The 144179-nt window shown below is 40.1% G+C and overlaps 2 protein-coding genes across 3 annotated transcripts in view; both read left to right on the top strand.

The window, feature by feature from the left end:
- Positions 1-5145, top strand: part of Acvr1c (activin A receptor type 1C) — an 88599-nt gene extending 83454 nt beyond the window's left edge. Inside the window, exon 9 of the mRNA XM_052724227.1 lies at positions 1-5145. This exon is cut by the window's left edge and continues 2367 nt beyond it. The gene's annotated coding sequence lies outside the window, so the exon portion shown is untranslated.
- A 41346-nt stretch (positions 5146-46491) lies between these two features.
- Cytip (cytohesin 1 interacting protein) lies at positions 46492-110769 on the top strand. Of its 2 annotated transcripts, XM_052725889.1 has the most exons (10): positions 46492-46596; positions 47082-47183; positions 82603-82762; positions 90865-90914; positions 91616-91670; positions 94589-94691; positions 94882-94975; positions 97827-97896; positions 105386-105452; positions 109354-110769. In XM_052725889.1, exons 3-10 carry the CDS (start codon positions 82694-82696, stop codon positions 109818-109820), a joined length of 975 nt encoding a protein of 324 aa, XP_052581849.1. In that variant the 5' UTR covers positions 46492-46596; positions 47082-47183; positions 82603-82693; the 3' UTR covers positions 109821-110769. The 2 variants fall into 2 exon arrangements, with proteins under 2 accessions (XP_052581849.1, XP_052581848.1); XM_052725888.1 differs by lacking the exons at positions 46492-46596; positions 47082-47183 and having other exon boundaries at positions 82536-82762.
- Positions 110770-144179: the final 33410 nt, after the last annotated feature.

The following is a 144179-nucleotide window of genomic DNA, read 5'->3' as shown; positions in this document are numbered from 1 at the left end:
TTGTCATTATGTTTTATAATTTATTTGAGAGTATGAGAATGTAACTTATATTTTATTGATTCAGATCTCACTGTGGAGAAATCTGCACATTGGTGTGTTCTGAGACATTTCGCTTGTTCTTTTGCTGCTGAACTGTAATTCCTAAGTAAATAATCTTAAAGGGACAGAGCAGCAAATGTGTAAGGGAAACAGTAGAACTCGTAGTTTTTCCTTAACTCTCAACACAGTTAGACATAGAAACTGCTCACTTATTAAAAATAGAGTAACATTTAGAAAATAAGGCAGATTTACTGTACATACCTATGCAGTTCAATTTTATACTACATGTTTTAAATGGAATGTCATGTAATAATTGTTCCTTTTAAATATTGTTGTGAGCAAAAGTATCTCCTTAGGCTAGGTGCACAGTGACATCATTGTTTTGCGCCTTATGGATATTTTGGCTCTGGGTATAGCATAGAGCTTAGGAATGCTATTATGAATTTTAGTACTGTATGCAGAAATGATGGGACTTATACACAGCATCACTCCTTGAAATATGAGGCACATTATTTGTTGTCGACATTTGAGCATGAATTCGTTGCCTTATAAGTCGTGCGTTTAAGTTTGTAATCAGTACCAATTCTGTTGTATGCATTCTTCTGTGTCTAAAATATTTGGCATGTCACATCTAGAATTCTTAATATATGTTCTGCCTTGAGAGTTAAGTGAAACATGACTGTCGTGCTCTATTTTAAGCCTAGCACTTGCTTTTCATCTTTATACTTTCAATTAACTTTGCATTTTAAATTTCCATAATTGTATGAAAATAGTAACCTGATTGCAATGTCTGAAGAATTTAAAATCAGCTTTTATTTTAAAATGAAAAATCTACAATACATTCATTAGATCAGAAGTTTCACAATAACTTATCATTTCGAATGCTTCTAGTGTTGCAGAATGATTAAACAGAAGAGAAGTCTACTGTCCTGGAAATTTTGCCACCATGGGACTTACTGGGGCAGAGCAAACTCAGGGCAATCTTGGCATCTAAGCAAAAGTCCCAGGGAACCGCTTAATGCACTGCCTGAAGGCAGGGAGCGGGCATCTGCCACCATGCAAAGACCAAGAGAACAACTTAAAATTATATGACAGGGAATAGTTTTTGATTGATTCTGGAAAGCAAACATGAAATTTTTCCATAGCTAAATAAATTCATTTAAAATGTGGAAATTTTGATTTCCTATCAAGCAGTTAGGGGGAAATAACAAATTATCAAAATTGGTAGCTGAGGTCTTCAATAGTCATTTCCTTCATATGACTTTAAAAACTAACATTTACCAACTCCTTAGAAATGTTGATGCTTAGTGTCCTAAAACGATGTCACTGTAGTTTTTGAAGCTATTATCTCTTTTTCTTTGTGAAATGTAATACTTCACAGCTAATAATGCTGTGTTCTAGTTTCAGTTGTTGATACTCACTTGGAATTTTAGTCATTATCTTAGTGAAGACCGTCACTAAGAAAATAGTGACCGTCAGAGTGAAGAGAGCTTTAAGGGCTTTTAGGGTTGTTTTTTTTTTTTTTTCTTTTTACAGGATTCTTTAAAACTAAACCAAAAAAATCTAGAATGCAAAACATTCATTAAAAATCTAATATTAATCAGAATTTTATAGTGTACACATTTTTTAAAAAAAATTCTAATGCAAATTTTGAGGTGCTTGGCTTTCTTTTTGCCCTCTAACTTTCCTTTGTTTCATTTATTTTTCACCTTCTTTTAAATTTAATGTTCTTTCACCATCTTCCAAAATTATAGTTACTTTTTAATTATTTTTAAGCATAGCTATTATTTAACTTAACCATCATAGAATTTTACATTTGTGATGGAAAAGAAATCCCTTAGTGATCTAAATTATTTCATATATGCCACAGTGCAAAATGAAAATGAGAATTTTAAAAGTTAAAGTGACTCTGAGCTTCATAACTTGATTCCAATATTTTGTAGATGAAGAAACTGAAGATCAGACATAGGATGGCTGCTAATTATTGTAAAATGTGGTAGTAACATACACTTCTGCAGCCCAGCAAACTTTTACAAATTAAAAAGTTAATCAGCACGTATCTAAACCTGCTGTGTACGTATATAATTGTATATTTAACATAACATGTCGTTCAGTGCTGATGGTCAAATCCTACTTCCTTGTGCATTTCCATGAAAATAATTTGCTCAGGTCTAAGTCAGCAGGAAAAATGAAAATAGGCAAAAACAAGGGTTTTAAAATAGTCATCAGGCTAGGTAGACCAGCCCTGGAGTGCTGGTAAAATTGAAGATACAATTGAAGAGTGAGGAGTGTGAGGAGGTTCTCAGTGCAGGCTGGAGATGCAGGTCCGTGGCAGAGGGGCTTGCTTAGCATGTGCAAGGATCTGAGTTGAGTCCTCAGGGCTGAAAAGAGGAAGAAAGAGCAGGAAGGAAGAGAAGAAGGGAGGGAGGGAGGGAACAGAAAAAAATATTCTCAGTGTGAGTAATGACTACAGAAGCTTCCAGACTCTTCCCCTGCTTCCTTCCTACACACATTGGTCATCTCGCTTGTGTTGGAGTAGGTTGGAAGGTGATTTGGTGCATGAATTGGGGGGCTGTGTTTGCTGTCTGTCATCTATCCACTCTTTCTCTCCTTAGCTTTGTCTTTGGCACTGGTTTTTTCCAGGGCAGGTTTCTTAAAACCCAAGTCACTCCACAGCTCTGTCCTTTTGTGTGTTTGAGTACTATCCAAATTGTTACACACTGAACTTCTTAACAAGGCTTTAATCTCCCCACCGTGTATAAGAGGTTTCGCCTCATCAATTCACTGCTGATTATTCTCTTGGCACTCGGAAGAGGGCTTTGTTAATGGCAGACATGACTTTCTCTTAAACTTTAGTCAGATTGTCTGGTTATATTCTAGCTTTTAGCTAAGGCATAAAGAATGCCTGCTCCTGCTTTAAAGGCTGAATTCTGCTTGAGCAGTGACTTGAACAGACTGTGAAATACATGTCCCTCTGATGTGAGTGCTCAAGTTACTTCTGTGGTAATTGGTGCCACTGGATCGTTTTACTTCTCCCATCCTTTTTAGAATTGTTTATTTATTTATTTTCATGTGTTATGGGGTGGTTTGATGTGTGTGTGTGTGCACCATGTGCATGCCCAGTACTTGGAGAGGCCAGAAGGAAGAGTCAGGCCCCTGGAACTAGAATTATAGGTAGCTGTGAGCTGCCACATGGGTGCTGGGAACCAAACCTTGGTTCTCCGGAAGAGCAACTAGTGTTCTTAGCCGCTAAGCCATCTCTCCAGGCCTGCTTCCGCCAAGTTTTTAGAATAAGCCATGTGCCATGCTCTTTCAAATGTAGATTATACTGGAATTAGGTAACAATCTCCACTTTAAAATTTCTTATTGAGAACTGCCAGAATTCTTCTCCAGTTAGCTGTAAATGAACATAACATTTGTGGAAAAAATGAGTTCCAGCTCATCCTCATTTTAATACTGCCAGAAATGCATTTTCTCCTTGTTGGTCTATGTTATACCACAAGAAGTATCTTCCTGGACCCAGCACTTTCCACTGGAACACTTACTTCCATCCTGGGCTTTAGGAATCTGATTATTAACACATTCACTAAGAGCCTGAGTGTGGTAAGAAATTCACCTCCTTTCCAGCGTCCCACATGTGTATTCTCCACAGGGGATGCACAGCACAGGCTAGCTGAGGACTCTGGTGAACACTGAAATGGGCTCTTCCCTCTAGACATAATTCTATAACTCACAGAAAAGGACACGATGCATTTCTGTATCAATATAAAATGCCTGGGTTATCCATAATTAAGAAATTGGAGTGAAATGTAAAGATGGTTCTTGACATGCGCAAACTGAACACATGATTTTGAAGACTAAATACTTTAACTCTTCATCTCAGTATTCCCAAGAGTGGATGAGGCAGAAGGTTTATTCTGTTGACAGATTTTTCTTTCCCTACCCCAAATCATCTGCAGGAAGGCATGGGGACCTTGATTTCTAGCCATGCATTGAGTTTTCATTCCATGGATGAATCTATTTATTTGCTTTTCCTGTGAAGGGAGGCTTGTATGTCAGGCTCTTAGAAAGCCAAGCATAGACAGAGATTTATCAACATCCTCAGTTTTTCAGTGGCAAAATAGTAACAGAATTTTTAAGGATCTGGCAGTTTTCTTCTCTCTTTATCAAATGAGGGTATCTGAGTAAAATATTAGACTCCCGCTCATCTCTAAAACGGCTTATGTCAAGTCGTGTACTCTCCTGACCCTAGGCTGGATAAAATTATTTGCACTTGATTGGGGTTTCAGGTTTTAAAAATGGCCTAAAAAGAGAAAATTAGATTCAGATCTTTTTTAAAAAAGGATTTTGGATTGATTTTCAAAGCGCTAATACTAATTATACTTTTCTTTGGGTAGTGTGACTCCTCTTATACCTAAGAACATATCACACATGTCAAAACCATTGCATTTTGACATTGCAAAAACATGCCTTGAACTCTTGAACTACTGTGAACAGAGCCACTGTTGTAGAGACCTTTTGTAAGGTAGCTGATATTCCTAAGTATGTAAAAAGCTATCGCTTTCTAGAGACAGGCTCAAATGAATGTATATAAGGAATGTGAAAAAAAATAAATTGGGTTTTAAAATAAGAAGTGGATGATAAATTGTATCCAAAATGTGCAGATGGGAATTGTAGTGTGTAGCTGTGTTTTCATTGTTGAAGGCTGAACAGAGTTCCACGGAGTCATGGATGACATTCAGATGTTTCATGAATTTCGAATCTGTGAACATATGCATTTTATAGTAATATATACTTATATTGTTTAGAAATAATGACATTTTAGAATTTAGTAAGAACTCAGTGATAGCCTTCATACCAAAATGTTTAACTTTGCCAACAGCAAGTCATAAAAGTATTTATTTTAAAGCTTTTTAATATTACTGCATAACTTCCTGCTGCCTCCAGGTGTACATACTTCTCTGCCTAAATGTTATATTTTTATGTATGCATTTTCAGAAAGCATATTGTTTTGTAAAGTGGCAAAGACAATAAATTAAGCACTCCTTGCACTTGTTTCTGTAAGGCATAAAGAACTCTATTTTAAATAAAAGAAAATGTGTCATATGTTGGTATCCATGTGCTCATACTCCATTTCACAACTGTGTTTATATTTGTATGCTGAGTGCAGGCAGGGTACTGGCGATTGAGTACTGAGTTCTGGTTGCACTGGAATTTCCCCCTCCCCTCTCTCCCTTCTTCCTTCCCTTCTTTTCCACCAAGTTATATATAATTCCAGAATTTCAAAGCCAGGGACACACTTATTTAAAGCCATTTTTCTGAATGACATTTAGGACAATATGTTCTTAAGGGTTTTATCTTTTCAATATTTTGCATTAATTTTTCCCAGTTTTTAATTTTATGTGCATATTTTGCCTACATGTGTACAAAGTACATACAGTGTTCACAGAGGCCAGTAAAGAGCATTGCATCCCCTGAGGCTGGACTTTCAGATGGTTGTGAGTCACCGTCTGGGTTGTGGGAATTGAACTCAGGTCCCCAGGAAAAGAAACCAGTGCTCTTAAACTGCTGAGTCCCCCCTCCATCTCCCTAGCCCATTTTACATTTTAAACATAATTTATTGAAGGACTACCAGCTTGACGTGCTCTCAAGCCAGCCTAAAGGAGCTTCTATCACACTTCAGACTCGTAACCACTCAAGCCATTGACAGCCTCTCCAACATACAGAATAAACTCTGTCTTCACTGCTGGTGTCCCCACCTTCTTCTCCAGACTCTGGCTTCCTGCTGCTTCTTGAACTTTCAAACATATACCTGTCCTAGGTGTTTGCCTGGGATGTCCTTTCCCTAGGTGTGTATGCACTACGGGTATCTGGCAGGGTACCACCTTTCCTGCGCTTCCCTCATCATCCACCCTGAACTTGACCTTCCTTCCCATTTTTTTTAAATTGCATTTATTGCATTTAGCACTAGTTGGCTTTACTTTCCAACCTATGGATGGATATAGATTCACGAGGTCTAAATTCCTGAGTATTGGATTAAGGTATTGGAAGATACAATTGTGGTGTGTGTGTGTGTGTGTGTGTGTGTGTGTGTGTGTGTGTGTGTGTGTGTGGTTTTCGAGACAAGATTTCTCTGTGTAGCCCTGGTTGTCCTAGAACTCACTTTGTAGATGGACTGTCCTCGAACTCACAGAGAGCTGCCTGCTTCTGCCTCCTGAGCCCTGGGATTAAAGAAGTGTGCCACCACACCTGGCAAAGATACAGTTTTAAAACCTTAAGAGCAGTGCATTGTTTGCCCAATGAGACCTACCATCCCTAATGGTCTGTAATTAACCTGGAGAACATTTTATCCTAGCTAATGATTATTTGGGAGCAATATCACAATTTTGATGCTTTGGGGATTTGGTAAAAGAGGCAGAATACTATGTTGGTTTTACTTTTGCTAAAAGTCCTGAAATTCTTTTACTTCTTTTTAGTTTTCTTTTGGGGGAAACAGCTTTGTTAATAAGCACCCCAGTGATTTTTGTATTAAATTAGTACTAAACAGATTCATAAGGAATTTTTATTTTAAAACAATTCTTATTTTTTATTTACTTACATATTAAAAAGAACTTGCTAATTAAAAAACAAAAAGCAAACAAAAAACAACCACACACCAAAATTAACAAGACCCCAAGTCTATGTAGCTCAATGACCTTCTGTCTAGTTAGAGTGGTCAATCTGAAGCTGTGGAGCTTCTTGGAAGATATGCACTTTCACTGACCTGGGACCAGCAGGTGGCTCTTGTGCAGCATGCTCCTGAGAAGGAGGACTAGGAGAGGAGAAAAAGATGGAGACAGGAACGCTGCGGTCAGGAGGTCTTGCCCAAGCTGTGTCTTATGTCTAGCAAGTTTATTAAGAAGTACAGTATCTTATATACAGTTTGCAGGGGGAAACAGAGCAGAGTCAACGGAAGCTATAACACAGTCGGACAGAGTCAGTAGGAAGCTGATCAAGCAGTGTTGCTCGAAGGGAACACGGGATGTTTCAAGTACTCCACAGAATGCAAGCTCCCTGATGGCCTTGAGACTGATAATCACAGCCCTTCAATGGGGGGAGGGGAAGATGAGTTCCTGGGCTCCCAAAGTATAGCTTCCTCAAGGGCCTGGCCCCTGGCCTTTACTAGCTTCGCCAAGCTAATTTCTCCTCTGTACATCAGGGCCTCAGGGAAAGCCCTAGTCAGGCCTGGCCCCCAACATTTCACTATCAAATATAGCTTTTATATACTTACTTTCCATAAAAAATAAAATGAAATAAAACATTACTTTTGATTCATGTATCTTAGGCTGGCCTTGAACTCACTGTGTTGCCCCCAAAGTAACAGCAATCCTCTGGCCCTTCAAGTGCTGGGATAATAGATAGGGTCCATCATGCTAGGTCAATTGCTTTGATTAACAATTCCTAAGTCAATTCTGAACTGGTTTCAGCACCAGCTGTGTCCTGTGGCTGGAGAGACAGGCAAGTTATTTATTTGAGTTACTGTCAACTGTGATGAATATGAGATAACACAAATGAGCTGCTTTCTGAAGTCCAGTAGTGGTTTTTTGCTTCCTCAGGCCATCATTTTTCAATTTCAGTGTCTTAAGTTTTAAACAAAAATTTGTGGAGATTCATGCTAATGAAATAGTTTATCTAGAGTGTAAACTTGAAATTGGATACATGCTTCACCCCCCCTCCCAATTAGGATATATTTCTAGCCATTGGGGAACCCTAAACCTAGACAGGAAGTAAGATTTTCCAAAGGGCTGCTTGACTTCTAGGGGCAATAAGTGTTCTGAAAATTATTAAAGCTTGCATTGGGTAGTTTCCTTAAAGTCTGTTTAATTCCAATGGTTTCCTCTTAGAGGTTTTTCACATACCCCACGGTTGATAGTTACTACTATATCTAACAGCAGTATAATTATGATCACTTCTGTAATTAAAATATTTTATTATTATTTTCTTTCACCTCACAGTCAAAAAAATCTTTATCAGACATTGTTGCTAAATATACAGCAATGTAAGAGTCATTGTCAGTGATATTTCAATTCTGACTGATGAATTAAGTATATGCCATTTAGAAAGCCACCCCAGGCCGGGCGGTGGTGGCGCACGCCTTTAATCCCAGCACTCGGGAGGCAGAGCCAGGCGGATCTCTGTGAGTTCGAGGCCAGCCTGGGCTACCAAGTGAGTTCCAGGAAAGGCGCAAAGCTACACAGAGAAACCCTGTCTCGAAAAACCAAAAAAAAAAAAAAAAAAAAAAAGAAAGCCACCCCAGGAAAGTATATATTGTTCTGTGTATTATATAATCTGAAAATGATATAACACCCACAAGAGATACTGAGCAAACATTTGTTTAAAGAGAATGGTTTTCAAGAACTTTCAGAGTAAATTAAATAACTCCTAAAAGCTTGAAGTGGTAATAAATATTTAATGGCAAGAAAACAAGACAGTGGTGTATTTGAGAAGAAGACAAGACAGGAACACAGAAAGCAATCTCCCTTTAGAGGGTAGAAATAGAGCTATCCTAAACAGAATCAAAAACATGCTTGGTGTGGGTACAAACATTAAATGTCAGCGAAGACATAGGACCTATGTGTCAATTCAGATAGAAGATCAAGGAAGTTGACAAGCTGATGCTTCCAAGGCAGGAAATATTTGCATGAGTCAAATGTGAGGGGAAAAAAAAACCATGTAGGAAATCCTCCAAACAGGCAGGGATGCCACTTATGGCCCTGAGTAACCTGCAGAATGAATGGTGGCAATGTATAAGGATCGGCTCTTCATGCTGATGCTGTCCTTAAGAGAGCTTCTGAAGGTTTTAAGGCAGTACTAGTTGCATGGAGTTTAGCATTTAAGGCAGTACTAGTTGCATGGAGTTAGCACGTAGTCAAAGCAGATGGAAGCATAACCTTAAGAGTCTTGTCAAAGGAATGTGAAGACTCCTCAGTATCCTATCTCCCTCCTTGGTAAATGTTTATGTATGTTGTCACATTGGTGAAGGATTTCAAGACGGCCTGCTGTGTCTCACAAGCAATGCAACATAGTATCTCAAGGGGGAGAAAAAGAAATGAAATATTTCTTCTTTAATCACTTAGCATAATAATTATGACCCAGGCAATTTTTTAAAAGCACACGCACGCACGCACGCACACCATTGTAAAAGGTCTACCTTGTCACTCTCTTTCTGCGTGAAGAAATTTCCAGGTGCCACTGAACTGTGTGCATCAAATTTCAAATATAACCAAATCGGATTTAGAACTACTAATGGCTGTTCCATAGAAGAGCCCTTGCTTCAGCAACTTAGGAAATTACACTTGATTTTCTTTTGAGTGTAACTCAATTGTGCTTGAAATTGTTCATTTGAACCCTTCTAAACAAGAAGCAGGTGGTTAAATGCGGGCCCTATTTAACATTTACACAAAACGTTCCCAGCACAATGCACTGTTGCCCTTTGAATGTCAGCTGCCCTTCCCCTAGCTCTCACAGCCTGTCTGTCCTTCCCTGGTTATTTCACGTGACCTTGCTATACATCCCCGAAAGGAGAATTGACTCCAATGTAGTTACCTGCTAGGGAGTATTAGACGATTTTTATAGTCTTTCGGCTAAAGCTTTTAATATAGCCGAGTGCTGGTTACCGAAGCAGTTTAAGAAAAAGGAACTGCTGAGTTTGCCTTATTTTAAATGGAGAAACACAGAGTGACATAATCATATAAGATAGTGAACCGGAACGGGGAAATACAGCTTAGGTTCGCTAGACATCGGAAGCAAGGCTTTGCAAAAACTCATTTCAACCTTATGCGGCAGCCTAGGTCTTTGCTTTCACAAAATCCATGAGCTAGTTCATAGAACGCACGTGCCATAGCTCAACACTTCTTTTGCCAGAATATATGGGTGATACCATAAGCATCTGCTGAGAAGGCTGCTGCCTTGAGGCACTAGAAGTTTATATCTAGGTAGGAAGGCGATGTTCAGAAATGTCCACATAGTGTCTTTTCTTTTCTGTAGTAGTCTTTTATGGGAGCAGGATACATTTTCTCTCCCACTTCTCTCAACCCTCTGCCCTATCCTCTCACATCATAGAACCCTTGCTCACTAATGTGAAATCTTTCTCTATGCTCACTAAGGACTGACTCTGTGTCTCTAATGTCTAACGTTTACCCAGGATTCTGCTTGACACGCTTCCTCTCGTTATCCCTTGGTGACCTCCTTTGCTCTCTGCCTTTACCAAGGCAGAGAACTCCTGAACATGTGCATTTGTTCCAGACTTCCCCCCTAAGCTCCAGAACTGTTGATGCAAAACATACCACTCACTGCAAAGTCAGTAAAGGAGAGTCGATTCAAGTATGAGTGACCTTGGCTCAGAAACATGCAATTCAGCTACCCCAAAAAATAGGCTTCAAATGTGACAATGGCCGGGCGGTGGTGGCGCACGCCTTTAATCCCAGCACTCGGGAGGCAGAGCCAGGCGGATCTCTGTGAGTTCGAGGCCAGCCTGGGCTACCAAGTGAGTTCCAGGACAGGCGCAAAGCTACACAGAGAAACCCTGTCTCGAAAAAAACAAAAAAAACAAAAAAAAAAAAAAAAAAAAAACAAATGTGACAATGGTTTCCTGAAGTTCTCACAGTTACAGAACAAGAAAAAGCATATATCAAAGCACTTAGAATATATCAATGGAAGAACCATCAGGTGGATGGGTTATAGTCAAGTCAGAAATCTCTGCTACAGGTTTTTGATAGTACTTCACATCTTTTAAAAATTTAGTTTAGTGGAAGCTATCATTCTACAAACATATCCAAAGTGGTTTCATGTGACCGCTACAAGGATGTTCAGTAAGCCATCAATGAATATTCATCCAGGGAGCTAAACAAAGCCAAAGATGATTCGACTCTGAGTCAGACACATTCCAACTCTTCACAGTCATGAAGTTCCTATCAATCAGTCTTGAAGAATCCTGAACCCAGGTGTCTGTCACTCCCACCCCCTACTAAGGAAACCCAGTTCATAACTTCACTGTCTCACAGCTTCCTGATGCACCCACTCGAATGTGACAACATCACTTCAGAGGAAAGGATGCCACTTGGTTTTCAACTTTCTCTCTTTAGTGTATTGTTTTTGAGATCCAACTGGGCTGTTAGATGTCTTGGCATCTCTTTTTTCCAGGCACCTCTTTTTTCTGGGTACAATCCTGCTCTATGAACACCCCTCACTTTGTACTTCCCTTCATCTGATGAATATTTAGATTGTTTCCAGTTTGAAGCTATCTAAATCACTATTAAAAACCAAATGACAGACATTTGAATTCATAAGATTAATGAAGACCCATTTGTTAATTTGTTCATGTGTGGTGCAGTTTATGTTCTAACTGAACTCTGTCTACTCCAAAATAATAACAAATTCTATCCTATGAGTGGTAGAAGGTTCAGAGTTTTAGATTTTAGTTTGGAGTCTTCCAGGCATCCTAATCTAGTTCCCTGTTCATGATGGGAGGAAGGCTATCCCTGTATGAAGGGCCCATCACAGCAGCATCTTTCAAGAGTATCTTCCTATGTTTTAATATTGGCACCTTTATTAAGTTCACTTTGTCATGTGGTTTGGGGTCTGCACATCTATAAATATGCCACTATATCTATATATCTGCACATCTATAAATATGCCACTCATACATTATCTGCATCTTTAAAAGGAGCAACACAATGTTTCCAACAATGTCATTCTATTTTGATCTTGCTTTGGGCTGTGCTCAGTCTTTGAGCTTCAACAGACACTGGAGAATCAGATTTTCACTTTTGTTTTCGTTTATCCATCTTCCTTTCATGCGCCCCTCCATAACCCACTATGTCCGATTATTCCTTTCTGTTAGAATGTTTACTGATCTTGTCTGCTTGATCTTGTGCAGGTGGCCATAGCTACAGTGACTGCAATGGCCATGACATCACTTAACAGTGCTCTTCACCTTCTTCTGGCCCTTCTTTCACAATGTTCTCTAAACCTTAGGTGTGGGTTGACCATTTAAGACTCAGATCTCTGATCACTTTCTTAGTGCTTTGACGAGTTAGGAGTATTAATTTCTGACCACTGCAGAGAGAAAACTTCTGGCCAAGGTTGAGGGCAGCACTAATCTTTGGATACAAATATAAACATCTAGAAGATGGCTTGACAACATGTTGGTTTAGCAAAACTGTTGTTGTAGTAGGTCCTTCCCTCAGGTTTATGACCTGCAGAGTCATGGGCTTCTGACCAGGTTTACAGTACCAGGACGTATTTCCTCCTGTGGAGCAGGCTCCAAATCCAATTCAAACACAGTTGGTTGTCTCCATAGCGTTCATGCCACCATTGTTCCATTGAGTCCAGCATGCCTGACTGGATAGAGTAATAGCATGGAAGTTCACTGCTGTGTAATACCATTAATGGTTCTTCTCCCCTGGAAGCCTAAATAAACACTGGCTAGCACTATGAAAGCTAGCCAAAAGGGAAGAAATCTTCAGGTTAGTTCTAGCTTGATTTCCCTATGTCTTGTAACCACAGTGTATTGGGTCCTCAGCAGTAGGGTTTTACCATATAGTTCTGGTGGGCAACTCATGAGCAAAAAGAAAAAAGAAAGATAGTACTAAAACAAGCAAGCAAACAAACAAACAAACAAAAACCACCAACAACAGTAGTAGCCTATGGTTTGTTTTTTGCGGGAGAGGGAAGGTGGGGTGGGAAGCTCTGGAGTTTCCTTGACTAATAACTCATAAGGAGGTATCCCATGCCTGGTACTGAGATTTCAGTTTAACAACTCATGTCCTTTAGGGAAGGCATTTGTGTTCATTCATGTAGGATATCTCCATTCTTTGGTTATATTTTAAAATTATTTTGCAAACTACTGGGTTTCCACAGTGTTTTTGCTCTCCTTCTTTAAAAAATTTATTCTTCTCTCATACATTACATCCAGACCACAGTTTCCTGTCCTTCTACTCCTCCCTGTCTCTCCCACATACCTTTCCTCTCTCCCAGATCCAATCCTCCTCCGTTTCCCTTCAGCAAAGAGCAGGCCTTGCAGGGATATCAACTGAAGACAGCGTAACAAGCACCAATAAACTTAGGCACAAACCCTTATATCAAGGCTGGACAAGGCAACCCAGTACAAAGGAAAGTGTCCCAAGGGTAGGCAGAAGCATCAGAGATACCCCCAGTCCACTCCTAAGAACACCAGGAGTTGATTCTATGGGCTATGTTCTCTTGTGGTGTACAAAATCCCTCTGGCTCCTTTAATCCTTCTTCCCCTTCTTCTGAGGGATTACCAAGCTCTACCTAATGTTTGGCTGTGGGTATCTGCATCTGCTCCCATTGATTGCTGGATGAAGTCTCTCTGATGATGATTGGGCTAGGCTCTGATCTCTGAGTATAGCAGAATACCATTAATAATGATTTCATTGACTTTTTTCTCTTTTTTTTTGCCAGTCTTGTTTGGTTCTATCCTGGGTCTCTGGACTGTGTGGCCTCTGGTTCCTGGTCATCCAGGTAGTGTCATGTGTGGGTTACCGCTTGTGGCATGGGCCTCGAGTTGACCCAGTTATTGGTTAGCTACTCCCACAAGTTCTAAGCCACCAGCTCATTTTGTGGGCAGGACAAATAGTAGGCTGAAGTTATTGTGGCTGGGTTGATGTCCCAGTCTCACCACTGGAAGCCTTGCCTGGTTACGGAAGGTGGCCGGTTCAGGCTGCTTACCATCACCACCCTCATTACTAGGAGACTTTGCAATGGTCACTCTTGTAGGTTCCAGGAAGTTTCCACTGCAGGAGATTTCCACATTGCTTCTCCAAAGTCCCCCAATTCTAGTGACCTCTTTCAGTACTCTCTCCTTCCATCACCCCACCTCCATCTGATCCCTCCTATTTCCATTCCCACCCACCCCCAGTCCACCTGTAAAATCTATTCTATTTTCCATTCCCGGGGAGATACATGCACCCCCTCCTTGTTACTTAGCTTCTTTAGATCTGTAGATTGTAGCATGATTATCCTTTACTTAACAGTTGGCATTCACTTATGAGTGAGTACATAGCATGTTGTCTTCCTGGATCTGGGTTCCCTCACTCAGGATGATTTTTTTTCTAGTTCCACCTATTTGCCTGCAAGTTTTGTGATGTCATTTATATTTTTTAACAGCTGGGTAATACTCCATTGTGTAAATGTGTTGCATTTTCTTTATCCATTCTTTGGTTGAGGCATATCTAGGTTGTTTCCATTTCTGGCTATTATAGATAAAGCTGATGTGAACATAGTTAACAAGAGTCCTTGTAGTAAGATAGAGTATCCTTTAGGTATATGCCCAAGAGTGGTATAGCTGGATCTTGAGGTAGATGGATTCACTATTTTCTGAGGAATTGCCATGTTGATTTCCATAGTGGATGTATAAGTTTGCACTCACACCAACAGTGGAGGAGTGTTCCCCTTGCTCCACATCCTTTTCAGTATCAGCTGTCACCAGTGCTTTTTTTTTTTATCTTAGTCATTCTGACAGGTGCAAGATGAAATCTCAGAGTTGTTTTGATTTGCATTTCCCTGGTGGCTAAGGAGGTTAAACATTTCTTTAAGTGATTCTTGGCCATTTGAGATTCCTCTGTTGAGAATTCTCTGTTTAGATCTGTACTCCATTTTAAAAATTGTGTTATTTGGTTTGTTGATGTCTAGTTTCTTGAGTTATTTATATATTTTGGATATTAGCCCTCTGTCAGATGTGGGTTTCTTAAAGACCTTTTCCCATTCTGTGGGCTGCTATTTTGTCATTTTGACAGTGTCCTTTGTCTTACAGAGGCTTTTCAATTTCATGAGGTCCCATCTTTTAATTGTTGATCTTAGTGCCTGCATGGTTGGTGTTTTGTTTAGGAAGCTATCTCCTGTGCCAATGAGTTCAAGGCTATTCTCCACTTTCTTGTCTATCAGATTCAGTGTATCTAGTTTTATGTTGAGGTCTTTGATCCACTTTGACTTGAGTTTTGTGTAGGTTGATAGATATGGATCTATTTTCATTCTTCTACATTCCTACATCCAGTTAGAGCAGTACCATTTGTTGAAGATGCTTTCTTTTTTCCATTGTATAATTTTGGTTTCTTTGTTAAAACCAAGTGTCCATAGATGTGTGGATTTACTTCTGGGTCTTTGATTTGATTCCATTGATAACCTGTCTGTTTTTATGCCAATACCATAAGTTTTTTTTATTACTCTAGTTCTGTAGTACAGCTTGAAATAAGGGAAGGTGATACTTCTGGAAGTTCTTTTGTTGTACAAGTATAGTTATTCTGGGTTTTTTGCTTTTCCATATGAAGTTGAGTAGTTCTTTCAAAGTCTTTAAAGAATTGTGATGGAATTTTGATGGGGATTGCATTGAATCTGCAGATTGCTTTTGGTAAGATGATCATTTTTACTGTGTTAATCCTACCAATCCATGAGCACACGGGAGATGTTTCCATTTTCTGATATCTTCTCCAATTTTTTTCTTCAAAGCCTTGAAATTCTTGTCATACAGGTCTTTCACTTGCTTGGTTGGAGTTATCCCAAGAAATTTTGTATTATTTGTGGCTATTGTGAAGGGTATTGTTTCCCTGATGTCTTTTTTCAATCAAAGATTTATTTATTTATTTTATGTATGACTGCTCTATCTGCATGTATACCTTTATGCCAGAAGAGGGCATTAGATCCCACTAGAGATGGTTGTGAGTCACCATGTGCTTGTGGAAATTGAACGCAGGACCAGTGCTCTTAACCACTGAGCCATCTGTACAGCCTCTGTTTCCCTGATTTCTTTCTTAGCCCTTTTATCATTTGTATAGAAGAAGGCTACTGATTTTTTTTTTAGTTACTCCTATATCCAGCCTCTTCACTGAAGGTGTTTATCAGCTGTAAGAGTTCTCTGGAACAATTTTTGGGGTTGCTTATGTATACTATCATATCATCTGTGAGTAATGATACTTTGACGTCTTCCTTTCCATTTCTATCCCCTTGATTATCTTTAGTTGTCTTATTGCTCTAGCTAGAACTTCAAGTACTATACTGAATAGCTACACAGAGAGTGAATAACCTTGTCTTTCTTATTCCTGATTTTAGTGGAACTTCTTTGAGTTTCTCTCCATTTGTTGTTGGCTATCAGCTCACTGTATATTGCTTTTACTATGTTTAGGTATGTTGTTTGTATTCCTGATCTCTCAAGACCTTTATTATGATAGAGTGCTGGATTTTGTCAAAGGCTTTTTCATTATCTATTGAGATAATCATGTGTTTTGTTTTTTTCTGTCAGTTTGTTCATATTGTGGATTACATAGATAGATTTTAGTATGATGAGCCATCCCTGCATCTCTGGGATGAAGCATGTGTTTTTGGATTTAGCTTTCAAGTATTTTATTGAGTATTTTTGCATCTATGTTCGTAAGGGAAATTGGTCTATAATTCTCTTTCTTTGTTGTGTCTTTGTGTGGTTTGGGTATCAGGGTGACTGTGGCCTCATAAAATGAATTTGGCAATGGTCCTTCTGTTTCTGTTTTGTGAAATAATTTGAGTACTGATATTAACTCTTTTTTGAAGGTCTGGTAGGATTTTGTACTAAAACCATCTGGCCCTGGGATTTTTTTGGTTGGGGGACTTTCAATGATTGCTTCTATTTCCTTGGTTGTTATGGGTCTATTAAAATTGTTTATCTGGTCTTGATTTAACTTTGAGAAAATTGTCCATTTCTTTAAGATTTTCCAATTTTGTTGAGTCCAGGTTTTTAAAGTATGACCTAATGATTCTTTGGGTTTCCTTGGTTTCTGTTGTTATGTCCCTCTTTTGCTGATTTTGTTAATTTGGATGCTCTCTCTCGTCTTTTAGTTAGTTTGAATAAGGGTTTGTCTTGTTGATTTTTCAAAGACCCACCTCTTTGTTCCTTTGATTATTTGTATTGTTCTCTTTGTTCTTAATTTATTTATTTCATCCCTGAGTTTGATTATTTTCTGTCATCCACTCCTCTTAGATGTGTCTCCTTCTTTTGTTCTAGAGCTTTCAGATATGCTATTAAGTCACTGGTATGAGAATTATCTAATTTCTCCATGCAGGCCCTTAGTGCTATGAATTTTCCTCTTAGCACTGTTCTCATTGTGTCCCATAGGTTTGGGTATGCTGTGCATTTATATTCTTTGAATTCTAAGAAGTCTTTCACTTCTTTATTTCTTCCTTGATCCAGTGGTAATTCAGTTTCCATGGGCTTCTAGGCTTTCTGGTGTTTCTATTTCTGTTGAAATCCAACTTTAATACATGGTGGTCTGATAGGATACAGGGGTTTATTTCAATTTTCTTGGATCTGTTTAGACTTGCTTTGTGAATAAGTATGTGGTCAGTTTTGGAGAAGGTTCCCCGATGTGTTAAGAAGAAGGTATATTCTTTTGTATTTGGGTGAAATATTCTGCAGATATCTGTTAGGTCAATCTGAAGCCTCCCACTATTAATATGTGGGATTCAATATATGATGTAATCTTTATTAATGTTTCTTTTGCAAATGTTGGTGTTCTTGTATTTGAGGCATAGATGTTTAGAACTGAGATGTCATTCTGGTAAATTTTTTCCTTTAATGAGTATAAAATGTCATTCTCTATCTCTTTTGAATAATTTTGATTTGAAGTCTATTTTGTTACATATTAGGGTAGCTACACCAGCTTGCTTGTTAGTTACATTTGAATGGAAAAATCTTTTTAGAACCCTTTCTCTGAGGTAATGTCTATCTTTGATATTGAGGTGTATTTCTTGTATGCAGCAGAAGGATGGATCCTGTTTTTGTATCCATTCTGTTAGCCACTATCTTTTTATAGACAAATTGAATTCATTGATATTGAGAGATACTAATAACCACTGGTTGTTTATTCCTGTTATTATATTGTTGATGTTGGTGGTAGTAGTATGTGTGTGTGTGTGTGTGTGTGTGTGTGTGTGTGTGTGTGTGTGTGTGTGTATGTGTGTGTGTTGGGGGGTTCCCTCCCTTGAATTTTGCTTGTATAAGATTGTCTATCTATTGCCTGTCTTCTCCTGGCTATAGTTAACTTCCTTCATTTGGAGTTTTCCTTCTATTACATTCTGTAGGGCTGGATTTGTGAATAGATATTGAACTTTAACTTCTTCATGAATTATCTTTTTTTCTCTACCTATGGTGATTGAAAGTTTTGCTGGGTATATTATTCTGGACTATCATCATCATCTCTTAGAGTCTGAAAGGCATCTGTCCAGGCCCTTCTGGCTTTTAGAGTCTTCATTGAGAAGTTCAGTGTAATTCTTATAGCTGTCTTTATATATCACTTGCCCTTTTTCCCTTTTTCCCTTGTAGCTTTTAATATTTGTTTTTTTTTGTCCTGTATATTTAGTGTTTTGATTATTGTGTGATGTGGGGACTTTATTTTCTGATCCAATCTACTTGGTGTTCAGCAAGCTTCCTGTACCTTTATAGGCATGTCCTTCTTTAGGTTAGGGAAATTTTCTTCTATAATTTTATTAAATATATTTTCTGGATTTATGAACTGGGATTCTTCTCTTTCTTCTATTCCTATTATTGTTAGGTTTGGTCTTTCCATGGTGCCCCAGATTTCTTGGATACTTTGTGTTAGGAGTTTTTTAGGTTTAACATTTTCTATGACTAATGAATCTATTTCTTTTATTGTATCTTTAATGCCTGAGATTCTCTCTTCCATCTCTTGTATTCTTTTGGTGATGCTTGCTTGAGTCTGTAGTTCCTGTTTCTTATCCAGATTTTACATTTCCTAAGTTCTCTCAGTTTGTGTTTTTTTTTTATTGCTTCTATTTTGGTTTTCATGTCTTGAATAGTTTCCTTCACCTGTTTGTTTTTTTTCTTGGCTTTCTTGGCACTCGTTAAGGGATTTGTTGATTTCCTCTAATTTTTTGGTTGTCTTTTCCTCAATTTCTTTAAAGCAACTTTTAATTTCCTCTCTAAGGACCCCTGTCATATTCATAAAGTTGTTTTTTTTTTTTTTTTTTTTTTTTTTTTTTTTTTTGGTTTTTCGAGACAGGGTTTCTCTGTGTAGCTTTGCGCCTCTCCTGGAACTCACTTGGTAGCCCAGGCTGGCCTCGAACTCACAGCGATCCGCCTGGCTCTGCCTCCCGAGTGCTGGGATTAAAGGCGTGCGCCACCACTGCCCGGCTCATAAAGTTGTTTTTAAGGTCGTATTCTTGTGTGTTCGCTGTGTTGGAATATTCTTGCTGTGGTAGGATAGCTAGGTTCTGATGGTGCATATTACCCTGGCTATTGTTGACTATATTTTTACCCTGACATTTAGGCATCTGGGTTTGGAATGATTAGTTCTAGTCCCTGATTTCTGAGTTTGTCTTTGTTGGATAGGTGTTTTGTTTCTAGGTTTCTGTTTCCTCTTTGGTTTTCTAGTCTTTGTAGCCTGGATTTCAGGATGCTAATGTGACTTCTGATCCAGTAGTGATCAAGTTTGGAGTTGGTCTCTTCTGGTTGTTAGCTTGGCCTTTGGTGCAGCAAGGGGTCTCTATTCATCTAATTGATGTGGTCTGTATCTGGTCTTCTGACTGCTGTGGCCTGCACCTGAGCAGCAGTCTGTTCAAGCTTGTATGGCTTGTCCCTGTTCTAACTGGTGCAGCTTGCCCCTGAGTGGTGGAAGTCAACTGGGGTTGGTTGCAGGGCCCAGCAGCAGGGCTGGGAACCAGCTAGGATGGTGGGTATGGGCTGCAGGAAGGGTCCTGGGGAACAGAATCCAGGGAGGGCAGCAGTTCTGCTGGCAGACAGGTCACTCACTGGTTCTGACTGGTATGGCCTACCTCTGAGTGGCAGAAGTCCTGTACCTCCTTCTTGAGGCTAGGAAGATTTTCTTCTATGATTTTGTTGAAAACAGTTTCTGAACTTTTGACCCGTGTTTCTCCTTGCTCTATTCCTGGTATTCTGAGATTTGGTCTTTTCATAGTGTCCCAGATTTTCTGGAAATTTTATGCCTGGCTTTTTTTTAGGTCTAATATTTTCTTTGTATGAAGTATCCATTTCTTCTATCTTGTCTTCAATGCTGAGATTTTTCTCATTCACCTTTTATAATCTGTGGGTGAGGCTTACCTTCATGGTTCCTGATCAAGTTCCTAAATTTTCCACTTCTATTTTCCCTCAGCTTGAGCTTTTGTTATTGATTCTTTTCCCACTTTCCTATCTTGAACAGTTTTCTTCATTTCATTCTATTCTTTGGGTTTTTATAGATTCATGAATAGACTTATTCATATTCTCTTTAAGGTCCTTGAACATTTTGATGATAGTTATTTTGAAGTCCTTGTCTTGTGCTTTAGCTACATGGCATTTTCAGGACCTACTGTAATAGGGTTTCTGGGTGCAAGTGGAGACATTTTGTCCTAGCTCTTATTGTGTTTTCATGCTTCTGTCTAGCCATTTGGATTTGGAATCATTGCAATTCTTAGTCTTGATATCTGGTCTTGTCTTTATTGGGTGGATTTTCCTGTCCTTGCTTTTTGTTGCCCTCTCTGGGTCTTAGGAGCATCTGATAGCTATGGGTTGCTTGGTAGGGAGTCCTCCAAGTCTCTGCCAGGTGTCACTACTGGGGTTCCTGAGTAGAACTTGTTTCTACCTATTGGAAACTGACAGGCAGGAATGGAGATTGGCTTGAAGGGTGGGGACCTGAAAGGGTCCCCAGGAGGGAGGAAGTTGAGTCTTCTATGAGGATCTGTGGAATCACAGGAAATAGAGGAAAAGAAGGAAGATAGGCCACTGCATGTGGTCTGCTACAGGGATGGGGATGACATGACATTGGGGAATTGGAATTGAATGATGGGAAGAAGAGTGAAGATTGCCTATTTTTCCCTGGCTAGTGTGTTTCCAGGGAGAGAGTGGCTTGGGTACTGGTGGGTGAGAGAAAGGGATGGGGTGAGGAAGGGTGTGGGAGAGAATCTGCTTCCTCTTGTGCTTATTATAAAACTTGTAGGGGCCGCAGGGATGGCTCAGTGGTTAAGAGCACTGGTTGCTCTTCCAGAGGATCTGGGTTCAATTTCTCAGCACCACATGACAACTCACAACTGTCTGTAAGTCTACTTCCAGGGCATCTAACACCCTCATACAGACACACATACAAGTCAAACACCAATGCCCATAAAAATAAATAAGTACAAATTTGAAAAATAAATAAAATTTATAATATATTGATATTTTTTAAAACAAGTATGTTTTATATAATTAAATCTTAAAAGTTAAAAAAAGTAGTTTCTTGCTCCCTCCCCCATGATATTAGTCATTTCATGGTATAGTTCTGAGTTTTGATATTCCTCAATTGTACTTTTGCTTTACCATTATTTATGGAGTATTGAATTCTCTCTGTATCTTTAATTTGCAAATATCATAATTTTTTAGAGGATTCTTTCACTGGGCATAGAATTGCTACCAGGGGGAATGTGTCTATGTGTGGTATGTGTACATGTGTGCATATATGTGTGTATTCATGTGTGTGTGTGTGTGTGTGTGTGCGCGTGTGTGTATGTGTGTGTGAGTGTGTGTGTATGTGTGTGTGAGTGTGTGTGTGTATGTGTGTGTGTGTGTGTGTGTGTGTGTGTGTGTGTGTGTGTGTGCCTATGAATAGGGGACTGGGTTGATTTTGACATCTTTTTCCATTGCTTTCCACTTCATTTACTGATGTAGTTTCTTTCTCTTAATCCAGAGCTCACCAATTCCTGCTAGGCGAGCTAGCCAGCTCACCCTTGACATCCTTTGTGTCTGCCTCCTGAGTGCTGAAATTACAACTGGCTGCTATGTTTGCCTAGCTTTTAAGTATCTTCTAGACATCCAAGCAAGCACTTTCTCCAATTAGCCACCCCCATGCTGCTATACCATTTTTTCATTTCTTATTTACTATTTTGTCAAGATGTTTCATTAATTCCAAATTCTCATTGTTTCTGAGGTCAGTTGTAACTCTTCGTTGCTATGGATCCATTTTTCCATTTTAACTTTTAAATAAAAATTCATAAACCTTATTCACTGACAATTTCATACATGTATTTAGTGTATTTGGATTACTCCTTCCTCTGTATCTTTTCTAATCCCTGTCAACATCTTTGTTCTCCCTATTGATCCCTTCCCACATTCATGTTTTTAAAATTATTTTGTGATGCACTGAATTTAACTAAGGCCACCTGTGTGGCCATTTGTTTAGAGGTACATGCTACAGTCTGGTGGGCTTACCAGTTGACAGGAAACTGAAGATAGTATCTCCTTGTCTTCCAGAATCAACAGTGAGAGGTAGGTCACATCGATGGGCCTGTTCTTATGAAGAGCTAGTGCTGTTAACTGCAACTGATATGAGTTCATGCTTGCAATTGTGTCTTGCCCAGATTGGTGTTTGGAAGTCCTTCTCCCTAACTCCTGGCTTTCATTCTTTCTGTTTCCTCTTCTATGGTGTTTCCAAAGCCTTAGAGTAGGGTAATATAAATGTCTTGCTTGAAGATGACTAGCCAACCACTACTTGTTATCACCACCAGTATTGATTGCTACTCCCTGGAAAGAAAGACTTCTCTGAAGAAGGCTGAGAGTAACATTTGTCTGCAAACACAAACATACTTAGTTTTTCACTATGTAAATTTAATTAAGCAGCAGGTTTAAACTCCCCTCTAAGGCTTGTGACATGCAAACCATGACTACAGTACCAGGCATGGGTTCCCTCCCGTGGAGCACATCTCTAATGCAATCAGAGTTTTTACCTCTCTGACGGTCACGTCCTGTTGCACAATTGTCTTGTCTGCTAGATTGGTCTCATAGTTTGTATGATTCACAACTGAGTAAGATTGTTGACGTGTCATGGGTGTCTTGTTCACACTCCTACCTCTCCTGGGCAGTATGCATTGTACTTTCTGGCACAATGAAAACCTAACAGAGGGGGAGGAGACCTCCAGCTCACTTTAAGCTTGACTGCTTTGACTCTTGTAATCAAGGTGTGTGACAGCACAAAAGGGTCTTAACTAGTTTTTCTTCTTTAACAGCTTTTCAGCAATGAGATTGTAATGAATTTAGTGATTTTTTTGTTTGTTTGTTAACTGATGTTTGTTACATTAAACTTTTTGCTTTGTGTTTACAAGTTTAAATGACTTTTGGAAATTTTTCTGGACTCCGTTTTTTACACATATGTATTATCCGATCCCCTCTTCTATCTTTGAGGTATTTGAAATCCATGCAAATCACTCAACTTGATATTGTTCTGGAGGCTCCCAAATCTCCATTCATTGTTTCTGGGTGTCATATGGTTTCAGTTCTTTTGTTTATATTGATAAGTTCACTATTGCTTTATTTTGAGTTTTCTTTCAAAAAAGCATTTATTTATGTTTTGTTTGGGTATGAATGCATGCACATGTGCCACCATACTATACTCTGTGTACATGGAGAAAAACTTAAAGGAATTGGTTCTCTCCACCATATGGGGTCTGGGGACTGAACTAAAGCCATGAAACTTAGCTACAAAAAGCCCTTACCCAGTGAACCATGTGACTGACCTTTCTTTGTGTTAATAGCTAATCTAATATATCCTCCAATAAAACTGTATTTCAGATGTGAATGTCCTGAAATAAAATATATATAGAGAAATATCACTTGTTTCTTGTATTTTAATGCCGTCTGCTTGTTTTTCCATTTATTTTTATGCTTGAATATATCCATAGTGTTGTTATCCAGTTTTGGTCTTTCTCTGCATCTCTTCTTTACAATCATTATTTCTTTTCCCATGGATAACTTTATTCTTTATATATTTAGGTTTTTTTCTTGCTCAATGCTTACAATGTAACATCTGCATAATTGTGTGGGCAACTTTCATTGACGTCCTTCCTGAAGTGTTGAACTTTGATTTATAAGCATTTTAAGGGGCACAGAGAATAGTTTGTTCCTTTCAAGCCTGAATTTTCCTGCCTTGTTGGGAAAGGTGTGTTGTAACCATGACTCCAGACCAGCTTAGTTGGTCTTAGTTGTAACACTGTGGCCTTCCTGAGATTTCAACAGGATGGCCAATTCTAATAAACATAAAAGATGCTCTACTTGCCAGTACTACACCTCCTCAGTGCAGTGTGAGCTCCAAAAGTTGCCATGTCTACAGTTTCACAATAATTGTCCTTTACAGATCATATAGTAACCTAAGTTTGTGCCATGTAGCATTTAGGAAAAGCCTAAAGGAGACTGTCATATAGACTTCAGAAGCTGTTTTCTGTGAACCATTCTCTGGTTCTTTAAATAAGAGGCATCTCCATCTTCTCAATATCTTTCCTTTCAATTCAGCAAGATAGTCAAGGCCAACATGCTTCTCCCTCTCTTGTTTTAGTCTTCCACGATGTACCTCTAGGAGAGCAAGCTGACTGTGCTTCATGTAGTCTTTATCTTAGGGACTGTATGTAACCCTAGACTGCCACCTGTTGTTGATGTGTAAAGAAGTTTTAGGTCCATGTATCTATCTATACACACACACACACACACACACACACACACACACACATACACGCACTCACACACACACACATAATCTCTCACATACACTCAAACCACACATGCACTCACACACACACTCACATATACACCACATACATATATTTACATGTCTTTCATTGCTATATTTTACATGTGACATATATTTTAAATCACATGTTCTTGCTCAGTTTTTTTAGGTGTTTATGATAAGAGGTCAATCATAGTGCCACATAATCTACCAGAGTAGAAGCAGAAGTCCCTGTTTTGACTTTTACAGTTCTTAGCACATTGTATTTGTTTTGTTCACCTAAATGCTATTCCATCTATTCCATTCTACTAGATTGTTTTTAGCCTATATCAAATCAAATACTATAGATAAGTACATAAAGTACAATTTGAACACATTCAAATCATTAAAGTGTGTTTATATCACTGAGAAAGAAAATAAATAGGGGTGAAATTAAAGTGTAATAAAAAGATCACAAGGGTTTCAAGATTATTTCTTCATGTTGAAGTGCTGGAACAGACAGGTAGTGGGAGATGATGAATGACCATTTTTGAGAATGGACCTCATATAAGCAGTGTAAACATCATCAAAATGATCCTTGTCATGTTCAACTTTGTTGTAGGCATTGCTGGGAGGTAATATTTTGCGCTGTGCCTACATTACCTGGCTCTTTAAGCATTAATTCTTAATGAAATTTCCAGTTTTATAGCCCTCCAGAACAAAACCATTGATTATTATTCTAAAGGAATGTAGGTAATTATACATATGTTTGACACTTCTATCTTATTTCTGACAGCTATACCTTTCCTCTCTAGAAGGTTGGGGGCTGGAGTGGCAGGTGCCTGGCATGCCCTCCATGTGACATCTGTGTGCCTCTATCTTACTCCTACTTCTTTTTCTTTCCAATGGGGTATGGTTTTCCTTTCCTGGACTTTCTTACTGTAGAAGCCTTAGAGTGGAGGAAGGCTTACAGTAGTCAGGATCAGTTTAAATGGGAACAGAATATATATATATATATATCTTCCTTCTTCCCATGGTTTACCCACCTCTGAATCATTAGCCACACAAAACCTGGCACACGGTCCTTTGAGGCTAGCCTCATAACACCTCAGCTTGGTTATGGAAAGTTGAGGAAGACAGCTTTAGGGACGGTTTGACCGTGTCCAGCAGAATTCAGTTCTATATTGATATGCCTTTTTGATGCATAGTCTAATGTACTCTGAACTACTTTCAGTTGGCTTCCATTCCACTGATATATCTAAAGGCAACTGTACAGGGACTATGTGCTTGCTGGTGTATGTACAATCAGTATTAATTGGCTAATAACCATTAGGTGTTAACATTTTTGGTATCATTCACCTCATCCTCCTGCTAAATTATCTGATACAAGCATCTTTGAAGTTGATCTTTAGCATTACAAAAACTAGGTACTTTCTCCAAAGATATATTTTTTTTTAAGCTTTTGTTCTCAAAGATACAGATCCTAGCAATAATTATTTTTCCTCTGGTTACTGATATGTTAAGAATCAAATGAGTCTTCTTAACATCACAAAATAAATTACATGTGCATATCTACCCATTAGCTTTTGCATCCAGTACAAAGGTCTTTAAAGACTACTTGTAGCTTCCATGTTAAATAAATATTTTGGGAGAAGAAATGCAAGTTTTTCTTGGGAAGGGAGCAGATGTGCACTGTGCATCTATTTTGATGTGTAAGTTATTTTCATTTACCTTTGTAGGTGGAATGTATTTTCCCCCAAATGATGGCAACAATGATTTTGATCTCATGGTCCTCTAGAACTGTGCCACTTGCCAATCTGTAGAATCTGTTTTCCTTAACTTGAATTCAGGAATTTGTATAACTGAAAATTACAAAACAAAAGTGACCCAAATGATCTCTGAGGATAACTCATGAGAGATACTGCATCTTGCTGGCTCACAGGCTTACTCTTAAAACCTAGTTACCACATCGTGAGGAAGCCCAGAACACACAGAAATATTATAATGTAGATACTCTATATGACAGTCCCACATGAGGTTCTCCCACAACATCTAGAATCAAACAGTAGACATGTCTGAGAAAGCAAGTCTTCTAAGGATTCTAAGCCCCAGTCAATAAATTACTTATAAACTTAAATCTATCAGCTGCTATCTCAAATATCATGAAGCAAATAATAAATGTGAATGTCGTCTTAGTTTTTGAGTTTCCTCTGTTAAGGCTGAGTTGAACATAGAAGAAATTCTCACAGAATATTCCTGAAATTGCATATTTTAAAGGAAAATCAATGTCACTCTTTATGGCATTGGTTTTAGGTGGTTTTTATGGGAACAGTAGATAGCTGGAACACATTTTGTTTCCAGGAGTGAAGTAAAGCCCAAACCAGATTAATCTAGGTGGTAATAGATCTAGGATTGAGGCAGGTGAGGATGGACAGTATCTTTACAAAAGCCCAGAGAAATTCAGAGAGAAAGAGGAAATCTAATGGACCTTGAGAAGCCTGCTGCTGCTGGAAACGAGTGAGGAGGAAGTCACAGGAAGACGGAGGGGAAGAACTCTCATACACACTGGCACAAAGTTTAGCAACAAGATCTCCTGCAGTGAGGTGAAAATAGGAAATGTACCTATTTTCCTAGCTAAGGAGTATTGCAGAGAGAGGCTTGAAAGTGGTTTGCCTACCGTCTGTTTCTAACTGCCTGTAGTAAAATTCAAGGAAAAGAGATGAGCTAAAGAAAGAAATGTTATATATAAAGTCTCCAGGACTTGCTGGGTTGGAAAAGAAAACTGTATCTCATTCCCAGCCTCTCCAGATGGCAAATGATGCTAAATTAAGACATGGCTTCTGAACAGAGATCAAATCCAGGGTGCTGTCAAGAAAACATGAACGAAAGAGAAATACCTTTTGTTAAGGCTCCATTGAGTTCTGAGCTAGTGTGCCATAGGTCATTTTAAACAGACAAAAGACCATCATGCGACAGTTTTGTGGTGTTTCTCCCAGATTCCTTCCGTGAAATAATAAGCTTTCCGGGAATCTTAGTAGTGTTCTTAAAGAGAGCCCATGTTTTGTTTCGTTTGTTGGTTTGCTTTTTTTTTGAAGATTTATCTCAATGAGATTTTATGCATGTGGCTTTTGTCTAATTGAATAGATTATAAATTGATTCATAAGGAATACACCAATGTTTAAAGGAATTGTATCACCTGGTGCTGACAAGAATAGAGACAGTATCTCTGGAAGAGGAAAGCAGACCATGAGAATGATTCAACTACAAGGATGACCTACATCTTATGGCACAGAAAGGATGTATAGTGATTGATAGAGTCCAAATATAGAGTAGACGGCCATGAAGAATTCTTTGGTAGTAGGTCTGAGCCATAACCAAGGAACTGGGAACATGTACTAGGCTATATTATATAATGATTATGGACCAGGGACTGCTATGTTTTACCTGTTGGCTCGTTTTCAAATGAGCACACTTCCTGATCCTCCATCTACCACATCATTACACGTCAGCCATGTGTGGAGTTCAGTTCACATATCATCAGATCAATGGGATTAGCATCCAGGGTGGAAACCTTGGGGGACCATGCTCTAAGGACTTTTTCTGATTTGGAGACTAAGGCGCTGGACCTTAAGCCTAAGTATGATGGCTTTGGGAAGTGGTCTATGCAGAGGAACGTGTAGCTAGAGTTTTTCTGGTCCTGCCTGGCCCACAGTCAGGACAAATCTCTCTCACCCGCCAGTCCCACAGCCACTCAGACCCAACCAAGTAAACACACAGAAACTTATATTATTTATAAATTGTATTGCCATGGCAGGCTTCTTGTTATCTGTTTTTATATCTTAAATTAACGCATTTCTATTAATCTATAAGTTGCCATGTGGCTCGTGGCTTACCTGTATCTTAACATCTGCTTTTCATGGCTGTGGCTGGCAGCGTCTCTCTGGCTCAGTCTTCCTGTTCTCAGAATTCTTCTCTCTCCTTGTCCTGCCTATACTTCCTGCCTGGCTACTGGCAAATCAGTGTTTTATTTATTAACCAATCAGAGCAACACATTTAACATACAGAACATCCCACAGCAGGAATGAGAGTATTTTACTTGTGGAAAGATGGCAATTGTGGCCTGAAAGTGGGATTGTGTAAGAATAGGTTCCATAGTGCTTTGGTGTCAAATGCTGGACTAGAGCCTTGACTCTTCTGTACTAATAAACCCTTGCCCATGCCATGAAACAGGATAAGTTTTCACAATTACAGCAAGAGTAAAATCCTGCTAAAATCAGGTTGTGTGGCTCATGGGGCTAGATCCTATAAAGAAACGGACCCTTTACTCCTTTCCTTTAGAATGCTTGCTTGCCTCTGGGATTCAGGATCCGTAGTGTGAAGAAGTGGAAGAGGTCAAATGTAGATGTCTTGTTTGAGGGCACCAGCTAGTAATTCAGACAAGAACCTGAATCAATTGCCTGAGTATGTGAGTGGTCTATGAGCCTGCTCAGAGTCTTTCAGTAGAGCAGAGATGAGCTAACCCTAAGACATTTTAGGTGATTTGAATAATAAATGTCCCCTACAGTCTCAGGCATTTGAATATGTGGCCCCTAGTTAGTAGAACCACTATGGGAAGGATTAGTAGGTGTGGCCTTGATGGAGAAGGCATGTGACTAGAGGCAGGCTTTGAGAGTTTGAGTTCACTCTCTCTGCTTTGTACCTTCATTCAAAATATGAGACCTCAGCTCTTGCTTGCCTCCACTCCACCATAATAAATTTTATCTCTCCAGAACTGTATGCCAAAATAAACTCTTTCCTCTACAAGTTCCCTTGCTCATGGTGTTTTACCACAGCAATAGAAAAGTCACTAAGATAGACACTCATCGGATTCCAGGTGTGATGGTTTGAATGAGAATGACCCCCATTTCAAAAAGGTTCCTTTTTGAAAGCTTGGTCCCTAGTTGGTGGAACTGTTTAGGGAAGGATTAGGAGGCATTACTTTCCTAGAGGAAGTGCATCACTGGGGGTGGGCTTTGAGATTTTGAAAGTCCATACCATTCCTACTCTCCCCTTCTCTCTACCTCATGCTTGTGGATCTCATGTAAACTCTCAGCTACTAATTCAGAGCCTTGCCCGCCTGTTGCTATCTACCCTACCATGATGTTCATAAACTCGAACCCACTGAGAGCCTCCAATTAAATCCTTTTTTTTATAAGTTGCCTTGGTTCTGGTTTCTCTTTGGATCAATAGAAAAGTAACTAAGATACTAAGGTTATGAGCAAAATGATTGTTTTTTTTTTATAAAACAATATATGACCCATCTACTTTACTAATGAGGAAGTTGGTTGGCAGTCATGTGCTCTATTAGAGGCAAAACTGAGCTTACACTACAGTGTATATTGAGACCTGAGATTCTTCTACTGTTCAAGCTACTCTTGAATTAGGGCATAGGATGGCCAGAAGGACACTGAATTGAACTAGAAAGTCCATTAAGCTCTGGTTTGAGAAAACTGAGCCCAGTAGAATAAGGACAAGGTTTGCATCTTGCCAAAGTGGAGGACTCTCTTGAAATAAGAGAAACATGTTCTTTATCTTTTTTAAAATATATGGTCCTCAAGCCTGTGAGATGGCCTTGTGGGTAAAGGTGATTACCTAAATTCAACCCTCTGGATCGACACAGAAGAAAGAGAAAATTGGCCCCTGAAAGTTTTCTTCTGAAATCCACAAGCATACAGTGGCACCTGCACACACACACACACACACACACACACACACACACACACACACACACACACACACGTATGCATGCATGCACACACAAATAATTTTTGAAGTGTTTATTCACTGTAAGTGATTATTTTACTTCTATAGGAAGATGTGACATCACAGCAGATATGAAGCATTTCTCTGTGCTGGTCCACGAAGGATCTTGAAGTAGAAGCTGCCCAGAATAAAGAGTAAAATTGGAAGGTCTGTGGGAAAGCCGTTTGGTTCACTTGTTGAGAAACATGCATGGGCGATTTTCACAGCTCAGAATTATCAGGGAGGAAGAAAGGGAACAGGAGTGGATACAGCTTGTGTTGTATCACACATTTTTATTCATTAATATTGTTCCCAAAATATATGAAATAAAATGTAAAATACATTGCAATGTAATAAAACTATAAACATGTTTTGTACAAAACAATATTGAACAGTCCTCACTTGAATTTTCTGGCTGTTTATAGACAATCTACAGTTGCCTGATCCATGACATCCTCTTGGGAGCAATGTATCCACCTCATGATCTTTCATGGACCAGCACAGAGAAGCTCTTTGTGTTTGGGTGAGGCATCACCTGGAATGAAGATACTTTTTCAAATAGAAGGCAGATAATTAGGAGAGCCTCCCTTTGGGTCAAATTTCCTGTCTTATGGTAACTATCATCCCATATTTTTTGTTTTCCATCTCCTTTCCTTTCCTCATCAATCTCTGAATAGGGGTCAGGTCTTTGTTACATCACCATCTGGTGTCAGCACCCTGTTAACCTCAAACTTCCCATGTTTGGTTGTGTACCAGTTATTTCTGGAGAGTTTTGGAAAGTTACAGACTTCAATGGTCCATCCTCAGTTGTGGCACAGAATGCTTTTAATATCTGCCCCTTCTTTCTGTGCTCAGTAATACTGTCCAATTCCAAAACCTTGTTTTTCAGGATTTTGAAATTATGTATTAATTGGTATCAAATCACTCTCCCAAGAATGCTTTTACCAAATTAATCTTTCTAAATTTCTACATTGTATATGTTGCCCCAGTGTTAAGTAATTATTATTGTACTACCATTGTCTTTGAGAATATAACCAATTATCTGCAGTCTAGAAAAATCTAGCAGTGCCACCACTGGCCATTGAGAACTTTCCCAATATATCTTAGTTATTCTCTAATATAAGTTCACACCAATATAGACAGGCTAACAAACCTTTCTGTTTTTTTTTCCAGGAAGTTGTAGTGAAGCATCACAGACTGTACAGATCTATCAACAACATTTATTTCTCATAGTTCCAGATGCTGAGAAGCGTAAGAAGAGGTTTACCAGGAAATGCACTTTCTGCTTTGAATCCCTTTCCTGTTTTGTATTAAATCTAACAAAGTTGAGAAGTAGAGGTGGCTATGGAGAGAAAGGTGACATATGATGCCTTCAGAAGATAACAGTTTATTGGAAGTCAAGGCATTGAGACCATGATTGGACTATGAGGTGTAAGGAAGAACAGTAGAGAGAAATAATACCATCTATAGAGAACTAAGCATGATAGAGCTTAAAAGAGAAGGAGAAACTCCCTTTTAAAACCTGGGGAGAAGATTTATTAAGGACAGGATAAGGCAATGATGTCAGAGATTATCTAGCTGCTATGACAGGATGCTGTTAGCAGAAAAGTCAGAGGAGCCTCTTCAAAGAGCAGCCTTCAGTAAACCTCTCTGAGCAGATCTCTCTTCGGAGGCTCTGGACCAGACCTGAGAACAAGGGACCATTTGACTTTTTATAACCTTTTTGAGGTGATGGCTGGAAAACTTATATCACATGATCTGGTTCAATATAGACTATGTGACAAAAATCATGGAAGAGCAAGGGACTACAACTTCAGGGCTGCTGATTCACAGCACAGATTGCTTCTTGATTCTCTGTCCTACACAGAGCTGGAGGGAGGCATATGGCCTAATTCTTTCAGGCTGTGAAATCTGAGGCCAGATCGTGGCCTGAATATACAGGCCCATGTTCTAACAGTTTCCAGTCAGCTGCTTTCTCACTGTATCGTCACTCAGTGTGGTGGTTTAAATGAGAATGTCCCCAAAAGGTTCTGGCATTTGAATACTTGGTTCCTGGTTAGTGGCGCTATATGGGAAGTCTTAGGAGACATGGCCTTGCTAAAGGAAATAAATCACTGGGGGTGGGCTTGAGAGTTTAAAGACTCTTGTCATTTTGAGTTCACTCTCGCTGCTTCCTACTTACGGTTCAAGATGTGACCTCTCAGCGGATCATGCTGCCATGCCTAGACCTTTCTGCCATATTTCCATGCCATGACAGACTTCTCCCTCTAGAACTGTAAACCAAATAAACCCTTCTATCAGTTGTCTTCTTCATAGTGTTTTATCACATCTATAGCAAAAAATTAAGATAGTATTAGAAATGCAAGTGAAAACCAAAATGGGAAACCTGTACTTATTCAAGAAAGAATGAAAATTATGAAGCACTTTAATGCCCCGAGATGCTAGCAAAAATACAGAACAATTGGATATATCTTGCATTAATTAAAGAATATACAACAATTCAACCACTTTGAAAAACTCTTTGCCTATTTCTTATATTGTCTCTACAGCCCATTAATTCCATTATTATTTAATCATTCGAGAAAAATGAAAATATCCTTTCACAGAATGATACCATCTTCATAGATATAAACTAATAATTAGTATTCTTACAAATGCTCATGAACTTGGAAATTGGTGACTTATGATATATGGTATGCTCCTACAGTATAGTAAATACATACAGTGAAAGGAGACATTCCACAAGGAGAATTGTGTCATGCATCTCACAGACATGATGTAGAAAGCAAAAGGAAGACACAAAGGAGCAGAAATTGAAACTGGGTAAAAATAATTCATTGTTAAAAAAGTAATAATTCATGGTAATAGAAATCAGAACAGTTCCATGTATCTTAATTGGAATATGGGATTTCTAGGTCAATATATTGGCTGGTTTCTATTCATGCCACATGTCAATTATACATTAGTAATAACTGTAAAACAAAAAGCTGTGCATGGGGTGCGCTCAAACTCCAAGGATATATATGCAAGGACCTTAGTGTACCAGGATCTCAGTCTGCTAGCTGCTAATATCTTCAGACAGGAACTGCTTGGACAGTAGGAAAGAGTCCCAAAATTCAGAAGGTCTAGTCTAGTATACAGGCTTGTGAGCTGACTTCAGTTAGGGACAAAGACATTTTAAAAAGATTTATTTATTTTTATGTTGTGTGAGTGAATGTTTGCCTGCTTATATATCTGTGCTCTGTATGTATATAGTGTCCTTGGAGGCCAGAAGAAGGCAATGGACCCCCTGGAGCTAGAATTATAGAGTTGTTAGCTGCATGTAGGTGTCAGGAATGAGCCTGGGTCCTCTGCAACAGCAAGAGTTCCTAACTACTGAATCATCCCTTCAGCCTCCCAAAGACAATTCTTTTTTGTGTGTTTGTTTCTTGAGACAGGGTCTCTCTAGGCAGCCCGAGATGTCCTGGAATATTCCATGTAGACCAGATTGTCCTCAAACTCATGGAGATCTGCCTGCCCCCGCTTCCCCAAGTGCTAGAATTAAAGGTGTGCCCCATTACAGTTAGCTAGCAAAGGCAACTCTTAATGAAATTATAGGGACATAACTAGTGAAACAAATATTCAGAACTCAATTCTTCTCTTAGCATATACTATATTTTTCAGTGTTCGGGAGTAGACTCATGGCCTTGTACTTGCTAGACAAGCACTCTACCACTGACTCATACCCCAGACCTTTGCCTTTTTGTATATAACTCTCCAAAGCAGCATTTAACTATAATTATAATAATGGTGGCTTGGCTAAGAGAGTCTACACACTGAGAGTGACCTAAGTGAGTTGAGGACACAGGAAAGAAAATGAACACAATTATTGAATATAACCTGTGCTGCCTGATTGCAAATGAGGATAGGATGGCATAAAAGATGGTGCAATTTTGGTAGAATTAGTGAAATGTCAGGCCTGGAAGAATCAAAGGATTGCTCAAGTTGGGCATTAGAAAATGTGTTTTGCCACTAGATTACAGAGGGCTTCCAATTAATGAGAGCAAAATGTCAAAGGCATAGCCAGGGGAATAAATGTTATGAAGACATGGTGTACAAAATGATTGAAAGAGACAAACTCAAAGAACTGAAGAACTAGAATGACTGAAGAATACATCTGCCTGCATATATACATAATGCATATTACTATATAATACATTATATAAACTATATAATCTCTATATTACTAAAATATATATAATCCATTACAATAAATATGAATTTATGGAAGGGGCCGAGGACATAGCTCTCTGGTGGAGTGTTTGCCTAGCATGTGCAACACTAGCTTCAATCCCCTGCACTACAAAATCAACAACGGTTCAAGAAATATGATGACAGCTCACTAGCAAATGTGAGTTCCATGAAAGCATGATGGACTGAGTGTGGTCCCCAACACCCACCTAAAAAGCCAGGAGTGTTGGCTCTGCTTGTAATTGCAGTGCTGGGGAAATAGAGACATGCACATCCCTGGGACAACCTGACCAGTCAACCTAGTCCAATTGGTGAGCTCCAAGTCCCAGGGAGAAAGACTCTGTTTCAAAAAACAAGATGAATGCCACTTGAGAATGGTACCTAAAGTTGACCTCTGGCCTTTACATATAATCATACATGTGTGTACACCCATACACACAGACATGCACACAAACCTATTCACATGTGCACCAAGAAAAAATAGAAATTGTGGTTTAATGGAGAAACAGAGCTGGATTCTGAAATCTGCAAAACAACAGGGGCTAGACTTTTGGAGAGAGCCTTAGGGTATCTGCAAAGAGAAGTGGATATTATACCCTGCTGTTAGTGAGAGTCATCCTTAATGATTGCCCCTGGAGTCAGCAAGTCACCGAGTCCTGTCAATCTATTCCTTTTCTCAACAATAGTTCCCCTTTAATTGCCAACAGGGTTTTTTTTTTAAATTCATTTCTCCCTGCTTTAGAACATTAGTTTTCTAATTGGTCTCACAGTATCTATTCTTGTCAGTCTGGAATCTTTATCATTGCTACTGAACTTCCCTCAGTAAATTTCATCATGTCTCATAAGCCTACTAATCTTCAAAGACACCACTTAACAAATTACCACGGTCTTAGAAGGATCCAGATGATCTGGCCTCAGGTCTACCATTTCAGTCCCATCTAACAGCAATTCCTACCCTCACAACAATGTACTCCAAACCCAGAGTCTTCTCACTCACTCTGCAGGGTCATTGTCTGTAGTGTGCTTTCCCTGGAACATCCTGTCCTTCAATATCCTGCTTCCTACAGTTTAATTGATAGTGTTCAGTTAAAGCTCAGTTCAGAAATCACCAGCATAAGGAAGCTACGTCCGACACTTCCCAGACTAGGCTTGTATGTACACGTGTATACACACACCCATACATAGAAAGCATGTGCATGTGTATACATTGATATATATGAAGGGCTTTGTTACATTGGCTCATCTATGCAGAGGCTGGATAGTCCCATAATGACCATCTACAGACTGAAAAGACAAGAAAATTAGGAGCTGTTTAGTCTATGAAGCTAGACATCTCAGAAAAAGAGGATTCAATGATGATGGAGCAGTAGAGGATAAACACTCAGAAGCCCCCTGGAGAGCTGCTAGTGTAAGTCAAGGTCAAAGCTGAAGAGGTAGCAGTTTCAATGTCCACAGGTTGTGGTAGCAGCAGCAAAAACAAGAACAAGAACAAACAGCTCGAGAATAGGTAAGCATTTACATGGGTGAGAGCTTCTGTTTTCTGAGTTTTGCTTCATTTAGGTCCCCAGGCTTATCTGTTTGTCTGTCTGTCTGTCTCTCTATCTATCTGTCTATCTAAATATACATCATGTATCTATTATCTATCTACTGTATCTATATCATCTACCTATCTGTCTATCTATCTATCTATCTATCTATCTATCTATCTATCTATCTATCTATCTGCCTACTTACCTACCTACCTACCTACCTATCTATCCATCAATCATGTATCCACTTATCTATCATTGGTCTACCATATCTATCTATCTCTATATCTATCTATTTATCATATGTCTATTTATCTATTAGCTATCTATCCTTTCTCTCTCTTCCTCTCTCTCTCTTTCTCCAGATTATATCTTTCAGTGGAGAAAATACACAAGATTATCTCTAGTATGGTATATGTGATACTGTTAGGGAAGAAATGAGATATATAAAAATATACCTATTTTTGCTTATCTATGAAAAAAGAACTATGGGAGTGATTAAAATATGAGTTGAGGTGAATGATTATTGACAGGGATGGATGGAAAGAATAAGGAGGAAAGAATGGGGGACTGAAAATGGGTGGCAGGGATGAATAGGGACAATTCTATGATGCCTTGTGTCTTCCATATATATATATATATATATATATATATATATATATATATATATATATAATTGGAAGCTGTTTCACTTTTTACAAAATAATATTAATTAGTATGTAGGAGAAACCCAAATAGAATGCAAACAATAGTCAATGATCTAGCTACACTAAAAATGAATACCTCAACTATGACAAAGAGGCCAAAAAGAAAAGAAAAAATATAAAAATCAGTGGAAGACAGCATACTAATTTCATGATGAGTAACTTTTTACTAAAGTGGTGTGCTCTTTGGAAGAAAAATGAGCAAAAGAGTAGATGCTATTAATAAGTCTCCATGCTGGACGCAAGGGATACATTTAACATATTGTTTAAGACCCAAACTAAAGAACTACATTAAACACACTTTTTTGAGCAAAAATGTTTTTCATGAGGATGTATGCTAAGCATCCTGACACTGCTTCATATGTGTTCTAAGACTGTGCAAGCAAGTTGCAGATAGTGAAATCCAGGTTTTCACTGTCTGAGAACAGAGTAACTGAGGTTGAAAGCAGAAAACTGTACTGAATGTAAAAGACTAGAATTAAAGCATCCTTGTAATTCAGTATACACTGGTTCTGGATCCATTTGTGTGCATGTAGTCAATAGAAAGTTAGGCATAGAAGCATGAGTATCTATGTATGAATTCATGCATGTGTTTCCTAGCTTTGTCATTTTGAAAGACCAGATGAAAACATATCCATAATTTGGGCTCTGTCTACCAACTTTCAATAAATGTTTGAAACTAGGACCAATAAGTTGCACAGTGTTCATGCGTGAGTGCGCGCACGCACGCACATACACACCCACACACCCACACGCACACACACACACACACAAATACACCAAAAAGAAAAAAAACACACAAGATAAACTTAGATTGAGTTATGGTGTCAGAGAAGGTACTTAAAGATGATGGCAGCATAATGAAGAGACTAGAAATTCAAGACAAGAGGTTCAAGATGACCAAACCAGGGAAATGAGGAACACACAAAAAAGTGAACTATAACTTCCTGTTTTTTTTTTTTACTCTTTACTCTTTGAGAGGACTGCCACCCAGCTCCCAAATAAATACACATGGAGGCTTATTCTTTCTTGTTTATAAATGACTGGCCTTAGCTTGGCTTATTTCTAGCCAGTTTTTCTAAACTTAAATTATCCAGTCTATCTTTTTCCTCTGGGCTTTTATATTTCTATATTCTACATACCTTTCTTTACTTCTTATTCCATGACTGTCTGTGTAGCTGGGTGGCTGGCCCCTGACATCCTCCTCTCCTTTTCTCATTCTTTGATCTCCTCTTTCTTCTTCTATTTATTCTCTCTGCCTACAAGCCAGCCACACCTATCCTTTCTTCTGCCTTGCTATTGGCCATTCAACTCCTTATTAGACCAATCAAGTGTTTCAGACAGCAAAGTAACACAGCTTCACAGAGTTAAACAAATGCAACATAAAATAATGCAACACATCTTTGCATCATTAAACAAATGTTCCACAGCATAAATGAATGTAACACATTTTAAAATCATATTCCACAACAATAACTCATAGAGATAAATATGCATGAGTTCCTACTAACACAGACAGATAATTGAATAAATAAGGAAATGTGGGGGAAAGGACAGGAAAGCTTTGGAATTACAGTAGAATTCCAAAACTAAGTGTGGAAGGGGTGACAGAGATACAGCATTGCCATTTGATGATGCCAGAGAGATAATTGTTTTAGGTAAGACTTGGTGGATGCTAAAACCAATGTGCAATAATGCAATTCAAAACAAGGTGTTATGTAACCTCAGGCCAAGTAGTATGTGAAGAAAGTTGACAAACACTGGCATGATCCTATTTAGCATCATCAAGAATGTGCACACTGACATGTGTGGCCTCATTTCTGTGAGGTTCTTTTCACAAGCATGCAACTCTCATCTAACCATGCTGGATCATTGGGCAAACACGAAGTGTGTTCAACACAATTGACTATGCTCTTCCAAATGGTCAAAGTCATTAAAGACCAAGTGTGCCTGAGGCACTGTCCAGTATTTCAGCAGACTATGGAGACCAGATAATTGAATGCAGTGTGGAGGACAGAGAAGGGCCAAAAGAGCAAAGCTTTACTCCATTTGGTGTTTGTTTTTGTTTTTTGTTTTGTTTTGTTTTGTTTTGTTTTTGAGACAGAGTTTCTCTGTGTGGTTTTGGTGACTGTCCTGGATCTCTCTCTGTAGACCAGGCTGGCCTTGAACTCACAGAGATCTGCCTGGCTCTGCCTCCCAAGTGCTGGGATTAAAAACATGCGCCACCACTGCCTGGTGCTTTACGCTGGTTTTGCAGCAACAGATGGAGCTCTTAATTGAACATGAGCTGGTGAGTAATCTGGAGGGCTTTATTGATCACAGAACTTAAGTGCCTCTCCTAGTACTCTATTTGACATGACACTTGTCAAGACATAATTTATGTCTGTTTTTCCTAGAATGTAAACTATGAACACAGGTAAGAGTCACACCTATCTTGTTTATAACATTGTGAAAGTGCTCAACACATTGTCTTGTACACAGTAGTATTCAATAAACATGCTTGAGACATATGACCTTAACCTAATGCTGACAACCCTGTGGGAACAGCATTATGCCTTATCATTGCTCTGGTCAACTATGCTGCTGGCCTGCTCTGTCTAGAGGTGACTGAAGGCCCCATCTCGTTATTCAATGTGTCTCTCTCCTCTAAGTTGCATATAAGGTTAATCTTTTATTGGCCATTCCTTAGGATTTAAAGGCTAACTAGGACCCCAAGTCCTTGCCTTGCAAGTCTGTATTCTGGACTTGTACTCCCTCCTCTTGAGACTTGATCTCCTTCATAGTATAGGTGGTAAATATGACTAGCTGAGGGATTTTCTGCTTTATTCAGGTGGTTATCAAAGATAGGCAAGGTGGCAGTGTTCTTACCTTTGGTACCCCTGGGTTCTAGAAGCTTGGATTTCCAAATATAGAGGCTGTGATTCTAAGCATTGAGAAGTAAAGGCTTATTGGTCTGAGCTTTCAGAGGTGGAGGCTTATTGATCCAGATGTACAACGCATCTTACTTATTTTTCAATCATTTGTTAATTTCAGTACAAATTCATGTATTTATCTTCTTTGAGTTATAATACAATATTGTTACCATTTTGCTGTCCCTACTTTCCCAGGTCTGGCCATTGAGAGATCTTTCAGGTTGACTTTTAGTCTTTTCAGAGGCATGCAACTCTGGCCAGCAACATGATGTATAGCTTCTGAGATGTGGGTGTTAGGACCCCTGGCTTTTGAGGCCCTCACAGCTCTTCTGAACCCTTTCAATGACTGAAGCTTGCGGTCCTTGTAGCCTTGACTGTGATTTCCGCCTTGATACAGTCTCTTCCTCCACAGGCTCAGCTTCTTTTCGGCTTCTGCTCTCTTTTGCAGCCGTGGTCACAGTGGGAGCGGAGGCACTCTTCCATCTTCCCCTTGCTGCCACTGTCCAAGCAGAAAGCTCGAAGTCTTGCCTTTGCAACCAGCTCAGCCTGCTCTGCCTATAAGTTCCACAAATAGGCAAATGACCTCTAGGCAGAAGCCTTTATTAGGGCCTAAATGTACAATATTCAGGATAATAGATAGACATGTAACCCCCAAGACCAATGAGCAAGGGCAGTAGGTTGTTTACACAGCCAGAAAAGGCAGGCTGGTGTGTGGATTGCAATGTCACCGATCATAGTAGAACACCCACTTCCACCAATACAAACCTTCCATCAGGACCAATCACAAGCTCCTGTAGGCATAGTCTCTTCTGACAGTCACAAGCATGTTGCTGATGATCCACTAAGAGCAAGTGCCCTTCCTCTTTTAGACCTAATCAAGGAGTATGACACAATCTGGAGCAACCAGCGCCAGAGCCTTCTGGAGCACCAGAAGCTAGAAATACCTTCAATCGGCTGATGAGGCTTGGTGCTTCCTGGGGCCTTTGGGTTGGATTAAGACCTTCTGTCACAGAGGTCCGTGGTTTGGGCAGCAGTCATGGTTATAGTTGGGGTGGCTTCCTCATGGCATCCAAGAAGTGTTCAAAGCAGTCAGGAGGACACGTTGATAATCTAGCCAGTGATCAGAGAGGTTGCTCAGTTATCACCTCCCTGCTCAAAGTGGCTGGGCACAAAGGTTGGTTCTGACAGTTGTCAAAAGGCCGCACAATAGTCTGGCCCCCCAACATTTGAGCTTATTTAAAGAAAGAGTGAACATCAAAAGATGCTTATAATAAAGACCCAACAACAATGGAAAGATTCTTAACAGAATTTAATAGAACTTTACTCCTCGCTATACCCTTGGGAGAGCTGGTCTCTCTAATTTTTCTCACAGACATATTTTAGGTCAAGATTTTCAACTTATATTTAAATTTTTTCTCATTGACATTGTGGTTTTTAATGGATAGAGTGTTTATTTTTTTTGCATGTCTTTTTTTCATTAAAGGAACTTTTCATTACCAAAAAGGGTACATAAATAATACAGGTGAAAATAAATTTGCTTCATTTGGCTGAGGAGATGGGAGGGGGTGGCTGGGGAGGATGTAAATCCTCTCTGACGACTTAGTCCTTTTCAGTAACCACCCTGCCCAGGAAGCTTTTGCAGTACTAACTTCGAGTTCATGGTTTGGCATCTTTGTTGTCTTGTATTTGGCATGTACCTGGACTAGAAGAAATGGTAAATACCTTGTGAGACTCAAGGCCTGGCACAAAATTTCCACCTAGCATCTTACATCACAAACGTGGGGCAGGACCTCCACACATGTCCTCACACCTGAGTTGTGCTTGGTGAGAGAGAGATGGATTTGAGCTAATAGAGCTCATGTCCCATTCAAGGGGATTGTGTAAGGACAGCAGACAGAAAGCCACATAGTGGGAAGCTGTTAAGGGTTTCCAAGGTCAGAGGAATAGTAACTCTAGGGTAAGTGGTGGGACAGGATATGTGACTAGAATAACTCAAGTGTCACCAAAACAACATCTAATCAGAATCTCCTAGGTGAATTCTCTAAGCACTTTCTTTACAGAACTGGAATTGGCTACCTTTCCAAGTTTCTTAAAGATCAGAGTCCCAAACAGAACGTGGGCATGCTCTAAAGTAAACCTCATGTTTCCAAGTCCGTGATCTACAACTTCTGTTTTCCAGTTGATGACAGGCTTACTCAGATTCCTGTAAGAAAGCAAGGGCTGCCCTGATACCAGGAAAATGCTCTCTCCTCTGCTTAAGAGTTGCAGTGTTCTAACTAGAGGCTGTAGCCAGCTGGCCCTTGGTGGGAGCATCCTGCCCTCTGCTGGATCTGGCTAGAAAAGTGAGTCTGCATTGCCTTATAAAGAATTAATTAAGGCTGGAAGCATTTAGGTTTATCTGAAAATAAATATTTGCTTGCATGCTGATGAAGTTTTAATTAACCAGGGGATGCATTCCTTATGTGATGTCTTCATTCTCAGAGGATTTCCAGGTATCTGAGACAAACATCTCTGTGCATCAAATGCACTCCTCCTGAATGATAAACACTCTATGCCATCATTTCCAAAGAAATGTAAACAATCAAAACTGAATCTCTAATAGTTTCTCAAGTATTCACATAGAGTTATGATATGATAGGAAAAATTCCAGCCGAGCCTGGATGGATGAACTAATTCTCCAAGGTGCTAAAGCTCTCTTGGGCTCAGCCTGTCTGGAATGAGAGGTAGAACTACATGAAAAGGCTGCTGCTATGAGCCACATGAAACACCTTAGCATTTTCCCATGCTCAAGGCAGGCGTGGAGTTTAATTGCCATACACCTACGACACACAATTCACATAGGGTGCTAAGTGCTCCATGTTAACAGCATTGTGGAACTGTTTATATCCTGAAATTCTGTTTGTATAAAACAGAGACTCAGATAGTAATATAAGTCTAGAAAATAAAATGACTCTTTTTAAACATGTAGAAAGAAAGCAAGATGCCCTCCCTAAAAATAACTTTTTGGAGAAGGTTGAGGCAACAGAAAGCCTTGCTACTTACTCAGTGTTGATCAGCCACAGCCTACCATGTTGTCCAGTACAATCTATACACACATCTCTACCTCTCACTTTTATTAAAAACTGATGAAATTAATTCAAAGAATCATCTCTTACAGCAGCCAATCTCTTCCTAGGCTGTCCTTTCCCTTTCTCTCCTGGGTCCCTCTTGGGCTTTCTCTCTGCTCTCTTTTTTACTGTAAACCCAGAAGGTGGTTTCAGCTTGCACTTCCAGTGCCGGGGGCCCTTAGCTGTTCCTCACTTTCCAATACCAGCTTCACAACTGTGTTTTATTCACCGTTGGTGCTGTAAGGAGAAGAGACAGCAGATTGCCCTGCTCTTGAGCTGGTGGCCACCTTAGTGGTAGTGAGCAACTGACTGTGGTGATGATATTAATGTAGTCATTCTTTGATAATAGCAACAGATCTGTTTGTAACTTAATTTGTCTAGTTGATTTTATCATCTTCGTTAGCAGCTCTGCCTAATAAGTGCTCTCCTAAAATCCCATCTGAGTGTTTAGGTGAAGAGTAAGTACAATTGACTACCTTGCCAGCCTCAGCAAGTGCTATACTGATGTGTTCTAGAAAGTACAAGTTCAATGAAGTTTAACAGTAGTTGTTGAAGACATAGAGAAATGATACACTCTCAACACATGGAATACTGAACCCCCAGATAGGTGTCTGTCAACATAAATAAATATGCAATAGGCTGATAATATGGGAATTAGGGAGGAAATAAGCAGAAGGTATCTTCTGATTTTTTCTTCTGAATTCTATCTTTTACTAATTCTAATGTAATAGTTATGCAGAACATATATTTATGAGACATAGTGTAGGGTTTTAATATATCCTTACAATGTTTAATGATCTGATAGGAATGACTGACATGTTGATCTACTCATTTATTATTTTTCTGGGTTAGTAACATTCCAAATCCTTTCCATTAAGTATTTTTGAATGATGCAATCAAATGTCATCAACCGATTTCCCTGCTGTGCTCCTGAACATTAGAAATTACTCTCTCTGTACAACTGAACCCTTACACCCATTCACCTCCTGCTTCTCCCAGGCTCACTCCAATTTCCAGGCTCGAGTATCTACCGATATTTCTCTTTCTTCTTTCAGAGAAGTTTGAGCTTTTACATAAAAGTGAGAATATACTTATCATCTATCTCTGGCTTATTTCCATTAATAAATTGCCCCCTAGTTTCATCAGTGTTTTTGCAAATGGCAGAGCTTTGTTCTTTTTGTTGCTGTTGAATAGCACTTCATTATGTGTACACACCACACTTTCTTTATTCATTCATCTGTTGGTGGCAACCGTGGCTGATTCCATTTCTTGGCTCCTTGGCATGCTGATTTCATTTCCTTATTTTCTTTGGATATATACCCAGTAGTGGGATTGCTGGGTCATACAAGAGTTCTATTTCTGGCTTTTCTGGGGACGTTCCATAACATTTTCCACAATAGCTGTACAAATTTACATTCCCACTAACAGTGTGGAAGAGTTCCCTTCTCTCCTCTTCCTGACCAGCATTTGTTTTTAAAACCTTTTTGGTATGTCAATTGAATTTCAAAAATGATGGTTTCTATTTCAATGAAGTGTGGGGGGGTGAGTGCATGTGTGCGTGTGTGTGCGTGTGTGTGCGTGTGTGTGCGTGTGTGTGTGTGTGTGTGTGTGTGTGTGTGTGTGTGTGATCTTAAATGATAGATCAATATTTTACTTCCATGGTATGTTATCTAGTCAGGCAAGGGGAGAAAAGATCACTTGTAAATGATATTACACTGTCTTTTGTCTTTTAAAATACATCTAAGTTTCTACCAGAGACCTGCAGCAGCCTCTTTGACTCCCTGAATGCAAGGGAAACTTAGCCTTGTGTTGATCAGTAGAAGACAGCAGGGTGAATCCCTTTTTATTCATTAGAAAGTCACACATCTTGAAAAGGAACCACCAGTCCCCTTTGTCCTGCTTATCTCCCATAACCACATACTCTATGTGCAGCTCACTGTCTGAGAAAGATTTAGAAATGGCCTCCATCATTTCCTATATCTAGCTCGCTGTTTGATGACATAAAGCAACAGGGAAAGTCCCGAGGACAAAGGCTGCGCTTCACCCATCGTGTCGGCTCATCTGGTTCAACAGAAATATAGATTATTTATATAAACAGCTCAGCATAGCAACAGCGACCTTCATTCTTCTGGTCTCCTGCAGCAATCCCACAAGCCTTGCAAGAAACACAGATTACCCCCTCTAAACCTTTGTTTAAGGCTCCTTGAAAGGAAGTGTGCCGAATTTATATTTCTTAACATCTGTAGCTATAATGAGATTTATAGACAATTTAAATATTTTCCTCTTGTGCTTGCTCAGCACTCCAGCACATTAAGAACGTTCTACAGAACGGAGCACGTTGCATTTTAGGACTTGACCCAAATGAAATGGAAATAAGTGTAATAAGTAGTTGTATCTTTGTACTTAGGCACCCATGCAGACAAGCCAAAGAACCGGGAGCTATCTGATAGCCCCCAGGAGTCCATTTACACTCAATGCCCTGCACACAGTAGGCACTCAGTAAATATTGAGAAACAAGGAAACAGCAGTGTGGCCCTTTTTAACGATTTGGTTTGCAGTTGTTATCTTAAGGGCGTATTCAAGTAACAGTTACTTCATGACTACTTAGCCTCGTGGGTTAATGTTTACAAAGTGCTTTGAACTTCTTGGGGAAAAAAAAAAGAATGTTTTCGTTGGCACCATATCCTACTTGCCAAGGTACACGAATTCCTCCCGTTTCCATCCTCCAGCTGCTAGGGCGGTGCCCTCCCTCTATGCAAGGCTGAATTCTTCCATTAATCCAGTCTTTCCTGCCTCCTCTAGCCTGCTCCAGCACAGGTAGGGACGAGGGTGGGAATGGAACACTTTCAACAGGACAGATTACCTTAAGGACTCCGGGGAAGGTCTGGAGAAGTGAAAATAGGGTCTTTATTAATGCTTTGCAGAGGGATTGGTGTCAAGAGGGGTGCCGGAGCCTTGTCAGCCATGGGAGAAGTTGCAGGATACGCACTCTTCAATGAGGCAGCGTCAAGCTCAGTCCAGATGGGCGTACAGAGGTGGAGAGACAGTATATGCCGAAGCTGCCTCTGCTGATTTTAAGTGGATTATACACATACCTTGACTAGTGTCTGGCTTTTAGTTTTATTATAAAGTACTCAAAAGATAGATTTCTTTTATATGGGCAAGACTTAGATCTATTATCATTTCTTTCCTTGTGGTTTTTCTTGTTCATGTTTCGGGGGTGCACACAGCAGTGCTCAAGTCCACATATGGTCAACTAAAGCGGTCATGGTTTCTAGCCTGTTTGTCACAGTCTCCAAACACACTGTCCTTAGGTTTAGGAATGTGATGATTAAAAAGGTGAAATGTGGTTTGAAGAACAATGCTATGGTTTCTATGGAGAATGGATATCCGTCGGAGTAAATTCAAACAAAAGAGGTTTTTAGTTTGGAGGTTGCGACATATTAGCTTTCAACTAATAGCACACAATGAAGCTTTCAAAGTAATACAGTTGCAGGCTGCAAATAAATAGAACAGCTCCCTGTGGAAGAGCTTGCTTTAAAGGCAGCAACAACGCCTATTTTCTGCATTGAAGCAACTTGTTTTCTAACGCAGACCATGAGGTTTTCTGTGTGGGTGGAAATTTTCCATAATACATATTTATACCATAGCTGCTGTCCATGTGGCACATTTGCTCTCTCAAAACTGTTTCTAGGGACTGGAAATGAATGTCATGTGGGCAAAAACCAACATGGTATTCTCTTAAAGCGACAGATCACCCCCCCCAAAAAATGATGCCTGTTCTGCTTCAAAGAAAAACTCAGGTAAGTCTGGTTTTAACTGAATGCTACAAAGTTAAGTAGAAGTAGGGCTTTCGATTTTAAAACAAAAATTATAGACAAACTTCCTTCTAATTTGGAATGCATTCATTATATACCTGACAACAGAAACAAGGAGAGTAAAATTTGTTCTTAGAGGATAATAGGCAGTTTTGGCATTCTAAAAGCTCACAGTCTGCATGAAAGAAAGCCACAAGAAAAACATCTGTTTGGGAGGGGCTCCAGATAAGAAATACTTTCCCTCTCCCCTTGATTCATTAATGAATGAATTTCCCATTCGAACAGGGTTGGGGATTCACATAAGCAACATTGAATTTTGTATTTATTTAATCTTTCTGTCTATCTGTGATGCTTGTTCCCATTGTGAAAGAAATAGATGGGATATCCCTTAGGAAAAATGAGGTGGGTAGAATGAGCTAGGACTGGACTCTGTTTCCTTTTCTCTCTGTAAGTATCTTGTGGCATTGCAGGGGGCTGTGAACTCCCGTGAATGGAGTAGCCAAGACCCCATTTGCTCTGGCTTGGAGAGCAGGAGGTGTTCTCACAGACATCTTGCCCCTTACAGCCTTATGGTAAGTTTGAGTGGGAAAAGTGGGGGTTGATTCTCACTATGCATTACTCTATTTGATTTGAGGGGGAGGAGAAAGTAAACACATTTTAGTGAAGCGTTGTATATTGAGATAAATAAATTATTGCTGGGATTATTTTCATTCGTGTGCTTAGTGAGTAAGGTGACTTGCTCTTTGGGGTTTCTTTTCTAAATATTTTGGACTTCTACGCTTTGCTTGAAGATCTGTTTATATATATGAACATATATACACATATGTATATATAAAATAGCATATGGCCAGTGGATTTGCTGGTGGGTATATCTTGTGTCAGGGAAAATACTGAGCTTATGACATGTAGATAATTTTTTTTATCATAGTCAGAATGGTTTAATTAATATGGGAGTGTGCCATCACCGCAAGAAGAAGGGCAAAGACAAGAGGCAGGTCTAGATAGCTGGTAAGGAGCCAAGTTAAAACTGACTGCACACTAGAACTCAAACATGGTGTTCTGGTGATTTAGATAGGACAAGGCAACTAGCAGGCATTTACTCTGTGTGCGTATGTGCATGTGTACATATGGATGGGTGTGTGTGTGTGTGTGTGTGTGTGTGGAAATTGGACATCAGCTCTTCTGGTCCTTCCAGCTCTGTATTATCTGCAGAGAACAGATAATTAAACATTTTTAAGAGAACAGACAATTAAACATTTTAATTGACAGGGTATCACTTTTTGTGGCTGCTACAAAAACAAGTCAGTGAATTCCTTGCTTTTAGATGCTCTTTGTGAGACAGGCCTGACTGGGGTGCTCAGAGCTCAGCCAGGAACAATTGACAATCAAGTTATCAGCAAAAAAAGTTTACTTTAAACCAGACGCAAAGTATTCCCTTAAGCCGTTATGTCTGAGTTTAGGGTTGGACCACCAGGGGTCAGGCCCCTGTGTCCAGAGAGCCTTTGTTAAGTACTCTTTGGCATCTTAAGGAAAGACACAGAACAGTGGATCTCAAATTGACGCATGTAGCCCCCTGGAGAGCATGTAGGTAAGCATTGAGGCTGAATCTCAGCCCTGGCAATTCTAAGTCTGCAAATCTGAGGTGGAGAATGTATGCCTCTGAAAATCTTTATTTTGTAATGGATACAGGCATTGGAGAATGTGCCTCTTTTTCATTGCAGTCTCTCTCTCTCTCTCTCTCTCTCTCTCTCTCTCTCTCTCTCTCTCTCTCTCTCTCTCTCTTTCTGAGTACACATGAGTCTGAACATGCTTACACACATAGAAACACCAGGAGGCCAGAGGTTGATGTGGGGATGTCTTTCTCAATCACTTCTCCACTTCATTATTTTTGAGACAAGGTTTCTCACTGAACCTGGAGCTTTCCATTTTGAATTAGACAGGTTGGCCAATGAACCCTAGGGATCCACCTTTCTCTGTCTCCCAGCACAAGGGCTACCAGCCTGCAATGCCATATCCGGCTTTCATGTAGGTACTGAGATCAGAACTCAGGGCCTCGTACTTGCACGATTCATCAATGAGTACTTAACACTGAGCTGTCTCCCTAGGCTACTCATTTTTCTTTTCTTTTCTTTTTTAAGAGGTAGGTTCTCATCCTATATTCCAGGCTGGCCTTCCACTCCTGAGCCTTACATTTCTGCTGCCAGGGTACTGGGAATGAAGCACCACACACTCAGTTGGACAACCTTGCTTTAACAGAAAAGTCTTCAGGTTCTCTATCCATCGTATAATAAAAACCATGATCAAATGTCAGGTGTGCTCTGTGTGGCAGGAAAATGGCACAGATAGGGTATCAACAACTAGAGGACTAGGTCTTAGGTCATGAGGGTCAAAGGCTGATGTTTATGGGTTGAACTTGTACTGGTCAGTGGATAAGGATAGCCCTGGGATGTAGCTCAGTGCTAGCATGCTTGCCTAGCATGTCTGAGGTCCTTGGTTAAATCTATACCAATGCAAGCCATGCTATAAATAGGAGACATGTTTTCTCATCACCACATGTCCCCCACCCCCAAGACTAGTAGTAGTGAGCAACCAAGATGGCACCAGTAACTGCAACTATAATTGATTTGGCAATGGTTTTTCAGTCGATAGTTCAATTGATTTTCCTTGGGAAGATCATTGTGAGAGCCACTAAAAGAGAACAAAGTGAAGCACATTCAATTCCGTGATTTGTTCATGTCTACCACTCACTATGCATGGAGGTGATGCATGAAGAGAAATGCAGGAAGATAAAGGAAGGGTTCAGGGATCAAGTTAAATAAACCAGCAATGCTGTGCATGGTGGGGTCAATGAAACCGGCTGACTGGCTCCCACGTGGCTGGTCCCGCGTACTCTCTCCAAATCATAGCTCCTGGTGTAAAACAAACAGCACTGGTATCTCAGGGGGTTTTCTTAAAGACAAAGGTGGAATTGGGGGAGTTCATAGGATCTGATCACGTCAGCAACGAACTTGTACATGTGGAACGTGAAGAATGGTGGGGTGCAGAGTCAGATTCTCTGTTCAGACCCATCTTCAGCTTCCTCCTTCAGTCTCCATCCAGTGTAACAAGGCTTATTTGACAATACTCAACTTAGTTTAGGTTTTTCCACTGACAGAATGGTTCTTGAACTACTAACTAGCTGTTCTGAGAAATTTTGCTTGAAATATTAATTTTTTTAGTTTTTTCCACAAACAGAAATTTTAACTTATAGTTCTTAAACAGCATATTACCAGTGCTTTTTTTTAAAAAAAAAACTCTAAATATATTAGTATATTCTCATTTTCATAATCATTGATGGTAATTGAGGCAAAAGGCTGACAAATGTAGCCACCATTTTTGAAAGCCTGTCATCTGCTGGGCTATATTGCGTTAGTCACCCCCTTAGAAAGGACCACTGCTGCTATTTCCACATGACTTATGAAAAGAAATATCGCATAGCTGGAGCATATTTCAGTATTTTTAGATGAAGAATTTTAATGCACCATTAATTTGCTCCAAATTATTTCTAGAGAACTCTCAAATATAATGAAAAGATGGTAAAGTAAAAATTCTATCTAGATTTGACTATGTGTATAATTTACAGCTACTGATAAGCAAGACAGTCCCATTTCTTCTTGCCTCAGTTAACTTCTTTAGTAAAAACAAGGCCATTCCAATTATGCTGTGCTATGTTCTCAGCTTATAATTTTTGTGAAAGCATTTGAAAACCTGGGTGATATTCTTCCAGCATCTTCAAGCCATCCTGAGTATCTACTTCATGCATATTTCTAACCCAGACCCAACCCTTTACCTAGTAGATAAAAGTTTCTAGCTAGCAAATTTCCTCATGCCACAGCCAGCCTAGCATATTAGAAGCCTGCCACAGTGTTAGACATCGTTAGGGTTTGCTAGAGCCTTTCTGTTATGTGAATCACATTATTGTACTAATTTGAATGAATATGTATTTATTATTCCTCTCTACCTCAAGTTACAGTCAAAATTTGAATCCATGGCTTTCCTAATCTACAATTTGTTTTCATTCCCACGGTCCATTGCAAGTCTGCTCTTCTGAGCCCCATCATTGTTAATCCAGCTCTTTGATTCAGAGTTTCTGCTTCATCTTATTGTTTAAATGCAAACTAAATAGCTAAGGGACTGATTCAGTTTTCACTTGTGATATCTTTGGTAGAAGAGATGGCTATCTCATGTTGTTTCCACTTTTTATTATTTACTATTAATTTATTATTTATATAGTCAGCTTGCCAGGAGCATAGGTATAGGAACTAATGTTTTCTTTTCCAATTACTTAAACTTTGCCAAGTTTCTCTTTTCCTTTGGCAGATACTTGAGGTTTTGTTTTTTTTCTATAAAATACAAAAACACAACATAATTCAGTATTATGAGAGTTTCAATCGCAGCCCAATTTAAAGGTATGTCCTCCAATGTTGCCAGTCAAACACAGGCTTCTGGATAGAAGATGGGGGTGTGCAATCCTTCTGGGATACAATTTCCCTTTTCATTTTCTGACTTTCTACAGTGTGAGGCAACTGGAGCAAGGATGAGGAGTGAAGAATTCATCCTTCCCATCTAATGTGTAGTTACAGTCTGTCCTCCTGAAGTACGGCAGGACTCCTGGGGCCCTCTGTGTAGAAAGCACTTACTTGAGAGTTCTCAGGTTTTCAGAAGCCTCCCTAATTTATGGATTGCAGATCCAGCTCCAGTAAGATCTCATTCTTGTAATCCTCTTGTTGGGGTCCTCTTGTTAGCAACCAGCTCTCCTTGGTGAAATTTCTGAAGATATTACACACTTATCTACTTCCCCTAAGCTGCTTGGCTCAAGGACATGCACATGTGGGTAGCCCAGGGCTGGGCCTGCTCTCCTTTCTAAGTCTTCTTCTTTCCTCAGAGATTGGGAGGAGGATTGTCCAGGCTCTTTTAGGTGCAGATATGAAAGCTAGTGCTGACTCTTCTTTCCTGCAGGTTTAAGGATGCTTCTCCTGTTGGTCCATGTACTTGGCTCAGTGGTGAGAGGCATGCCCTCAGGAGCAGATGGAAAAATTTGAGCATCACTCCCTTCCTCTCCGCACCCAGGCTCCCTTGTTCTTTCCCCTTCCCAGTCTTCTCTTAGATTTGATCAGTAAAGTGGGGAGGGGGACGGACATACACAATTTGGCCTGGAAGTTGAGAGTACAAAAGCCATGTCCTCTGGTAAGCTTTGTAGAAGTTCCTTGCTCCAGGTGCTATCTACTGTCTATCTTTTAATCCTAGTACTGGGAGTCTATAACTGCCAACTCTGGCAATGGGAAAACATGTACTCAATCACCTATTATGCTTATGAACTTTGAGGGGATAGTATGATGTAAAATTGAACCTTTCTGATCTGTATGAAGCACTGTCTAGAGAATGATAGTGCAGATAAACATTGGCCTGCTTGTCTGTACTCCTAACATGTGGAGACAGAACAAGGAGGTTTGGAATGCTGAGCCACACTCACACAACATAGTGAGAATATCCCCCCCCCAACAAAATAAAAAATCAAAAAGGAGGAAAAGGTAAATTACAAGTGGAAATCTATTCCAGGAACCTATAGCACTCAACAGTAAGATCACAACTTAGTGTCCAAGAGGAATGAAAACATATCTTCCAATGGGATATTAATGGACAACACTCAATACCACACAATTGCAGTTAAAACATGGAGATAGCACCACATGCTGCCACAGTGGTAGAATCCCCAGACACTGACCCAACATATCCTCAGACGGTGGGCTAGAACCACAGAAACGTTCACTGATTGTTGGTGGCAATGCAGAATGGTACAGCCACTTTGGGAGACAGTTTGGAAGCTTCCTGAAAAGTTAGATATAGTCTTAGTATAAGATCTAGCAGTCAAGCTTAGTGTTTTTCAAATAAGTTGAAAACTATGCCCCCACTCCCCACATATGCACACCCGCACATATTGATAGCTGTTTTGTTCAGCATCCCCAAACACACGAGAAACCACAGTATCCTTCAGTGAGTGAATGGATAAACAAATAGTGATAGACACATGCGGGGAAATATTATTTAGAGGTAAAATGAACAGCTATTGTTCATTGGGGTGTGAAAAAACATAGAGGAGACTTAAAGGCATATTACTAGATGAAACAAGCTAATTTGAAAAGGTCACACACACACACACACACACACACACACACACACACACACACACACACAATCACAGCACCATGACCTTGTGGTAGAGACAACACTGGAGCACAGTAAAGGTCAGAGGTTAAGCAGGAAACAGAAATCAAAGGGGTGGAATACAGAGGAACTGAGGGTAGTGAAACCATTCTGTAAATGCCACAATGTTGATTGTTCATAGTCATATATTTGTCAAACGCATAAAATATAGAACAGCAGGAGTGAATGGTAATGTGAACTATCTATCTGGGTGATGATGCATCTCAAGTGCAACCTCTGCACTGCTGTGATGCAGGATGTTGGTTAGGATAGAGTATGTGAGCCTGTGTTGACTGGACACATACATGAGACTCTGAACTTTTCATTCAGTTTTTGGTGAGCCTAAGTCTGACTTAGAAAGTAAAATATATTAAAACTTATATTATATTAATAATACGATTCTAGTCACATTTAGCCAGACATAGGAGACTTCATCATTTGTGTGGGACAGAAGGATGTCATATGACTCCAAGCCCTGGACAGAGGTTGTTGATAAAATCAACTATAGGCATAGTTTGAGCTTCTACCTTCTGCCTATATTTTTTGTTTATTGGAGGCAGGGTCTCAGTGTGCAGACCACACTGACTTTGTACTCACAGAGATCCATCTGCTTCTGCCCTCTGAGTGCTAGGATTAAGGATGACCACCACTACCCCTGGCTCTGCCTGATTTCATCCTGAGGTGGCTAGGGAGCAGCACTGTAGGTGCAAAGAGTCCTTCCCTTCCTGGAAACCTGATCCTGAACAGTGAGTATGTCGTACTTTCAATGTTACAGAGAACTGTACCTCACACTTAACTGTTCTGAGTGACGCAATTCTACAATGACTGTTACTCAGAAAAACGGCAGTCCCTGGAATTCTGTTTTCTTAGAAAACTTCTGTGTTCCTAACTTGACTTGGCTTTTAAAGTAGGTTAGGAGAACCAGAAGAAATCCACAATTGAAGCTGGCAAGTTGGACAGAGTGGGGGCGGGGTCTTGTGTACTTTGCAAACTGTTTCTGGCAAACACAGAAATAACTATGGGAGGCGGGGCTTATTTAAGATAAGGAGGTAGAAGGGAAATGAAGTAGTGATTGAGATAGAGAAGGAAGGTCGGATCATTGGGCGTGGTGAGAGCTGCAGCAGGTGATCACACATCTGAACCCGAGGCAGAGCTGTCCTGGTGCTTAGACCAAATATGCAGCCCAGGACAGTTGATACCGCTGGCTGACTGGTCCAAAGTGGGACAGCACACAGCATGACTGCAAGAAAGACCAGCACTTCTGTGTTGGAGCATGTTGAGAAAAGACAGAGTGCTTCTCAAACAAGTCAGTTCTCAGACAAACTTTTTTTTTAAAGTAGATCATATAAAATTTCAACTTTGTCTCCGAGACAAATCATATTCTTGATTAGATGTTTCCAAAGGAATGAGTCTTGGGATTCAGTCTGTTTTCATCATTGACAAACTTTCTCATTTATGCTAAATTATCAGTTAGGGGCAGAGGTAAACAGCAAAAGCAAAAGTAATTTGTCCATTTGCTATTGCTTTGCTTTCTATACTCTAGATGTTTGGAAGTTTTCAACTTTATTTTCAGTTGGACTTTCTGCGACATCCTATAGAGCTGTGAGAGCCTAAGCTCTCCTATTTCCTTCCAGCATTCCCTTCTCCAGGAGCGTGGATGCAGTTACCTCTTCCTGCCTACAGGTATTGCCCCATGCCTAAAAGAATTTATGGCCCTTATTTTCAGCTCTCACCGGCTTATTTGGTTCTCAGCAAATCTCCCAGAGCTGGGCCCTTATATACGTGTTCTCATTAGAATACACCCATGGTTAATACTTTCAAGTTTCTACCTTTGGATTTCACCTATCTTTTCAAATTACTCTGGGGCTCGATCCTGCTCATTTACATGAACCTGATTGCAACCACTCAAAGCACAAAGTCCAACATGTAGGTCACATGGAAAAGAATGTTGTTTTCTTTCATTTCTTTTTAGAAGATTTCAATACTTTTTTTTTAATTAAAATAAGCAATGATGTGCACCTAATAATCTTGGACAGTAATGAAGTATTTAAGTTCTATTTTTCCATTGAGTCATCACTGAATTATTTTTATTTAGAGAACGTTTTCTTTCCACTCAGTCTCAGAAGACTGTGTCGGGTTCCCCACCCAGGATGAGAAGTTGGTTCTTGGATCATGCAAACGAGCTGTTGTTGAGTCCCAGGGCATTAATCATCATGGCACACACAAAATTGCTCTGCCTTGCTGTGCTGAGCCAAAGAGATGATGCATGTGGATTCACACTCCTCCACTCCCATCTTCTTGCTTCTTTCTTCTCCAACTTCTCTCTGAAGGCAGTTTTGGCTACCACCAAATACTACCCCAAATGCCAAACTCTCAAATGCAAATGGTGTTATTCTTATTTCTGGGAACATCACATCTCTCTGGGTGGTCATCGGGGGCTTATTTCTATTGGTATCATTGCTAGAATTTTGGTTGCAGTTTTGTAAATATCACAGGTACAATCAGAATTACAAAATGCTAATTAAAACTGGAATATGATCAGGTAGACCCAGGTGTTTCTGGAGTTATTAAGTGTGTTTACAAGCCGGGAACTGTATCAACCACGTAAGTTCTTTTACCGTGTCACGTCGGCCCTGTCTTTTCCCTTTTGGGAATCCATGCTGCCATTAGTTTTTGATATGTGTACCAGCACTGTTGTATAATGGCAAGAGGCATTGGTGGATGGGGCCTAGGTGCCCCTCAGCCGTTGAGGTGGACACGCCATGAAGACACGGCACCCACGTGGAAAGTTTTATTAAGGGAGGGGAGGGAGGGGGAAAAAAGAGAATATGGGCAGGGACTGAGGAGAGGAGAAGAAGAAAAAGAGAAAGAGAAAAGGAAAGAAAAGGGAAGGAGGAGGCGCACCACTGGAGAGAGAGGAAGAAGGGGGAGGAGTTTTAAAGAGGACTTTATGTAAGATGACGTTCTTGGGGCACTGGGTGGGCCAGGGGCGGCTCTGAATGCTAACATCCACCATTGCCTCCAGCTCTTGCATTCATCTATCCATTTAGCTGAGAGCCAGGGGCCAGAGGGCTGGAGAGAACAAGCAACTATTGCTGGGCACTGGGTTTAGGCATTAGAGGCTCAAGAGGAAAAACCAGGAAAGATTTTTGACCCTCCAAGAATGTAAGGCTAGTGGAAATAGACAACCAGAGGGCCAGCCTGGCATGGCAGGAGGACTTTGTGCTGTGACAGAACATAGCATATAAAAAGGACACTTCAGTGTAGACTTTGGCAAGGGTGGTTAGGGGACATTCCTTGGAGCCGTGGTCTAGAACCTGAAGAAGGAGTTAATGCTGAGAGGTATTCTGCTTCTAGACCCTTCCCCATGGAATGTGCTGGGATTCCAGAAACACAAGGGCCACAGAATTGATATCCTCTAAAGCAACCAGGCCAGGCTTTGACAAGCAATGGACAAATGGGCACCTTAAATTTCTTTTATCTTGTTGACAATGTGCAGCATTTCAATTCCCCTGGCCCCAGAAAGCTTGCAGGATAAGATGAAGTTAGAGCAGGAATCCTGTTGTCTGTCATCACAGCAATGAAGAGGCAGCTGGTAATCCCTGGTGATCTGGGAGGCTAAGAGCACGAGAGGTGTTTAACCACAGTGTAGGCCACTGGGGCTGCATTTCTTGGTTTTCTGAAGTAGTGCCCCCGTCAGTGGACTTCCTGTTGAAGCAGCCCTTGTACTGATGACTTATGATTAAAGGGTACTTCAAAGATAGCAGAGTCGTTGGCTCTCTGTTGTCTGGCATGGTTTCCTTTGCTAAAATGAGAAGAAAATGATTGGGAAGACCAGGGCTGACGGTGAATCATACAAATTCTATGAACAATTTATCTACTAGCGAAATTAACTGCTTTCCAAGTATCACAGAATCCTTGTAGGTGATTTTTTTCCCCCTTCAATAACTTCATATAGGGCTAATTAAGGACTCTTCATGCCCCTATGCAATCATTCCCCTGTGTCATTGAGAATGTTGAGTGTGTAATTTACATGGCCCTCTCAGAGTTGTTAAAATTCCCATGCACATTTGTTTGTATTCACTACACAGAGATGGGCCATGGAGATTTTGTTATTAGTCAGTCTCTTCATTTATTTAATATCACCTCCATTTCATACCAACGAGAATTTCACTGGCTAAGTTAATGAAATGCAGAGTGAGATTCCTTGACCCTTCTCCTCACAATTCCTTCATTCTTTAGAAAACTTTCACGTGAAAACATTCATGGTGATGATAGAGTTTTTTTTACAGCTGAGAATTTGGTATCAGTTAAAGGATGAAACACAGATATATTTTTTTTTCCCTGAAATGCTCAAAATTTACATGAGGTGAAGCACTTGTTTCACAATGCACAAAGTCAAGCCAAGTCACTCTGAAAGAACCAAAATATTTCATGTGTTTCTAAGCTACGTGGGTAGGTTAAACCAACAGGAAAGAGCAGGAGAAGCCCAAGTCATAGAGAAACTGCTCTTTACTCATTTGGGTTTACAAGCAGTGCTATGATGCTACTGTCCTGAAAGAATGAAGTTCAACCGGCCTAAAGTGATGCAGTTGCCATGGTTTCACTCTCGTAATGGGGAATGTCCTGGGCAACTCCATTGTTTTTTCTCATCTTTAAACTCCAACACTTCATACTTCTAGACAGAACATACTTTTACAAACTTTTAAGAAACAGAAGATACTTTGGGTAAGAAGACAAATGACCCCACTTAGTCTTGTGAGTGACCTTCTCTACCCTATAGTATTTGACTGGGAAAGCAAATGAGAAAATCTGTGTTCTTTTGACATACTTGAGACGATACTGAATTTCTTAAAACTTGTTAGGTGCAAAGCTATCCTAAGCAGGAACCTTGGCCTGTGGTTAATCAGTCATCTGTAATACGCAGACAACTTGTCACACCCAATGAGAACAGCGAAGAAAGGGAAGCAAGCAGGGGAAGTGGGTAGGGCTGTATAACCATACCGGTCTTAGTGGTCTTCAGGCATTTGGAAAATGCAGAAGTTATCATACCATTTTCAACACCCTAATTTGCCTCTGCAAGAACACCCATGAATGCTATTGACTTTTAGATCTTTGAAGAAAAGGATGCCTTTCTTCCTCAAACAAGCTTGTTTCTGTCCACGTCATGCCAATAATCAATGCCTCTGGGTTCCTCGGGTATTTTTAACTAACATATATTGAGTGCTATTGTATCAAGCATTTCTCTAATAATTTAATTTATACAATACCTAGAAAGGTTATTATTTTTATATAACCATGAACATGGAGGCATCCAGTGGCAAGATGAATCTACTGCCAGTATCTCTGTTGCACGTTGCCCTTAGAAGGAACTTGTAGTCCTTTTCTCTATTGTACCGTACACTTTCTGTGTTCCAGTGTCCACTTAACACATACATTTATTTTCTGCTTGCTGTTCTCTCAAGACACTGAAGTTATTTCTTGCCATCCTGGGGTCATTTGCATACACGCTTAGCTCCTTGAATTGATCATCAGCTGTTTGAAGTCTAAGAGATTTCTTTACCCTGTTTTGGCCATGTACTAAGTAACAAATGGGCTCAAGACTTAATGGCTCAAATGACCAACAGCATTTATTTTGCCCACAGATCTACAGTGAAGACATGTTGGGTTGCCTTCACTCCACTTCCCTTGCTCCCATATACCATGTTTGATCTTGTTTTCAGCTGGGACAGCAGGAAGGGCTATATCTAGAATCTAAATGCAGTCTTTCTATGGAGTAGCCTGACTTCCTCAGAACACAATGACTGGGTTCCAAAGAACCTAGGAGAACTGGGAGAAACCTTTTATAATTAGCCTGTGAACTTTACAATCCTTTGTTTCTGTGGGTTCAGCCAGACTTCAGGAGAGAGAATGTCTCAAAACCTACAATGGAAGGATGCCATGTGGGATGGGATTTGAGGATGAAGTTATCTTTGAAATATGTATTATGGCAAAGTATACTTTCATTTCAGGATCATCTATCCATGCTCTAGACTTCTATTTCTCAGTTTTATCAACAGAACATTCTCAATTAATGTCCAGGAAATATGACTATTGAATCAAATTTAAGAGGAGGCAGCTTTCTTCATCGGACTGACCTAAGACAGATGGAAGGTGTGTAGCTCTTACAAAAAAAACCTGCACAGGGTATAAATTCCCATTTAGGACAATTGATGCGATTTGCTAGGAAAGGCACATACAGTTATATCTTCATCTCCAGGATCCTTAGAAGTGATATTTTGCTTGTTTGGGGGAATGAAACTGTGATGCTAGGTTGAGTTTCTAAAGAATGTGCACCTTTGGAATCTCAGTTAGTGAGGAAATCCATAACCCTTTCTATAGAAGCATTCTTAAAGTGCCCAGTGCCCCATGTTTGAAAATCATCATATTAGCAGGAACAGAAAACTCAGCAGAAAAGATGAGCACCAAATGTGAATGCTAGTTTGTGGCGACATTAAAGTTCATCTTACTTATTGTAGGTGCCTATCAGGGTAGAGTATGAACAAGTGCTATCGTTATTGGCCTTCTCACGTAGAGACTAGGTATGCAACCCCAGTTGAGGCCTCATGTTAAAATATATATCTCCTGGCCAACCCTTGCAGAGTCAGTTGAGAGTGTGAAATGTGCACAAGTATATGGAAGGGCACAGTCACAACACATGATTCAGAGCTCATCACTCTTAGGACATACTCTGTCTTTCTTATCCTTTTGTCTTCTCTGCAAAGTCCTTCATCCTCTGTCACATTGGACCTCTCAGCCTATGTCAATTTTCTCTGATTTTAGGAAATTGATACAGTTGCTCATTCCTGGCATTTCTTTACTTAAAATGATAACCTGTAGACTAGCCTGCAGATCTCCCCACTCTATACTTCACAGGTATGTGTGTGTGTGTGTGTGTGTGTGTGTGTGTGTGTGTGTGTGTGTGTGTGTATGTGTGTAAAATACTGTCTTCTCTCCTAGGATTCTTAATTTGTACATGCAAGATGCATGGGCTGTTCTCATGTGTCTAGTCTGGCTTAAGTAGAGTTAAGGCTAGTGATCAGTAAGTATCTGTAAATAGGACCTGGAGTCAGATAAAAAGCTGAAAATGAACTTAATGTGTTCATGTTTGACTATATTTGGAAAACATCTATCAGATCAACAGAGACAATATCATTTCCTCACATTCTCTGGCTATGTGTACACCTTACTCAGCCAGGAGTCTCTTTCCTGACTACTTATTGAAGCTGTCTGTCATGCAGCATATACTAGTTCTTCAGGCAGATGTATGTTCAGAGTATGAGTATGTTTTCCTCCTAGAGCTCACGGCTATTTTAATTTTTTGAAACATTACCTTTGAACATATCTTAAAGGCAAATTTCATCTACCCATCCAGCATTGTTTGCATGTGCTCCTGACTGATAATATTCAGCAGTAGAGTATGACTTCACAGTGATCACTAGAAGTTTCTCCATCCAGAAAGAACAAGAGCTCAAAAGTGAGTTTCATAATGTCATGAGAACCTCTGAATATTTGGGTCAGATTCCCTGATGGGAAATTGACCCAAAAGGATGGTTGGAATCTCAGTTCTCTAGCTGAATTCAAGTTGTGGCTTTAAGAATGATTATTTTTGGAAAGTTACATGATCTTGGTGCTTACTGATATTTCATTGCCAATGGCTTTGGTAGAGTAAGAGAAAAAGAAAATTAAATTTCCCAATGTGGCAAAGCTTTGTGGTTTAATTTCCAGATCTTGGAGGTTGAGTATGGTTTGCTGGAATTGGACTGCAACGCTGGTAATAACATTAGGGTTGGACACCACAGTAAAATATTCAGACTCACTGCCATCATTGTTCATGACAACGTTGTTCTCCTGGTCCCTGGAGATGAGTCAGAATCCTTGAGTTCCTCTCTTATTGCTTCTTAATCACCCAACTCACCAAGTCCTAAAGTCCTATTGCTTGTTTTTTGGAGGTGCTTCTCACTTGTATTCCCAACAGCCCTCCGTTGCTTTAATTCAAGTGCTTATCACCCATTTTTAATATTATATAGCAGAAGCCGAACTGTCTTCAGCACTTCTTCCCATTATAATTCCACTGCCAAATAAATCAGTTTTCCTAAAATTAATTAACTTCTGCTAAAATTAAAAAAAATCAAAAATGGTAATTTTTACTCTTATGGTAGAATCAAGTCCAAAGTATGTAGCACGGTAGATATGGGCCCTCATCCACCATGCCCAGTAAGGGGCTTGGATGTTCTCACATACACACTTCATTGTCTACAAACACCAAGCTGAATTCCTTACTGGTCCTTCCCCTCTGTTTGCTCATCTCAACAGTTCCCCTTACCTCATCCACCCTGGCCACTGTTTCTCACTGTGAAAACTGTCTTTCTCTTTCAAAGCCAACTCTTATCCCCAACTAGAGATGACAGTCACCTCTCTGCTTGAGCCCTTGAAAGATGTCCTTTTCTTCTCTTGCGTTGCTGTGGTGAGCAGTAGAAATGTTTTCCTAGACTGGTTCATGCAGGGCAGAGCTGGAGTTTTCCCATCCTTAGCATCATTTTCCTAGAGTTAGAGGCAAGTGGCTGGCCTTAGCTCGATGGAGCTCTTCAGAATTGAAATGTTCACAGAGTCTCTTTGAGAAGAGGTTCAATCTAATACAGATCATCAACTTAATTTTTTCCCCTGTATATAGAGTATGTAAAGCAAATGCAATTCAAATGTATGGCTGCTTTGGTATCTAATTACTCAAATTAAATTTTTAAATAAAAAACTCAAAATGCAAGTTTTAAAACGTAGTGGAAGAACTTAGGTCATTGGGCTACGACAGTGAGCACCTTTACCTTCTGAGCCATCTTGCTGGCCCATAGCCAATAACTTCAAGATCCAAACCCAAAGTGTATTTGTAGTACCAACGGTTGTTTGTCCAATATATCAGCATAGAGAGTCAGTGTTTAAAACGTTTGGAATACACAGCATTACCTTCATTTTCATCGTCTTAGAACTGAGCTCTGCTGTGGTGTGTTTATGAGAAGAGGGGCCTACAGTGTTTGTCTCCTTCTTCTGCTACACTAGAAGGATCTGATAGATGAGTAAGGTAGCCTGAGATTTAGCATTATGGAAAACTGTTAATTAAAATCATATTTTTTTTTTTTGCGTGTATGTCTTCTTCCAAAGTTCGCTTTACTGAAGGGTACAGATCTCAGAGTTGGCTCTCCTTGCATCTGGCCACAGCCTTTCAGTTACCTGCTTTGGTTTTGAATGGTGTATCATTTTCCCATCAGTACTTTTGGGAGTTTCATAATGTTTGAGGTAATGCTATTCATAATAGCCCTGCTATTTGGCCTCTACTGCACATGTAGCTAATATTTTGGGTACAGCTTTTCCTTTGAAGCTGGTGGGAGCTTTGTGCACAGATGAAATATGAAGCAGAGAGGGGGCACTTCTATCTTCTCCACCACTGGACTCTTTCATCACTGTGGAAAAAAGAGTTTCACTCCTCTGTAGATAAGAATCTCTCTTTGTACATTTCCTATATTTAGCAGTGAAACTAAACGCTGTAGAGCAACAACAGCCTTTCTCACCACATCCATGCAGATAAGTGAGTCAAAGACAATTAGGATAGTGGAGCAGAAACTGCGACCCATGAACTGATGGATTTGATACTGTCTTCTAGCATGCTCTTGATGGCAAACACAAGGAGCCAGATCAAGGCAATTTCTTTTGCCCCCATGCCCCCTTTACAGAAGGAGAATGGACTATATTTTGCTTTGTCCATTTGGTCCTCTGTTGGTTGGGACTCGATAGGTGGAGGCAGGGGTTCAGCCACATTGCTCAGTTCTTAGGTTGGCTCGCTGAATCACTTGCAGCCTTTTCCCCAGACATCCTGCTGAACTTCGTAGAATTCCCGATGCTCTATAAATTCCCTTGGCAGTCCGTGCCAATGTGGAATGGACTTCTCTTTCAGCAGTGTGCCGCCTCACCTGGTTGCTGAAGCCAGCTTGTCCTTGTCTAGATTCTTAGGGCTCATATCTTCTTTCCTCGAGACAATAAAAAGATGGGTGGCAGAAATCCTTGTGGCAACTTGACTGCTCTGGACCATGTCACTGAGGTATTAGCTTCTTCATGGTTTCCTTGTCTGAATTCAGCTCTCCATGACTAAATTCAGTCAGGTGGAAATGAAGTTTCCATACTAAAGTCCTCCATGCTCTAAACTTAGTGTGTGAAGTTGGATTTTTCCCACCCAGATCAGCCCCAGTTGTTCTGATTAAGAAACTCAATAATCTAGAGGGGACAACCCTGTGACAGCTTTTCCTATTACACAGAAAGAACTTTTAGGTCTCCATCAGGCAATGGTGGCATACACCAGGAATCCCAGCGTTCATAGAGAGGGGGAGAAGAACCATCAGTTCCAGGCCAGCCTAGACTACAGAGCTGCTCTGCCTCAAAAAATCCAAAACAAGCCAAAAAAAAAACCAATAAAATGAGTTCCAAAACTTTCAGTCTTCTAACATAATCTGCAGAGGACTGACCACTGGGTCATAGACAGTAAGTGTTTTTTTTTTAAATACTCAGTTATATTATGATAAGCATGTGATGAAAGTTAGGATTCTTCATAACCATGAGATTTTTGTTGTGGAATGCACTTACGCTTTCTAATTTATTTACAATTATTTTCTATGTATTCTTGGACATATTTTCTTAAAAAGAAAAACAGCTTTTCTAGGCAACACAAATAGGAAGTTTTGTAAAGATCACCCTCAAATTCTTTCTTTTCGATAGGCCAATGTAGAGCACAAAGACACTGTCAATGCCGATATGTGCTTTTCAGACTTATTACCATTACATCAGAACAACCTTACATTTTTCTAGCTTCCCACCTTAGAAATCAAGAGTTCTGGATGGGGAATATTCTTTAGCATATAAGAGCTCTTTCATAGCCATGTGGTTCTTTTTATGTAGAAAAGGGTATGCTAACTCATGTGTGCACATTGATTATGATCAATTTTGTTGCTTTGGTGTGTTTATTTTATTATTTTATTTTCAAATGAAAATATGGCTATCATGATTAAATGTATTTTCTACCTTATCTTAATCATTCCAAATAACTGAGTTAGAAGAAAAAAAAAAAGCTCTAGATTCATTTAATTCCAAAGGACATGAAAAGGGAAAATCTGTATTCCATTTAGGACTGTTTTCTCTGGGCTCCTTCCATGTACCTGAAGAATGAAACACTTTCCCCTTGCTCTTCTATAATTAGAATTTAGCATTGAAGATTTTTTTCTTGTCAGAATAGATGTCAAGTAATTTGGTAGATGTTGTAAAATCAATCAGAGTCTTTAAAAATTTTGTCCTGCCAAGACTGTGAAATACATTTGTACATATTCATTTTTGAATTGATGGATGGGTGACAGGCAGTAGGCAGCAAGATTGAGCACTAAACGATCTGTGTGTCAGGCTTCAGCAGTCTTAGCAAGCTGATCGGTAGCACATGAAGAGGCACAGAAAAAGAGCATCACCAGAAATATGTATGAGAATTCGGTCCTAAGTCAGGAAATAGCAGCTAAGAATTATTTTTACTGGGAGATACAGAAAAATAGTAAAGCTAGAAGGCTGGGGTTTTTGATGAATAAATGAACCTGTTATTTTATGTTTTATTGAAAAGTTACATTATCCTGTGCTGTGTTGAACTGTCAAGAGATGAACGGAAAGAGAGTAAGAGAGAGTGACTCTTTGGAAGGCTGATTTTCTGAGGAGAAATGAAAATAGGCCAAGCTCAATGGGTGATCATCTAGGAGATGATAGTGTTCTTCGGTGGGAAGAGCGACATTCTGGGAGGCAGAGGGCTGGTCCTCAGCCTACAGCTCCTTCAGATACCCCACCGTATTTTCACACAAGGGGCTGTTCCTTTGTCACACTGCCCATTTCGGTCAAATGTGGCATGGCCCAAGGCACACTCACTGCCTTCTCTCCTCCTTGAGTGGGAAAACAAAAGGAGAAGACGTGAAGAATGTCTGGGGTCCATCTTGCTGGGGATGCACTGCTCATAGACATTGGGGAGTGTTTCCAATCTGTACTGTTGGCCTTGGTGCGATGCTCATCTCTTTTTTCCTTCTCACTGCAGAGCCCCTTGTGTCCTTTGTATTCATGAATCATGTCCAAACATCAACTTTAAAAAAGAAAAAATGAAAATAGAAAAATTAATGCAAGTTCGGTTTCTTCTGTGGTATCTACTGGTTTGTTCTCAGCTTGCCCTACTTTTTCTCAAACCTGGCTTGCATACCAATTTGGGGTGTTTCTTTGCAAATCTTGTTAGAGTTTCTGCAAGAAATAACATGTTGTTTTTCAAGGAAAAAAGAATTGCAGTTATAAACCTGTATAAAACTTCCAGACTGTGGTGCTTAGAGCAAACAACACTGAAGTGTGTTTCTCTCTCCACCCAAGTCTTTCAGGAGCCCATGGAACAGGTAAATAATTAACTATGTAGTGCTTGCTTGGAAAATGGTACCGAGTGCCTTAGGGTGTGTTGAGCCAGCACTAGATGATCTTCAAAGTTCCCTGTAGCCCACAAGTTCCAAAGTATCGTTCTTGCCCTCAGGGAAATCACATTTCAAAACTGGAGGAAGGGAAAGCCTAGATTAAGCCAAGGTGAGGTGTTTCATTGCAAACAACAGAAGCCGCCCCACCCCCTCCCCACCTGTATGTCCCTCAACACTTTGAACTTTCATTTCAGACAAAGTACGTTTTATTTGTCCACCTCAGGAGTTCACCAGTTTAGGTGGCTTGGTTTTCAAGTTTCTTAGAACAATGAGCCACCTTCCAACAGTGAGGCTAATAAGCAAAGTGTGGCCAGTGGCCAGCAAGGGCCACACTGGGGTTGGAAAAAGTCCAGAAGGCAACTCACGAACTATTTATAATTTCAAGGGGATGCTGACCTTTTGAAAAAGTCAGGTCAGATACAGAGGCAGTAATACAGTGAAAGAGAAAATTCCGGATATTAACACAGGCAAGGAGGCATCAGGAAAAGATGGGTGGTCCTAAGCCCACCTGGACTTCAATTAGCCAGGGGAATATGCTCAGAAAAGCCCAGTGCTTTGTGCAGAGCTGGGAGCAGTGAGGAAGGACTATGTTAATGACCCACAAAACATCACTGGGGAGCTCACCTCAGTCTTTCATGCATTTTTTTCCTTCTTGGAACCAGGCCATGTGGGAGGCAAGTCATGGCACACCTCAGGCCCCTCTGTCTCTTCCCCTAAGTAAACTATCCAGTTTCCTCTCTCTGTGTCTCTACAGAATTCTACAGAGGCACAGGGACATGGAACTCTCAGCATCTGCTTTCTACCCCCACATCTGTACCTGTGATAGGGTCAGCAGTTACAAAATAAAGTTAATTGCAGTACATGCGTCCGATCGGGCCTATTCCTACATTTGAGAAAAGATTCAGTACAGCTGTTCAAAACCCTAGTAAGGAGACTACCTCTGGGAAGGGACTCAACCTTGCCACCCATGGTTTTGCAGGTGAGAACTTGGGCCTGTCACCTGGAGTGAAGAGGAAAGGAAACACGCCTCTGTGGTTAAGCCTCTGTGTGCTTTCTATACTTAGAAAGTTTTCTGTTATATGTTATGAGTGAGACAGAATATGTGGATGATCATACAGTTATAAAACCACACAAATGGCCACCGTTTAGGGAGATGTCCAGCAGCACAAGAAAGACGAGGAAATGAATATTAGCAAGCCTCTTTCCCATAACGAAGTGTTGTCTTACACACTGACTCTGGAGTTGAATGCCATATCCCAGAGAGGAGCGACAGATCGATACAATCTGGCTGCTTCTTCATTCAGTTTCTTAGCTCGTGGCTAAGAGCCAGGGATATATTTTGCTGTCTTTGTTCCGAACTGCACACGTGCTCTGGCAAGCAGCTGCTGTGTCTTCCCTTCAGTGCTCAGCCACGATCAGGCTACTTCTGTGAGGTCCTAGCAAGGATTTACATCAGTCCTGGCCAGTAATTACTGTCTCTTTCCAGACACAACTCGTACACGTTGTGCATTTTAATGCTCCAGGACTGCGGAGTAAGTAGGCTGAGGCTGAAAAGCTCACTGTCACAAGCCTTGGAGTGGTACTGCCGGCAGTCAACCAGCAATGCGTCCTCACAGCCAGGTGGGGTGGTGGTGCATGGCTGTAACCCCAGCTTTAGGAAACAGATGCAGGAGGATCAGGAGTTCAAGGTCAACCAGGGCTATAGGACATCTTGTCTCAAAACACCAAGAAAAAGGGGTAAATGGGGCACCCGTTCTCCATGAAAAATGGTCAAGGGCATCTTTTTCAGATGCTACTAATGTGAGATGTGGTGTTTGGATGACGTACCTGGCCTAGGCTGTTATTTACTGATGCCTCAAGTATTTAATAATCACTTCTACTTTCCACTTGTTCTGCTCTGTTTAAACAACATGCATTTCTCAGGGACAATGGAGACGTTGTCTCCTTCTGTTTCCCTAAACATGCCTAGCTTTCCTCTACCAAGCTACTGAGTGTCCTACCAAAGGGACACGTGATATAGTTTGAAATAAAACTCTTCAGTTTAGTCTCTTTTATCTGTTCTGTTTCCTTCTACATCTCCTGAGAAACCTCCTTGTGAGGCTTAATTAAATCAACTATCCACTTCAAATAATTTTATTTCTTCACTTATCATCTCGCCATCCAAATTTTACTACAACATTGCTTAAGCCTATGGGGAGGTGTCACACAAATATATAAAATGAGGTTTCTATCCCTCAATGGTGATGTGAGTAAGTAAGTGGGGATGTATCAGAGGTAGTGTGAGTAAGGCAAAGGGTGAATGGTCCAGGAGTCCAGGAGTAGTAAAGATACATCATCTGCTGCTGGTACACAAAGATATTTCAGAGGAGGGGGCATTTAAGGTGAGCCACTCAGAGTGTATGGAATTTAATGATGAGAGAAAAGCAGGTGATAGGCGGGGAGAACAGATCCTCAGGCATGTCCCAGGAGAACTGACAGAAGGAAGGCTATCATCACATTTTGGAGCAATGAGCCAATTTGTTTAGATTAAAATTGGTAACTGAAAAATTAGGTAAATCTACATTGTAGGTGAGTTTGAAGGTAAAGATAGGAAATTAAAACTTGATTTGAAAAGTACGGAGTCACAATATGTTCAGATGCTAACTTAGAAGATGGAAAACTAGAGACACCAAATATTAGGGAGGCAATTGTGTGGTTTGTTGCCTTGTGCTGAGGAACAAGCCTTGAGTTCAAGACAAGGTGAAGATAGATGAGATGGTAGAACATTCTAGAGGAAGAAGTGATAAAACATGAGGTCCTATCATATAAAAAGAGAAATCTGAAAAAAATAGGCTGGCAGATTGTATCTGCTGTATAGCACTGGCCCAGACAGTCTGGTCCTATCTACAGTTTAGTGTATGGCCATCTTGCAGCAAAGAGGAGGCTGTAAACTATACTTCCTGAATTCTGATGCACATCTTGTCATCTTTATATTTGTGATATTAGGAAACTTCTCATTACCTTTGAGCACATTCAGTGTGATTTTTTTCCTTGAAAGGCAGTTAGTAAATCAATGGTGCATATTTTAGTCGATGGTGTGTTATTAACAAGATGTAACATAAAATATACATTATTACTATATTTTAGTTTTGTCTTAAAATAGCCATGCTCATTGCAATTAAATCAAACAATCTAGAGTATAAATTACATTTTAATATTAAAAACACCATGAATATCATTCAACAAACACATACATTGCCCAAAGTAAACAATCACAGAAAATATATCAACCTCCAGAGCTTTAAGTACATTATGAATGCATGTATCACTACCTACTGAGAACTCTGATAAATGTGTTTCTCTTTAATGTTAGAAGGTACAAATAAATGAGACAAAGCAATTTCTTGGACTGGGGATACATGGGTGACGTTCAGAAGAAGAAAAGACAAACACAGTTCATTTGAACAAGGCAGGATGTGATGAATCACGGAAGAGAGTTCCAATGGGTGTTTTGGATTGTCTTATCTCCTTGGCCATCAGGTGAAGTTTGGAGACAGATGAGAAATTTGAGGTGAGCCTGAGAGGATGGACACCAATATTGATGAATTGGATGGATTCAGGTGGAACCATGTGTTGTGAGCAACAGTGAGAAATTAGAAAGAACCCTCTGTGTTCAGGAAAGGAAACAGAGCAGTGTCATTGAAAGGAAGGCTCTGGGAAGTTTGGAGCAATTACTATGGACTGAGCACTGTGTGTCCCATGTGGTGATAGGTAGCATCCCTGGTCCTGTTATAGAAGCTGAGCTGAGCACAATGAAGTCAAGGTCAGTTAAGTAGCTTAGTAAGAACGTAAGGACCTATGTTTCGCCAGCTGGCCTGACTGACGCCTTTCCTAAGAAGGCGGGTGAAAGGGACGTGTGCCTGGGAAAGGATGCTGGCCAAAGGGGAAGGGAGGAGTTGCAAAAGATGTGATGAAATCTGAACTTAATTCTGCAGCTGAAGTGATGGCATATTCTGGATTTGGGATAGTATGTGACCACCATTACAGCTGGTGTGGTAGAATTGCACCATAGTGGTCTTAATGGCGACAGCGAAATTTAGATTGTTTATTCTATGCTAATGATATCATCTTAGCATGATTACATCTTCAAAGGTTTTATATATATATTATATTTTATATATTAAATATATATATTATATTTATATATATTAAATATATATATATTAAATCCACTCTTACAGGTACTAAAGATTAAGACTTCAACCTTAAAACAACAACAACAACAACAAAAACCCTCATTATTTTCTCTAGATTCTTATACCCATGAGGACAAGGGTCATAGTTCCCATCTTCTCAGGGTTAATACAATTGTGGGGTAACAGAATTGCAGAATAGTGATCATCATTGGATTGTAACCTTGGCTGTGCTAGATCCTGGTTGTGTCCCTTGGGCAAGTGTGTTGGACTCAGCATCCTCCACTAGACAAGGAGCAGTATAGTACTGTCCTTACTGTTAGTATGAGGGCATGCACTTTCATTAGTTCGCCTAGCTGGAGTTATGACTAGTCACTTAGGAAACGCTCACAGAATTCTGTTGAAGGAGACTGTGTGATCATTGAGCGTTCTACCATTAAACCACTGTCTCTTTGGGCTTCAGTTTTTTGTCTGAAAATAAACGATGTTATGCAAGGTGACTCTGAAGTTTCTTCTGTTCTGCATTTTGTAAATTTAGCTGGTATCTTGCTATCTCCTTGTAACTCTCAGGGAGAGAGAGCAAGAGAGGGAGAGTGAAGGAGTGAGGGATTACTGGTTGTATATTTTGTTGGAGATACTAATCAATATTATGGATTTATGGAAGGACACATTGTTATTAGTTTATGTCTCATGGTTAATACTTGCACTATATCTATTTAACAATATTATGGATTTATGGAAGGACACATTGTTATTAGTTTATGTCTCATGGTTAATACTTGCACTATATCTATTTAACATATTAATCCCACTGGTCAAGAATAAGACCAGCCGGGCGGTGGTGGCGCACGCCTTTAATCCCAGCACTCGGGAGGCAGAGCCAGGTGGATCTCTGTGAGTTCGAGGCCAGCCTGGGCTACCAAGTGAGTTCCAGGAAAGGCGCAAAGCTACACAGAGAAACCCTGTCTCGAAAAACCAAAAAAAAAAAAAAAGAATAAGACCACTACCACAGTTTAAAGCCAAATATGAAACAAGTTTTAATTTAGTACTGGCCAAGTGACTGGGCTCTGGCCAGGTCTATACCCAGGTTCTCAGGAAATGGCCCTGAGTCATGTTTTGCAGGGACTTAAGAAGGCAAACCCCATAATTCACTGCATTCCCCACAAGGTCCAATCAGGGGCAAGCATACATCCTGACATATTTCCCGCCCACATACCTCCAAGCACATCCAGTGTAGATGGGAAAAACAAACTTGTTTAGAGGAGTGAAAACGTGTGGCTTGTTATCTCCCAGAAACAAGCCTCCAGCGTTTCAGGAGCTATCTGTCCTTGGGCAAAGGGCTTACAGATCAGAGGCATTTTTGTTTTATGGATCTCTTGGGCATAGTAATTAAAACTTAAAATGCAACTTTGGCTCTCATGCTTACTGTTTTCAGCTAAATAAAATTTAATTTCTTGTTTCCTTAAGTCAGGCTTTGTGTTAGGTCAGAAATGACTAGAAATGATGAATATGCTATTTTCCACTGTATTGCATTTAAATCTTAAAGTAACTTAGATTTTATACCTACTTAAAATTGTAAATAGGCTGGGGTGGAAATAAAGGATTCTGGTTTTCTAAGAAGTTACCTTATTGCCCATCTGTAGCTCCTTCTGCCACACACACACACACACACACACACACACACACACAGAGAGAGAGAGAGAGAGAGAGAGAGAGAGAGAGAGAGAGAGAGAGAGAGAGAGAGAGAGAGAGACTTACTTCTAGATTATGGAAACAAGATGGAGATGGTGAGACACATTCCATCAGTTTCTACAAGCTGACCCCCTTTGCTGATTCACTTACCATGTTCAAAGCCATCCTCTACAGGTGGCAGAGTGACTCCCCACAGCAGATGGAGAGCAGATTGGAGGGAGGACTATTTGGAGAACTCTAAGGGAAAGCTTCCTGGGGGCTGTTCCTTTTGTATGCGGTGGAGCATCTTCCTCTATCTAATTGTGTTGAACTGGTGCCTCTAGTTCATTCTGAATGGAGAGAAAAGGCGAGTGAACTAGGGTTGGGGGAGCAGTCTCTTGGGACAAAGCAGGGGTACAAAAGCTCCCTAGAGGAGCTGCCTTCTGTGGAAGGGACAGAAAGAAGGTCAGAATGACTAGGTATGGTGTGGTATGAGGTCAGGGATCTACCAGAACAAGCAGGAGCAGGAAGGGCAGACTAAGGGGAAACCACCCAGACTTCATGTAAGTGTTTTCTTATTCCAAGTATCTCATTCAGTTCCAGTTCTCAGGCCTCAAGTTACTTTCTAAGAAGTTGCTTTCTAAAGCCTTTCCCAATTCTACACGGTTAAGTGCCCATACCCAAGGGCAAGGGTGAGGTTACATAAAAGGTGAGCCTGACAGGAAGAGTTGGTGGAAGAGGAAGAAACCACCCTCACTTGTTTATCTTGAAATTCTATGGAAGGTTTGATTTTGAAATGTAACTGTGTGAGTGTCATGAGGAAGAAAACAGGTAAGAAATGATGTAAGAGACAGTCAGCCAAGCAGACAGGAAGACACATACACACAAAGTGTGTGTATGTATTTGTGTATGTGCATGTGTGTCTGTCTCTCTCTCTGACACACACACACACACACACACACACACACACACACACACACACACACACACACGATGGCCGTTATAGAAACAATCAATGGGTTTTAATAACCCAGGCCAGTGTCCTTTGCCTGTGATATCATTCCCTCTTTTGTCGTTATTTTGTAGAGACCTGATTAGACCTTTTTGGAGGAAGAATTTTGCTTGATTGGAAGATGATAAAAGGATAAGAAATAAATGAAATGAAATCTGTTTGCCAACCAACACCAGGCATCTACTGGATAAAACAATAATTATCATTAATAAGCATAAACCAAAAGATGAAGACTCATAAAACCAAGAGATATCAACAAAATGTAATTGGCTCCTTAAGATTATCTGTGAAATTTTGAAAGCTGATTTCACAGTGTGGAAGAAAATATACATAAAAAGTTTAAACCTTCTTCAAAAGGGACTCTGCCAATCATCTTTCTTTTCCTTCTCCGAGGCCATCACCTGTGATAACTGGGATTGGCAGGTCACTTTGTAGTTTCTTGATTGTTTTTTTGTCTATGTTAGTGTTCATATTTTTTTTCTTAAAAAACAAAACAAAACGAAAGCAACTCCATGCCACACTTGTGTTATCAGTACATGAATACTTGTTTTACACTTTACAACTAGTGCAGTGTATTCCATAGAATTAAACAACCACAAATCATTTAAGTACATCCCATATAATACACAATTAAAACCTGAAATGTTTTGTAGTTACAAACAACCCCACAAAAATCATTCTTGGATTGTCTTTGCAGCTAGAGGGGTTTGTCAGGACTCTTATAATTAGAATTACTGGTTGCATACTTAATTCGATACAGTCAAACGACATCACTGATAAGGCTTGATTGATATATATTCCTACCCTCAGTGTCCAACTGCCCATTTCTTTGCAACTTTTTCAGTACTGCGTTATCATCAAACTTTTTTTCATCTGGTTGGCAATAGTTAATATTTACTATTTCATTTTTCTACTTCCTGTTTCACTAATAAGTTTAAACACTGACAGATATATTGGTGATTCATATTTGTTCTCTAAATTATATGTTCATTGCTTTCCATTTTTGAAAAATACTTTTCTAAGAAATATCAGCTGAGGCACTCTAATGTTTCCTTTTATTATTATTATTATTATTATTATTATTATTATTATTATTATTATTATTCCAACTCTGTGGACTGAACCCATGGCCTTGCACTTTTCAGTGAGTGAGCAGAAGCCCCAACCCAAGCACTCCATTCATTAAAACCACTAAGTAACTGTTTCTCACAAGCAATACCTGCCTGGCTCTTAGTTTTCACCCTTGTCCAGCATAGTTTTCCCAGAATAGAATTTTCTCATCCTTATGCTGGTGATATTTCTGAGCTTTTATGATTTTTGTAGGAATACCATTCCGACCTCATCTTATTGAAATACTCTATATTTCCTATTTCTCATATATTCTAAATGTTTAGATGTAACTGCTAAAGTATTAGGAATTTACTCAGTTCTGGTAAAAGGATGTGACTTAATTTTTTATTTTTACCCAAATAGGTCCAGTTTTATTTATTGAAGGGTCTATTATTTTCCTAATGGGTTGAAATCACTTGATTATATAAGTTTGTCCATATGTTTGGGTACATTTGGGGATTTTCTTTCTTTTCTTTTTTTGAGACAGGGTTTCTCTGTGTAACAGTCCTGGTTGTCCTGGGACTTGCTTTGTAGACCAGGCTGGCCTCAAACTCATAGAGATCTGTCTGCCTTTGCCTTCTGAGTGCATCGCTGCCCAGATGTTTGGGGTTTTCTATTCATTTGACATCATTTGATAATATTCTTTTCCTTGATCTCATCTCTTTAACAATGGTGCTTTGAGTTACATTGTGTTACTCAATACTCATGAGAACAGTCCCCCAATGCCTCTCCTTACCTCCATTATAATTTTGCAATTTATCTGGTCTCCTCTTACGCCTTTTCTGTTTCATATAACTGTAAAAGTAGATGTTAAATATTATAAGCAAAAACTACGGATTAGCACATTGAATATTGTAGAGCATTTGAGGATAACTGTGAGAGCCAAAATTGTGTTTTAATTACTGTACCTAAGAGATCCATAAAACAAAAAACGCCTTTAATCTGGAAGGCCCTTGCCCAAGGACAGATACCTTCTGAAGTGCTGGATGCAATTTCTGTAAGATAACAAGCCACAAGTTTTCATTCCCTAAACATGATTGTTTGACCCAACTGCCCTGAATGGGAGGTGCGTAGGCAGGAAGTATGTCAGGACACTTGCTTGCCTCTGATTGGATGTAGGTAGGAGGTATGCAGGAAGGAAGTATGTCAGGACATTTGCTTGCCTCTGATTGGATGTAGGTAGGAGGTACGTAGGCAGGAAGTATGTCAGGACATTTGCTTGCCTCTGATTGGATGTAGGCAGGAGGTACGTAGGCAGGAAGTATGTCAGGACATTTGCTTGCCTTTGATTGGATGTAGGCAGGAGGTACGTAGGCAGGAAGTATGTCAGGACATTTGCTTGCCTCTGATTGGATGTAGGTAGGAGGTATGCAGGCAGGAAGTATGTCAGGACACTTGCTTGCCTCTGATTGGATGTAGGCAGGAGGTATGCAGGAAGGAAGTATGTCAGGACATTTGCTTGCCTCTGATTGGATGTAGGTAGGAGGTACGTAGGCAGGAAGTATGTCAGGACACTTGCTTGCCTTTGATTAGATGTAGGCAGGAGGTACGTAGGCAGGAAATATGTCAGGACATTTGCTTGCCTTTGATTAGATGTAGGTAGGAGGTACGTAGGCAGGAAGTATGTCAGGACATTTGCTTGCCTTTGATTGGATGTAGGCAGGAGGTATGCAGGAAGGAAGTATGTCAGGACATTTGCTTGCCTCTGATTGGATGTAGGTAGGAGGTACGTAGGCAGGAAGTATGTCAGGACATTTGCTTGCCTTTGATTGGATGTAGGCAGGAGGTATGCAGGAAGGAAGTATGTCAGGACATATGCCTGCCTCTGATTGGATGTAGGTAGGAGGTATGCAGGCAGGAAGTATGTCAGGACATATGCTTGCCTCTGATTGGATGTAGGTAGGAGGTATGCAGGCAGGAAGTATGTTAGGAAAAATGCTTGCCCCTGATTGGACCTGGTTGGAAATATGTAGCCTTATAGGTTTGTCTTTATAAACCTCTGCAAAATGTGACTTGTTGCCATTTTCTGGGAACCCTAGAATGGACCAGGCCAGAGTTCTTCATCCTGGCCAGTATTTAATGAAAGATTGCTTCGAATTTGGGTCAGTATTATGTTAGTGGTCTTATTCTTGCCCAGCGGGATTAACAAATAAGCATAGTTATGAGACAGTCTCTGCTGGTGGGAGTGCGATGCATGTTTTTCTCAGTCTAGATTTTTATAGTCACCTTAAAGAGTTTATTTTGTAGGTAATATGTCTTTGAATTATTATTTTATTTTATTTTTATTTTTTACCTCTTTTTTCTTTTTTTAATTATTATTAAGAGATTTTTCTATTCATTTTACATACCAACCACAGATTCCCTTCTCCTTCCTCCTCCTGACCCCCATCTTTCTCCCCCAACTCACCCCCCTTTCCCACCTCCTCCCAAGGCAAGGTCTCCCATGGGGAGTCAGCAGAGCCTGGCACACTCAGTTGAGGCAGGTCCAAGCCCTTCATCCCTGTACCAAGGCTGCTCAAAGTGTCCCACCATAGGCACTGGACTCCAAAAAGCTTGCTCATGTACCAGGGATGGATGGGTCCCATTCCCACTGCCTGCCTGGGTGCCCCCTAAACAGTTCAAGCTAAACAACTGTCTTACCTATCCAGAGGGCCTAGTCCAGTACCATAAAGTTTTAAAAATGCTTGTTTATGACATTGTAGCTGTTCTTGATAATGGTTCTTTTACTCACTATTTTAAGTCTCTTTATAATATTGCCAAATAGCAATGAAATAATTTTAATAATTAAGTATAACAAGAATTATAAAGCATCATATGTAAGAGTTGCTGTTGTATTAGCAACTTACTTATTTTTGTATTTTACTTTTTCATCTTATATTTTGTAAAACTGTTGCTAGGTTTGTTCTTTCCTTCTTTGAAATGAGGCATTCCATGTTGATCAGACTGGCTTTAACTCCTGGAATCGAGCAATCCTCCTGTCTCAGTGTCCCGAGTGGCTGGGACTACTGGGCTGTACCACTGTGCCCAGCTAACTGTTCTATAATCAGCTCTCTATCCTTGGGAGGGCAGTCCTGGAGGCCTAGAATCACTACATATTTGTGTGTATGGAGTACAAGAAGAGCAGTTACAGAAAACATTGACCTTTCAATATTTAGCGTGCATCTGTGGGTATTTCTTTTAAATTTGGATTACTTGTTTCTGTTGAAACCTAGCTTGTTTGGGATTTATAAAAGTAAAATTGTTACTATAATTCTGCCTTAAATTCTGCTTGAAGGGTGGCTGAACATCACAAGGCTGTCTTTGGGAAGCAAATGTGGTTCCATTCAGCTCAGGTCAAACTTGGCAAATGCTTAGAGAAAGATGGTTCTAGGAAAGTTTTAGATAAACTCAATTAGGTTTCTTTTAACTGATGGTGACACTGTGTGCTTTGTCTCTTTATTGAAAGAGACTTCTTTTTCCCAGCTCCAGTTTTACCCCTCCCAAAGAGTGCCATGTCTATGGAAACTGGGGGAGCTGTTCCTGGCCTGACACTCAGTTACAGAGGAGTGAATAGACCATTGTTCTTCACACATAGGGTGTAGGCTCCTTTCTGTCTTCTACAGGCCTGATGCTTTCAGCTGGCTTTTATGTTTCTTAACTAAGCAAATAATGCAGCATGGACAGAATATAGAACACGGGATTCACAGCAGAACGGCTGCAGGTAATGGCCAGGCTGGAAGTCAGAATTTTATTTATTTATTTATTTATTTTTTCTGAGACAAGGTTTCTCTGTGTAGTTTTGGTACCTGTCCTGGATCTTGCTCTGTAGATCAGGCTGGCCTTGAACTCACAGAGATCCACTTGGCTCTGCTTCTTGAGTGCTGGGGTTAAAGGCGTGCACCACCACCGCCTGGCTGGAAGTCAGAATTTGATGTGATCTCCTATCACCTTGTTTCCCTCTTCGACAGGAAATGTAAGGAATTTCCTTTCATCTGGAAAGGTACAACTTCAAATTTATGGCACTGACTGCCTCTAAAACCCCAGACATGACTTGTACACCGCCAGATAATTTTTGGATAACACCTGGAGCTGTATACAGGCAAAGAAGGTGCCTTTCAACACCTACACACATCCCCGGCTTGAAGTGGCCCACATGCCACTTTACACCTACAGCATGACTTCTTACAGACCTATTTCTGCCACACACCCACTGCTGGGCACATGCTCTCCAAGGCTGAATAGGGAGGAAGGAGAACAGCACTTTGTAAAGTCGTCAGTGATGGTGCTCTGTGATAAGTGAGTGAGTGGACGTGGAAAGACATCTGTTTTTACACCTGAAGACAGTTAGCTCACCGGATTACTTCAAGAAAAGCTGATCTTGATAAGACAAAATGCTTCAGATGAATTTAGGGGCCTCTCTGGGGTGATAATATGGTCCACCCATGGCTTCATGAGCAACTGAATTGAACATGAATAGGTTAGAAAATCCTTTCCTTGTTTGCATATTAAGAACATTCTGTTAATTATTATTTGTGTGAGGGTTAAATTTTTTCTTTTTCTTGTTTAAATATGTGTTATTAACTCTAATCTTACCCTTGGTGCTTCTCCACACTACGGTTACAAAGAGCTTTAATGAGCTGACTCTGTTACTTTTTTCCTTGAACTGTCTACTCTCTAGGGACAGTCTTTGCAGTATAATCTTAGGTTGCGGTTTTTTTTTTTTTTTAAGATGAATACTTTTTTTTTTTCCTTGAGAATGGTGTCTAATTACCATTGATCCAGGGAAAAAGGAAATGTCTGTCTGTCCAAGCCAGTCATTAAAATAAGGTGATAAGAGCATTAGAGACATGGCGCAGTGATTAGGAGCACTTGCTACTTTTCCAGAGGACTGGAGTTCAGATCCAAGCACCCATGTTGGGCTATTCACAACCTCCCGTAACTCCAGTTCCAGGAGATCTGACACCCTCTTCTGGAACCTGCATGAAAGTACATGCTTATACACACACACACACACACACACACACACACACACACACACACACACACTCCTCAATAAAAAATTCTTAGCCGGGCGGTGGTAGCACACGCCTTTAATCCCACACTCAGGACGCAGAGGCAGGCGGATCTTTGTGAGTTCGAGGCCAGCCTGGTCTAAAGAGCGAGATCCAGGAAAAGCACAAAGCTACACAGAGAAACCCTGTCTCAAAAAAAAAAAAAAATTCTTAAAAGCATTAAGATGATTTGTATATTTAAAAAAATAAAATAAGTAACTTTACAAAATTGAATTTACCTTCTGCAAATTCAAATACATAATAGTCCACTTTCATCTATGTGGCGTTGACTCATGTCTTACTTAGGTAAGTAAGTAAAAGCTTACTTTACTTACCTAAGCTTACAGGGAGTCAAGTAAAAGCTTCCTGTATAATAGAGGCATAAAATAAAATAAAACAAAACACTCTGGTACTCTAGGAAGCCAAATAAAATCTTGAACAAATCAAAGTCACAAAGCTAGTATGAAAACCTAACTAGATTTTTGCAGAAGTCTCCCCATTCAGTACCCACTCACTTCTCTCCCATGTTCACGTGAATAAATAGATTTTTTTTTGAGCTAAAAGGAATACAGAAATTTAGGAACTGGCTCTGACATTGCTTTGTTGAGCACATCTTGCTGAGTGAATTTTGGGACTGCACACGTATTCCAGCTTTATGCTCTGTAAGGGTGATAAGGGCCCGTCTGCTGCACACGCAGATACGGCGTAGTTGACAGGCAAGTTCGTCTGGGTTTAAGGTTGTTTCCTCTAAAGTGTTCCCTTGTGAGTTCTTACTACTTAAAACAAAGTTCACCAGTGATAGCATATTTTGTATTGTGTTGCACATGGGCACTTTTATCTGTTCCCCCTAAATGCCGTGTTTGTATACGTGGAAACTGAGGTTTAGGGAGTATGTGAACCAGCTCAGGCTTCTGGACGACAGCCAGCATGGCAAGTCCCGGAGTATACGACACACCATACACTGGGTGGATCTACACAACAGATGTTTTCATTTTCAGGGTTCTGGGAGTTCAAAGGCCGGGATCAAGGTGCTGACTTGATCCCGTGGGTCTCTTCCTGCCTTTAGATGGCTGCTTTCTCTCTGTGTCCTCACGTGGGAAGAGGCCTCTCTGATGTGTTCTTACAAGGACATAGTCTGCTAGATCAGGGTTCCATTCTGTTGACCTCAGCTGACCTTGATTGCCTCTTTAATCCAATGGCAGTCTACATTAGAGATTAAGGCTTTAACAGGTGTGCACAGTGGGACACACTTTAGTCTGTATTCTTAAACCCTCAGAGCCAGGATTTGAGTCTGGCACTGGGGCAGTGAAGTCAATATTCTTGTTCTTTTCGTGGATGGTTAGCAGGCTGGTCACTGTTTCATGAGGAACTTCCTACCTTTCTCTCTGTGTTCCGGACTCAGCACATCTTCTTAAGTCCCTCTACCAAACTGCCCATGTCCCTCAGGGTTCACTTCATTCACACTAAGGATGGATTTCTACATATAAGCAAAATGCTCCAGGTAAGAAGAGGATTACTTGCCTCCACACAATGGAAAGTTAGTTTTTGGAGCACATGGCAGGTGGTCTTTTAAAGAGATCTGTTCTCACACTCAGGTCACTCCCAAAGAACATGATAGCCCCTTTGGAATGGCTTTCTTTTCTCCTCCCTCTCTCCCTCCCTCCCTCCCTCCCTTCCTTCCTTCCTTCCTTCCTTTCTTTTATTGGTTTTTCTTCCTTGATGCTTCAGGAAATTATGATTCAATTAATTTTAAAATGTAACTCCTTTCTTATTTTTATTTTTACATTTCTTTTATAATTTTTACATATAAGACATGAAATATAAACATGCAGTTTTTTGGTCTCAAGAAAATGAGAGGAAATGATGCATTAGTATAGAAACAGTCTTATATGTATCTAACTATGCCCCACATGTAGTAGGGTCTTAAGGAATGATCTTGAAAAACATGACAGGCCTCTTCAGAGAGTAGAGTGAGACAAGAATTTGGAATGTGTTCATTTTGTCCCATGGACAGTGATGCACACTGGGACCTGGATGCTGGACAGCTTGATCAGATCATCTTCAGCATCCCCTCCTCACAGTAATATAGAGACTGAAGGGGAATGGGAAGCAGGCACTTACCATTCTCTGAAAGTAAATACTAGAGGGAAAAAAAGAGAAAAACACAGAGAACTTCTGACACCTAAACAGTAAAACACCTTTGTAAGCCAACAATTTGAGGGAAAGCTGCATTGTCTTTGGAAGATTAGTGCTTCACCACATTGTATCACAAATGACACTTCTGATCAGGATGTTATTTAAAATATGTAATAAGTGGCTTGGCACAGGCCTTAAGAATTAGAACAGAGAGCAGAACCATAGAAATTGACCAGTTCATAATTAGTGGGTGTGACCTGACTGATTTGTATGGGCAGGGAGAAGTTCTGCCTTTGACTGATATGTATACTCATGGAGTATAAAAGTAAGTATGCTTATTAAAAGATTTAGCTTGTTAAATGCATTTCACAGCTTATATAGTGAAAACTGTGTCCTCATTTCTCCAATTAATCATTAAGGTCTATAGTCTATAGTCAAATATAGCAATTCATACAATTTTAGTTTTCATCTGTAAAACTTGGTTTGATTGATGCTTTGATATATTAACACACTTACATAACTGTAAAGTTCCTAGAGGACAAAGCATTATCCATTAATTGTGTTACATGCTTCCTGGCCTCTCTAATATCCCTTTTAACACACACACACCGTACACATACACATGCACACACATATTTATGATGCACTTGCATAGATATATATATACTACATGAATACTTTCATGATCCATTATTGTTTAGCTACTGATGTCACTACCATTCCCTTTAGAATTACACTTCCCTGTCCTCTAAAAGGGTGTGTGTTTGTGAATTCTAACTTGGATTTTATATGTTATAGTGGACATGGTTTTGCTTCTGTCTTAATGCAGTTCCAAAAGTAAGGACTCATGTGATGGTAGAATTTCACCATTCTCTGATTTGGCTCCTTCTTTTGATTAATTCTGAAGACTTTATAATTCACATTTGGCAAGTTCTCCTTAGGCTGAATTCACCATGACTTGTAGTGCACATATTCCATTCGAGCTTGAAGCTTTTTCTAATTCTTGTAAACTCTGGCAGTGACCTTCCAAATGACTTTTACATGCATGTTTGACTTCTATGCTATTTAAAACTTCTCCTTTTCACTTTTGTTTTGATTCTGCCTTCCCTGCTCTGCTTCTCTGTGAAACCAGTTCTCTTCAAATGACTCAAATAATAAAAATTAAAAATGAGCAACTGTTTTCAAGTACCCTGTGATGGCACATTAGAACAATGGGGCCATCTTGTGCTATCTTAGCTTGCCTGTTCCCTTCCTACCCAGCCCATTTTTTCACCCAAAGCTTCAGCTATGTCCAGTCCCAGATATGACCAACATCCTACACTATACATACTGCCTTTCCCTCCCCATTCTGCCCTGTAGAGCTGATGGATAATTTAAATAAGGACAGAGCAGCATGAAGGCAAATGTCATAGGGCTACAGTCCAAGGCATAGAATGTCCTTTTGATGAAATTTAATGAGCTAGGGTGTACTTTGGGGGAGGAACACTACAGGACTTTAGGGGGAATGACATGACCAGCATGTGTGATGCTTACAGCCATAAGAGCCAAGTGTCGGCACAGTCTCTGTCTTGTGTGCCAAGGCACTATCATTAAATGAGGGTGTGGGAAAATAACAAATGACAGAGAGCAAGGGTCTTATTCCTTTCCTTTTTCCTTTCTTTTAAAAACTGAAAAATTCTGTTCTGAATACATGTAGCCATAGAGTATCAGATTCTCAGTATTCTGGCTATTTGAGGGAGAAAAAAGTAAGCTGATTCTTCTTCTTCTTCTTCTTCTTCTTCTTCTTCTTCTTCTTCTTCTTCTTCTTCTTCTTCTTCTTCTTCTTTTTAATTGTAGAAAAGGAGCATGAGGTTCTCTGAGGAGCCCTGGGGAGTGGGAGTGAACTCCTAGATAGGGTTGGTGTAACTGTACCTCAAACCACAGCAGTCACATGGTTCCTTTCTGCTTTGCTACTATTTGACTGCCTGTCAGAGGGCTGTGCACTTGGCTTCCCTCCTCCTGCCAGGCCACTGCAGCATGTGCTGGTGGGATTAATCTTTGTCCACAATGTCTTTGCAAAGGCTTCTACAGCAGCAGAATGGCAATGGCAACTTGGAGTACTGTACTGATTCTGCATACAGCTCCTACTCCGCACTCACGGGCCCCCTCACAATGGAAGACAACAGACGGATTCAAATGCTGGCAGACACTGTGGCTACTTTGCCTCGGGGACGAAAGCAGGTATGATTGCACTTCTATCTAGAATGTTCATGTTTGTCTGACTACTGCTGAATGTGGTCTTTGCTCCTGTGTGTCTCCATAAATTCCTTGACTCCTGGCCTCAGTCCCCATCCTTAATAGTCATTTTGGTTCTTATTCAAAAGAGAATTCTTTCTCCCCCCACTGAGGACAAGCTCTGTCTACTAAGTCAGTTCACTTAGGAGTTAAGGACTGAGAGTATGTGTGAGGAAGGAGGTGACATTCCCAAAAGAGAGGGTGTAGCAGTCCAGAGATGGAAAAACAGTCTTTCAAAAAACTTTTTTTTAAAAAAAGGAAGACTTAAACATTTCTTTTTAACTTAAGGATGTGCTCAGGTAAAGTGAAGTTGTTGAGCACAACAGGCTTGAAGATGGTTTGCAGGAACGCAACCAGCACCATTAGACTTCCTCCGTTTGTGTCTCCATTAACTCTCTCCCTCCTAGTCTCACCTCCAGGCTTTCGTAGTCCTATTAGTTCCCAATTAAGAGAAGACATCTCCTGGAACACAAAGGTTGTCAACTAAGTAAATTCTTCTGCTCCAGAGCACGGACACCACCCAGGGCTCATGGAAGTGAGACTTGTGTGGGGTAGAAACCAAGCTTGGCTGCTGAGTAGTTGAGGCATCTCCAGCAAGTGGCCAGCCTCCCTCACATTATGTCCTTAAAAAAAAAAAAAAAAAAAAAGAAGTTATTACACTAAGTTCCATTCACTGGATTGGGCAACAGCAGAAACACCATCCTTGAACTGTACGCTCCTTAAGTGAGGAAATATGTAGGGCACTCGGCACTCTGTAAAGATTGTTTGGAAATTCTAATTGCATAAAATTTCTTTAGAGATGAACACTCACTTGGGAAAATCTATGTCCACGTGAATTTGTTCTGAATTTTTGGTCTTTAATTAACCATACACCTCTTTGTGTATTTTGATCACATAAATTGCTAAGAGGTCCAAAGTGTGTATTTGAATTTACATACAGCAATTGTGCACAGATGTTCAGAATTGACCGAGAGCATGAGGGTGTAGCTCTGGGGCCTGCATTCTTGTGTGTATTGTGTTTCCCTCTGAGTGCTTTGAACTTCAGCATTACAGAGTCCCAGCTTGGAGGACAGGCAGGTTCTCCTTTCAGTGATATGGTTAGTGAACTGATTTCTTGGCATTTTCCATAGTGATGAAGACGATGGCATCATTTGCCGAGATTTGGTTACCACTCTCAATTCAAAGTGCTTTCATGATACAAAGTTTGATGAACATCTATATCAACTTATAAATTAGTAGCACAGGAAACACCATCTTTACTCTGAGTCCAGATAGCCTACAGTCCATTTTTTGTTTCTACTTGCCACGAAGTTGTTTAACTACATTCTGTTTGTTTCCTTAGTCTATTATTTGTTCTCTGGGTACATTACTTACCAAGAAAGCAACTTGCTAATTTTTGCATCAAGGGCAGGATCTTCCCACTTCTCCTTTTGAGCTCAGGCATTACATCATACTGGACCCCTGCATGGTGAAAAACATCCAAGTAGCTAGATCAGCCATATGGGCAAGTTTCCTTCCTGGAGAAGGGTTACAGTTTAGGGACAGAATGAACGGCAGATAAACCATCCTGCAGTCTGTCTCTGTCTGGTACTCCTAAGCAAGGAACTCCCTAAGGTGGAAGGACAGAATCTTGTGCTTTGGGGGCAAGTTTGTTTAGACACACAGTGCTTAGTGTATCAGGAAGATCTAATGTGCCTCTGAGAGGAGAGAGACCCTTGAAAAAGCAGTGCGATTGGCCTTTGCTATCCATGGAGCACTGGTTCCAAAAGCCACCACCCATGAAAATCAAGGACCACAGATGCTGGAGTCTCTGATATAAAGTGGCAGACTATTTGCATATAAACTACTGGGATCAGGTGTAATACCTAAGACAATATCACTGGCTATAGGAATAGCTGTCACATTATATCGTTTAGAGAAGGATGGCAGAAAAGGAACATATACACATTCAGTGCAGATGCAATGTTTTGTTTCTATGGAGTGTTTTCATCTGCAGTTGGTTTAATGAATGGATGCAGAGAGCTGACTATGGTTGCCCCAGCACCCAGAGCCACTGAATAGGTTTGAGATGTTGTGGATTTTAGGAACTTCATTCTAGAAAAGTGGCAGGGCGGCTTTTACAGTAGTTGGAGAAAGAAGAATTAAAGCAATAGAGAGGAAAGGTAAAAACTTGGTGATCAATAGCACTAAAGACCGATGAGGCATATCTAGCTTTTAAGCCTGAGTAAAGGTAATATGAATTGGAAAAGGACAACTGGGAGGACTGAGTGATTATTGGAGGGAATGATAAGAGGAATTTAGGTATATAAAAATGTGTGAGCACGCAGACTTCTATACCACTAATGTATGCCCATGCGCCTCTCTATTTCTTCTTTTTCTCTTCTTGTATTCTTTAACACACTGTGCATGCACTTCCCCTGTTCTTAAAGCTTTTTCTGACCTGGCAGTGGTGGTACACACCTCTAACCCCAGCACCTGAGAGGCAGAGGCTGTCGGATCTCTGAGTCAAGGCCAGAGTCAGTTCCAGGATATCCAGGGCTACACAGAGAAACCCTGTCTCGGAATTAAAAAACAAACAAACAAACAAACAAACAAACAAAAACCTCCAAACCCTTTTCTAAACCAAACCATTGGAGCATGGCACTCATGATACTACGTAACCACTCTCAGTGAAACTTCATGCAGGTATTTGCCAAGATTTTATAATTTTCCACATGGACATTTGCTTCTTGTGAATTGTTTTCTTAGAAAAACAAACATTAGTAGCAACAGCAGCAACAACAACAGATTAACCCCCCACCCCGGCACTGTCTGAATGGTCTGCAGCAGGATTCCCATGAGGCAATTGTAGCAGCAGTGGCAGGTGTTCTTCTGTCTGCAGTTATTTTCAACACTTTGACGGCTGACGTCAACATTCATACTTCTTGTTATTGTGGCTTTGGTTTCTGCAAAGCTATATCTGGCTAGCTTCTAGTTTCAGCTTAATCTTCAGAATCCACTGGGGATTCGCACCCAGAATTGCTTAAAAATAGATTTCTGTGTGTGCAAATTATTTCAGTACCTGCATTGGTAAGAACTGACAGACACATCAGAAATGCTTCTAATTTTGAACGTAGTTTTTTGGGGTGAAGTCCCTGCAATATAAAACCTTGAGGGAGGTTAATGGAAGAGAAGGGAAGTCTTATAAGCATCCCATGTCCCAAGGGTAGAAATTGTGCCTGACTGCTACTCTTACAAGGCTATAATGAAGGTGGCTCTCTCCTAGTGTGGCAGAGAGAACCAGGAACCTGGCACACAGGTATGAAGGCTGACTGTGAATTAGACCTAAACTTATTGTCACTGTCTAATTTTCTTTGAGTGATGAAATTATTGCTAAATAGGAAGTTTCTAGAAAGCTGGCTTCACATACAATTTCAGTTAGGGATGATACTAAATGCTTGTAATGGGTATAGTTCCTGGCTGAGTTCTGCCCACAGGGGCATTTTTGTACTTCTGCCATTATCTCATTTAGGCAACATCAAGACTGCAGTGTTATGCTTGGGCTAATATCCAACCATTCTTCTCTAAAAAGAGGTGTGGGACTGTAATCAGACCTCCATGGAAGCTGGAACATAGTATTCACCTCCAAGTGGGTATTCTAAGTTGGGACATTGACTCTAGTTTCATTTTTCTGTTGTGTCTTTGGATAGTTTGATGATCCTTTCTGTCTTAACGGTCTGATTTTCAGAAGATGGGGAGAGCTGTATTCCTGAAACAGTTGGGAATAAAAGTGAAATAGGCAGAGAATTGGAAAGATCCAAGGATATAATTCAAAACAAAGTACTTAAAAAAAAAGCCCGCCTCTGAATCTGTACCCTTCCCTAACCACACCCCCAACTTTTGCAGGAAATGAGTAGCAGAGCCAGGAGAAGAACACAACAGTCTGCCCTGGCAGCAAAAGTGGCGGCTTCTGTGTTGGTCTCTGAGCTGCTCTGAGGAGGGGTCACCAACAAGCTGTGTTTCCGATTTCCTCTCTGCTTTGCACATTGACAGCTGCTGTGTTTGGTCTTGATTTTCCACTAAAGAGAGACCTGAGAATCACTGCCTAGCAGGAGACATTGCGTGTGGAATATTAATGCCTTGTCTTTTAAGTCATCTTCCTGAAAGCAGAGGAGCCTTCCTAAGATCAGCCTCAGACATCACCAGACTCGTGGCTAGGAAGAAGCTACGGAGCCTGGTGTGCTGGTGTTAGAGCTGAATGTGCAGCTTTCAAGCCTGCCAAATCGCTAAACCTAGACTTCTCATATTAGATAATGTGTAATAAAAGACAGCTGTTGCCAGCATATGCTGTGAATTGCACACCAGTTCTCCATTCATGATTTCTGTGTGTGTGTGTGTGTGTGTGTGTGTGTGTGTGTGTGTGTGTGTGCCCCGTCACTACAACTCAGAAAGGCTCTGCCTGGGAGGGCAGTCTGTCTGGGCAAGACCTACTCCAAGGCCACATCTTCAAACAGGCCTGATGCATGCTAGAGAGATGGACACAGAGAAAACTTGATTCAGAAGACCCTTGACAGGGCCTTAGGCACACTCCAAGTAACAGGCAGTTTAGCAGGTGAGCAAGGCAGAACCTTGAGAGTTCCTTTTTATTTAACCCCTTGGACAACTCTGATCAAAACCGAAAAGACTTTGCATCAAGATGTGGCTGGCCATCATCAGAGAGTTTGATGGTAACTAATGTATTTAAATTGCTTTGTATGTATATGTTCACTGTTTAAAATCTCTTTACCAATCCAGAATGGAAACTAATTTATAATCCGATTTTGTCTCAACTTTTTGTGTCACTGATAACCCAAAAATAGCAGCCACAGGAGTGTTCCCACATTACTTTTTAGCCAGCGAGCTACACATAATTATTACGAGGAGGGAGGTGAGGAACATCCTCTTCTGTAAGGAGAAGTCTGATCTATTGGGGGGGAGGGGCGCTGAAAGGTTTTAGATTTTAATCTATCCAAAATAACCTGTCATTTAACAGGCATGTTGAGGAAATCCTGAGGCGCCTAGCAATTCTATGAATACAGGGATAAAAAAAGGGTATTTAACATTGTGGTAGTCAGATATTTTATTAATTCTTGCCAACTGGTTAATTCTTGAGGGCTGATTAATTCTTGCTAACATTCATTTATTTAGCATTAGGTATTAAGATACCACTATTTTACTTCGTTTTTCCTTAGCTCTCTTTCTACACCACTTGATGTTTTTCGAGTAGTCCCCTCCAATTCTATTTAGCTTTTAAAATCCTTCTATATATTTGAGATTTTCATTTTTATCTTTTTAAAACTACCTTTGAATTTTTCCCACGAAGCTTTCATTTAATGGAGGACAAAGTTTAAAGGGATCTTAGCACATCCGATTGAGCTTGAATATTTCACTCGGGGCCTCTCACCATCACTCAGTTACAGATGGTGTCTGAGGCTTAGTTCTGTCTGTCTGTTTCACTATTTTTAAAGTTACAATCTACTCTAAGCCTTGTGTGAAGCACTGGGGTGGAAAGTAAAACCAGAGTATTTCCCCAGAGTCCCAAAGCATACAGATGATTACCTAAAGATGTGAAGCATTTGATCAAATATGCTCTTCATACAGAGTGTACCTATGGACACATATAAACCTCCATGTGGATGGTAACAGGAGGGATACGACAAACTGTAATAGCAAGAGCAATGTTTTAAAAAAACAAAACCCTTAATTGTGATTATAGCTAACAGAATTAAATATAGCTGAACTAAGTATTTGACAATCTGAATGAAGGGTGAAATACAATGAGATAGTGATAGTGAAAATAGATAAAGAAAATAGGAACACAGTGTAAGGGTGAGAGGCTTGCAAATATCACCTTTTCCACTCTCTTTCCCAGGGATGCAGCCCTTCTGACGTAACGGAAAACTACCCATCCCTGTTAATCTCCCTCTCTCCCTCCCTTTCCTCCCTCCCCTCCCTCCTCGTGTGTGTGTGTGTGTGTGTGTGTGTGTGTGTGTGTGTGTGTGTGTGTGCATATACATGAAATATTTTAGGCACAAAATCAGACTATGGCAAACCATTCAAATTGCTGTAGGTATTCCATAACTAGTCCTCATAAACCAAGATTAAAAACTTATTCCAAGCTTAGAGGATAATTTGGGATCTGAGCCTTCCAGCTTGAGAATCCAGGTATCACTGACAAAAGAAGACAGTTCAATGAAGTCTGTGGAATGACATCATCTCTCCAGTGTATATAGTGACTGGTGGCTGAATTTCTAACACTGAGGCATTCCAGAAAATTTGTGAAATTGCTGGCACTTGGTACCTGACAATTTGAATTTATGGTAATGTAGGCTTCTGTGGATTTTGTCCTGTATGCATTAATTTCTTCTATGTATTTTCTATGTGCAGTTTTTATCCTCACATTATTTTTATTTATCTTCATCAACTTCTTGGATCTACTATTTTATTTATTTGCTTATGAATGACAATTGCATTATGTTGGCAGCTAAATGTCATAGCTTATCATCTGGAGAGATGGCTCAGCACTAAGAGCGCTTGCTGCTCTTGTGGAGGACCTGCATTCAGTTTCCAGTACTCTCATGGAAGTTCATGACACGGTGCCCTTAGTTCCAGTTCCAAGGATCTGGTGACTCCTTCTGATCTTCACAGATACCAGTCATGCACACAGTGTACATCCACACATTCAGGCAAAACATTTATACACACGTGCGCTCATACACACACACACACACACACACACACACACACACACACACACACACACACACATATATATATATAGTAAAAATAAACTAATCTTTTCAAAAAGATTTTGTTTAATTAGGGGCATGATGTTATGTTTTGAGCCCTTAGAACAATACTTAAGAAAGGACTAATTAATAATTAACATCTGCTAAATATTTCTTAAACAAATGAAATCAAAACTAAAACTGGTCATAGTCCCTTAAAACGAAGGTCTTCCCCTTTGCTGACTTTCTCCCTTTATAAGAGTTTGGGTCTGTCCCAGAAGCTTATGCCTATATGACTTTTCCCAAAATGTGCAGGGGAGTGAATGTGATGTTATTAATAGCATTAGGAGGTTTCTTCTCTTTCTTGGCAGGAAATCTCATATTTTCTTCCAAAACTATTGTGAAAATAAATCATAATCAGAATTGGGGTTTTGAGCTCCATCATTTTTCTGAATCTATTTCTTATTTTCTATCCTGATTGTTTTTGTGTGCGTGGTGGTGGTCGTGGGGTCTCTCTCTCTCTCTCTCTCTCTCTCTCTCTGTGTGTGTGTGTGTGTGTGTGTGTGTGTGTGTGTATGTGTGTGTGTGTGTGTGTGTGTGTGTGTATGTGTGTGTGTGTGTGTGTGTATGTGTGTGTGTGGTGTGTGTGTGTGTGTGTGTGTATGTATGTGTGTGTGTGTGTGTGTGTGTGTGTGTGTGTGTGTGTGTATGTGTGTGTGTGTAATGCTGTGCATGAGGAAATCAGAAGACAAATTGCAGGAGTTGGTTCTTCCCTCCTACCAATCAAACCTATTTGGCGAGCCATCCTGCCGGTGCTTTGAGTCATATTTCCGTATGTAAGCCTATTCTTGGCCTGGTAAAAAGAGTAACACGTTGAACTGTAATAGTAAATATAAGCATCTCACCAGCAGCTACAGAAAATATGGACTGTGTGGTTTTCATGCCATCCTATGGGTAGGTGTTTCAGTATGGCTGTGAATTGTTATAGCTCATTTTGAGAGATTGACATAAACATGGCTTAGACATAAAGCAATTGTTGGAAGCTTGAAATTCTGCTCCACGGAGCGAATGTTCTCCTCGCACAGTATCTTACTGTCTGAGCTTCTCCTTGTCTTCTCAACAGAATGTCTGGGAGTCCCTCTTCTCCCAGAGTCTCTCTTGCTGTTACGGGATAATGGACATTACTAATCTTATCTAATAACGTTTCCAGGTTAATAATGAACAAAGTTCTTTGTGACCCAGAACAGTTGCAGGCACGTCTTAAAGACCTTGAGATAACTCTATGCTTTTTTTATTTTTCAGCTTGCTTTGGCCAGATCAAGTTCTCTAGGTGACTTTTCCTGGTCTCAAAGGTAAAGAGATTCATTTTTTTCTTTCTTTCTTCCTTTCTTCCTTCCTTCCTTCCTTCCTTCCTTCCTTCCTTTTTCTTTTTTATTAAGTCTCTGCCTGAGATGCTTAGGGATGTAAGTGTTCCAGTATGCGCATGTGCACGCAGACACACACACACACACACACACACACACACACACACACACACAGACACACACACACAAATACACGCATACACACACACACAAACACACATACAGACACACACACAAATACACGCATACACACACACAAACACACATACAGACACACACACAGACACACACACACACAAATACATGCATACACGCACATAAACACATGCAGACACACACACAGACACAGACACACACAGACACAGACACACACACACAAATACACGCATACACACACAAATACACATATACACACACAAACACACACACATATACACACACAAACACACACACAAATACACGCATACACACACACAAACACACATACAGACACACACACACACACACACGGACACACACACGGACACACACACACACACACACACACACACAGGAGCACCATCAGTAACCCATACTACAGTTACAGAAATGAAAGCTAGTTTTCATTGTAACAGTAATTGTTAATGCTAAATATATGCCAGATATGATACTTTGTTATTTACGCAGTTTAAACTTTTTTTTCCTTACAGAAAGCTTGTTTCTGTGGAAAAGCAGGACAATGGAGCTTTTGGATTTGAAATTCAGGTGGGCAGTTTGCTTCTTTCTAAGAATTAGTGTCTGCTTCTTTCTAAGGAAGAAGCAGACACTAATTACATTTGCAAAAGATACTAATTAAATTTCAAAGAACAAGGAGGTTAGGATAGGGTTAGAATGAGGATGGAGACTAGATTTTATTTAGTGTGTGGCTGTTTTTCAGTATGCTAAGTACCATCTGGGGGAGAAAACATTGAAACTTCTGTTTCCCTAGAGATGCACTTCCTCCTTGGGCAGAGTCACTGCAGTCTTAAGGGTAGGCCCAGACACAGGGGCTTGATACTTCAGGACCTTAAAGAAGAAAGCAAAGGACATTTTACAGAACTTTATTTTCATATAATTGTATTCTTGTACTGTATGTATATCAGATTCTAAATACTTGAGCTGGACATTGTGGTTCATGGCTTTAAACCCAGAACTTGGGAGGCAGAGGCAGGAAGGGAGTTCCAGGTTAGCCAGGACAACATTTTGAGACCCTATCTCAAAAAAAAAGTAAATAAATAAAAAGGAAAAAAAAGGAATACTTGTAAGATGTTTTATTTATGTATATAAAACTCATATTTATTACAATAGAGCAAACCTTTCTTATTGGGTATAATAAGAAATTTGTACCTCTCCCCACCGATAAGCTAACCCTTTATTACTTGAAAACCATTGGTGAAAGTTTTTACCTGTCTTCATTGGTTTTAATGTGGCTGTCCAAGAATGTCATTTACTTGTTGCCTGTCTTTTCATGATTATATTTGTGAATATGGCGAATGGAGTCACTTGGACTTTAGTCTAATTGAGTGCCGTAGTAGTAGCAACTGAAGTCTCAATTTTTTCCACATCATTTCTGCATTTCTTTCCGATGTGCTTTGCATTGTCATATTCTTATGCTGTATGTCAGATTTTTAGATCTTAGCTTCAGCGAGTGCTGCTTTCAGAAAACTTTGGTGTGATATCAACCCCATAAAAGGAAACAGTGTATATTTTCGGAGCAGGAGCAGGAGCAGGAAGCTGCTACGTTAAACATGCTTTATGAGTAAAGAAACAACACAGTATGAACAAGGAAGTCATGGGAGAAGAGTTTCTGCTTTCTGAGCTCCTTACTTTAAAACTTACCACAAAATCACTGAGCCATAAATTTGTACAAAAATGGGCTAAATCTATAAGATTTTAGAAGTATGGACCTCCCCCATGCCCCACCACGAGCCATTTACCTTTCTCTCAAGAGATACTGACTGTTTATCACTGCCTCTTCGAGGTTGCCTAGTGATAATAACTGGAATCAGGGTGACTGAGCACCTGCTCATCTTGTCTTCCCACTCTGGTGGGATACACATCACTGCTTCCTTCCGTTTCTCTCTCCACAAGCACGTGTGTAGAATCAAAGTCAACATCATCGTTACTAGACAACAGGCCACAGAAACATGAAAACTTAGGAACTCAATGAGACCTGATGGTTCCACCTCTGAGCTACAGCACATACATCTTATCTCAGAAGTCAACAGTTTGCAGGGGTGCTCTTGGAAAATTCTTTCCAAGCCAACAGAAGCACATGATAGGAGATGTGGGTGGGAGATGGGGAATATTACTTGATCAAGTATTCTTTTCTGTGCTTTCTTGGCTTCTGGTTTTGCCTTTCTATCTCTAGATAGAATTTTTAGCTACATAAATCAAAGTGCTTTTCCTGCACTGTGCTCACTTTGAAACCTAGGAATGGAAGGCAGATCTCCTCATTGATGAGGATTGCTAGAACGGTGTATAAGTTCAGTCTTTGGCTCCTGCTGCACATGAACTAGTTTGGCTTCCATTTCTAGAAGGAGCTGAGCTGCAGTGTGGTCCAGGGCAGGAAACTCTCAAAAAGGCTCCTGATACAGGTGGGATCTGAGTTATAGGCCACATAAAGCTGCTCCACTTTTCAAATAGCATATTCTAAATGCATTATAGTTGAGCAAAAATCTCTTAGCATTTGACAGAACCAAGTGGCTAGCTCTAGAAGTGATCTGCGTGTGACTGATTATGGCATCTCAGCCATGAATTTCTCAGAAGGAAGCAATACTCTAATGTGGCTTAATTTGTAGTAATCAGGTCTTTAAAAGGCAACTCAAAACACTGATTTTGACTCTAGATGGAACTCCATGCCACAATTCAAATGTAGTAAATAGGAAAGCATGATTGTTTGGAGTTATGGGAGTGCTATATGTAGCACATATTTCCTTAGTGTTTTTATACATTTTGAAGAGCAAACTAAAAACATCAACCATAAAACCCAGTACCACTGAATTATTTGGGTCAAACTGAGACACCTGGGAAAGCATGTCTCTTTTTTATTTAATTGGATGACCGAGGACCTGGTGAGAATTCAGGGCAGGAGGGGTCTTGTGTGCTCAGAAATGAAATTGATCAGGCCACTTAGAGCACTTGGAACAAACCCAGGGAAGCCTGTCACTATTTGCAGAATTCTGATTTAATGTAACCACTGTTTGTTGGTCTCCCTGCTGGATATTTTGTGTCTCACCCTCTCCCCCAATGCTTGCTTTAGTCTGCAAGACCCACAAGCATCTTTTCCTTTGCACATGGCTATCATTATTTTCATCCCATTGAGATATAAGTAGCTTAATTTTTTCTTAATAAATATACAGTGATAGCATCAGGTGGCTTGGAAACAGACCATTTTGAGCGACTTGCATCCCACTTTCCTTTTTCATGCCAGATGTGCTTTATGAATGGAATTGGCTGCTGATTATCTGCTGGAATTGCAAAATTGGTACCTTCAGTTCAGTCCACAGCGAGGGACACTTTTCCACAGTTGTCCTTTGCACTTACCTAATGTGCCACTTAATGCTGCTGACATGATTTTATGTTTTGACAAACATTGGTTGACTTTTTTGAAAAGTTACTATGTATCCACTTAAATTTTATAGACCTATAGGCTCCAGAACCAGAACATCTGCTCCTCGGAAGTATGCACTATGATCTACAAAGTACAAGAAGACAGCCCTGCTCACTGTGCTGGCCTGCAAGCTGGTAATGTAGTTCTGCTTATGCTAGAAAAACCATTTAAATAGTAAGAAACTCTTGAAGGTTAGGAAGCAGTTGTTGCTTTGAATTTTCTTGAGTGATGCTATGGTTGGAACTTGCTTGTTTGTCTTCATTTCCATCAGGAGGTTTTGTTTAAGTAACTAATAAACTACTTGCTTTTCTTGGCATCTCACAGGTGACATCCTTGCAAATATCAATGGTGTGAGCACAGAAGGCTTTACCCACAAACAAGTGGTTGACCTGATCCGATCGTCAGGAAATCTGCTAACGTAAATATCCACTTAGTTGCTATGGGGTTTCAAAGATGTTTTGGTGTCTGAGAATGCCTGAGGGGACGAGTAAATAAGCTATTTGTCTGTGACTTACCAGAAGGGAAGCAGCTTACACAGCTTTGGGATGGGCATTGGCATTTTTATGGGTTCCATTTGTTTCTCAAGGTTTCATGAGTCATGAACATATTGTCAACATCTGAAGTCAGAGGATGTCACTAGACAAAGGTGCTTTGTAGAAGGGACATCATTTACTGATATAGTTGTAATATCTGATTCAATTAAACTGGCACACATTTCTTCGAACCAACAGAAATTGGTCCTATTTCCATGGTTCATGTCATCTTTCAGCTACAACATTTTTTTTCTTTCTCATATTCTTCAAGCATCTTGTTTTACTTCTGTTACTCTTCCATAAAGAATAATGAAAAAAAGTTTCCTCAACTTTCACCACCTTGGAATATACACAGTAACATATACTAACATTCAACTTATCAGAATGACTCTGGTCTTCTCAGCTGCTCAATGGGTTTAATCTTTGAGACTGATCTTAAAAAATCTCAAGTAGATATATCTACAGGGACACTCATTGTTACCCATCATCATAATTGTCTAAGAAAACAGACAGCATTGGGCTTGCTTTTACTTGTTCCAAGAATCCAATAAGATATTAATAAGTAGTTGTAATCAAATTTATTATTGCATTAAAATCATCTATACTGAGCAAATATTAAGGTTTTTTTATCTCTGTGTATGTCTAAAGAGGCAAAAAACAAAGACTTTTGAACTCTAAAAATGATAGAAGACTTGTAAGAAAAACCTGAAGTTTTTAAATTGCAGTTATGGATAACCACTATAAGAAAGGAGAATAATGCAGCAGGGGAGAACATGGAATAAGAAGGTGGTCAACTGAGATTCGATGTTCAAAGTGCTCCACTCTGGGGCTAGACAATTGGAGCTGAGACTAAACAGAGGGAAGGAATGGCCATATGAACTGGGAGAAACATGTAGGCAAATCAAGATGTTGTTGAGCTCTGGAAATAGGTGTGGCATACCCTGAGGACAATGTATATTTGGTGGCTGGTGGATTAGAGAGAAAGTATGAGCGATGAAGTCATAGTTGGCCATACATCAGATCGTGAGATACATTGCTGTGCCAGGGAGTTTAGATCTTATTCCAAGTTAGGTGGTTTCAGTGTTACCTAATTCATTTTTTTTCCATAGCCTTATTGTCATCCTTTATGTACAGGAAGTGCCAGAGGTAAAGTTGAGTTCAGCTGAGTAATGAGTGATAACAGGATCCAACCTGCTTTGGATGTCAGCATTTGCTCTTTCCAGTTGGAGCTGTTCATTGTGAGCTGCTAGTAGAATCTACCAGATTCTTCACTGATACTTCAGAGGTAGCTTTGGATGGGTGTGTTGAGGCAGTTTGAAGAGATAATTGATGATGGTAGAGTTGAGCCCCACCCTCTGAGCTTTAATACTTCCAGGTAAAAGTTAGGAAAGGTCTTGCCTTGAAGAAACCTAGGACCAGATAGAATCCAAGATACAACGCTATTGGTGAGAGAAAAGATATGTCCCACACAGATGAAGCAAGAAGACCATAGATAAATATGGTTAGAGATGGTTCTTAGAAATCGACAGATCAGCAAAATGTGAAATAGCATGAACAAATCCTGAAGGAATGGTCCATCTCTACAGCTGTGCAATCTCTACAGCTGTGCACATCCATTGCTTAGATGGGTTAGAACAAGACTGAGTCTTATGCAGCTTTATAGTGATTCTATTGTCCACAAAACAGATTGTCTCAATTAAATCAGACAGAATTTGTACTATCCTCTTACTCTGTTGGGTCTGATGCTGGAAGAACAGAGGAAAGGTGGCTCACATTGAGCGCTCTTACCACATCTTTACATTTTCTCACATTTTCATAAATAATTACACGTTAGTAGTCAAAAGGAATTAGGACAAATACTTTAAAAATGCTTAATAGAGTGATTCAAAGGTGAAATTAGCTATCATCCTTGGATGGAAGATTTGTAGTCAAAACAGCAGTGAAAATACACCAGCTCCTGGGAGAATAAGCCTACCATTTTTAGAAAATCTTGGATGTAGGATGAGAAGAACATTGTTAAACTGGCCATGTGTGAACTATAGGTTTTGAGATGAAATTGCCATATGAGGTTGCAATAAAAGTTCCCTGTTTTTGAGCTGGGCAGTGGTGGCGCACGCCTTTAATCCCAGCACTCGGGAGGCAGAGCCAGGCGGATCTCTGTGAGTTCGAGGCCAGCCTGGACTACCAAGTGAGTCCCAGGAAAGGCGCAAAGCTACACAGAGAAACCCTGTCTCGAAAAACCAAAAAAAAAAAAAAAAAAAAAAAGTTCCCTGTTTTAACAACTAGCACATTGAGCTCCCTGTAGTGAAAGTCCTGAATACCATTTTTGTTGACATACTACCTGGCTCATGGTAGATGCCCAATGAATATTCACCAAATGACTGAGATTATTCAGCCTGTCCAGGCAAAAATAGATTCTGGTGGAGAGCAACCACGATTAGCATATAGTACCTTCTGGAAAACGAGCTACAGTTTGTAAATTAGCCAGGATCTTTCCCTCTACTATTTGACAGGGAGTTTTTCATCCCCCTTTCTCTCCTAGTGTTGTTGGGAAATCTGGCTTAGGTCCAGACACTCAAATGTCCACCCTCCATAGTGGAGAGCCATTGGAAAGGTGACATTTATCTTGCCTTTCTAGTATAGTTTGCTCTTCACATGCAGTGCTTCATAAGGATGGTACCTCTTTGAATGGCTAGCTCTGTTATTTACCCCCACCTTTTCCTTCTCTTCAAACAGGATAGAGACTCTTAATGGAACAATGATTCACAGGAGAGCAGAGCTTGAAGCAAAGTTGCAAGCTTTAAAGGTACTTTGATTTAACACAGCACGTCCTTTTTCATCCTTGAATGTGTGAGTAGCAGAATAATAATCTCTCTGAGGAACTGAGATAGCCCTTGAAGGGGAAATGTCAGGATGCATCCAAACTGCTGACTTCTCAAGGGCCACACAATTACTTTGGCAGGAATATCTGAGACTGTGAATATGTGTAAATCACCCTCTTCCTTCCTCATTCAGAGTCTATGAGGCTCAGAAAGCCAGCAGGAAGGCATCTTACCTGAAGAACTGTTCACTGATGCACCTGTGATCACTTTTGATTTACATTTTGCTTAAGGGGGGAAAAAGTGTAGGAGTAAGCATTGAGTGCTGCAGAATGCTGGCGGGCCCATCACTTTTACTTTCCCAGTGTCCTTTGCCTCCTTTCCTTCTCTATCATTCTGACAATGGACTATCTACCACCAACCCTGTGGCTGTCCTTGAATTTGCCTCCACTGGCAAACACACTGTTACCTTGAAAGGAAAGAAGAAGGTCGCAAGTAACAGTGCCTAATGCAGGATGCTCAATGCAAATTCACTAGCACGGCTCTTCAAAGGTTTTCAAAATCTCAGTTATCTAGGTTGGTGAGCCTTCCAAATTATGAACTCCAGACACTCACAGAGTGAGTCAAAGATGCTCCTGACTCCTCCCAGGTCCCAGCTGACCACCTCTTCCTAGTACCATGCCTGTAGGACAATGGAGCAGCCAGCCTATGCAGAGATGGCTTGACTACAAGAAAGCTACTTACTTCATTCATTAGTTTTTCTCATGAAGTACACTTACTATTGATTTCAAGGGTACAGTTTACTGTATTTATAGTTTATCTAGAATCTTTCCCCTCCACTGTGATCACTCACTAATAAGCCTCACTAATATTGGCTTTGACACCCTTTCAGAAATGTCCATTCCCACAAAATTTAAAATCAGTTTTAAAAAAATCACCAAAGAATCCTCTCTGCTCAGATATTGATAGGGATTAAATTGTGTTCATAGAAAATGTGAGAACAATTGAAATCTCTGTGGCTTTCACTTTTCTCACTTTGAATATAAGTTTTCCCATTTTTATTGCACACTTCATATACTCCAGAATAATTTCATTCATGCATTTTCAAATGCATTCTCTAGCTAAAAAAGATAATCCTTTGCATTTTAAGTTTTTTATCTTTAGTTCAATTATTCAATTAATTTACTTTTCTTCTCATATAGCATTGGCTAGGATCTTCAGTATATTATAAATTATTGTATTATTCTTCACTTTAAAGAACCACTTCTAATATTCATATTGCATTTTTATGAGAGGTAATAAGTGCTTTATATTATGTTTATGTTTATTAAAATTTCCAAAATTTAATTTATTTTGGTAAACAGCAATGATTTTGGTGAACATCTTCTTTCAAATGTTAAGTTCTTAGTCTTTTGTTTTAAAAAAAGGGTAATGAAAAATAGGTTCATGACTTTATGTTTTATTACATGAAATAATGCATTCATATTTCATAGAATGAAGTTACTTGAGCAAAACATTATTTCATGCTTTTCAGCAATTCCTACTCTTTGAATATAACTTTAACAAAATTTCTGTAATTTTAATGTACATAATTAACTAGTTTTAACTACCAACATGCAAGCCTTTCAACATCTCTGTTCTCTTCCAGAATATAAGTAGGTCCTTAATATACTTTGAATGTCCATTTAAAGAATCATCTTCCTGAGTATTATTTACTTTAGAGCATTTCATCAATTAAAACATACATAATGTGAGAATGTACTGTGAGTAGCTTAAAGAGGAATCATATACGGATGTGTCTCATGGGGTGCTTGTGTTGCTCCTTCATTTAACTCTCATCTGTGGATGTTTGTCATTCTTGCACATTATTTCATTAAATGGTGACCACCAGATCTTTCCAGAAATGTTCTTATATTTCTCTGCTACTCTTGAAGAACTGGTTTCTAGGTAATTGAAAGTATTTTAGGTTAATGAGGCCTAAGTTTTGTTTCCCTGATTCTTTGAAAAACCTTTGATATATTTGTTTATAAAGGCACTCCTAAATATTAATCAGCTGTCAGTCATCTACATTAAAATATTTTTTAATTAATTTTTTTCTTTTTCATATTGAAGTCTTTAATTCATCCAGAAATAATCTTTACATGTACTATAAAGTATGGTATAATTTGACTTTTTTCCATTTTCACAGGCAGTTCTCCCAATATAATTTATTTTGTATTTTTCTTTTCTCCTTAACTGAATTCCTGAATTGCTGTGAAACTTATATTTTAGGAAAATTTTCATGTAAGTCCATATTTACTCACAGATTCTCCATTGTAGTCCACTGGTCAATTTTTTTTATGTCCAACTCAGTATGCTACCTAATTGGACAATGCTCTTAGTCTGTTGCTCATCTGTCAAGTTGTCAAGTTCCATGAATAAATGCTGTAGGTTTGATTGACATTTCATTTTATATAGATAAGTCAGTGCCAAGAACACTAACTATTACATGGCATTTCATTTTCTTCTTGCTAGGTTATTGTCTTAGTTAGGATTTCTATTGCTGTGAAGAGACACCATGATCACAGCAACTCTTATAAAGAAAAAACATTTAACTGGACAGCTTGCAGTTTCACAGATTTAGTCCATTAACATCATGGTGGGACAAGGTGGTATGTAGGCAAACATATGCTGGAGAAGGAGCTGAGAGTTCTACATCTTGATCCACAGGCAATAGGAAGTGAACTGTGTCCACACTGGGCATAGCTTGACCCTAGGAGACCTCAAAGCCTGCTCCCACAGTGACACACTTCCTCCAACAAGGCCACAACTACTCTAAAAAGGCCACACCTCTGATACTGCCAATCTCTACAAGCTTATGGGGCCCAATTACATTTAAACTACCACACTCACCTTTTTTTAAGAAAAATTATTTATTTATCTATTTTACACCCCAGCTACATTTCCCCCTCCCTCCTGTCTGCCCATTCTTACCCCCCTCCACCATGGTTATCTTAGCAATTTTACTATTCTTCTTTGCATTTTTCATAAAATCCGGTAATTTTACACATAGATCATATAGTTGTTTCTTGTATTATCCTTTGTATTTTATGATTTTATTATGGGTTTTTTTTTTGTAAAGAAACATTTTATGGTTAGTGTATAGGTATAAATCAGTCATTTTTATGTTGTTGTTGAAAATCAAGCTCTTTGTTAGACCGTATAATCTCCCTTAAGCTGTTTGTGTATCATTTGGTGTGCTCTATAAGGATAATAACTGTACAAAATTGATCTGGCTCCTTTTCTTCTCCGCCGTGCTGTCTCTGCCTAGGAGTGGCTTATGATGAGGAGAACAATCATAGGCATCCTTCTTTTGTCCTTTAAGGGGGTTCTCCCAGCTCTTTCACTCGAGGAATGAGTTCTGTTGATGAATACACTTCAGGTTCAAGAGGCTCCCATCTAAACCACATTTTTGCCGGTTTTTATGATGCTTATGTATTAAATTTAATTCACTACCTTTTCATGCATCCAATAAGAAAGTCTTTTCAAAGACTTATTAAAAATATCTATCAATATGGTGAATGCTGCTAAGTATTTTTCTAACGTAAAAGCACCCTTTAATTTTGAACATAAACCCAGCATGGTTATCTTGAGATGTGCAATCATTTTCTATTCTTTTAGGCTTTCTTTGCTACTGCTGGTGAATTTTGAAAATAGCTTTAATTGACCTATAGTTTTATTGCTCAGGCTTCTTTTTGGGTTTCAGTGTTAACTTTACTAAGTTTATAGCGTGATCTGGGTTGTTCCTCTTTTGTTCTCTGGTAGAATTTTTGTAATGCCATCTGCATCATCAGGACTGGGGTGCTTTCTGGAGGGAAGACTTTCAAACCACTATTTCAATATCTTTATTATTAGTAAAACTACTCAGATATTATTTCTGCACCAGATTCGCCGTGTTCTGTTTTGGTCAATAAAGTTTTCTAATTTTTAAATATATGGCAGGGCCTGGTACAACTTCCATTCTTAACATTTAACCCTGTGCCACAGACGTCATTTTTGTCCTTATTTTTCATGTATTCTACTTTCATGTTTTCTTTTTTTCCTTTGGTCATTTTCTCTACAGTACTTTCTAATTATATTACCCCCCGCCCCGTATGTGTCTTTCTCCCCCCTCCCTCTCCTGGCTGCTTTTCACTATAACTTAATTAGGCCCAGACTCATACCTTAATTCATACTGTCTAAAATTGGCACTGATCTTTATGTCTACAAGACATGTGACTCAAGCTCTGGACAAACCATTTCATTAGATGCATTGTCTTTATTACTTCTCGCATTGCCTTGTGGAATTTTGTTAGAAATTCCTTAGGTTCTTTTGGATTGTTTTCCTTAATAATGACTTCAGTAGCATCCTTGTTATCTGTATTCCATACAGAATGTATTCTTTCTTATTAGCTTTTAGATGTGATTTATACTTTATTGATAAGATGTTCCTTTTTTATACCTATCTGTTCTTATCTCTCTCAACTTTTTTGTGCTTATGGACATTTTTTTAAATTTTCTATCAGAATTTATAGCAATCTTACTTAGTGTCAATTTTGAATCCTTCCTGTTGCTATGTTGCTTGGAGAGAAACCATGTTCTGAGTGCCATGCCTTTCCTGTCATTGAGCATCTGAAGATGCTGTGTGGTTGAATGTCAGCTTCTTCTTCATCTCCCTGAGATAGTTGTACAATTCCCTCCACACAGTGCTTCAAAGCTCCCCTTGCAGGGCCAGGTCTGGCAGCTTGACTGCCTCTCTCAGAGAGTAAATGCACAGTGTGGTTCAGATCATGAGGTGTTGTTATGTTCCTGTCTCCCAAGGCGCCTCCAGCTGCTAGCAGCATTTGTCAGCTTCCTTTTCTAAGTGCCTAATACTCCACCAGGGTTCATTTGTCAAGAAGGAAATTTGGCTGAGTTCTTTGTGTTAAATAGACACACTTAAACCACATGTTACCACAGAATCTAAGTTCCTAGCTAACTCTTGATGTTTCTGCTTGATGTAGCTTGAAATTCATTTCTGCTTACCATCTTGCATTTGTCTTGCAACCAATCTTGAAATGATAAACATGTAGTTAATCCCTCAAGGCAGAGATGACTGGGTCTGACCTATAACCAAAGTCAGGTTGGCTTCCTCTGCATGATGGGATTTATTTTGCATCCTATGCACATGAACATTCTATTTACAAAGACTGTGTAGAGCCCCAAGCTCTTCTCTGGAAGAAGTCCCTTCTGAGTCACATTTTCAGGGATTTCCTTTATCTTAACCCATGCTCCAGATGCTTAGCACAAATAGTAAACTAGTTAAAAGAGCTAGTTTTAAATCTAGCTCTGCTACTTATTATGCCTGTTATATATGTAGAGAAATATTTTGCTTCAGTGAAATTTTATTTTCCAGCCTTTAAACAAAATTATGACAATTAATGGCACATTATTTGTAAGAGCACAGTGAAAAGATTAGCTGCCAGGAGAAATGTTATTTGTCTTATGTAGACTGAAAATATTGGGGCCATAGCTGGAACCCAACTCAGCATGTGATAGCTGAGGGTTCTTTTTAGAAAGCCGTTCTCTTGTATATTCGTTCAACAATATTCATCTGCTCCTCCAGCGGCCATGTATGGGCCCAGTGACATAAGGTGGAATCACCTGGCCAGATCCACATATGCTTTAACACTCATCCGATACAGAAGATTTAGATCTGACTGGATGTATGGTGGTGATGGCAGTAACACAGACAGGAACAACGCTGAGGATAAGAGAAAACAATTTCAGATCGAAAACAGTCACTTGGGTTTCTCTCCTCTTTGTACTGGTGTTTTCCAGGTGTAAGCCATGGCACATTTAGATAACTGGGTTAGACCAGCAAACCAGCAATCTTAAAACCTTCTGTCACAAATATGAACTATTTGGAAATCTCTGTCCCCATACTTTTGAAAACTAAATTCAGAAAGATAACTGTTTTGTCTTTGTGTTTTTAGTTTTGACTGACAACCCGTCCTGTTCTCTCTCCTGTCCTCTATTTTCTTGGAGATAAATATCTTTAGCAAAGAAGACATGTGTAGGTACATATGGTGGCACTGGCCAGTCCTGTGCTCCACAGGCCTCCAAGTCTGGTCTTCACATAACTATAGACTCATAAGATGACCAGAACGGTGACTGATGGGACCAGCCCTCCTGGGACTACTGTAGAAGAATGTCATGGTTCAGAAGGAAAAACAAATGAACTGAGCTAAGCATTTTGTCGCTTTTGTTATTTGACTGAATATTCGCAGTCACAGAATTGCTTCAGCTGCTGCTGTGAGACAGATTGAGTGTTCTACAGACCGAGGCATGGCCCCTGCTCCTCTTACTCATTGAATGATGTTCTTGAGATTTTCTTTTCTTCTCTTTCTCCCATTGCCTTCCAAATGTACATCTGAAAAAAATCTTTCTGTTTTAATCATCACTTATTCCCTCCAGGTGGTGGTGTACAAAGTCCTGCTCTTTTCCAACCAGGCCATCTTTCTTAGGGATAAATGTCCTTGGCAAATCTGAGCTGTGCCCACATGCTGGCCTTGCTACGGGGACCTAAAATAGCAAAGGCAGGGGTGAACCAGGGCACAGGAAACAGGAAGGAGAGTGAGCTTGTTACACCTGCCTGTCCAGATGGCTTCTTCCCAGTGGGCTTTGACTTCCGTTGACTTGGCTACTATGTGGCTGGACCAGGCCAGGCCACATGTGACTGTTCTCCTGGTCTCCTAATTGTCATGATGATCACTCATTTCATTTGCCACAGCATCCAAGGGAAAAAGAGTTGTGATGTCAGTTGGTAGAGTGCTTGCTTAACATGTATTTTTATGACTTGGGATTGCTCCCCAGAACCTCATAAATGACATAGTGACTGTGTACTTGGGAATTGAAAGTAGGAGAATCCAAAGTTCAATATGATCTTCAACTACATAGTAAAATCAAGACTTAAGGTTAACCTGGGCTACATGAGATGATATCTCAAAACAAACATACAAAGTTAGGGTACTTAAGTGTGTTCCAGGTAGATGTCCAATAAAAGGATTGTTTCAGAGCCCAGACTCATTGACTGACAATGGTCTTGACTAAGCATTTACTAACCTTTAGTTGCTGGTCCAAACCTTTCAATCTGTTAACTCCTCTGGTTCTAAGACTCTGGGGTTTCTATTCCATGTTATCTGTATCATTCATGTAGAAACAGCTAACAAGCTCTTTCAAATGTGAGCAATCTGGTTCCATATTTTTGAAATAAAACTACATGAACTTCACTGGTTTTCTTGTTTTTGAAAAGAAGACTGGTTGGCCCTTGAGAAATCAGTATTCCTAATGTCCTCTGTCATTTAGCAGAAGTCTTTAAAGATTGGGAGTGGCTGGCCATGCTGTCAGTCTCTACTGCCTTGCCTGCTTGGGATTTCCTACAACTCAGAACTTTTCTCCCCCCCATCTTTCTCACAGCAAACCTTGAAGAAAAAATGGGTGGAGTTCAGGTCTCTACACTTACAGGAACAGCGCCTGCTGCATGGTAAGCTCAATTTCCTGTCAGGAAACCACATTCTCATCACACCCTCTCAGTGTTTCTGCATACACATATTTTAAGATGATCACTATTACAGTAAAAGTTTATTTAGCACCAATGAAAGATACTAGTCTGTGTTTTGATGGGATGGACACTGAGGGGGACCTGAGTGTTTGGAGGAGGGTGAGTCAAACAGTACTCCCTTCTCCACACACAGTGCATATGCATGTGCAAACATATGTGGGCACAGGAACGCACACACTTGCCATAGGTGACCAACAACAACTCCGGAAGAGCTGGAGATAACATTGACTGCTACTTCTACCACACCAGCCAATGAATTAGATTCCTGTAAATGATTCTGGCTGAGGCTATTCAAACTGGCATGGCTGCGTACTTCATAGATAGAACACCAACCACTTTTCAAATTACATTGGTTACGTTTATGCCGAAAACCTCAGGACCAAGACAGACATATAAGATTATTATGCTGGTAAGAGGAGCTTACTGTCTATGCATTTTGAAGCAAGGAGTTTAATCTAGTCAGCTGGTCTACTCTCCGCTGTGTTACTTGAGGTGGTGACTTCTTTCTTGGGAGGTTGGTTGAGACAGTGTCCTGCTATATAACCCTGCATAACCTAGCGTTCATTCTTCAGTCCAAGGTAGCATCCTCATGCTTTGGTCCCCCATGCACTGAGATTCCAGGCATGCAGCATTATAGCTGGCAGGAAGGGAAGTCTCTCTATGCACTGTAATGTACTGAGGTCACTAGCCGTGAGGGCTGGGATGTAGGCCATCTTTTCTTCAGGTAACACTCTACTCTAACCTCTGCTTAGCATCTGGAATATTTGTTCAAATGGTGACTACTTTGCAGAAAAGCTGCCATCTAAAAATCACTTAAAATTGAGTTATAAAACCATAAAAAAATGATATCTGGTCATGAATATCATGTGATATGTTATGATGTGATGTGGACATTATATGATGTTTAAGTTAAGACAAACTAACTAGCTCCTCAGACATTTGTCTCTTTTTGGTAGTAAAAGCTCTTCAAATATCTCCCTTCTAGCTCTTGGAAGTTTCTAGTAGAATTATATTAGCTCTGGTCACCCCACCATGTGAAGCACACTGAAGCTCTCACTCTTAGCTAACTGTAACTAGTGCCCATGGGTCAGGGTTTCCATTTACCTCTCCCATCTCTGCACCTCTGCCCAGCCTCTGGTCACCACCATTATCCTCTTAACCACTATTAGAACAGCAGACATTTTCATATTGCACACGAAATGAGATCATCTCATATTTGTGTTTGCATACTTGGACTCCTTCATTTAACACACTGATCTCCATGACCGTACTATCACAAATAATGAAACTTCTTTAGTTTTCCTGAGTAAATGGTATTCCATTGTGCATGTGCTGTATTTTCTCCCTCCATTTGTCAGTTGACATGTGTCTTTGTAGAGCCCATGTTTTGACTTCTGTGAATAATAGTAAGATGAGCACCCAAGTGCAGGTTTTGTGGATACACTGAGTCTGTTTTCTGTGGACATGCACTGGTAACATTCCTGAATCATATGGCAGTGTGGTGGGGTTTTTTTGTCTTGTTTTGTTTTTGTTTTATGTGGAGCCTTCATACTGTTTTCCATGGTAGATGAACTGTGGGAGGATTATTTTTTTTTCTCCACATCTTCACCATTAATTTTGAACTTGTGTCTTTTTGGTATAAGCATTCCTATAGGAGTGAGGTGAGTCATTATGGTTTTATTTGTGTTTACCAGCTAATTAATGACACCAGGTATTTTTTTCATATATCTGTTGGCCAATTTCATGTCTTCTTTAGACAAATATCTATCTAAGTATATTCTACTTTGTATCTTACAGTCTTTTATTTTCCTGTTTTTTTGGAGTTCCTTGTAAATCCTTAGTCATCTTTTAGACATTGGTAACAGTGTAGAGACTTGATTTGCAATTTTGACTAGACAAGTTTGAAACTTGTATAAGTTACTTCTCTTTTAAAAAATTATTTATTTATTCTGTCTGTGTGTGTTCATGCTCACACAAAGCTGCACAGACACATTTTGTGTCCATGGGAAGGGACTGACCTCAGGTTATCAGGTTGGCCATTACCCACTGAGTCATCTCACTGACCCACTTTTCTTTTTAATGAATTTCAGTTAATTTTTGTTGTTGTTGTTTTGAGAGAGGGATTTGCTATGTTGAAACTCTCTTGCCTCACCTTTCTGATGCTAGCTAAAGGAATGTCCCATCATGCCCAACTGTATCAGACTACATTTTGAGGAATCAGAAGGTTTTTTTTCCAAGGGGGGGGGGGAGAGAGAGAGAGAGAGAGAGAGAGAGAGAGAGAGAGAGAGAGAGAGAGCAAGCCAAAGACTTGTTGAAAGCCTTGTTCAAATTCCTGGCTTTCATAGACATGGGGCATCTCAGAAGACTTTATCTGAACTACTGACAGTTCCCAAACAGCCCAGTGGGTACAGTTCCCACATGTACAGGAACAGTCTTAATTAGATAGAACATAGGGAGCTATATTGTTGCCCATTTTTGGAGGGTGTTCATTCATCTGCTTTCTCTAGAACTAGAACATGAGGGTCTAGACAGCAGTTACTCTTCCATCCAGCTTTATCAGCTCACTGTAAGATGAGACCAAGCAGAAGGTAGTAGCAGAGAGGGAAACACCACACAGGTTGGCTGCGCATGGCCTCATACATCAAATGGAGTAAGAACAGTGTCTCTTTCTGTGCTGCCAAGCAAAGACACAGGAGAGCAGAGTAACAACGACTGACGCGGGATAGCCTGTGGAGTGCTTGACACCTCGCTTTCTCAGTTACACTTTTCTGAGCACACTAGCTGACCGAGTGATGAGAAGCCAGTGGGGCAGGACAGAATGTGACTCATCATTCAGTTTGGGGAACCCCTTTGTGGGTTATGAAGTAGTGATGGAAAAACTTGGCCAAGCAATAGGATTCGGTTTTCAGAGGTACATGCCTGAGGACAGAGATGCTTTCTAAGCACAGCGCCACTCTAGAACTTACAGCCATTCTAGGAGGAAATTTGGAATATTAAGGCTGGAAGGTGTAGTTGACCTCATAAGCCTTTTATAAGCACATGTTCTAATTTGTAACTGCTTTTTTCCATATGCTTTAAACGGCTTGATAATAAACTTATGATTTTTTAAAAAGACAGCTAATAAGAATCAGAGAAGCATTTCTCTGAGAGTTTATTTTGCCCTCACTTCTGTGAACATTTTCATAGAAGTTTCCAGGGTTACACAATTTAAGAAATTAGCACTTGGAGGTTCACAGAGTCACACTGTCAGAGCATCAGTTGGGTTGAACTGATTTCATATCAAGGATGTTTGCTATCTGACACTATGATAAATCAACTCCCAGAAAAAGAAGCTTGACTTGGCTCAGAGTTTGGAGGTTTCAGTCCACAAGGCTTGGGCCTGTGATGGCACATCATGGCTCATCATGGCAGAAGCACTCGGCAGAATAAAAGAGCTCTGTTGGCTGCTGGAGAGTGAGATAAATTGTAATGCAAGACCATGTCCTCAGTGACCTAAATCCACCCAGGAGGCCACCTGCATCTTTTAAAGTTTTCACCATCTCCCAATAAGATCACACGAATGAATCTCTTGGAGTACATTCCATATCCAAGCTATGGGCATGAAACACCTTTAAATTTATTCTAGGTTATAATTTTCATGACCCTTTCCTTAGGAACTAGGCCATGGATGCCAGTTTGGGAAACCCTCCTAACCATATCTGTGCAAGTGAAAACTCAGGCCAAAGTATTTGTTCTCCCTCTCTTGCGTTCTTTAAAGTTCAGTGTGCTTTCTTTTAGGGACTGGTGACTTTCATCCGGTAATAGACTCTTCTCTGTATTGTAGGAGATACAGCTAACTCCCCAAACTTGGAAAACATGGACCTGGATGAGTTGTCCTTGTTTGGAAATCTGCTGGGGCCAGGCCCAGCCCTCCTGGACCAGAACCGACTGTCCAGTGAGAGCAGCTGTAAGAGCCGACTGAGCTCCCTGACCATGGACAGCGAGGACGGCTACAGGACAAGTGTGTCCGAGGACTCCAGCCGGGGCGCCTTCAGCCGGCAGACCAGCACCGATGACGAGTGCTTTCTCTCTAAGGAAGGAGATGATATTCTGAGGAATGCTTCTTCCAGGAGAAACCGGAGCATCAGTGTCACCAGCAATGGGTCCTTATCCCCCTTGTGGGAGAGCAATTACTCAAGCATGTTTGGAACTCTACCCCGGAAAAGCAGACGGGGAAGTGTCCGGAAGCAAATTTTGAAATTCATCCCTGGCCTCCATCGTGCAGTAGAAGAGGAAGAGAGCCGTTTCTGATGGGTGGAAGAGACCCTTTGAACTGGCTGCTTTCACAGTTCTCTCTCTACTTGCCTAGATGAACTCCACCTGCCTTCGTGGGGAAGTACACTCTGTGAAGCTCACATCCCATTTCACAGCAGCATTGACCTTTAAGTTCTTACGTTGTTATTTTTGGGTCTTTTGTCATTTTTTTTTCATCCAGTACAGCTCAGGTTCTAAGAGTACATCAGGGAAAGAAAGTGATAGGTTAGATAATGTAATAATATGTCTGTTCATTCTAATGCTGGCCACGCAAGTACAACAGTATTTATTTTACTGACCATGCGCGTAAGAAGTGGAGACCTCTTTGGAGTCAAGTGTGAATACGGAGTGACAGGATGTAATTATTGGGTTGCTTTCCATAGTTTAATTTGGTAGACTACGAAACTTTTTGTTTACTTAATTTTCTCAGTAGCCTCTGGGGGAGCCTTCATAAGAGAGAATTTAATTTTTTCAAACTATTAAAGAATCATAAACAAAGATGACCATCAGCGTTTTCTCACTTCAGTGACAGAGGCAGGAGGTTAGCATTGGGGCAAAGGGCTAAGCTTCCTGAGAAGCATGGGATGGGGTGCTGAGGTGGGTGCTTGGGACCATTACCCTAAGTTTTTTTCTTTGAATATCTAAACAAAATGAATGAGACTCTCATTATTTGCCCATCTCAATTTTTTTCTGCCTAAACATGGATACCAAGTCCAAAAATCTCAGGATCCTATAGATCTGTGATTGTATTTTGCTACAAATGTCTAAAATTCTAAAAAGGAGGGTGGGAAAAGAACTTGTTTTTTGTGATCCTCCTCATTATGCATTCCACAGAGGTATTGCCTCAGTTCTTGCCTCCCTGTTAGCTACGCTTGCATTGTATTCTCACCTTTTAACAATTTTCTATTTTATTTCAACATCCATTAAAGTCTCTGTTCTGGTGATACAGCTGTTTATTACCTATATGCTGAAGTAAATGGTCTGAACCATGTGATAAAGACTTACGTTGATTCTAAGCTGTGTGTGTGTGTGTGTGTGTGTGTGTGTGTGTGTGTGTGTTTTCAACAGAACTGTAACATTTAAGTGAATTTCTCCTTGATCCACAAGAAAAAAGTGAGACAAGGAAGTGTGTAGAGTAATAAGTAACAAACTAGTAAAAGATGTAAAAGGTATCTAGGCGAGACACGCTGTCTATAACTAGTGAACACACCCACTAGAGGCTCTATGTGGCATGTATTTCAGGCATACCAGCAGTCCTGCCTCCCAAATATGGAATATCATTCTAAAAGCACCTTGCATGTGATCCTGGAACAATAGGAGACATGATATAGAAAATAAATCAGGGATGTAGACACTCTGTGGCCACGTGGCTTGTCAGTATCCTGGCGGAAACTGGAAGCCATTTCTTGATGGATCTAGCCAGTACTCTTGGCCTCTTTGGATTTCCTTACTGGTTCTGGTGTAGTTATATTAGAACATCTGGACCAGGATTTGTATGATACAGGGATGTAGGGTGTCAGAAATTCAACTCTCACTAAAAATCAACGGTGACTCTTGAGTTGGCTCCGATGAAGATTATAGACACAGACACATGCAAAGCAAATGAAGCTTTATTGAGGGAAGCTGGATAAAAGTGAGAAATTCAAGGAGAAACTCCTGAAAGTGGGAGGGGTGAAAAAGCCATGTAAATGTTTTGTCCAGAAGTTTTTATTTTTATTTGTAGAATTTACAGCAGACACTTCACAAAGACTGAGATAATTTCTCTTGAGATTGGTCAGTTTTCTAGGGTGTCATGGGCCGAGCTAATGGAGGGACTCTGTGCACGTCCTGCTGACCCAACCCAGAAATGATCATGCCCTGCTTGCTTGTTGCCCACTCCATCAGGATAATAGATGCCCAGCTTTATTCTTCTCTGACTTCTGTTTGCTAGCTACTGGACTTGATCTCTGTCTGTTAGCTGATAGCTCTGTAGTAGGTGATATTGTAGGTTTATTTCTGGCTGCTAATTAAATTATGGTCTTTTTGTTCCCACATTGATATGGTCAGCTTGCAGTTTTTTCATGGCAGAGGGCTAACTTGATCACAGTTACCAAGGTATGGCTGCAGTTGTCCTTTTTTAAACCTCATCTTTAGCTCTTTGTTTGTGGGGTGATCTCCTTTCTGAACTAAATGGAAGCTTCTTGTTAGAAGATATCCTTACGTACAGTTCAGTCCACCACAGCTGAATTAGAAGCAAGGCTATATGAAAGGGCAGCTGGGCCTTGGGTGTGTTCCCCCAGTGATACAATCTGCACGGGGTTGACCTGATTCAGGAACAGAGAATGAGAAAATGACAGACACATGCACAGAAAAGCTGGATCGAGTAGGCCACAAGCTATGATGGAGATACACCAGCATCCAGGAGCCTCAGCATGTTTAATACACAGCAGAACAAGGAGGTGGGTTATGATATATAGCCAAACAAGGACATGGTTTAGCTAATCTTGGGAAGAGGTCCCTACAAGGGAGCAGTCTAGGGCTTCAGTCATCCCAGAGGAGAAAGCTGTGATTGAAACTTTCACATGCTGTCAACATCTGTATTCAGACCAGGGAAAGGTCTTGGCATTCCTGTGGTTCTGAGACACTGGGGTCTTTTGACATGGCTGCACTCATATTAACAATATACATTCATTCTAGACTTATCCACTCCCCAAGACATTGGCCATCTGGCCTGCCAGTAGAGACTTGCTACCCAGAGCCTGTCTTTTTCCTTATCTAGTCGTCAGGGTTGTCTCATAGTCAGCTGCAAGATCTCTTCTTTGTCTTCCTTGGCACTTTTGACTTAATTCTTCTAACTTCAACCTTCATTTTAACTCCAGTATCTGCATTGACCTTCCCCTTTGAGATCAACATGGAATCTTCACCATGAGCGCCTTTCCCTTCCTACCTGCAGTGAGACAGCTCCTGCCCCTCTTCTGTTCAGTTTGTACCGTAATACTTTTAAATCACCAGCCAGAAAATATTAAAATATAAATTGTAGACACAACACAGAGAAATCATGTTGTCTCTGGCAAGTAGGAAACCAAACATTTAGGGTGATCCTTTCCTTACCTTTCATTAGCAAGTTTTCAACTACAGGCACATTAGTACCTATGTATTTAGCAATATATTGTTTCCTTAAGGGCTAGACCTTGCCTTGGAGGAGGTGGGAATGGGGGGTGGGTTTGGGGGGAAGGCTGGGGGTGGGAGGAGGGAGGACAAGGAATCCATGACTGATATGTAAAATTAAATTAATTATAAAATAAAAATATTTTTTTAAAAAAAGAGCTAGTAAGCCAGTTACCATTCAGCTAGTACAGCATTTTTCTCATCTTCTAGGATTATCATTAAGCTGATATCATAAAGATCAGCTTACATATACACAGCATCTTAATTTTACTTCATAAAGTACCGGGAAGAGACAGGCATTTATATGGGTCGAGATGACTTTACAACTTTTTTTTTTAAATGTGAAAACCTCATTTCAGAGCTACTTAGATCATCTCAGAAAGCAGATCATAGGTCATCAGCTTCTCTGGTGACTCTGATGCAAAAGTGCAAGCTTCCCTCAGTAAATGTCAGATGCAAAGTGGGGACAGGGAAGGGGCAGAGCAAGTATCAAGTTCATCTGTATTGAGAAGAATTGGCATCAAAAGGTAGATCTGTGTTCTTGGGGTTTGTGGGGAGGAGGAAGCAGAGCTGCTTAACCAAGACACAGGAAGGGAGGCTGCTGGTATTCAAAAGCCGTTTCATTGAAATGGGGGTGAATTTCACACCATGTTTTAGTCTGCATCTGGCCTGAGTGGGACATTAGAAGCAGTTTCTGTGGCACTGTGACTCACTTGGATGTAATTTATGGGGAAAATAATTTAAAAGCAGTTTTTTTTTTAATTCCAAAGATGTCAAATATGTACTTTTGGTGTGTCATATTGACAATTTGTCATGAAAATACTGCTTTCTAGAATGGTGTCTGATAAACCAATTCTGAGTCATGTATATTCTGAACTGCATAATCATGTAACTAAATCTAAGTTACCTTGTCCTTGATGTTTTAACATAGCAACAGAAAAGTAACCAAGCCAACATTTAAAGGCACCACAGTGTTAGGGGTATAGATCAGTGGAGAGCTGTTGCTTAGTGTGTACAAGGCTCTATGCTCAATCCTATTACTGCAAATAACCAAATCAAACCAAATGCTACCTACTTTTTTGAGAGTTTACAGTCATTAATGTTCTATCATGAACTGGGTCAGGTGTTCAGGCACAAGTTTGTATCTGCATAGGGTCGCAGAGACCTACACTAAAGAGGCTGCCCAGGCTGGAGTTCTCATCTGAAATCTAGACTGAGAATTCACTTGTAAACTTCTGGTTATTGCAGAGTGTTGTTCTTCTGGCTATATGATTCCACTCACCTTATTTCTTTAAAATCATCAATGGAAAGGAAAGGAGAGGTCATGAGCAAGGCAGAATCTTAAGTAATTCAGTTTAGTCATGGGTGATAGACCATAATCTTTGTTGTGTAATATAACCACTGAAATGTCTTCCCATGCTCTTTCCCAGATGATGTAACATGGGAGTGGCATCCTGACACTTGTTATGTGGGTCAAAATATAATTATGGAGTCCCATCCTATCAATGTGTGTGCATTCTGTTAGAAGCAAGACATAGGTTCCATCTTCTAGAATCAGGCTATTTTTTTATTTATGTATTTTAAAGATTATTTTTACTTATGTGTATATGAGTGTATGTCACCTGTGTGGGCACATACAGAAGCCGAAATAAGGTGTCATATACCCTGGAACTGAAGTTATAAGCATTTTGAACAACTTGATGTGGGTACTGGGCATTGAACTTCTAGAACAGCAGGAAGTGTTCCTAACCACTGAGCCACCTCTCCAGGCACTAGAAGCAGGAATTTGAAAGAGGCACAGACATCAGGAGGTGGGGAGAGGTAACCCTCATAGCATCTATTTGCAGCACCATTCAAAGACTTCACAAACTGAATGGTGTAAAGGTGTCAGGATTTCCTCAAATGATTTTGAGTAAAAAATAAGATGTGAATGTTACAATCTTATTTTTAATGTCAAGAAATTATCACAGAATTCTAAAGAATTTTAAGTATTTCAGGTTTTTTTTTCCCAAATTAGTCATTTTCCTCATTTTCTACTAATTTTGATTGTGGTATCTCCTCATCCAGTCCTTTAAAATTCTAAGAATTTTAGAATTGGAGAATCAGTCACAAAGCTGAGTAGGACTCTGGAGCCAAGTCTCTTCTTGACCTCTTAATTTTGTCTCAATGTGCATGGAATGACAGGAGATTCTTTAAAAGATGCTGTAGAGGAAAGTGAGTCCTTCCCTTCAAATCCTACTTGGAGAATTTATCTAACTTCAGTGACAGGTGTCTCTTTAAGATCAGAGGATGTAGGGATTCCACAGAAATGTAAACAAAGCACATGCTATCAAAATTAGAAAGCAGAAAAAGAAATGATCAACTACGAGCAAAATTCAGGAAACAAGATGGGCATAGTGGCACATGCCAGTCAGCCCAGCACTTGCGAGACTCAGCTAGAAGGATTGCCTCTAGTTTGAGGTCAGCCTGTGCTGTATAGTGAGCACTAGGCCAGACAGGTCTTCATAATAGACCCTGTTCAAAAAGGAGGATGAGAGTTGAACTGGATGAGGAGATACCACAATCAAACTTAGTAGAAAATGAGGAAAATGAGTAATTTGGAAAAAAAAATCTGAAATACTTACATTTTAGGAATAGATGATAATTTTCACAGTTTAATAAAAAGCATCTTTTAAAAACCTACAATTAATATAACAGTTTTCAAGTATCATAATGATGTGAAACTAGGCGTGCCCTTTCCATGATCAGGCACAAAACAAGGCTATTCTTTCTTGTCACTCTTATTTCCCATTCAGTGCAGTGCTAACTATCTTGCTTTGAACAACTAGACAAGAAAAGGAAATAAAAAAAGTTGTTAAGGAAGAAAAGTTTTGTTTGGTGACCAGATGGCTTATATAAAGCATCCTCCTAAAGCATCACTAACTCAGTAGAAAATGCCAGAACCAATCCTAAGTACAGCAAGGTCTCAGGAGGCAAGGTCAGTATAGAGCCAATGCTCTCTTATGTATCAGCCATCAACAGTTAGAATCTGAAATTTTCAAAACTATCATATTGTGCTAAAAGTGATGTGCACATGCAGAGGCCCAGAAAAAATGTATATGAGATTTCTGTGGGAGAAGCTACAGACTGAAAGAGATCAAGAAAAATCCACATAATTACAAGTTCTGTGGGCTTGAAGACTCAGCATTTTTAAGACTTCATCTGTTTTTAAATTAATCTATAGCTTAATATCCCCTCAATTAAATGCCAACAAACTTCTGGTGGACATGCATAAACTTATTCTTAAATTTACATGGGAAGTTAAACTACTTAAAATATCCCACAAAGTATTACAGAAAAAGGCCAAAGTAGAGAAAATTAAAGTGTCCTATTTTTCAGTTATTATAAATCTCTAGTGTTCAAAACAACACATTATTTACATAGATCTTCCCCATTCCCATAAGTCTCCATGTAGTGCAGGTTTAGCCCAGAGACCTCTTTGCAAATACTCTGGTATAAAAAGGGGAGAATATAGTAATTCTGGACTATAGTGACTCAATGAACTTTATTTCAGCTGGGTGGTCAAGATAAAAATCAATAAAGATCATGTTGGTAATATGTAGCAGCGATATCTTGTAGTGAGAAGCGCACTTGACTTCTATGGCACCCTCCCTGAAGCCCACAGCTCCAGAATGCTCATAAGAAATACTTTGACAAACCCTAAGTCAGACACTACAAAATAAAATAAAAACAGCCCCTCTAAAAACTATCATAAAAAATAATTGAAGTCTGAAACTATATCATTCTCAAGAGAAACCTGGGACATGATGACCACATATAACATAGCCCTCTGGAAGAAAGGAAGATAAAGTGTAAACTTTAATTAATATATAGCTGTTGTTACTAATTGTGACAAACAGTACCAAGCACATGTGTATAGTTATTTCCTCCAAACTGACACACTCCTTCCTAGAGAGAGGGGGCTCATTGATGGTCAGTAGGTAGGACCTGGAGAGAGGCTCAGTGGCTAACTGTGCTTGCTGCTCTTCCAGATGGTTAAAATTCAGTTCTCAGCATCCACATCAGGTGGTATTCAACCACCTGTAACTCCAGCTCCAGGGAGTCCTCCGTGGGCACACACACACACACACACAAATAAAAATGAAATCTTACCAACAAAAGACTCAGGAAGTAAATAAAATGAAGCTCGGTCATGTACAAAACTCACACCTCTCAGCAAACTCCTGAAACAAGAGTCACAAAGCCTCTCACGAAGGTTATAGAAGCAAGAATAATCACTATGGGCTGACATTCAGCAACCATTAGAGCTCTGATAGATTGTACAAGGAGCTCCAGAGACAGTGTTTATTAGCTGTCACTCATGCTAGAGTGGGTTTTTTTTTCTGTTGTTCATGCAGCTCCCTTTGAGTTACCCATGCTCCTTTAAGTAACTCTTACCACACACTCCAGCAAGTAGCTCCAAAAAATTCACTGGCTTACTAAGGTAGACTTGGGTGGAATGTCTTTGGTCAGTTTTTAGTGCTCTGTGCAAAGAGATGTTTGTTCACATCCCCTCCAGGAAAAGTTACACACCACAACTATAACAATATAAGATACAAACAGCCAGGGAAACTGTATGCTGTGGGATGGTCTGTATGTCAAATCTGTTACTCTGATTGGTCAATAAATAAAACACTGATTGGCCAGTGGCCAGGCAGGAAGTATAGGAGGGACTAACAGAGAGGAGAATTAAGGGAACAGGAAGGGAAAGGGAGTCACTGCCAGCCGCCACCATGACAAGCAGCATGTGAAAATGCCAGTAAGCCATGAGCCACGTGGCAAGGTATAGATTTATGGAAATGGATTAATTTAAGCTGTAAGAACAGTTAGCAAGAAGCCTGCCACGGCAATACAGTTTGTAAGCAATATAAGTCTCTGTGTTTACTTGGTTGGGTCTGAGTGGCTGTGGGACTGGCGGGTGAGAGAGATTTGTCCTGACTGTGGGCCAGGCAGGAAAACTCTAGCTACAACTGTACACAAAGTATATGGGGATAACAGGACACTGTCACAATTATTTTTTATAAATATAAATCTCGAAAACCAGAGTGCAAAAATTAGTACATTTAAACTGATGAATGATAATTAAAAGAAGGAAGAGAATATAAGAGGCTTGTTCTTTCGGGCCACCAACCAGCTCCCAAATCATGACATGGAGACGTATTAATTATGAATGCTTGACTTTATCTTAGCTCTTATTTTAATCTGTTTCTTTTTATCTATATTTTTCCCTGGGGCTTTTTACCTTTCTTTCTTACTGTATAACTATTCTGTGTCTGGCTGGTTGGTGTCAGCCTGGCTTCTGGCTCAGGCATATTCCTCTTTTTCTCTCTTGTTATTTTTGTTCTTCTTCTCTCTTGAGCCTAGATTTCTCTGCCTACTTATTCTCTCTCCCTGCCAGCTCCACCTGTTCCTCTCCTGCATAGCTATTGGCCTTTCAGCTTTTTGTTAGACCAATTAGGTGCCTTCCGCAGGCAAGGCAAAACAAATGCATCACATCTTTACATAATTATACAAGTGCAACAGAAACAAATGTAACACATCTTTACATGGTTAACAAAGGCAGCAGAAACAAATGTAACACACCTTCACATAGTTAAAGTAGCATTCCACAACAGAAACAAATGCACCACATCTTTGCCTAGTCAAAATAACATTCCACAACAAGATAAACCATGGTAGAGTAGTAAAACATGAAAATTGATTGGAATGGCTCAAATAAATACAAATATTTTTATTTTTGGAACATCTGCAGATTGATGACTTTTGGGCCAAATTTTAAGGAATTTAGAAGGCACCACTCTAGCTAAAAAAAAAAAAAAAATTGACCAGGCAAACTAAACATCACTTTTTCTTAGATTCATCATAAAGAAGTGTCACAAGGCAAAGCATGGCCTCTAAGTTTGAGAGAGAAATTCAATTTAGAGAATTGCAGCTTACTAGAGCAGGAGCCTACAGAGAAGCAATGCACTAGGAAAGCCTGAACGGTGACTGACAAATTCCTGAGGTTCTTATGGATATATCTGAGAATTAAAACCTCCCAGGGTCATGGTTATTGTTGAAAGGCCAGCCTTATACTTTTGTGAGTGTTGGTTCTCACAGTATATACAGCAAAAAAATACCTGGGTATCCTCTTCATAAGGAGTTTCTCAGAAACAGTTTCACTGAATCCTAAATGACTATTTTCTTTTGGAGCATAACTGACCCTGGGGGAAGGGAAACACCAGACAGTAGCCCAGTTAGTCATCATGTCCCACCTAAGGAGAGGATGACTGAGAAGCACTTACAAAGCCCACAATACAGAGACAGTGCTCACTGAAACAAGGCCCAACAAAATTGTAGCATGCTTCCCACCCTTGAACCTCACCTCTACCTTAAGGAAGATCCATTTAGAATAATTCCTTTTACCTGGTACTTCATGTTGGGCAATGAAAACAACATTACAAGACACACTAAATAAGAAAGACATAGTTTGAAAAGAAAGAGGAAGCCTTAGAAGGAGAATCAGACATGGCAGAGATGCTGTAATTACCAGATTGGAGGCATAATAACCATTTCTTAGGATTTCCATCTTTCTGGTTACAACACCTGTCTTAGTTAGGGATCTTATTGCTTTGAAGAGACACCATGATCACAGCAACTCTTATAAGTGAAAACATTTAATTGAGGTGGCTTGCTTACAGTTTCAGAGGTTCAGTCTATTATCATCATGGTGGGAGCATAGTGGTGTGCAGGCAGATGTGGTGCTTGAGCAGCTGAGAGTATTACATCTTGCAAATAACAGGAAGTCGACTGAGACATTGGGCCATATCCTAAGCATAGGAAACCTCAAAGTCCAATCCCACAGTGACACACTTCCTCCAACAAGATCATACCCACTCCAACAAAGACACACCTTCTAATAGTGTCATTCCTTATGAGATTATGGGAGACAATTACATTCAAACTACCGCATTGCCCATCTAGTCCCACATATGTCTAAAGACTTTAGTGAATAAAGGATCATTCCACACAAGAAATTAATACTCACCAGTAGGATTCAAGTGTGAGTCTAAGTATGATGATTAATTACCACAATATCCCACATTAATAGAATACAGAACTAAAGTCACATGGTCATTCAAAAATGCAAAAAATGACTGAATCCAATAATAATTGTAACAAAAAAACTCAACAAAGAAGAAGAAGAAGAAGAAGAAGAAGAAGAAGAAGAAGAAGAAGAAGAAGAAGAAAAAGAAGAAGAAGAAGAAGAAAAAGAAGAAGAAGAAGAAGAAAGAAGAGGAAGAAGAAATTACCTTAATGTAATCAAGGCCATATGTGAACAATTCATAGCTGATATCATACTCAGAGGTGAAAATATTCAAAGCCAGGTGACTAACGGCTAGCAGACAGTCAAGGCCAACTAACAAAGCTGGAGTCAGAGGCCACTCTAACTGGGTGGGCAACACATGAACCACACATGGTCATCTCTCTAGTTGGGCTAGTGGAATATGCATAGAATGCGAGGACCCTTCACTGGCTCAATCAACAGTAACCAGAGAATTAACCAATCTCACTAGAGATTACCTCAGCACTTGTCAGGTTTTTTCCATGGTCCTGTAAAAATCCGAGACAAAGGAAAGCAATCTATTGGATTTTTACCCACTTGGAAGGTACTCTAGGGAGTTTCATTCACTCAATTTCCCACTTTTCTGTAATTCTTCTTAATAATGGTTGTTTCTGCTTTGCATACTGCCTTGAGAGTCCATGTCTTTAATTTTTCTTGACTTGAGACAGTGAGCCATCTCAAATTGACCTTTGGTGACAACATGATGAATGTCTAGAACCTTAGGACCATGGTTCAAACACAACTGAGCAGAGCAAGTTCTTGCCATAGGAAACACCAAAAATTAAAACAAACAAAAAAAAAAAACAACCTAACAAACAAAAAAACCTTGTATCAGCATAAAATTAGTTGTGTTTCTAATAACCAGCAATACATTATGTGAAGAGTAAATTAATATAGGAAACCAATCTTGCTTATAATAGCATAAAAAAGAAAAATCTAGAAACAAACTTAAAAATGGAAGCTATGTATTGACAATTCAAAATAGGCATTTACTAACCAAGAAAAAATTAAACAAAATCCCAAGAAAAAAGTCATGTTGTATTTCATGTAAGATAATATATCAATATTAAAATGTTCATAATTCCAAAGCAGTTTACCGAGTCTATGAAATAGCTATTAAAGTCTCAATTATATTTTTCTTTTTTCCTCTTACTGAAAAACAGATTCTTTCCTCACATAATATACCCTGATTACAGCCCCCTCCCTAATCCTCCCAGTTCTTCCCCACCTCCCTTTCCCTCTGGATCCACTCCCTTTCTGTCTCTCACTAGAGAGAACAGGCTTCTAAGAGATAGCAACCAAACATGACAAAATAAAATATAATAATATAATAAAACAAAAAACATCACATTGAGGCTGGACAAGGCAACTCAATAGAAGGAAAAGATCCCCAAAGCAGGCACAAGAATCAGAGAACCACTTGTTCACATACTCAGGAGTCCCATAAAAATACTAAGCTGAAAATTATAATATAATGCAGAGGACCTGATGCAGACCAGTGTTGGCCTGTGCTTGCTGCTTCAGTCTCTGTGAATTACTATGACTTGCTCGGTTGATTCAGAGGGCATTTTTCTCCTGGTGTCCTCCATCCCCTCTGGCTATTACACTCTTTCTGCCTCATCTTCTGCTGGGTTTCCTGACCTCCGAGGAGAGGGAATTGATAGAGACATCAATGTACAGCTCTGTGTTACGAGGACTCTCTCTTCATAATGTCTGGCTGTGGGTCTCTGCACCTGTTTCTGTCTTCTTCCAGAAGAAGCTTCTCTGGAATGACTGAATAAGGCAGTGATCTATGAGTATAGCTGAATATCACTGGGAGTCATTTTATTGATACTTTTTAAAAATAATTTTTAGCCAGTAGTGTTTGGTCTCTGAACTATCTAGTCTCTGGTTCTTGGTCACCCAAGCAGTTCTGGGTATAGGTTTCATCTCCTGTAGTGGACCTTGAGTCAAATCAGACATTGGTTGGTTACTCCCACAAGTTCTCTGCCACCATTGCCCTAGCATATCTTGCAGGCAGGGTAGATTGTCAGTCAAAGGTTTTGTGGTCATGTTGGTATTTATGATTCTCTTTTGGAAGCCTGCAGAGTACTTTCCCACACCAAGATCATGAAACTGTAGGAGTGAAGGCTCCATGTAGGCACAAGCTCTACTTTTCCAAGTTCAATAAATTGTTGTGGCTATTTTCCTAAGCAATGGGTGTCGGCTATCAGTTTGTGGAAAGCAACCAACTGTTTTAGCAACAGCCTAGGTTATTTGAGGATTTCTGTGGGACTCCCTTGGCCAACAATTCAATTGACTGCAACACAGTCCTGGTACTAGAAGCTTCATTTGGTGACAAGAGATGGTCCATTGGGACTCCATTACCCCCATTGTTAGCAACCCTCATTAGGATCACCTTCATATATTTTACGGGGTTTTCACTGCACTAGGTTTCCATACCTTCCTTCAAATGCTACCCAATTCCAGCTGTCCCTCTCCTCCATTAACCATATCTCCTCTCCCTCTCCTCACCCTATCCTCCCATTACAGTTCCTACCTGAACCCATTCCATCCATAAAATCTGTTCTATTTCCTCCTCCCAGAGCGATCCATGTTTCCACATTTGTTCCTTCTTCTATACCTAACTTCTCTGGGTCTACTGATTGTAGGTTGGTTATCATTTATTTAATGGCAAATATCCACATATCAGTAAATTCATAGCATATTTATATTTCTGGGTTTAGGTTATCTCACTCAGAATAATTTTTTTCTAATTCCATCCATTTGCTTGCACATTTCATGATGTTATTTTTTTAAGAGATGAGTAATACTCCATTATGTAAATGTACCACATTTTCTTTATCTGCTTTTCTGTTGAGGGACATCTATGTTGTTGCCAGTTTCTGACTATTATGAATAAAGCCATTATGATCATAGTTGAGCAAGTGTCCTTGTGGTATGATGGAGCATCCTTTGGGTATATGCCCTAGAGTGGTATAGCTGAATCTTGAGGTAGACTGATTCCCAATTTTCTGAGGAACCACTATGTTGATTTCCATACTGGATGTACAAATTTGTACTCCCGTCAGTAATGGATGAGCATTCCCCTTATTCCACATCCTCATCAGCATGAGCTGTCACTTGTGTTACTGATCTTAGCCAATCTGATAGGTGGAAGATAGAATCTTAAGTTTTGATTTGCATTTCCCTGATGGCTAAGGATATTGGACATTCCTTTAAGCATTTCTCAGACATTTGAATTTCCTCTATAGAGAATTTACTGCTTAGATTTGTACCCTATTTTAAAATTGGAGTCTTTATTTTTGTGATACCTAGTTTGTAATATATATATATATATATATATATATGATAATAGTCATATATATATATATATATATATATATGATATTAGTCATCTATCAGATGTGGAGTTGCTAAAAATCTTTTCCCATTCTGTAGGCTCCTGCTTTGTCTGAATGGTGGTGTCCTTTGCCTTACAGAAGTTTTTCAGTTTCATGAGGTCACGTTCATTAATTGTTTATCTTAGTGCCTGTGTTATTGGTGTTCTGTTCAGGAGGTCATCTGCTATGCCAATGCATTCAAGGCTATTCTCCATTTTCTCTTCTATGAGGCTCAGTATATCTGGTTTAATTTTGAGGTCTTTAACCATTTGGACTTGAGTTTTGTGTAGGGTATTAAGTATGGATCTATTTGCATTCTTCTACATTCAGGCATCCACTTAGAGCAGCATCATTTGTTGATGATGCACCAACTAAGCAGGCCAGGGCAACAGGTAAACCAACTGAAGACCTTTGCCCCTCCTTCCTCCCCTCAACCAAGTGCCCAGAGCACATATCACAAACAAAATTCATCTCAAATTAACAAATATTTAAACATCATACCTGAAACTGCAAAAGTCCTAGAAAGAAATAGGAGAAAAACATCATAATACTTGTTTTGATTATAATATTTTTAACAAAAAATGTAAACAACAAAACAAGAATGAACAAGAAGGGCTACTAACAAACAGGTTTTTACAGAGCAAAGGAAGAGCCAGCAGAGTGGACGGCAATCTGCAGAAGAGGAGAAAGCATTGGCCAGCTATGTGGAACAAGTACTCAGTCTGCAGAAAGACATAAGGAAGTCCTACAACTGAGGAGTTTAAAAATACTTGAACAAACCAATAACCTGATTTATATAGAAACAGGATAAAAGCTGGAATAAGTTAAGCACATAGCCAACAAAACCAAAAAACAAAACTCTAAAAATATTTGCAAATGGCCAGATGTATAATATATAATTATTATTTTTAAATTATAGATATAATAATATAATTATACATGTAAAAGTTGTATAACATGCTTGACCTCTCTCATGAAATCCTAACATATCACAATTGCTATTGTGGAGAAAATAAACAAAAGCCCTGCCAAGGATGTAGGAAGGAGAGAACTGCTGAATATCGCTGTAGGTGACAGCATAGAGGTCTTTCTGAAGATTAAAAGTAGAACATGCATATGCGTCAGTAATTCTGCTTCAAGATATTTAGCCAAATAATTGAACTGAATGATTTTGACACTGAGCACTTTTATTCTCATTATTGTATTATTCACAGTAGCTAGAAATTGGAGATAAAAAAAATCAAGTGTCCATTGAGAGAGGCATGGTTAAGAAAATATGATAATGAGGTTCCCTGCTAGCCCCACCGGGAAGGATCCCCTTCTCCAAGACCCCTGGCAGGCCCTGCAGTCTCCACGCCCTGCCCCCACGCCCATCCGCCTGAGCCCCAAGCCTCTTCCTGAGACTTAGAGGCTGGCCCCCAGCTCCCATCTTGCTCTGGACTTCCCTTTTGGAAAACTGGTGAGTACCCTTCCTTGCCCCAGACCCCATCCCTGGGCACCAGCCACTCCAGGGAAGACCTGCCCAACTTGGCCCCAGGTTCTGGCCACCGGGCAGGTTCCCTGCTAGCCCCACCGGGAAGGATCCCCTTCTCCAAGACCCCTGGCAGACCCTGCAGTCTCCACGCCCTGCCCCCACTCCCATCTCCCTGAGCCCCAAGCCTCTTCCTGAGACTTAGAGGCTGGCCCCCAGCTCCCATCTTGCTCCGCACTTCCCTTTTGGAAAACTGGTGAGTGCCCTTCCTTGCCCCGCACCCCATCCCTGGGCACCAGCCACTCCAGGGAAGACCTGCCCAACTTGGCCCCAGGTTCTGGCCACCGGGCAGGTTCCCTGCTAGCCCCACCGGGAAGGATCCCCTTCTCCAAGACCCCTGGCAGGCCCTGCAGTCTCCACGCCCTGCCCCCACGCCCATCCGCCTGAGCCCCAAGCCTCTTCCTGAGACTTAGAGGCCGGCCCCCAGCTCCCATCTTGCTCCGGACTTCCCTTTTGGAACACTGGTCTGGCTGAACCAAGTGTGCGGATAAGGCCAGTAACGAACCACAAGGAGATGGGCAGACGTCAAGGCAGAAACATATACAACAAAATGAATAGCAATACAGCATCACCAGGCCCTAGCCCTCCTCCAACACCTAGACCTGAACATCAGAAATTGGAAGAAGCAGAAGAAAACAGCCTTATGAATGACATCATGAAGAAGCTAGAGGCTTGTGTAGAGGAAAAGACAAAAAAATGTGAAGAACGCTGTAAACAACTAGAGGAAAGGGCAAACAAATTAGAAGAAATCAATAAAGTCCTGGAAGAAAACAATAAAATACTGAGAGAAAATCAAGAAAAATCAATGAAACAAATGAAGGAAACAGTCCAAGACCTGAAAAGGGAAATAGAAAAAATGAAGAAGACACAAACAGAAGGAATGCTGGAAATAGAAAATCTGAGAAAACGATTGGGAACTTCAGATGCAAGTATAATCAACAGAATGCAAGAGATGGAAGAGAGGATCTCTAGCGTTGAAGATACAGTAGAAGAAATACATTCATCAGTCAAAGAAAACACTAAAGCCAACAAAGTCATGAACCAAAATGTCCAAGAAATTTGGGACACCATGAAAAGACCAAACTTAAGAATAATAGGGGTCGAAGAAGGAGAAGAATACCAACTCAAGGGCACAGAAAATATATTCAACAAGATCATAGAAGAAAACTTTCCCAACTTAAAGAAGGAAATGCCTATGAAGATACAAGAAGCTTATAGAACACCAAACAGACTAGACCCCCAAAAAAAGTCCCCTCGCCACATAATAGTTAAACAACTAAACGTACAGAATAAAGAAAGAATATTAAGAGCAGCAAAGGAAAAAGGCCAAGTGACATATAAAGGCAAACCCATCAGAATAACACCCAATTTCTCAATGGAGACTTTGAAAGCCAGAAGAACCTGGACAGATGTAATGCAGACACTAAGAGACCATGGATGTCAGCCTAGACTAATATACCCAGCAAAACTTTCAATCACCATAGATGGAGTGAAGAAGACATTCCATGACAAAGCCAGATTTAAACAATACTTAACCACAAACCCAGCCCTACAGAAAGCACTAGAAGGAAAATTCCAACCTAAGGAAGTCAGATACACCCTTGAAAACACAGGCAACAGATAAAGCCACAGCAGTAAACCCCAACGTATAGAAGTACCCACACATCACCACCAAAAAATAACAGGAATGAACAATCACTGGTCATCAATTTCCCTCAATATCAATGGACTTAATTCACCTATAAAAAGACATAGGCTTACAGAATGGATACGAAAGCAGGACCCATCTTTCTGCTGCATACAAGAAACACATCTCAAATTCGAAGATAGACACTACCTAAAAATAAAAGGCTGGGAAAAGACTTTCCAATCAAACGGTCTTAAGAAACAAGCGGGTGTAGCCATCCTGATATCCAGCAAAATAGACTTCAAACTAAAATCAATCAAAAGAGATCAAGAAGGGCATTACATACTCATCACAGGAAAGATCCACCAAGATGAAGTCTCAATTCTGAATATTTATGCCCCAAACACAAGGGCACCCACATATGTAAAAGAAACATTACTAAAGCTTAAATCACATATAAAACCCCACACATTAATAGTGGGAGACCTCAACACCCCACTTTCACCACTGGACAGATCTCCCAAATTGAAACTTAACAGAGAAATAAAGGACTTAACTGATGTCATGACTCAAATGGACTTAATCGATATCTACAGAACATTCCATCCTAACAAAAAAGAATATACCTTCTTCTCAGCACCCCATGGAACCTTCTCTAAAATTGACCACATACTTGGCCACAAAACAAATCTAAACAGATACAAAAGAATTGGAATAACCTCCTGTGTTCTATCAGACCACCATGGTCTAAAGTTGGATTTCAACAACAACAAAAACTACAGAAAACCTGCAATCTCATGGAAACTGAATAATACCCAACTGAATCACCAATGGGTTAAGGAAGAAATAAAGAAAGAAATTAAAGACTTCCTAGAGATCAATGAAAATGAAGACACCACATATCCAAATTTATGGGACACTATGAAAGCAGTACTAAGAGGGAAATTCATAGCACTAAATGCCCACATAAATAAGTTGGAGAAATCTCACACTAGAGACTTAACAGCATACCTGAAAGCTCTAGAACAAGAAGAAGCACAGTCTCCCAGGAAAAATAGACGCCAGGGAATTATCAAAGTGAGAGCTGAAATCAATAAAATAGAAACAAAGAGAACAATACAAAAAATTAATGAAACAAAGAGTTGGTTCTTTGAGAAAATCAACAAGATAGACAAGCCCTTATCCAAACTAACCAAAAGACAGAGAGAGAGCATCCAAATCAACAAAATCAGAAATGAAAAGGGGGACATAACAACAGACATTGAGGAAATCCAGAGAATCATCAGGTCATACTTCAAAAACCTCTATTCGACAAAACTGGAAAACCTAAAAGAAATGGATAACTTTCTGGATAGGTACCACATACCTAAGTTAAATCAAGACCAGATAAACTATTAAAATAGTCCAATAACCCCTAACGAAATAGAAACAGTCATTAAAAGTCTCCCAACCAAAAAAAGCCCAGGACTAGATGGTTTCAGCGCAGAATTCTACCAGATCTTCAAAGAAGAGTTAATACCAATACTCTCTAAATTGTTCCACACAATAGAAACAGAAGGAACATTACCAAACTCCTTCTATGAGGCTACAATTACCCTAATTCCTAAACCAAACAAGGATACAACAAAGAAAGAGAACTACAGACCGATCTCCCTCATGAACATTGATGCAAAAATACTCAATAAAATACTGGCAAACAGACTCCAAGAACACATCAAAACAATTATCCACCATGATCAAGTAGGATTCATTCCAGGGATGCAAGGGTGGTTCAACATACGAAAGTCCGTCAATATAATACACCATATAAACAAACTCAAAGAAAAAAACCATATGATCATCTCACTGGATGCAGAAAAGGCATTTGACAAAATCCAACACCCCTTCATGATAAAGGTATTAGAGCGATCAGGAATACAGGGAACATACCTAAACATAATAAAGGCAATTTACAGCAAGCCAACAGCCAACATCAAATTAAATGGAGAGAAACTCAAAGCAATTCCACTAAAATCAGGAATGAGGCAAGGCTGTCCACTCTCCCCATACTTATTCAATATAGTACTTGAAGTTCTAGCCAGAGCAATAAGACAGCATAAGGAGATTAAGGGGATACAAATTTGAAAGGAAGAAGTCAAGCTTTCCCTATTTGCAGATGACATGATAGTATACTTGAGCGACCCCAAAGATTCCACCAAGGAACTGATACAGCTTATAAACACCTTCAGCAACATAGCAGGATACAAGATCAACTCAAAAAAATCAGTAGCCCTCCTATATACAATTGACAAAGAAGTGGAGAAGGAAATCAGAGATACATCACCCTTTACCATAGCCACAAATGACATAAAATACCTTGGGGTAACACTAACCAAGCAAGTGAAGGACCTATATGACAAGAACTTTAAGTCCCTGAAAAAAGAAATTGAAGAAGATGTCAGAAAATGGAAAGATCTCCCATGCTCATGGATAGGCAGGACTAACATAGTAAAAATGGCAATCTTACCAAAAGCAATCTACAGATTCAATGCAATCCCCATCAAAATACCAACACAATTCTTCACAGACCTGGAAAGAATAATACTCAACTTCATATGGAAAAACAAAAAACCCAGGATAGCCAAAGGAATCCTGTACAATAACACAACTTCTGGAGGCATCACGATCCCTGACTTCAAGCTCTACTATAGAGCTACAGTAATAAAAACAGCTTGGTACTGGCATAGAAACCGACATGTGGACCAATGGAATCGAATTGAAGACCCTGACATTAATCCGCACACCTATGAACATATAATTTTTGACAAAGAAGCCAAAAGTGCACAATGGAAAAAAGAAAGCATCTTCAACAAATGGTGCTGGCAAAACTGGATATCAACATGTAGAAGGCTGCAAATAGATCCATATCTATCACCGTGCACAAAACTTAAGTCCAAGTGGATCAAGGACCTCAACATAAATCCAGCTACTCTGAACCTGCTAGAAGAGAAAGTAGGAAGTAGTCTTGAACGCATTGGCATTGGAGACTACTTCCTAAATAGAACACCAGTAGCACAGACTCTGAGAGAAACAATCAATCAATGGGACCTTTTGAAACTGAGAAGCTTTTGTAAAGCAAAGGATACGGTCAACAAGGCAAAGCGACAGCCTACAGAATGGGAAAAGATCTTCACCAACCCCACATCTGACAGAGGACTGATATCCAGAATATATAAGGAACTCAAGAAATTAGACATCAAAATGCCCAACAGTCCAATTAAGAAATGGGCTATAGAACTAAACAGAGAATTCTCAACAGAGGAAACTCAAATGGCCGAAAGACATTTAAGGAATTGCTCATCATCCCTAATCATCAGGGAAATGCAAATCAAAACAACTCTGAGATACCACCTTACGCCTGTCAGAATGGCTAAGATCAAAAACACTGAAGACACCTTATGCTGGAGAGGATGTGGAGCTAGGGGAACTCTCCTCCACTGCTGGTGGGAATGCAAGCTTGTACAACCACTTTGGAAATCAATATGGCGCTTTCTTAGAAAATTGGGAATCAATCTCCCCCAAGATCCAGCTATACCACTCTTGGGCATATACCCAAGAAATGCTCAACCACACCATAAGAGCACTTGTTCAGCTATGTTCATATCAGCATTGTTTGTAATAGCCAGAACATGGAAACAACCCAGATGCCCTTCAACTGAAGAATGGATAAACAAAATGTGGTACATATACACAATGGAATACTACTCAGCAGAAAAAAACAATGGCATCATGAGGTTTGCAGACAAATGGATGGATCTAGAAAAAATCATCCTGAGTGAGGTAACCCAGACTCAGAAAGACAAACATGGTATGTACTCACTCATAGCAGGATACTAGACATGAAACAAGGATGAATTGTCTGCTACTCACACCACCAGGGAGGCTACCCGGAAAACAGGACCCCAAGAAAGACACAGGGATCGCCCAATGACAGAGAAATGGAATGAGATCTACATGAACAGCCTAGACATGAGTGGGGGTAATGAAAGGCGAGGGTCGAGGGAAAGAGAGCTTGGGGGAGCGGGAGATCCCTGATGGATCAACAACAGAGAGGGAGAACAAGGAATAGGAGACCATGGTAAATGAAGACCACATGAGAACAGGAAGAAGCAAAGTGCTAGAGAGGCCCACAGAAATCCACAAAGATACCCACACAACAGACTGCCGGCAATGGTCGAGAGACAGCCCGAACTGACCTACTCTGGTGATGGGATGGCCAAACACCCTGATTGTTGTGCTAGAAACCTCATCCAACTGCTGAGGGATCTGGATGCAGAGATCCATGACTAGGCCCTGGGTGGATCTCTGGGAGTCCAATTAACGAGAATGAGGAGGGTTTATATGAGCGAGAATTGTTGAGACCAAGGTTGGATAAAGCACAGGGACAAATAGCCAAATGAATGGAAACACATGAACTATGAACCAATGGCTGAGGGGTCCCCCCTGGATCAGGCCCTCCGAATGGGTGAGACAGTTGATTGGCTTGATCTGTTTGGGAGGCATCCAGGCAGTGGGACCAGATCTTGTGCTCATTGCATGAGTTGGCTGTTTGAAACCTGGGGCCTATGCAGGATTGTTTGGCTCGGCCTGGGAGGAGGGGACTAGACCTACCTGGACTGAGTCTACCAGGTTGACCTCAGTCTGTGGGGAAGGCTTTGCCCTGGAGGAGATGGGAATGGGGGGGGGGGCGTTGGGGGGAAGGTGAGGGGGACGGGAGGGGGGAGAACAAGGGAATCCGTGACCGAAATGTAGAACTGAATTGTATTGCAAAATAAATTAAAATAAATTAAAAAAAAAAAAAAAGAAAATATGATAATGTATACACTGGTGTATTATGTACCTTTAAACAGAAGGGATCTACCAATATAAGGAACAATATGTATAAATATTAAGGACATTATGCAAATTGAAATAGACAAGAAAGATAAATCCTGCACAATTCCACTTACACAAGATAACTAAAATAATTAAGTCAATAGATTCCAAGAAGAACTGTGATTACTATGATCTAGACAAATGGGAAACCGAGGCCTATTAGTCAATGTGCATAAAGTTTCTATCAGACAACATAAACAAGTTTTACAGACCTGATGCATAATATTGTACATACACTCTACAACAATGAATTATACACTAAAAATTTGATAACAGTGTAGATTACATGTAATGTATTCTTACCACAGTGAAAGACTCCAAAACCAGCATCAAAATGAAGAATTCCTTAAGAGATTAATTAGGAGCCTGACTGGGAAAGAATCTCTGAAGTGACTTGTTGAATTATAGAATTTGATAAAAGAGAGTAAGACAGATAGAAGAAAAATATAAGAACGAAGGTAAGAATAAAAATAACAGGACTGTGGGACAGCTACAGAATTTGTAACTAATAAAAAAGGGAGATAAAAGGGAAAAGAGACAAAGGAAGAGGAGCACTATTTGGAGCAATAACAGATGATACTTACCCTAAATTAATTTTAGCAATTAAACCACAGTTCTGTTAAATAAAATGAACATCCAGAAAAGAATATCTAGCATATTATCCACAAATTTTAGATAATCAAAGCTTGAGAAAAATTATTGAAAGCAAGCCCAACAATAGCACACTGAACCTATCATGGTAGTTTTGTGGAATTGTGAGGAAAATGCTCAGTGGAAACATTTTGAAGAGATGAGACTAATTTTGGCTCATGGTTTTAGGGAGACCAGTCATCATGACAGGGAGGGCACAGCAGAGCAACCCTGCCCATGGTGATAAAAGTATGAGGCACAATTGTTCACTTGGTGCCAGACCAAAAGCAAGACTGGGTGGGCACAATCTTTAAGGGCCCACTCCTAGCGGCCTACTTCTTTTACCCAGTTCCTTCCTACTAAAGGCTCCATGGCTTTCAAAATAGTGTCACAAGATAAAGATTAAGCATTTAAAACATAGTCTCTCATGGGAGATATTTCAGAAGACAACCATGACATTCCATCCCTGGCTCTCATGTCTATCTCGTATGAACTGTGTTTAGTCCAATTTCAAGCATCCTTGTTGAGTTCTAGCACTAAAGGCTGGAAAGCAGAGGACCTGAGTGTAATACCTAGCTCTCACCTGTAGCCTGTAAGTCCAGCTCCAGGGCTCCCTGAATCCTCTTCTGGCCTCCATGTGCCCATAAATGGCTATATACACACAGGGAGACATACACACACTCACATGCAGAAAAATAAAGGTCTTCACCTTTTAAAAAGTTCTAACACTGTTTGAAAGTCCAACATTAAGTCTTTCTTGAAATTCTAGGCAAGTTTTAGCTATGGGATCCCATTTAAAAAGAAGCAACATCATACTTTAATATATAACATCACAGGCTAAACATTATCATTTCAAAAGGATGGACCAGGTGAAGAGCAACACTGAAATGCTATTGGAAAGACATTAAATCCTGTAGTGCCAGGGCTGGATTCCCAGGCACACAATGGCTGTGTGCTTGGGATATACAGGCACATCTTTATACCACTAGATCTGAGCAGCCTTTCCTCTTATGACCCTGCCACCTAAAGTACACAGGGCTCTCTCTTGGACCAGTTCCACTTAGTGATTGCAGCTCTTCCCTACAGATGTTCCATGTTCTTAACATCTCCTATATCCTGGGGTCTCTACTGAAATGCAAGCTTCGACTGCATAGCTTCCTTTGTGTTTAAACAGCATAAGGGCTCTCTGTAAGGAGTACCACCCTGATATTCATGTCCTGGGCTCATAGGCCTTTGTTTGGAACCTTGGTGCCAGCACTCCCTCCCCCAATCTTGCAAATCTTAAACCCTTTATTCCTAAAAAGATTAACATCATATGAACAAGGTCAAGTTCTGCTTTCTAAGAGGTAGACAGCCCCCTGTCACCATGGCCACAGTAGGTTGAGTGTCTTCACAACTGAAACCAGAAAAATACTTCCCTAGGGTGCCATTTCCCTGCAGGGCACCCCAGTAGCATTCTGTTTTCAGATGAAAGTCTCAATTTTATATTCTGAAGTCTTTGACAAGTGGGAATCTAGCATTCAAGATACATTTCTAATGTCTTAAAGCAAAGTGATTTAATTTTTCTTTAGTAGTACTATCTCTAGTTTTTAAACATTTATTTGTGTATATGTGTGTCCACAAATGCCAGAAAATCCCTGGAACTTGAATTAAATATGGTTGTTTGTGAGTCTGCCTGTGAGTTTGCTGAATACTGAAGTAGATTCCTCTGGAAAATCAGGAAGTTCTGACCCATCTTTTCAGTCCCCTAATCTTTTTAACAGTTACAGATGTTTTATCCACAATTGCTTTGTCTGGAACTTTAACAATGTTCATGCTCCTTTTCCTTACCAAATTACACATTAGTTAATCATTTCTGATCTAATTTTTACTCTCAATTATTGCTGTAAGTCAGGAAAAAAGCAGCAAGCACTATAACCATGACACAGATAGAATGTTAAGCCATTTTAAAAATTTCTCCAACAAATAGAATTCACTCATTACTTTTTATTTTAATATCATTCAAATTTCCAGAATACAGGTAAAATTTAGCAGGAGTCTTTGACAGAGTGCAGCAAGAATGGCCTCTGTGCCAGGTAGAGTCTTTGTGTGCATGTGAGACTTTGTGAGCAGGCTTTATTGTCAACACTTCTGTTGGCATTCTGCTGTTCCAAACTCCCAGCAGAATCACCAATTAAATGGAGATTACAACACTCTACATTCTTCTGTATGTCCCAAGTACTGCTACCAGTTTGAGAAGACAGGCCCCTTAGGCTATGTTAGAAATTACCACATGGTCAGGTTTAATCATAGCAATGGCCTTACTTTCTGGTACCAATTTTCTATAATAGTTACTTTTGTATTTGTGATAAAGGCACCTGAAAGAAAGAGCCTAAGTCAGGGAAGATGTTTCTAAGGTTTTTTTTTTCACATGGTTTCAGTAAGTTGTGGCTAAGAATACAAAGTGTGACCTCTATCCACAGTGATGAAAATATATGGTAGATTTATGCACATCATGGACAACCAATTGGCAGATACAGTAGGCTAGAAGCAGGGTTGGGTAGAACTTCAAAGGCCTACTGTTGCTGACTTAGTGTCAGCCAGGTCCCACCCCATCAAAGTTCCATGACTTTCAAAATAATGTGTAAGCTGGGAAAAGAGTAAGCATTTAAAACGTGAGTCTGTGAGATATTTCAGGCTCAAACTTTAACATCTATCTTAGATCAAAGCAATTAAGTATACACAAAATTTCAGAAACCTTATAAGAGAGACAAATTAAATATTTTAAGGAGAGAGCAAATAATAAACTATACTCTGTGAAATTCTCTTCCAAAATGAAGAAAAAAATGAAGAGATTGTCAGACAAACAACAGTTGAGTGAATTCATAGCTAGTAGAATTTCCTTTGTATGACATGCTGCAAAAAATCTTTTAGAAAGGAGAAACTTAGATAGGTTCACATTAATTTTTTTGAACTTGGTCTCCAGATAGTTTTGCTGTGGAAATGTAGGTGGTGGAGTGTTGGCAGAAAAAGTAGGTACCAGGGGTGGGACCTAAGGTTCTCCAATGGAAAAGAATAGAGAACTTGGATATAAACTCACATATATACATCCACTCATGTTTAGATGTCAGAACATATAGAGGAAAAACAAGTCTCTTTGACAAATACTGCCAGGGGAAATCAGAAATCTGCATGTAGAAGAATGAAACTAGATGCATATTTCTCACCCTGCATAGAAAAAAATTCACAGTGGACAAAGATATTAATATAGGACCTGATTCTCTGACACTGTTAAAGGAAAGCACTCTAAGATATAGGTATAGACAACAACTATGTGAAAAGAGTTCCAGTAACTTAGGAAAATTCCTGAGAATCTACAGAGTTTGTAGGATTGCATGAAATTGAAAAGTTGTACAATAAAGGAAACAATTGGCAGAATAAAGAGACAGCCTACAGGATGGGAGAAAATCTTTGCTATCTATACATCTGGCAGGAATTACTATTTTGAATCTACAAAAACTCTAAAAGTTACTCCCCCCACAAGAAACCCAAATCAACAAATCAATAAAAGGGCAAATAAATAGTTTTCAAAAGAATAAATGTTAGCAAGATTTTTATTAAAATGCTCAGTGTTTATCCATGAGGGCAGGCGTTGCTGGATTCTAATGGCTCCCTCAGGGGAGGGGGTAGAAGGTGCTGCATCAATGGCACAGACACTGGGAGTCAGTTGAAGGCAAATAATGAACTTTATTTAGTAGCTGGGAAGGCCTCCTGGCACCCAGTCTGTGTCACAATCTAGTGGCATTGCGTGGTCATCCCTCATTGGCTGAGCATGATCAGGAACTCTGACAGCTCCTGTTGCTAGGCCCTCAGACAGACTCCAGGTTGGCTCATAAGGAGTGCATTATGTACATGCCTTGGCAACTGGTCTAAGCCAGTTTCCTCAACCCTATGGGCCTGTCCTACTACAGGCAGGGTAATTTAGAAAACCCACAACAACAAAACAATCACAATGAAGGGCTGTCAAGGTGGGAATGAGAGACTCTACTGGAGGGAGTACAAACTTGCAGTGCTGCTATAGAAATTAAAATGTAAATTTCTTAGAAATCTAAAAATACACCTATCATATGGCCCAGTTATTTCACACCTGGATATACACCAGTAAGAATGTGAGTCAGCACACCACAGAGTTACTTGCACATCTATTGGTGAAATTATTAAGGCCACTCCACGTAGTTAAAAGGAGATTTATTTAATGGCGTAACTTACAAATTAAGGGATAGGTAGGTCGCGGGGTCTGGGGAAGGTGTATCGCAGTCCAGCGGTGTTCTCTGGAGCTCTGCTTGGTCCACCTCTCCAGTCCAGGGTCCCGCAACAGAGAGAGGGCCCGCCGATTCAGATCTTGGGTCCCCAGACGCCTCCCTTCGCCCCGCCTTGTAGGCGTGACAGTTGCCGAAGACTCAATGGGGGTTGGAACTTCCAGATCAAAGCTGGAATGGCTACCCACTACATCTCCCCTTTTTGTCTAAATAAGAAAGTTCTAACTTAATACAAGACTATATACAAAGGAATGGTTATCAAATATAGTCCAGGAATAATGAGGGATAATGACCTAGATAAGATGGAACTACAACCAATGCAAACAATATCAAGCAAGAAACAGCGCCCCCCTCCAGCAGAAAGTAGTAAGAGAAGCTACGCCCAAATTCCCAAATATACCAAGCTGACTTTGGAGATATGTAAAGGTTAAAACCTTCCTTTTTAAGAAAAGAAAAGGGGAAGTGCTGTGGGATGGTCTGTATGTCAAATGTGTTGCTGATTGGTCCGTGGCCAGGCAGGAAGTATAGGCGGGACAAGGAGGAGAATAGAGCTGGGAAGTGGAAGGCTGAGTGGGAGAGACACTGCCAGCCGCCATGATGAGAAACACCATGTAAAGATGCCGGTAAGCCATGAGCCATGTGGCAAGGTATAGATTAATGGAAATGGATTAATTTAAGCTGTAAGAACAGTTAGCAAGAAGCCTGGCACGGCCATACAGTTTGTAACCAATATAAGTCTCTGTGTTTACTTGGTTGGGTCTAACGGCTGTGGGACTGACAGGTGAGAGAGATTTGTCCTGACTGTGGGCCAGGCAGGAAAACTCTAGCAACACACATCTGCATTTATTACTGCACAATTTACATCACTCTAGATGTGGGATCAGCCTTTATGTCCACCAACAGATGAATGGATAGAGAATGCAGGACTTTTATTCAGTGGGTGTCAAGTGAAATAAGCCAGGCTCAGAAGGACAGATAACACATATTTTCTCAACAGCTTTATAGGGCATGAATGTAAAAGAGGAAATAGGAGCCTGGGAAAAGAGTTCTCAATGGAGGGGCAAGGCAGGATAACATAGAGCAATGGGGCGAAAACTTAATATATCACTTTTCTCTCAGATGCAGAATCTAGATTTGAATATGCATATTTATACGTATATATTTGCATGTAACAGGAAAGCAAATGGTTACTTTTCAGGGAAGGAAAACTAGGAGATAGGAAAGTAAAGATACATAGGAGAAAGAGATTAAAGACAGGGAAGGACCGTGGGAAGGGTGAGTAAAAGGAAGAAGATGTAGTCGTGTGTGTGTGTGTGTGTGTGTGTGTGTGTGTGTGTGTGTGTACATATATCATAACGAAACTCAATATTTTAGATGATAACTGAAACATTTATTTAACAAAGCTCCTCAATGGACCACAACTTTACTCAGGCCCCAAAGATATAACTCAGATTTCATGAAGCTGATACCAAAAACATAGGTAATAAAAAAGTAGGCCCCACATAAGTTATGTCAAACTATAAAGCTTCTACATAGCACGGGAATAAAGTAAAGAGAAAACTTGTTTAGGGAAAGTTTTTTTTTTTTTAATAAATTATACATCAGGTAAGGGGGCTAAAACCCAGAACAGACAAGAGACGCAATCTACTCAGTAATAAGCAATGAACCTGGTTTTTAAATGGGGAAAGGACTCAAATAGGTATCACACAAAAGAAGTCAAACAAATACCCACAGATACACGGAAAATACGTTCAATTCTTCTAATCACATGAGAAATGCAAATTAAAACCACCACGAGGAATTATCTTACACTCATTAGCTCAGCTATTCTGAAAAATGATAAAAGATAGCAAATGTTGGCAGGACGTAGAGAAAAGGAAATTGTCCTTCCTTATATACTGCTGGTGGTGTGGAAAGTTAGCCCAGTCATTCTGGAAATGGAATCGAGGTTCCTTAACAAACTCAAAATGGAGTTATCTTATGACTCAATGTTATATCTATGTCATGACCTAGAACAATTTTTATCAGCTTACCATTGAGATGTCTGCATGTCCAATTCACTACTGCATTACATTATCTATAGTATGAGGCAGTTTTAGTGTCCATCAACAGATGAATTGATCTTTAAAATCTGGTATTTATACCTAACAGAGTATGATTCACTCTAAAATGCCCTAGTTTAGCCTGGAGGCAGAAATGTAATCCCTGCTCTACATAAACTTTTCAGGTAGAGAGAAAAGAACTCTCCTTGCACTGTGACATAAAATCAATGTGGACGAACCAACTCCCAGGACACCAATGCACAGAGGAAATGGAAGACATACATGGTCTTTCTTCAACTGGAAGATGACATTTTTTTTTTTTATTTTATCTTAAAATGTCCAGAAGTTGCCGGGCGGTGGTGGCGCATGCCTTTAGTCCCAGCACTTGGGAGGCAGAGGCAGGCAAATCTCTGTGAGTTCGAGGCCAGCCTGGTCTCCAAAACGAGATCCAGGAAAGGCGCAAAACTACACAGAGAAACCCTGTCTCGGAAAACCAAAAAAAAAAAAAAAAAATGTCCAGAAGTTAATTGGGTTGATATGTCTTTCAACTTTATTCTTTTTCAGAGAGAGGAAATAAGAAAAAAATTAGCTGACCAGAATATACATTCCCTTTTATAAAAACTGATTTACCAAAGTAACTGTCATTTTTGCCATTAAAAAATTGAGGTTTATAGAAATGTTGAACTTCTTTTAAAGTAAAAAAATATGAAGAGCAAGGATGATGACAATGGCTGAGATTCTTGTCTCATTGAGCTGTATTTGAAGAGCTGGTTGTTATTTCCTTACCACAGTACACTGTGCTCCTAATCTGTTTACAAACTAGATGGATCTACTGGTTAAAACAGGATGTGGGTGAAGAGTCACACATGAAACTGGCTGGCCCAGACATGAGCTCAGCTGTCTGAGCTTCAGTCTTCAGGCAACCACAGGCCTGCAATGTGTCAAATCTAGATTTCAAGGCTCCAAGGGCTGGAGATGCTGCCCAATAGGTCTGGGTGACAGAGGAATCTTTTCCCCTTCAAATAGGTTTTCCAGAAGATTTAAGAACTGTATTTTGTGACATACTGCTAAAAATGTTAATTTATGTGCTCTGACATGGATTAAAGGTAAGAACTATGATTAATGAGGGAGTAGAAGAAAAATGTTAATAATACTAAAGACATTCCCTTGGAAGAAAATGGACTCCTGATCATATTTGCAGATTTCCCATGGTTGTTTTGGGAAGTCATTTCCAATGTCAGTGTGTAACAGTCTCCAGGTTTACTGAAGTAGAAACCCTTTGAAAGGGACCCATTCAATGCACTTACCCAAGTGGTATCTATCTCTTTTCCCTTTGTACAATCCCTGAGGGAAAAAAAAATTAACCAGAGTGAATATTTTTCCCACTGTTCATACCCTTACCTTTTCTAATACACCCCTTTTCAAAGAAGTCTGGCAATCCAGCAGCATCTGAAGTCTTTCCATCTTCTAGTCTCATCCCCAACTCAGCTTTCCAGTATCACATGGATTTCAATGTGGAGACCTTCCCTATTCTGGCTTATAGCTATTACCAGGTATTCTTGAAGCTATTGTGAATATGGTTGTTTCCTGGTTTCTTTCATAATGGCATATGAATGCTATTTGTTTGATATGCTGATTTTGTGTCTGGCTTATTTGATGAAAGTGTTGATCACATCTAAGTGCTTTCGGGAAGAAATCTTTAGTCTTTTAGGTATAAGATTATGATGTATACCCCTTTAAAAACATTTATTTTGTGAGTACGAATGCATTGTCTTCATGTAAATAAATGTACCACGTGTATGCAGAAGTCTATGAGGCCAGAATAGGGTATTGGATGTCCTAGGACTGTGACTAGAGATAGTTTTGGGTGGTGGGAATCAAACCTGGGCCCTCAGGAAGGGCAGCCTGTTTTGTTAACCACTGAGCCATTAATGTAGCCCCTCCTTGTGCCTTTCCTTTTTTGTACTTTTCCTTCCCTTTCATTTTCTTTGTTCCTATGTTTCTTTCTTTTCCAGAAACCATAATACATAAGCAGTAACAACAATAAAAACAGACAAAGCATTGATACAAAAATTCTCCCAGAATATAATTGAGCTCATTTGAGTTGGCTGTCTACTGCTGGGCATGGGGCTTGCCATGATTTGTATGGTTTGTATGACCAGTGAGATCCCACTGGACAAAACTGGTTTTTCTTTTGTGAGAGACTGATAACTAGAGTTAGCTTCTGGGTTAGATATGGGAGACTGTGTCCTCTTCTCCCTCCTAGTGCTGGGATCTCATCTGGCTTAGAAATGTGCACACCCTGTGCGTACTGCCACATTCTCTGTGAGTTCGTATGTGCATCAGTCATGCTGTGTCTGGAAGGAATGGCTTCCTTGGTATCCTCCCTCTTCTCTGGCTTTTTTGTTTGTTTGTTTTGTTTTGTTTTTCGAGATAGGGTTTTGTTTCTTGGAACTCACTCTATAGCCCAGGCTGGCCTCGAACTCACAGAGATCTGCCTGCCTCTGCCTCCCAAGTGCTGGGATTAAAGGTGAGCACCACCACCACATGGCCTTCTCTGGCTCTTAAAATCTTTCTGCCTCCTGTTCTTCAAAGTTCACTGAGCCCAAAGGGGAGAGGTTTGATGGATACTTCCCATTTAGGACTGGGTGTTTCACAGTTTCTGTAAATTGTCCAATCATAGATCTTGACAAATAAACAACAACAACAACAACTAGCTTCTACTGTACCAGGTTTCTATATGACCCCTCAGATGGCATTTATTTTTAGCTACCCTTCCCCAAATTCCCTCCCTCATCCCCTTCCCTCCCCTTCTTGTTTCTGTTCTCATCTGCCCTCCTCCATTTCTCCATAACTATATATTGTATTTCCTTTTACTTAGGAACCCTGCCCTTGGTCTCTTACTCTCCAACTCTGTGGTTATAGGGATTATACATGCTTATTGAAGGCTTTAAAGATAACACCCATGTATAAGAAAATGCATACCACATTTGTCGTTTGGGTCTGGGTTACTTTGCTCAGGGTGTTGTTTTCCTAACTCCATCAATTTTCCTGAAAATTTCATTTTTTTAAAACATTTTTATTGTACATTCAACTGCTGATGGACATCTAGACTATTTACAATTTCTAGACATTATGAATTGAACAGCAAGGAACATGGTTGAGAAAGTGTTCTTGGATGGATTGTCCTTCGAGTATTTGCCCAAGAGTGATAATAGCTGGGTCTTGAGGGAGAGTGATTCCCATCTTTCTGAGAAACTGCCACCCTGACTTCTATAGTGGCTGTACAAGTTTTCACTCCCTCCAGCAATGGATGAATGTTCCTGAAGTATTACAGTTCTGAAGAGAAAGGTATACTGGTATTCAGAAGCCAACGAATATCTAAAGCTCAGAAGGGAAAGGTATCCAGGCAGTTGGAAGCCAAGAAGTACCTACAGCTTAGCTACCCCAACAGAAGTGTTACAGCTCTGTTAAGGAGGGGGATGATTTCCCCAGCAAAGTGATACAGTCCTTGCTCTAGCAAAGGTTTCCCTAAATGCAAGTGTGTGACAACTCTGTTTCGGCAGGGGAGAGTTTCCCTGAGAGGTTGCTACAATTTTGCTCTGCTCTTCTCTGCTCTGGAGAAATGTTACAACTCTGCTCAGCTTCCTCAGAGTGTAAGGATTCTGCTACAACAAGGGAACATTTCCCCAGTCAAAGTGTTACAGTTCTGCTCTGCTCCTGCTCCCCTCTGGTGAGAGACACTACAGCTCTGCTCTGCTTTGGTGAAAACTGTTACATCTCTGCTCTACTCTGCTCTGCCTTGATGAAAGAAAGTCATGACAACAAACCTCACTCAAGAGATTTATTGGGAGGGAGGATCTAGGAGAGTGGCTGCCTCTGCCAGGATGGAAAAAGGGCAGCCTGAAATTGAACAGGTACAGGACGTACATAGGGTTTCTTAGAGGCAGGGCTTTCTAAGGTGGAGATTTTCAGGGTGGAAACTGAGAGGATCTCAATTCCTGAGTTTGGGACAAGCTCAGATATTAGTTGGATTCCATGCTCAGGGATTGGTGGATTCCATGCTCAGGGATCATTTGTTTTTTGTGCGGTGGGGTTGGTTGGTTTTTGTGCTCATGAATTGGTTAGATTTCAATTACTGAGTTGATTAGGAGCAGGGTGTATTTTTTTGGCTCTGGTCTCGGGGCCAGGGTGCTGTTTCACTGTCCCTTTTTACCCTACATTTCTCCATATCCCACATCCTCACCAATGTGATGTGTCATCTATTTTATTGATCTTGGCCACTATGACTTGTGTAAGATGATTATCTCTCAGTGGTTTGATTTGGGTTTTCCTGATGAATAAGGATGTTGAACATTTCTAAGTGTCTCTTAGCCACTTATGTTTCATATTTCAAGAACTCTCTATTTAGATCTCTACCCCATTTTAATTAGATTATTTGTTTTCTTGACATCCAATTGTTTTTAGTTCTTTTTTTTTTCTTTCATTTTTCTTTATTAAGAATTTTTCTACTTACTCCGCATACTATCTACAGATCCCCCCTCCTCCCTCTTCCCACCCCCAGCCCTCTTTCCCAAGCCACCCTGCATCCCCACATCCCACAAATCGAGGTCTCCCATGGGGAGTTAGCAGAGCCCAGCACACTGAGCCTAGGCAGGTCCAAGCCCCTTCCCACTGCACCAAGGCTGTGCAAGGTGTCATACCATAGGCACTGGGTTCCAGAAGCCTGCCCATAGACCAGGGACAGATCCCAATCCCCCTGCCTGGGTGCCCCCCAAACAGTTTGAGCCAAACAACCATCTTCTGTATCCAGAGGGCCTAGTCCAGTCCCATGGGGGCTCCACAGTTCATGGGCTTCCACTAGTGTGGCCGGTCATCTCTGCACGTCCTCCCACCATGATCTCAACGTCCCTCGCCTGCAGTATCTCTCCTTTCTCTCATCAATTGGATTCCCGGAGCTCAGCCTGGTACCTGGCAGTGGATCTCTGTATCTGCCTCCCTCTGTCACTGGACAAAGGCTCTATGATGACAGCTAGGTTATTTGCTAGTCTGGTCACCAGAGTAGACCAGTCCAGGTACCCTCTGGACCACTGCCAGCAGACCAAGGTGGGGTCAACCTTATGGATTTCTGAGCCTCCCCAGCACCCTGCCTCTTCCTATTCCCATGATGTCCTCATCTATCATGGTATCTTCCTCCCTGCCCTCTCACTCTGTCCCTGTTCCAGCTTGACCCTCCCATTTCCCTATGTTCTCATGCCCCACTCCTCGCCCTCTGCCACACCCCACACACACCCAGTCTACTTGATCTCATCCATTCTCCTTCACAGGGTCATCCATATGTCCCTCCTAGGGTCTTTTCCTGTTAACTAGCCTCTCTGGAGTTGTGGGTTGCAGTCTGGCTATCCTTCCCCTCATGTTTAGTATCCACTTATGAGTGAGTACATACTATATTTGTCCTTCTGAGTCTGGGTTACCTCACTCAAGATGATATTTTCTAGTTCCATCCATTTGCCTGTAAATTTCATGATATCATTGTTTTTTAATCCTGAGTAGTACTCCATTGTATATATGTGCCATATTTTCTTTATCCATTTTTCAGTTGAGGGGCATCTAGGTTGTTTCCAGGTTCTTCCTATTATG

Source organism: Peromyscus californicus, unplaced genomic scaffold (assembly GCF_007827085.1).
Source record: "Peromyscus californicus insignis strain IS unplaced genomic scaffold, ASM782708v3 Scaffold_7__1_contigs__length_154581171, whole genome shotgun sequence".
NCBI classification, from domain to species: Eukaryota; Metazoa; Chordata; class Mammalia; order Rodentia; family Cricetidae; genus Peromyscus; species Peromyscus californicus.
The sequence above is the reverse complement of the archived record's forward strand: the minus strand, read 5'-3'. Positions and strand labels throughout refer to the sequence as shown.

Bases quoted from the DNA above. Each gene is read 5' to 3' on its own strand.
- Cytip (XM_052725888.1), top strand. From the start codon at position 82,589: ATGTCTTTGCAAAGGCTTCTACAGCAGCAGAATGGCAATGGCAACTTG. The intron at 94,976-97,826 runs GTAAATATCCAC...CTCTTCAAACAG, and splicing joins TCGTCAGGAAATCTGCTAAC to GATAGAGACTCTTAATGGAA. The intron at 105,453-109,353 runs GTAAGCTCAATT...TCTGTATTGTAG, and splicing joins GGAACAGCGCCTGCTGCATG to GAGATACAGCTAACTCCCCA.